Genomic DNA, 144,179 nt, shown 5'->3' with positions numbered 1-144,179 from the left:
GCCTTTGCTCTTATTCGGTTGTGCACGATATCAGTTTTTGTTTCAATGTGCTATACGGCTTGGTTGTAGGCGGGTTTATGAGGACATCTTGCGCGATTTCCATGGGCACTAGCTGCAGCGATGACACGAGAGTAAAATGGTACTCCGCCGTTATTCCCCGGGTTACGAATTGCGCTTCGGCTTGTGTGAACCGTATTTCGGGGTCGCTCCTCCAAAAGGTGGTAGCTTGATACCTATTGCCTCTAAGGCTGCTTTCACATAGAAGTATTCGGTATTCGGTATTCGGTATTCGCCATTCGCTATTCGCTATTCGAGCACCGAATACACCATCACCCGCACCGTCAACTCACCATCCCATGTAGTGAGGATTTCTTCCTCCTACATCGCAGCAAATCTTATTAACAATTTCTAAACTGCATCAGAATGTCGGTCTACATGCTTATATTTGCTAACGGGCAAATCCAGACCAAAAGTGTCATTATTTCATAAACGAGAGACGGTATACGCTGCAAGAAAATCGAACAAGCTCGATTCCCACTTTGCTATACTTTTCGCAGGTATTCGGTACTTTCGAATAGTGCCCTCTTATGTGAACCGGTGTGAGGAAATCCTATCGTTCGATTCAAGCTATTCGCGTGCCCTCGAAAAACGAGCCCGAATACCCGAATAGTATACTTCTATGTGAAAGCAGCCTAACGTGCACTAAGCGCTGCTAGTAGTCCTAGCTGAGCTACCTAAATTCTCATGCGCCATGCCACAATCGTACCACAAACACTCCAGTGGGGATTATAATGGCTAATATAGTGATTAACTTAGATTTAAGTAATTCTAAAGTTATCAGAAAATGTCAGAAATTCAATACGTTACCTACCTTGATAAGGTCACTGATACTTCTGGCAAGCCGTCCAGAAATCACGTCGGAGTCATCAATTTTGTGTTGAGGCCGTCGTATATGTGTATGTATTCATGCGCCGAAACGTGTCGACAAATAACATGTCAACCACAACTTCCTCGCACGGACTCCTCCCATTTTTGAAGGCTCTAAAAAGAACAATCCAAGAACAGTGGTTCAACTGTATTACCCTTTGAGCTCACTTTCATTGTCACCCAATCTGGTAATCAAATCGGGTAGTCCTTAGACAACGTGATGAACACTAACACACATTTGCCAATGAGTGTCTCTCCACTTATTTCTTCAAATCAACACATAGATGATGGGGGCAGATGTTGTTTCGGTGGCCAGGTAAGGGCGCACTGTCGGCCTACATTGTACTGGTAATGGGACGCAAACTTTAACATTGGATAAACTTTACTGCACCAATTACATTTACCTTATCCAAATCTATGGACTCTATTTTATAGGTCTACCTCAAGACCTATGGTCTTCGACTTAGCGGCAATTGAGAAGAAAGGTCAGATTATCCTGGAAAATATGAACGTTACACGAATTACATCTATGATGAGAAAAAGAAAAAAAAAGCCACGTGACCTGTACAAACGGCATGTGTCGGAATATTGCCAGACATAACGGAACAGTTAAACCTTGTTCAAATGAGTGACGAATGAGAACGCTGTGCGTAGTTGCGAATAAGCGTGTTCACACTTGATATTAACTCGATAACATGGAGCCCTACGGTGGGCTAAAGTCGGACGCTGTTAGAAATGGTCACTTACACGCTTCGCGTTCAGCATTATGATGTTCACTCACGACGAAGTGAAGTGCCGGCGAAGTCGTAGATGACGTTGAAGGAGAGGTTGATGCCTGGGCGCCGTTGGAGACATCGCGACCAATCATGGCCTGCAGGATACAGGCGCTGAGGCCGGCGGCGTAACAGCGCTGACCGATGTCAGGGCTGAGGTCAGCAGCGTATTAGCACTGGCCGACGTCAGGGCTGGAGTCAGCGGCGTAGCAGCACCGGGAGGCTGCTCATACTACACTGGCTGTCCAGAGCGACGTTACCATGTCGGACACAATAAGACTATGACTATGAAGTGTAAGAACGGTGTGCGGTGCCATTTGTGAAGTTCAGATTTACTGCAGTTTTCTGGGAATAGGCGTCTCTCAAACTCGTTCGTCTCACAAAATGTATTCCCAGTCCGAATTTGTAGTCGATTTCCGTGCAAGACCACACTGCAGCAACTCGGTGACAGCAGCTCCGAGCTGAGAAAACAGGCGTTTTCGCCGGTGAAAACACACGAGCGTCCGTGGAGATGTCAAATATTCGGCCGCCGTGGTAGTGTCTATGCTTAACGCTTTCGAAGGGCGAGAGAATGTCTCAAAGCAAGCGAGTTTACATTAGTCGCGTGTATTTGAATGTGCTTCAAGCATGCATAGATTACAAGTGATAAATATGCTATTTGAGATATTCACTGTTGTGTTAAAGAACATCTGTCCGCATCTTGCATGCTTAGAATTGTTGCAATATACCAAGAAAGGAGAAGGGAAGGCGCGAAAGCTACATGTTAATCAAACACTACGTCTGTAGTGTGATGCGGAAGTTGATGTATCTCTAATAATAATGATAGTAATAGATGAATAAATGAATAAATAACACATATAATGGCAGCGCTTAATACTGACGTTTCTGTGCCGCATCAATACGGGAAAATGTGGAAGACTGTCTAAGCACATTAACAAGTTCTCTGTACTGACACTGAACAAGAGACGCGGGGGTCTCGCGTTCACCTGAGTATCGCAACTTTGCCTCCCACGCATTCTTGCAAACTACTACCTGAGAACATCGAAAACTTGGTGGGGGCAGCTTTGAGGGCTTCTATGGGGCATGATATCCATATGCATATTCCATCGCACTAGTAAAAATACCCGCCAAGTACACTGTATTTAGAAAAATTGACTGTGCAGATATAGAAAAGAGACTTAAATGTAAGAACTGCCCCCATTCGTTCCCCAACCCCCTGGATCTACTATAAATAACCTTGAAAGTACACTCACTAATGTATTTTCTCAGAGTACTTCCAGTTATAAACTTTTTTTTTTTTTTTGATAGGGGTTCTAGGGTTTTTGTATAAAGTATATACATTGATATACAGTGATAACGCACTGGGTTTGGTGACGAATTGACCATGTGTTTTCAAGAAGAAGAAGAAGAATATGTATTGGTCCCTCCAATTTGAATCCCCCCACCCACGCCTGATCTGCCATGAACAAAGTAGAAACTACAATCACCAATCTACTTGATCAAAGAACTAACTTAGCTTTTGTCTTCTGGTTCTAGATAGAAGATTCATAAAGATTCCTAATTCTTTTTTTTTTTGGGGGGGGGGGGATGTGGTGAATGGTGCCCATTTGCACAGTACATATACTATCATCCTGATGAGATAATCCCTGCCAAATTTGGTACAAATCTGACGAAAATGAACGAAAATGTGAAGATTGGCCTCAATTTGGTCCCCCTCCGGCTCATCTCCCCATCTGCCACAAACAAACTGGAAACTAGAGTCACCAATCTAAATACCACATAGCACTAATTTAGCTGATAACTTGAGAGAAGACAATTTGTAAAGGTTCCTTAATTTGTGGGTTTTGTCTATCTCATCCCTCCCCCTCACATCTCGGGCATTGTGCTCCAGACCCCCCCCCCCCCATTTGTACAAATGTATTGTGTCCCCAAAGCGATAATATCTGTCATGTTTGGTGAAAATTTGACCATGTGTTCTCAAGAAGAAGATGAAAATGTACAATTCAGGCCCCAATTTGCCCCTTCCCGGTGTCCAAGGGGGTGGGGGGGGGGGGCGGTACCCCGGGATCCGCCATGAACAAACTTGAAACTACAGTCATCAATGTACTTACTCATAGAATCAACTTAGCTCTAACACTCCCGTTTCTAGAGAAGAAGGTCTTTTTTTTAGTTGGTGGTCCCCTGGGGCCCCCTAGGGAAGCATGGTGCCCATTTGAACAAGTCGAGATTCTATCTCCAGAGGGATGCTACCTGCCAAGTTTGGTGAAAATCCATCATGGGTGTTTTCAAGTAGAAGATGAAAATGCAATACTAAGGCCCCATTCTCTCCCCCCCCCCCCCTACCAGGGGGCACCCCTGGATCCGCCATGAAGAAAAGTTGATACTACTGTCATCAATACTAACTCTTATCAACTTAGCTCTACTTCTGCTTCTAGAGAAGAAGGTTATTAAAGATTGGGTAGGGGAAGGTTTGGGCCCCAGGGAGGTGCCCATTTGAACAAATTGAGATCCTATTTCCTTAGGGATGCTACCTGCCAAGTTTGGTAAAAATCCATCATGGAGTTTTCAAGAAGAAGATGAAAATGTAAAAAGTTTACACACGACGGACGACGCACGACGCACGACGGACAATGAGTGATCGCGATACTTGAGTCTTCGGCTCAGGTGAGCTAAAAGGGCTTGAATGAGCCCCATGTACCCATGTTTTCTGTTTGTTTGTTTGTTGTGTGCGTGTGTGTGTGTGTGTTTGCATTTTTCTTCTTTTTTTTCATTATCAGACAAATAGTACTAGGTAGTTCAGATTAGGTTTCATGGCACAAAACTCTCCTTGCTGCTGAACCGATATTGTAACGGGTACAAAATTAGTGAAAATCTTAGCTCATAACATCGTAAAAACGTGAAAGTAGAGAGAATTGCAACCCAGCGCAGGGCACACGGTTACGTTTCTGCAGCAATTAAGCATACGATAGTAGCATACTGCTGGGATATTAAGTACGTACACAGGAAAGATAAACGAGAAGACTTCGTCTGCGCGCGTTTAGTTGTTGGTATTTGCAAAGTGTCCCTTGGCCGTCATCGTGCTATCGAACATTTGACAGGTTCCATCCGAGTGGGGAGTACGCTTGAATCTCGTCATGGGGTTCGCACTGCTAAAAGCGAGTACAACGCTCTTGCTGGTGATCACATTCGTTGTCGGTCTTGCGTTCTCACAGGAAGACCAGTCCAGCAACCTTGACGAAGGAACCATTGATAGGACCAACCATGTCAGACAAAGCCAGTTTACAGAAAACATTAATGACGAGACAGAAGAGGCACAGGAACCCTTACAGGCATTGTACATGATAGATCCAGTGGCGGTAGGTTCCTTTGGCAGTATGTTTTAAACAGATCGGGGCTTGCGCATGTACTGATGGGAATCACCAAGTAAATATGGATAAATGCTGACGTTCTTTATCTTTATCATTATCTAATAGAAAGATTTGAAAATCCAGATTAAATCAATGTTAAGTGAGCAGGAAAATAAATGGGTTGAAATCATACAACCTCTTTATCGCCCCTTTGTATTGAAAATTAAACTATCGGCATCTGCACATTAAAGTATTTTCGTTACTTTTCACGAAGATGTCGGGTGGCTCTGATTTTAATTATGTTTCACAATTACATGACTTCCGTATTATTCTCTTCCTCCTGCAAGTATTACAGAGTGATGTCGTAGCCTCTGTTCAACTTTTACATATATAGTGCCAAGTTCATGTTCATAACGTCCCTGCTTTATACGACTGAATATCGGGGGGTGAGGTGTGTTCGCGCAATCGGCATTTATTGTTTATTGAGCTCAAAAATAGCAAAAACTGACAGCAGGCTAAAATCTGAACGCGTAAGGAATTAATCATGACAACTGTTGAATTGTTGAATTGTTAATGAATAAATAACCAAGAAATTATCATTAATTATTGGGCGTATGTGAGTGTATAGTGCATGTTTTAAAAAAAGATTTTCTAACTTCTTTGGAAGCAAAAAGAAATGTTTGTTGTCTGCACTTGACGAAATTTGCGGAACTCTTCTGTGTCATGAAAGGCTATAATGATACATAAATTAGTAATCAATTAAACATATGCACAAAACATATGGAGAGTGATTAGAAGTAAGGGTTACATTATTGTATGTTAGCAATAAATTGTGTGTGTATGAATCCGCACACGAACAGGATTGTTTTCCCAGAATGACTGGTGACTGAATGGGCCCCATCAGCTGCATTGTCTAGGTGAATTGACGTGTTTATTGTTGCTTTTGTCACGAGGGATGTTATCGCATGCGATACTTGTCATGAAATTGAAGAGCAGTTTCTTTAACCCTAAGCCCATGGCAAGGGGGCACTTTGTGTCCCATCGTATTTTCATATTGTATTTGAAAAAAAAAATGCCTTTATCAGACGAATGAAAGAAAAATTGAAAAATTGTACCACTTTGGATCATGTTCCCTTTTTTTTTTGTTGATGATGGAAATAAATAAACTATTGAATTGAATTGAAATTTGATACTCGTACACGCTTCACTAAATTTCAACCAAATTTGGTAACTTTTCCTCAAATCCTATTGCAAACATTTTGATACATTACAATTTAGGTATGCTTATTATCGCTAGTTGCCATGGCAACCATAAATGAACAACCATGTCTGTCCGAGTTTGTGTATTTTTCTGTCCCAACATCACTTAACAGTGTAACAGTGGATAAAATGTGTTTTCCTTGCTATAATTTGCTGAAGGATGAAGTCATTTTATGGTTGAGAATGGCCCTAAGATAGTCTTCTTATTATTTCTTTTGTTTTTCATGTGACAAAAAGACATTAAAACAATACATACAAAAGGAATGATTGAAAGCAGCAGTTTCCAAAGATGTCCCTTTAATTTTGTATAATTTTGAATCTTATACGCTCGTTTTATCTTTAGTGTCATTATTATGTCTATTGTTATCAATCTGCAAACTCAAGATTTCCAATATTATGGATAATAATGATATAAAAGTTATTGAGCAAATTCTGAAGACATACTAAAAAAGGTACAGTTAATTCCTTTTTATAATTCTTTAGATTGTGATGTCGAATAGCGCCCCACATTGTAACCTTGAGATATTTCAATCATAACAAACAGTCAAGTTTGAATTGCTCTTTGTTACAAATATGAAAGCCATAGATGTAATACTACAGACATTTATTAGGAAAAACACGATTTTTAGCATATTTTAGCATATGTGTATTTCTTTTTGAATCGTGGTGAATAGCGGTCCCAATGGGTGACTTTGAGAAAGTTGAATGGTACACTCTAAAAACGCAAATGTTGAATCAACATTTAAAAGGGCGGAGGAGTGACAGCATTTTTTGAAGCGTTGCATCCAACTTTTAAAATAACATTTTAAATGTTGAATCTAGCAGGAAAACCAACACTTTGAAAATGTTGTCACTCCTCGGCCCTTTTAAATGCTAATTCAACATTTGTGTTTTTAGAGTGTAAAGTCATGTAGAGTATGACTTACTCTATACATGTGCCAATTATGACGGTGATACATCTTCTAATAAAGGTAGAGGGAGCACATATACCCCTTGAGCCTGGGAAGGGTCAAAATAACTTGGGCTTTATCATATGACGATACATTCTGAAGTCAATCTGCTGATATACGGTATGATACAACTTAACAACGTTTTAATGTGATTCGCATATGTTTACTTAAAATGTAGTGAGGCAAAATAGGAGAAATAATTTGGTTAATGTTTGGATAGCTGAACATTGTCTTGATAAATTTTGTAATAAATACGTACAGTGTCTACTTCTTACGGTGGCAACAGCGTACAAATATTATGTAATTCATGTGATAAACTTCAACTGCTTTCATTGGGAGAATGTGCACACACTTATGCCACTGCATAGCAAAAGCTATTGGCCGTCTTCCTAACTAATACATCATAGTATTCAAGGTACATGCAGTCCTCAGCATTTAGCTATTCCCAATTTACAAAGCTGATAGTTAAGGCAGTATTTGACACCTCCTACCTACCTTTAACAATACCATATCACAACATAGCAGCCGATGCGATTGCAGCCGATTGCAGCCGATGCGTGTCTAACACATATTTATTTTTCAAACCATTTCGGGCAATTTTAAGATTTGACCAACACGCTATAATACAGCAAAAGTTTAATACGTCTCCTGCCGTCATGCAGTGATATCACGCATGAAATGGTATTAGCAATATTGCTTTAATTACTGAAAGAGCTCGTAGCCTAAACGTCTTCTCGTCTTAAAAGCTATTGCTGTGACAGCTGTTAGCGTAGGAGAACGAATGGGTCGATATGCGCAGATATTGAAAATGCAAGTTCTATGAGGGTATCGGTGTCTGATGCTTGCCAATCATTGACGGAAAGGAAGGACATTTAAGTAGGCAATTATTTTGATTATAGAATTACTAACACGATGCCTACAGCAGTCTGCATGTTTAATATGTGAAGGTAATGAAACAACAACTAGACTTTCACAACATCACCCTACCGCATTCATGAAATGTGATACATAAATACAATATGTTCCATTCATAATCATTTTCATATGCTGATCATATTCTGTAACGTGTAGGATCGAAAAAGGCTGTTCGTCGTAATACATTCTGCACGTTCAGCCTCAGTATTTAAGTTATCGACCTTTTGAACCACTGCATAGTCATGTCCAGCAGGCATCACCTTTAACCTGCCGAATAAACTAGAATAAAGCAATCATTTAAGGAACACGAAGATCATAAATGAAAAAAAAAATCATGGAAAAAGATCGAGACTTCTGCAATATTAACGACACGGGTTTGCATTTGTTGTCTTTACTGTTTGTAGTTCGCTTTCTATAGATCGGAAATGTTTGACGCGATAAAGTACTGCACCGCGCGCGACCCATAGGTAATTGTAATTTTTGAAATCATAGAGGGTTTGTTTCTGTTATACATGAATAATAAAACACATATGGATATTGAATATCTAGCTTACATCGAAATGTCATATCGAGGGAATTTCACTTTAAAAGTTCTTTCCCAAACAAGCTCAAATTGACCAGAATGACAACAGTTTCATTCAAATCGGAGATGAAATGAGAAGGCTATGGAATATTATATGTTATTTTTATTATGATAATCAATGGCATCACATAAATGCCACATAAATCTGTAACACTGAGTGTGTCTGGCAGGGATATAGGTTAGGGCGAACTCAGTACAGTTACAGTATTCAGTTAACTTGGCCCAATGTCTGGCAGCCCTGTCAAGCGTATACAGTGTTTAAGTATTTTTGTCTTATTGTAATGATTGAATGTTTTGAATCGTAATTGATTTTGTACTCTCTAAAAAAATAATCGAGTGAAAATATTCACTCTTAAAGGAGTGAATACAAAAAAGAATGAATTTAGAGTGAAATTGGAGTGAATTTTGAGTGAAAATGTTCATTTTCACTCGTTTTAGAGTGACCTCAGGGATCACTCCAAAATCTTCGAGTGATCCTTGAGGTCACTCCAAAATGAGTGAAAATGAACATTTTCACTCAAAATTCACTCCAACTTAACTCTAAATTCACTCTTTTTTGTATTCACTCCTTTAAGAGTGAATATTTTCACTCGATTTGTTTTAGAGAGTATTGTATGTTTTCTGTCAAATAGAGTAATAATAACAATGATAATAATAATAACAATAATGATAAAAATAATAGAAAATAATGACAAATTTTCGCATGCTTTCAACGAATATGAATAATGGTTGCCACGGTGACAGGACATAATATGTTCCTGCGACAATTACTCTGGTCTTATTTTCTCCTAGGACCAATAAAGGGTTAGGGTTATGGTTGTGATAGGGTTTTAGGTTTAGTTTGATGTGAGGATTAGGGTTAGGTTTAGGGCTATGTTTGTGGGAAGAATTTATGTTTTGCTCAGCGTGCAGATATATCATGGGAGCAATTGTCGCTGGAGCAAATGTCATGGAACCGGTTGCCACATCGCATGCACAACAGAAAATGTGATGATAACTTCACTTCACAACTCTCCCCTTTGTTTGTACCGAAAGAGATAGTTTTGGTGGTCGATGATATAGCAATTGCAACCCATTCCCCCATAGGGGTCATTGTGCTAGGTTATGACAAGATAAAATACATAAATTCAATGCAAATAATTCCACATATTCTTATAGTTTCTAGGTAAAAGAAAAATATAATGAATCTTCTTGGAAAAAATATATATATATGTATTTCATTTACAGGTCAATAGACCACTCTCTGCGGTGAACACGATAACTCCTCCCATTCGCGTTTGTATACATGCTCGTGGTACCACAGTTTCATGAAAATATTCGAAGCTTTCGTATCTTGCTTATAGTGTGCTACTGAAGTGCACTTTAATTCATGCTAACTCTTGCGTGCAACCTATCACATTAACAACGCAACCAAGTACCCACACACACGCACAAAACCTTCAGCAGACGCTCTACGTGGACTGCGTTGAGTATCGTGTTTAGCCAAGTGAAAGTGCCGAGTGGTTATGACCGTTTCAACATTCACACATGCAAACGCTGGACCACAAAACAATTTAACAAATGAATTAAGCATATCTGTACGTAATGTAAGCTGCAAGTTTATAATGGTGTTGTGACAGCGTATTAATCAGTACTGACCCTAACAGTGTATTGTGTCAGACCCTGTGTAATGCAGTGTTGCTGACGGACCATGACGGCACGGCATATGTAATGTAATATCAGATAATGGATCAGTTACTGGGAGCTTATTGTACGTATTCTGTCATAGACAGCTTAAAAAGTTCAAAATCATGCAGCAAAAATTTCAATAATTTACTTTGTTCAGTACTTCATGGTTATGTGAGTACAAAAGGTATAGGAATTAAAGTCTTCCTGTGTTTCCAAATAGATTCAGTCATTCATACACTTAAACGCAAAAAAAGAAGACCAGTGTTTTTTTTTTTCCATAGGCCTTAAAAAGCAACAACTCAAAATATTAACCTACATGCTCTTTGAAAATGTCTTCGAACTACAACCTTTGTGGAGTAGCAAGTGCAGAGAAAGTCTATAGAGAAGTTCATTTAAGATAGATAACGCTGCTCGATCATTTTCTAAATTTCGTTATTCGGGGCAAATGAAAACTTGTTTCACGCAGGATAATTTTACATCACTGAATTTTGTCCTTGGCAGCTCTCATCGAGAAAAGTTGATGCATGACTGACTCTGGTGATTGTGAAACAAGGATAATAAGTGATTAGAAAACGTCTGTTCGGTTGCAATCTTTCGCATATCACATTGCTTACTTTATTTCGAAAAACAAGCAAACACAAGGTTAAAAGCTACAAAGTGATATTCAAGACTTGACTGCGAAACGATTGAAAAATACATTGAAATTTTGTTCCAAAGTGACGACCTATCGTGCGGATTCGTGCCCATGAACACGATAGATATAAATGCGTCTCCGTGTGTGGATAGTTAGCGCCATTGGCGTCCACATGATTTCTTAGAAGGTTGTGTCTTGACACGAATCTAACATATCAATTTATAAAGAACTATTCATTTGTCTCAATTATTCGAAAAAATGATAAGATTGGCTTTACTAGGAGGGCACAATTTCAAACAATTTTGCAACACAGAGCTCAGATTTACAATTTTGCACATAATTATTTCTGGACGGGATTGACTCTTACGCTCTATCATTAGGTGAAGTTAGAAAACGAACGTAATTATGCCCAAAATAACAAGTTTTAACACAAAATAATTGCACTAAAGGCCAATTTCTGTACATTATGCAAGGGGAGGTGTTTAAACACTCCAAAAGACACTCCACCCCCTTACGTATATGGTCAGTAATTCCCACTATTAGCTTAATTCTTCTGATTTTTGTGTATTTCAGATTGGGCATGTCCAGACTGTAAAGGTGACTCCTTACAGAACAGTGGAATTGACGACAGTGGCCGAAAAACCGCCCCTCTTCGGTAAGTGAAGAGCAGCATATTGCCCAGTTTCAGTATCTGGTCTCTTCTCATAGTTACTACGTGTGTGTGCGTGCGTGTGTTTGTGTGTGTTAGTGTGTGTGTTTGCATTAAAACCTGCATGTTCTGAAACAAAAATAAAGAGAAAGGTGATGACTTCAGTACGTTATCACAGTGGTTTATAACGATAAGACATAAAGCGATTAAAGCCCCGAAGTAAGTTTTAATCTATCGAAAAATCTTCTCCATCCCATTGTCTTGGTATTATAATACGCCACGCTCCTATAATGTCCTGTTTAATAACGTCTCGGCATTTCTGCAGAAGTAAGAAACCTGATCTCGCGGGAAGAAAGTGACAGTCTCATCGCCTATGGGGAGTCAGTTGGACTTACGCGCAGCAAAGTAGTAACAGCAGAGTTCGACGAGAAATACGGTGTCTACACAAAAGACGGGAGCACAACGTCATACAACAAGACTGAATGGGGAGCTACTTTTGCCAAGTACGACGAAGATGCAAATGGACTACTTGATTACAAAGAGGTTCAGGCATGTCTGCCCGGGTTCACAACGGATGAAGGCGAGCTGTCTATGGCCGAAATACAGCGTCTCTTCTTGGATTTCGACTTGGACGCAGATTCAGACCTACATTTAGGACTGAATGAATTTTGGGCGATGCACAGCAGGGATGTAGAAGCCATGATGAAAGTGAGATATTTATGATTACAAAGGACTTCTTTGCTTATGATAATTTGCAGAAAACCATGGCTCAAAACGTGGTTGCAGTAATCACGTTTACCACCAATCTACTACACAACAGCGAACGAGAAACCATATGATAGGGCCTATAGTCCTTATGAAATAAAACTATTATTGATTTATAAATAATGTAAACTATAATAACTGCAGTGCTTATTATAACGACGGCCATCGTATAAGTTGTACATCCAGGACAAAGACAATGAAAAAAAAAATGGTCGAGACGATTGTTCTGTTTCCTTTTTTTGTGTGATTGATTGTTTCGTGTCACTTACCTCTCGACATGTATACGTGATCAATTTTCTTTTTGGTTTGACAGAAACTCGTAGAGTTATTCTCACAGTTGACTGCAGAGGTGCGAAATAGTGCTTGATTTTGCGAAGAAAATTGGGACATACTTCATGTAAGGTTGTAAAAAAGAAAGAGAGTTACACTTGCTTCCGTTGTCTTTTGTATTATCCATAGAACTGGTTTTCTCTACGAGCTGCTGGACAAATTGATATGTCGGTGGCGTCGAAAGGGCGTGGCCGCATCAGTGATCAGACATGGGTTGACTGGAGGAACTTGCCAGGTGGACTGTTGAATGACCTCGGGGATAGGTAAGACCTAAATCTAATTTATGATGTACGTGTTATTTAGCATGTGTCTGTTTCGTGTTCTGTGTAAGGTGTAACTGCTCAGTTTGCTGTAAAGAATTGTATCAAACAATGTTGATATGGATCTTTTTGTTTTACCAAAAGGTTATCTGGGCTTACGAAGCTGGATCCGAACATATTACAGACTAGTGAGCACATGCAGGTAAGGTTCATGTGTTTGTAAACATATGACGTTTCTTGCAAGTGACCGTTTTGTTGCAAGTACCCGTTTTGTTGCAAGTACAAACATTTGCAAGTACAAAGAAAAATTTCGTTAATAAAAGAGAGAATATTTTCCCACCATCAACACTTCCGGAGGTAATTTTATTCTTACAATATTTTCAATTACATAATTCTCCTCTTAAGTGTGTGTGTGTGTGTGTGTGTGTGTCGTTAAATTCCTCTGCATGTTTCCTAAAGAAAGGAAAATACACGTGTACAGAAATGGTGGGTTTAGACCGACTTATCATGATAAAGTGATATCAATGAAAGCAGAGAGGTTGCATGCAGGTGTGATAATACCGCACTTGGTGCCAACATGGAGCTACATGGTGCCAATCTTCATATCAATCATGTTTTGAAAGTCTTTGCATGATTCTGCGCTTTGGCTGAAGGTTGTGCACAACGATCTGATCCTTCTGTTTACATTCATCAGCCTGTTTTGTCTTTTGCTCAATAATGAAATACCTTCACTATGGAGTGATGCCAAACAATAGCTGCAATCATATTGATGATAATGACTACTCCACGGTAGTTACAGTATGCGAATAATTTATGAGTTGTGAGTGCATCAGGGCACGAATATCGCACGAGGCGCGAGATAAGCCACTGGTCTATTCAACAAGGCGCGTAGCGCCGCGTTGAATAGACCAGTGGCGAATCTCGCGCCGAGTGCGATATTACGTGCCCCAATGCACGAACAAAATCATAAATTATTCGTTTTATACAACACCTTGTCCACAATCACAGTACTAAATTAGTGACCGCCAACTCATGAAGGCCCAAAAATGTAACAATTAGGCCGAGAATTGTAAACCACCCTGTGTATACTGCTTTCAAACACTCGTCATGATTCCACCACACAGTCACAGGAATCACAAACTCTGCAGGGTCTATACCCATTCTACACTAACGTTAGATCGAGTTAGGCCTGACTGTTAGGCCGATCTGAGATGTCGGTAGATCTATAGTAGTAGGTCTAGACTTTGTCTATTTCCAAAAATGATTTTGTATAAAAACACAGAAAAATAATCAAATTACGGTTTCTCAACTTGAAATGAAGTCTTGATTTTGGGATCACTTTGGTCCACGTAGCAGATCAGAGTCAAAAGTAAAAACACAGCAGTAGGTGAGGCCGCAATACATGCAACTAGCTAGCCCGACCAGACGCTGTTAATACGCTACGCGAAGCGCTACGTATGTACAGCGGCGACTGGTTGATGGGCTGTGTATAGTTAGCAACTAGCTAGGTAAGGTAGCTGCGCGTACACGTTAACGTTGCAGTACTCCGTGCGCCGCGCCGCGCCTGGTCTGTGAGACTTACCGGCAGCGCAGCGCAGCCGGCCAGCACGTAGTTAATTTGCTGGCGCTTTGCTAGTGTGAGCCACAGAATTGGAACTCTACAGTGATCGAGCGGCCGTGCAATAGTAGCCCCCTGCGAAGCCGTGCTATAGTACCTTCGAGCCGTTCAATAGGCCCATGCCAGGGGCCTATTGCATGGCTGTCAATCTCAATGAGTTTGATAGGTATTTTCTATTGAATGTCATGTGACATGTTCTTGGCCAATCACAATTCGACATCATTCTGAGGTGTTGTATAATAACGGCTGTTACAGTATTTATTGGAATGTGGGCTTGGTAAAGTCTTAGATCAATCAATTCACTTCAATTGAACACTTTTCAAGGTGAGATTCACACAAATGATTGATGATAATCAAGTGACTAAAAAATAGGTATACTGGCTTAATCGGATAAAGTTAAAGGGACTCTATGTTGTTAAAAAAGGAGTGTGATATGGCGACAGCGATCTTTTCTCTGCAGGTTGCCCGTTACTTTCCGGGAGGTCATTATCATGCTCACTACGACACTGAAGAATTCGACATGGACAAGGAATGCATACACACTAAGACTATTTTTGAAGGAGTGCATCATACACATCCAAAAGGCAGATTGTGTAGGTCAGTGTACTGTAATAAGAGAATATCTTTGACATGCGCAATTTCCAAGAATTTTATAATTTTACTCCAACATCCCTTACAGGGATGGTACAGTATTGGTGAAGATGAGAATTGGACTTTTAACTTTTTGCGAGATAACAAGAAAACACTTATGAAATAGTACAGAGCATACCATTTTAAGAGGAATTCAAAGTTTATTTGATGAAAACCGGGTTTGGCATTACTGAAACAGCCAAAAACAAAGTAAAAAAAAAAAGCGATCGAAAAAAAATGTGGGTCCCACACTTATTAAAATCGCTCTGTTTTGGATATCTCAGCCATTTCAAAACCAATTTTCATCAAATAAACGTTGAATTCCTCATGGAATTACATGCTCTTTCATATTCCATAAGAGGTTTCTCATTATCTCACCAAAAAATGTTAGAAACCTAAAACTAGGTCTCAACCAATACTATACGATCCCTTTAACAGTGATTTTATGCTTTATTTCGTCATTTCAATTCCCTCATAAAAATTTGAATTGAATTATGGCAAAGAAACACGACCCAATCAATGTTGATATGATATGACATATTGATCTATCATGTTGTTTATTTAACCCTATCCATCTTCTGGGCTCTCGATGATTTCTCATTCTTCCTAGCAGCCAACAGACAGCTTGAAAATGTCAACATGATCAAGTGTTTGCTACCATGACAATACGTGAATGATAGACATATCTTTAGAACAATTTAACCAGAAGTATTAGCTCAGAAATTTGAGAAGCATGGAAATGATGTGCAGGGCCCCAAAATACATCGCATTATATCAGAGTCATGAGGTCTAAAGTACAACTTTGGTCTCCACAGGTATATTACCATCATGTACTACCTGAGTGATGTGGAGGAAGGGGGAGAGACGGCTTTTCCGCTTGCAAACAACGAAACGTTTAATCAACGGGTAATGGACTACAAAATCACCTAGCCTTGTCCCTCATAAAAATACTTCACATACATTATGCTGTTAGCTCCATCACGGAGGTTATGATTTTGTTGACTTTTTTGTTGTTGTCTATGACAAAGTCACGAAGAAGTTGTGAGGAAATAAGTGAAAATCCATTGATCGTCATTTTTTTTTCCGTTCTCCCTATGACTGCAAGTTTAAGCCTTTACAGCATTATGGCCTTGCTTCATGAAGAACCCACAATCTAACGAGTTTATAACAGTTCCAAATGCAAAACCCTTTTTCATAGAGTGATGGAGATGATAAGTGATTGCCTTGCTTTCGTCATGTACGTCAACAATCATATGGTAACTCAATACATGAATTCGAAAATAAAATATTACTAAAATGTGGACTAGATCGCATTGAAGGACTATACCCATTTCTGGTAAAGATGGTTGCCCATCTTCTGTCGTGTGTGGTAACTAATTGCGTGAATTCGAAAATATGGCCTCATTTTACATAGAAGGTTTGTGACGACATTTCTGTAATCTCAAATAATGTGGCAAATAAATAAATTAATTCAAAAAAGAAATGATCCCACTTGAATTGTGTATCATTTACATTGAAGGTCTATGATGACATTTCTGGCAAAATTTGCGACCTGACAAATCACTGTTACGAGGCCAACGCCGTAGTGAAACCGGAGAAAGGCAAGGCAGTCATGTGGTACAACCACAAACGTCATCCACAAACGGGTTAGTATGGCGTGGTCCTTATCTGCCTGTATGTTCACTTATGACACATGATTTTAAAGTAATAAGATTTCTTGGTGCAAAGCAAGCATCCTTGTTAATTCTGATACTTTTATTGCGGATAAGTTGTTGTACATTGCGACTCCCTTTGCTCTTGAAAATGATATGCACATTAGCTTACCATATCCGCCGTATACTTGAATACCATATATTTCCCTATGATTCATCACTTTTATATTCCCAGAGCATGTCAATATGATCAATATGAAATTAAAAACTGTTTGAAAATTGATGCATATATTGCACAATATATCAACGTTAAAGACTATGTTACATTGTTATTTTAGTCGAAAGGAGTTTTCACGTTGAATTGAATTCCATTGATGATACCGCTTTGGCGCGCTGTAGGAACTGCCATAACCTCCAAAGTACACACACACACACACACACAACCACACATACAAAAGAAGTGTCAGCCTATACCATTTGACGACCATGACCCCCTAATAGACCGTTGTTGGTAAGGTGCATCTCATTGTATGCAGGATTTTGCAATTACAATGTTGTTCTTTATCATTCATTTAGTATTAAAATCATACATTATACTTAATAATTTACTAAAGAGAAACTGAAACTTTCTTGTTTTGCCGCTCACATTATTCAGTCTGTTTCAATATAATCTTAATATGTAGATTATGTGAAATGTCTATAAGGAATAACTCTCAGTGAAGTGTTACCGACATTCGTTCCAGAATGTTGAGGAAGTACCGTCAGTTTTAAATGAGATAAACGAAATAAGCAGTTACTAAGTTGATTCAGTTTTGCATTTATTTTGTTAACGATTGCAATGGTGGTCGTATATCTTTTAGATACAGACATTCTGTCATGTCTAGTTCTCATCTTATGATGAGACAAAGTACAGCGTGTTCATGCAAACATGCATGCTTCCTTCAGAAACCCAATATCTCAAACAAAAATTCTCAGTCTTATTCTCTGTCTTACTGCATGCCCTGCAGAATGGCAGTATGCTTATTGTTTTCAGTGAGTACATTCTCTGAGCAAATATTATGGATGGACTTGCAAATGTCAAGGTATAAAAAAAATAGCAGTATAATACAAGGCTCACAGTGCTACGGAGAGATGTATGTACATACACAGGGAGCTAGTTCATGCAATAAGGTCACCGAGGCGAATGAAGAGTCATTATCAGAAAGGCGAACAAGCGTCGCGTATGGCTTTCCTGATGATTTATATGCTTATGATATTGACAGATATCTTATTGGTTTACCGTCTCTGCATTTCTCTCCACAGATATGTCACAAAATTAGTGAATGTCATCATTAGCCCTTCTTTTGATTTTTAAAAACTTCATATGGACATGTTTCTAATCTTTTATTTCACTCCAACTATCTACCTATTTTCCTTTCCTCCATCTATCGCTCACGATATGTTTGCATGTTAATGGTGATCAGGTTGGTTAGGTCCAGTGGACAAGTATTCCCTTCATGGTGGCTGTGACGTCAGAAAAGGAGTCAAGTGGATAGCAAACAACTGGATCACAGTCGATGATGTTTATGAAAGGTAATCAAATACAAAACAAAACACAAACGGTCCATATGGTGAGCGTGAGCTTATGCAAAGTTCAAAACGTGGCATTCATTTACCTCCAGTCTGAAACGGTAGGAAATATTTTCCAAGTTCTGTTTTTCCTTGTTTAGATCAAATCCCGTCCTGCATAAATAAAATTTGCAGAAGAAAGGCAAACAAACCCAAAGCAACTCAAAGCAGCTCTTTATTTCAGTTGTCTTTAGGAATTAACAAGTCTTTATCCTGATTAACATGGATCAAACAAAGAATCTTGTTTATCCTATTTTGACCCTGTAACTCCAACAGAAAGGTAAAGTTTTGCTTAATTTCACCTGTTCTGTTCGGGTTAAAAAAAGTGTTTAAAGACGCAATCTCTATCGTCGATGTACCTGATATCCAATTGCCATTAGCAAATAAATAACTTGCACTTGTATGCCCTTAAATTTTTATCTAAAACAGGTTGGAATATGCTCCCTGGCTAGTGGAATTGTAGAGGCAAAATGATTAATGCGAAGAATGAGGAAAATATGAGGAGCTCGAGCTTTTGGGACGATGACATTAAATGAACCCATTATGTGTTATCATGAATAACATCTGTACCAAGTCATGTTTGTTATGTTTATTCGAATTAGATCAAGTGTTTTCATCAAAGATGGGACTAGTAGAAGAGGCTTCGAATGATTAAAGGGCTGTGAGGCATATAGGCTAGCAAATGTAAAAAAAAAATACAGCAACAGGAAAATGATACTTTATCCCTTTTTACCATTGTCGATGTACAGACAACAAAAACTGCACGAATGGAGTTCTCCAAAACCAAATCGTGAAGAAGAAGAAGAAATCTCCACAACTGGTGAAGAAAACGACAGAGTTGTGAGCGGCTTGTCAGCGGTAGACGGGACGAACGAACGTGCGTCAGGCGCTGCGTCAGGCTCTGCGCCAGGCTCTGAAACAGAAACAGAAACAGTCGATTCGGGGAAATTGAGTGATCAGTTGAAAGACCATGCTGATCGTGAGCAAAGTAAAACAGAACTATAATACAGCGACATGTAAGAAGTAATGACTTGTTGGGGAAGAAATATTACGAATGTTCGGTTTTAAGTGCTATTGAGGGAAGTAAAATTTAATATGTCCGGAGTAGAAGTCGACGAACCAAATAACAGTTTAATCTCTCATGTCTTAAAAGCTGAACATGTCCACCAACAACAGTGATCAGCTGTTTAATTATACATGATTGATAGTCAAAGTACCCCACATCTTGAGATAATCTAACTTCAACCTGATATTTTGCAATAACAATAACGGTAGCATTTCCTCCTGCACAACACAAGGCATTTTGCGCGCTGTTTTTGCTCGCAGTACTTGATAATGATATTACATGACTTGTGTGAGGGTTTTTGCTCGGTGTTGTGGGTCTGTGTTGTTGTTGTTGTTGTTATGTGGTAAGGCACGTGGGTCCCCACAGGTCTCGCACTGGACTAGGGCACACAACACGTCACACAAGCTTCCGTTCGACATCATGCCTCTGTTAACAGCAAGCAGAGAGGTCACTTTATTAAAGTGTACCAACTGTATAACTGTGTTACATATAACTCAATGTCAACGATCCACACAAGCTGATCAAACATATGCATACAGTACCATAAAGGAGGCACAGTACTGAAATACGTCCCAACATTACTACCGAGTCTTCTCGTCTTTTATAACCTAGCCTCCCACGTTAAGAATCGAACTGCAATGTATATAACAATTATGTGATATGAGAAGTATGTGATATGTCAGACGTAACTATGGTACCTTACACAAGTGTACCCTGGCTTAATCCAATCAAAATTATATTTATGCACATTTAAAACAACGGGAATTCTTTAAAAGGAAAGAATGCCTCAACTCGGACACTTCTATCAAGCTTCTTCTTTACCGTGGCCTCCTCTAAATAACACAAATGTCACCATCGACACAACGTACACACACCTCTATAACCCATTCGTTATATGTATGATGGCCTCGGGTTTCTAGGTACCACTAGATCCTATCCAGTCAGCTAACCGCCGTATACACAATGTACAACAAGAATAAAATTGCAGACAGTCGAGTCGAACGTTGCACTCATGTCTTTAATGAATTCTCCTCCTTGCTGTGCATGCGCAAGCCCAAGTGCGTGTGCGCATGCATGTGAATGAACGAGCGGTAAAACTGTAAATGAAACAATGAAGATACACTGTATGAATATATAAAACATTAATTCTTGGATTACAGTATGTTGAGCATACATGTACATAATTCTCCATTAACACACAAAAAGGTTTGCTTCTTCTGAACAAACAGTAGTACACTGTCTTGTACTGCATATCATTATACATACATATTATGTATCCATGTATTCACTACACATCATAAAGTGGCAGCTTTGTGATGTCATTATCTATTCACTGTTACACTGTAGCAATGTTAATACACTTTGTACACTGTTGCAATGTCAACAAGAAAAATAATGTTTAGAGGCCGTAATATACGTGTAAAGACCCTGTACCAGACTTACAGACTTGTGCTCTTCCAAGCATAGAAGCTTTACCCTTGTGATCGACGCATTCGGATTGTGATCCTGTCCCAAGCTGTGAAATGATGCAATAAATTGCAAAGGTTTGTATGGAAAATCCAAATCAACACACACTACACATTTCATGCCTACATGTATCACTACGCTTGCCTTCAGGTTTCCATAAAGTAAATAATACTCTCCTTAAACCAGAGCTGCTTAAAATGCTATAATAACACTTCCTGTCACATAAAGATGTAGAAAATTAATGTTTCAGCCTGTATAGGACGACATTTAGTCTTATGGGACGAATACCCGGTACTTATGGGTGTAATACGTACAGCACGCATCTCAAAACACAAAAGACAAAGGACAGTCTTTTATTCATACTGATGTCTAAATGCATTATTTAGACTGGCACTGTTCACACAACATTTTTAATTATTACTAGTCTTCATCATTACTAGTATCAAATCCAACCTCATATCTACTTTTGAATCTTCACCTGGAAGTCTTACTCAACAAACTGAATTGCTCAACTGTACAAATCAAACTCTATCTTTAAAAAGTTGTGAATTAAGTCTGGACGTATAATTACCACCATATAAACCGAGTGCTGAATACTGGTTTACACGTCATATCAACTCACAGTTAAGTGATAAAACAAAGAGCCAATGCGAGTCTACGACGCTACAACTACTCTACACGCAACATACATAGTACAATACACAATGCGTAGCTGTCAGTCCTGCGCTATATCAATATGTACCGTACATAACCTACACTAGCGTTACTTACGCTAGACCGTTCATGGAATTCTAACCACACAAAAGGCGTTTAGATTCTCTTTTATCAACTGTGAACAAATGATAATACTAGCCTAGGTATGAAAAGCCGAAATTGCAAATCAATTCAGCGCGAACAGCACAATATGTAGCCTATAGTTAACCGAATGAACTCGCATCATTTCTCACACTGAGACCCTCATACTACGTAAGTGATGCTGTAGCACTATAACCATAACCTACACAGACATTACGAGTCATCAATTAATGCAATACAAGGGTTCTCCCTATTAATTAAAACCATGGCTGAATTACAGTACAACCCTTATGGACAACATTGTGATTATACCGTGCCTACACGTACTGCACATCTCTCTTGATCAACTTCGATCCTCATTATCTCTTCCACCATAAATGCATTAGGAATGTATATGATTGTGTCTATAGTGTGCCTACACTACACATCTCTCTGGTTAAACTTCAATCCTTCTCAACTCTATCAACATAAATGCATTACAAATGCTGCATAGGTAGATTGCTTTAATCAAAGACCATCAACTCAGCATCCTATCACACTAGGCGCCCCATACTACACAGCACCATGCAATACCAGAGTACACGGATCACGCTAAACGCCATATAGGCCTACTGTTACACAGCGCTACATTATATAGATGATGACTGGCGGGGGAGGGAACATACCGAATGTTCCACCCGAAGGGTTTGAAATGCTATTGAGGGAGGTTATAAGTCCCGAGACGAAGTCGAGGGACTTATAGCCTCCCGAAGTAGCATTTCAAACTCTGAGGGTGGAACGTTGGTACATGTTCCCGACAACAAGTCATCATCTGTTATATTATATGGGTTAGTCAAATACGTCAACGTCAACCACCAGCATAACCATTTGACAACGCACTCGATCGCTCGCGCAGAGCCAAATTCACTGTGCGCGCGCGGGTTCTTCTGTCATTCATGGATTGTTACGTGAAAATGTTTTCCCATGGGAGAACATTACAAAGAATGTTCTCCCATGGGCGAACATAACGAATGTTCCTCCATCACGTGACTGTGTTTAGCCAATCACTAACCGGTATTTGACTAACCCATTTAATATAATACACTGTTCAATACCGTAATTGGTCACGTACACAAACCTACGCAGGTCTGCAGTCCTTGCATTGTACTACTGCACTACGAATACATTGTGCGTACAAGACTACGGCAGCCGCAACTAACTACGCCCGTACACACAACCACGTCCGTACCTAGACCGACTTAACAAAGGTACGCACATACATAGAATACCGTGCATTCAGTGCCATTGAACAAAACCACGATCAAGCAGAGACAAATAAACCGGCTTAATTTCGGCCATGGTAAACTACTTCTGTCCACCTTCATTTTGTGTGTAATTGTCGAGGTTCTTCTTTCCATCGACTCACCTGTTAACAGCAAGCAGAGAGGTGCCGTATACGGCAACCACTCTGCTCTGAGCACGCCCTCTACCGTCAACTGTAGCCATTATATGTTGATTGTGTACCCCTTACACATGTATAATATGACACATGTATAATATGACATGCTGTTTCTTAAACTTACATTCCGTTGGCAATCCATCAATTGCCGAATTGTATCGACTGTGCTGTAATTTCATGGTTCTATCGTTTTGTCTAATTTGTGAAGTGTCTGCACGAAAATATTTAATTGGAGAACATAATGTCGACTTGCTGTCACTCGATTATGTTTATCGATTCGCCGACTGACTGATGTATATAAAAGCACATAGAATTATATAAATGTAAATTTTGTAAGTTATTATTCAAAACATCCAATAATGCAATAATACGTATTGTCACACAAGTGATGCCAATGTTCCTGTTCTCTTCCCCTACTCTTATTATCCCTCTATCATCGATTAAAAGGACTTCCGATAGCTATCATTAATAGTATTTGAAACGGAACATTGCTTTATGGTGCTCTTTTACCTATGGCCCTACACGAAAATGTTTCGCCGCGCTTGATGTCAAAATTATGATTACCTAATAATGTACATAAAGGACGGCGGAACGGTCCTTGCTGGGGTAATACGTTCTGGTTGTCTCTTCAAGTCCAGGTGGAAGCATCTAAATATTGTTACTTAGTTATGAATTACTCTCAAAGAAATGCCTTTGGTCTTTTATAGTTTTTGGTATTTATAAACAAGAAACTGAGGTTTTTAATGTCATGACCAAAGTGTTCCTTGTTCCGTTCATGCTACCTTCGCAACATGAAATATGGTATCTAATTTGGGTTTTCATTGACACAAACAGATTTAATTCCATGTTATTGTGAGGTAACACTTTCAAACATTTATAGTTCCTTATTGTGTCTAAGTTGGTTCTTCCATAAAATGTAATGAGAAGCCTGATGTTTTATTCAAGTACTTATTTATAATATTTTCAAGTGGGAACTAAAAATACATGGAATGTATCATTGAACCCTGGACTTCTAGTTTCGGCTTTTGATTTAGCAAGATATAACCAGTATCTTTCCCAGGAGTGTGTACCAAAGGTACGCAACTATTCAGTCATTTGTTTAATAGCAAACTGGTAGTGTCATCATTTCACAATATTTCCAGTAGAGTGGAGAACGTAAAGGCTAGAGAATGCATTTGTTCATCGCAAGTTTCAATGCATGACTCTCGGTTTATTGACCTGTAAACAACAGACTATCTATCGATGATAGATTTCGGAAACGTTATTACCTGCGTGAAAATGGCTGTTGATATTGCAGTTGGTCTCAGCTATTCATTTGATTCTCCATGTAAAAACTTACTGTTTCCAGTACAAGTATATAAAACAAAATAAGGTATTTCATGAGTAACTGTTACGAAAAGGGATGTGCTCTAAAAAGATATGTCAACATACTTAGTGACCACCTCATCACTTCATTTTCCTAGTTTATCCTTAGTCTTCGTTGGGACCCATGGGTTACACTATGAAACAGGCCTATTGTTTACATTGCAACATTTTGCAATATACCTTACCACTGCATTTTCGCTGATGACTCGCACCTGTATCTTCATGTGATCGATATTAACCAGGCGGTCAGGACAGCAATGCTCTTTGCATGTGTCGCAAGCATCAACCTCTGGAATTTTAGAAATAATCTCATGTTATAGCGGGTTCACCACATGACTTTATATGCGCATTCTCAAATCTATCTTACCTTTACACCTAATATGGTTATATCTAAATACACTCATTACCTTTGCTATTGCTTGGTTAAAGTTAAATATCGCGAATCATGATAAGGAACCACACACTTGAAGATACACGTCATTGCATGTTTCATGTGGTAGTTTGATCTGCATATAGGTTTCTATCTTCTAACAGGCACCCCTCGAACAGTGCAGACTAGAGAGTGATCGCTAACTTTACAAAACTGACTTTAATAAAATAAACTGTACTCTCATGATAAAGCACCAGTACAGAATTAATGCAGTCAATTATTGGACTGAAATGAAGTTTTCATTGGACAGGTCACTACACCACTTTGGGAAATCATTGAAAGCGCACAGGGGGGTCACCAGCTTTTTTTCAAGAGGGGTGCGTTTTGACACTAAATGTAACGAGATTTTTTTGACAGACGTTTGGAATTCAGGAAGCTCTCAATCCCCAGACTTTTAGTTTTTTTTTTAAAGGGAAACCAAGCGGGGAAAGGGCACCGGCGTAGCTAGGATTTCATCTTTTTTTTTTTTTTTTTTTTTTGGGGGGGGGGGGGGGGCTGTTAGTATGCGAGGGAGCGAAGCAAACGAGCGCGAGCGAACGGAGCGAGCAGGGGGGGGGGAGGAGGGTGTGGGAGGGGGTTGTCCCCCTCCCACGGTGAGAACTTTTTTGCATTTTGATGTTGTAAATGATGCAATTTGATGCATGTTTTTGCTTGTTTTATCGACTTGAAACAGTCCCACTTGTTTAAGGTAGCAGTATGTTTTGATGTCGATTATTATGGAACAATTTGCCTATAAAATAGTATCATCAAAATAAACTTCCTGTTTTAATATTTACACTGAATATCATGAACGCGACAAAGCAAGAGCGAGCGAAGTGAGCAAGGGGGAGGGTGTGGGAGGGGGTGTCCCCCTCCCACGGTGAGAATTTTTTGCATATTGATGTTAGAAATGGTGCAATTTGATGCATGTTTTTGCTTGTTTTATCGACTTGAAACAGTCCCACTTTTTTAAGGTAGCAGTATATTTCGATGTCAATTATTATTGAACAATTTCCCTATAAAATAGTATCATCAAAATAAACTTCCTGTTTTGATATTTACACTGCATGAATATCATGAATGCGACCAAACAAGAGCGAGCGGAGGGAGCGAGGGGGGGGGGGTGTGGGAGGGGCTTGTCCCCCTTCCACGGTGAGAATTTTTTTTTTTCATTTTGATGTTGTAAATGGTGCAATGTGATGCAGGGTTTTGCGTGTTTTATCGACTTGAAACAGTCCCACTTGTTTAAGGTAGCAGTACATTTTGATGTAAATTGTTATTGAACAATGTGCCTATATGACCATTTAAATAAACTTCTTGAACTAGTATTAATTCATACACTGATGTCATGAACGTGACCGAGCCCGAACAAACGGAGCGAGCGAGGGGGAGGGTTTGGGAGGGGGTCATCCCCCTATCACGGTGAGAACTGAAATTGCATTTTTATGTTGTAAATGGTGCAAATTGATGCATGTTTTTGCTTGTTTTATCGACTTGAAACAGTCCCACTTGTTTAAGGTAGCAGTATGTTTTGATGTCGATTATTGTTGAACAATTTGCCTATAGTTTCCAAAAATAAACTTCCTGATTTAATATTTACACTGAATATCATGAACGCGACGAAACAAGAGCGAGCGGAGTGAGCGAAAGGGAGGGTGGGGGAGGGGGTGTCCCCCTCCAACGATGAGAACTTTTTGCATGTTGTAAATGGTGCAATTTGATGCAGGTATTTGCATTTTTTTCATTGACTTGAAACAGTGCCAGTAAGGTAGCGGTACATTTTGATGTAAATCATTATTAAACAATTTGCCTATAAAACGGTGTAGTTAAATAAACTTCTTGTATTGATTCTTACACTGAATATTATGAACGCTGTCTGTTAAGCAATCAAACAGAAAAAAAAGCATGCACACGAGAGTGTACATAAGCGGCATTTCTTCCCAAATGAAGATGATTTCTTATTTTCAGACCTGAAATTCAGCGATCTGGTGCAAACTTTGGGTGCAGTACAACTGTACTTGAATTTTTTTGCAGCCCCCTCTCAAAACAATGATTTAAACAAACAGTTGGTTTTTTTTTTTCGGTGAAATGTTAATGGTTCTTATTTCGAGTGTGCATCATCTCTGTGTATATATGTACAAAGTATAGTGAGGTAGCGCTTAGGGGGAGGATGTGGGAGGTGGATACCCCCCTCCCGCTCGACGGAGCTTTTGAGTTTTTAGAATTGAAATCAAGCGATCTGAAGCACACTTTTTGTGAGAAATCCGGAAATTGTCATTCCCCATCGCATAGTGTACTTAGTCTATAGAAGGGACAAGGCAATGGGAGGGTGGTAAGATACCTCTCCCATATTCAATTATATTTTTCCGCCTTCCAAATCCCCGGTCAAAACCTTGGGGGGGGGGGGGGGGGGAGAAGGGCGACTGCCTCATCGCCCCCCCCCCCCTTGGCGATTGGGAAAGGGTTAATTGTTAATTGAAAGGGGATGATATCCCCTCCCCCACGACGGAATTTTTGCATTCTATTTTAATTAAGTAAAGTGACAGATTTGGTGCACACTTTCGATGAAACATTATGTAAATCTGTCAATCTATATGTGTATCAAGTCCATGAAAAGTAGACCGAACGAGGGAAGGTGTGGGAAGAGGTATCCCCCTCCCACACGAGAGAGACTTTGCTTTTTTAGAATTGAAATTCAGCAACCTGCCATCTGGTGCACACTTTGGGTGAAATAATTGGACAGATTTCTAGCAAAACCAAAAAAAAAAAAAAAAAACCAAGAAAATCTTTTCATCTCGGGAAATATAATTATTTGGAATGGGGCAGATGGTGTGCTTGCCCTCGAACATTCTATGGACTCGAGGCAACTTTTTTTTTTTCTGCCAAAAAGCAAGAAAATCTTCTCATCTCACTAATGAATATGCTTGCCCTTCCAATGTTTAATGGGGGTAAACTTTTTTTTTCTGACAAAAAAGCAAGAAACTCCTTCTCGTCTCCTCGTCTCCGGAATTATGGGGGGGGGGGGGGGTGGGCAAAATGATATACTTGCCTCTTATTATTTTTTTTTTTAATGAGGCTAAGGCTCGCACTTGGGCTCGCATTATCAACATGGATTGGTCAGAAGTAACGTGCTGTACGTAGACCCTACATACTTGTAAGTAGCATACGTACATGCAAACCTGTACGTGCTCCGTACCGTACGGATGTACAGTACGGTCGATAAATAGTAAACACTGTAGAATACTCGTACTTACTTGGCAGTAATGTGCTGTTAGTCTTTTGATATTTCTACATTGTGGACGTTGTGATTTAGTTTTTTTTTTTTTTTCTGAAGAGCGTTTTGTAATGCATGATTGATAACAGTCGTCATGATAATACAAAATAACAATCAAGATAATGATGATGGTGAAACAAGCACAACAGCCGAGCTAAACTGAGTACGTATTATTTACTCGTTGTTGTTGTTTTTTCCCGTCACCTTTCCCTAAGCTTTCCCAACCGCTTTATTTACACACGCACACTTCGACTTTGTATTTCCATAATGGACGAATTCATTGTTTCCATGTTCACATGCATACAGGTTAAAGCTTATACTACTTTGCATGCTTGTGCATTTTACTGAGCTTGGTAATAGGTCTAACAAAATCATGGCGGTAACTCTACACGAATGACACATTTTGGAATACAGGTAATATGGATTCCTAAAAGGTAATGTACCGTCGAAGTTCATCCGTGGGAGCATATGCATGAAGGTAATTACTATTACCATCAGGGTCCTCCATGCGTGCTTAATAGAGTCAGGCTAAGCGAAAGCTGCAATTATAATTGAAGGAGCAATTTTGGAACAAACACTGCCATTCCTATACGACGGGATCGTCAATTTGACTGTCCCTGCTGTCCGCAGTTCACGTGGTGGCGCCATAATTTTCCTCTCAGAAATACACTGTACCTCGTTGAGAGTTGTCAAGAAGAGAATACTCACTACATTTCGGTGTGCTTTACTTTGTTTGTTTGTTTGTTTGTTTGTTTTTGGTCTCTGTGGGATGTATGTTTTGACTTAAATAAATATAGATTTTGAACTGAGTTTGATCAAAACTATAGAGTTTAGTATACATGTTTTATCTTTCCAGTTGACGAGCACATCTAAAGCCCGCCGCACACTATACGACTCACAAACTTACGACTGACAGACTTTGGATTCAAAATATATCACAATATCCTCAGAATAAACACCGCTTGTTTACTTCAGATCCAAAGTCTATCAGTCGTAAGGTGCTGAGTCGTATAGTGTGCGGCGGGCTTAACGCCTCCCACAACATTTGAATAGGATTGTCTTATGTGATACATCCAATCATTTATTGACGTATCTCCAAAATGTACTTAAAATTACATAAGATGATTGTCCTTATCATATCATGTCTTGCCGCTGATCACAAGGAGATTTTGTAGAGGATTCCAATGACTATAATTCCGTGAACTACCACAGTAAATTGTAGCTACTTACAAAAGGAACAGTTCGGGTGAAGAGGAAATTGGGCGATATGTTTATCCAATATTCAAAGTCCGAATTGCAGTATATATGATATAAAAAGTCTAGGGACTAGCATCGTACCCAGAAGAAGGAATAATACTTTCTAGAATCATCTGTGCTCAATTATCATTATTTATTGTTGTCTTGTAAAGGCTTAGATAGAAAAGCGAGTTATGTATGGTGGTATGACTCAAATGAAAGAAATGATTAAGAGCACATAGACGAAACTGATGGTTTACTCTTTTTCTTCAGTTATTTTTAACACCAATAGATAAAAAAAGCACACACAATAACAACTTACTATAAGAAAACGGGCATTGTATAATTAGACCAGCACTGGGAAAAAAAAAAACGTTAACAGAAGTTCATTCGTGAAGGTTTTAAGAAACCAAAAAGATATAGCTTTATTAACAGTTGTATAGTTGTTTTGGGCTGTCATGCCTCAGAACAAAAGCGATTAAAATCGCTCTTGCGAGCCCAGACCGGCATGTAGCATTACACTTTCTTTATTTATGTTTTGTGTCATTTTTATGTGCGTGGCATCTGTTATGCATGTTGTTCTGTTGTGCTGTAATGTTTCTTTTTTGGTCAAATAGATAATGATTAATGAAAATAAAAAGTTGTATTTCTTGTTTGATTTTGCTTCGTACAGCCTCCTTGTAACGACTGTCTTCTCATATCAATGATATTACAAGTTACTATTGTGATAGCGCAGGTAACACATTAATGATTAATACTATATAAGGTGACCAGTATGAACAATTACTTTTCGGCATTGTCGTTCGGGAAAAAGTTGAAATCACACGGATAGCAACTGATCACAATTTGCTCTTTAGCTATTACAGTGTCTTAGAGATAATATCTACCTGGCAGGTTATTTGTAACTGGAGATATAATAATATCATCCCTAAAAAAAGAAGGAAAAAAACAAAACAAAAAACAAACAAACAAACAAACAATCTAACCGGGAGTTGTCATTGAAATGAATTACAGCCAAATCAACCTTCTCGTGAGAGGTAAATGTTCGGTTACCCAAAAATACACTATGGGCGAGTCTACATGAAGCCCGCAATTGGCAGGGTCATTATATTCAGTACTCACAAAATCGTTCTAATCACGTGTTCGCGACGAGAAATCTCTCGGGTTGTATCGTTACTGCATCACCCTAGTAATGGAGACATGTCCATTCATACTTAATTCTGGTTCAAAAAGCATTATTGTTTCCAATATATGTGCTTGCTTATGTTTCTTCACAATGTAAAGTGTACGATCTCATCCTTTGCATGTTTGATGATATTATTTAGACCGTTGAATATGGATGATAAAACAAGCTTTCTTACAAGGAGCACACACGCAAAGCACCTGTATGATTTTAAGTTTTACTCGTAAAAGAAACCTACCGGTTTGTATTGAACGAATGTGAAGTGCCCTAGTCGGTGACAACATGAGTAAAGGGAACTCGTGTCGTTTAGCGGGTGAGAACAGAAATCCTACGGACGGAGGATGACTCGTCCGCGATGATGCCGCCCACGCCGGTCGTATGCATTTTCTCCGTTCTCTTGATTATAAAAGGAAGGAAAGGAGCTCGCGGCTTTTCAGATTCATCTCATCGCCAAGTCTCTCGTGCCATCGCAGCTTTCGTGAGATTTGTGCAGTGTTTCCCCGGTCCACGCCCTTTTACAAGAAACACCTTTCACTACCTTTTTCATCAAGACTACAGAATCTACACTGGAATTTGACTCAAGCTTAATTCTTCCGTTCAGTTGTGAGATTGTGATTACCGGTACTTTGTCTCAAGAGTTTCATATCTTCACAAGACGAATATGGTAAGTCATGAGACTCCTTGAGTAGTGCATTGTGCAGACCATGAAGCAGGCCACGTGTGCTGCGCTGAAGTCTGAATAATCAAGAAGGTGTGGCAGTCGAATCAGGAATGCTAATTTCATGACAGAAGTGTCTTTGCACAATAATGTATTTTCGTCGTTGGTTGCTTGGTTTGTCATCTATTTTTTTCCATTTTATTGACACAATTGGATTTTTACAAAACGAAATATTCTCTTTGCATATAGGAGCAACAGAAAGCAACTATACGAAAATCTTTCGAGATGAGATGTACTATGCGATTTGTTTCATAGATGTTCTGATCTTGTCGAATCTTATAAAAAAAAAAGGGGGAACGACTTATGATAAGTCTAATGCATTTGCTCACCACTTGATTCTTTGGCGTTTACTACTGACCTTCAGCATGACTATTCATCTCCTATTCCTTCTTCTTAAGTACTCATGGAGCTTTCCAACCCTTGGGTAATCTTTGCATGAGGGAGCAATCACATGTTTTCGCATCTCCTTATAGTGTAGCGTTTTGTCAGACATTTTCACGATGAATCATCACATGACTGTTTTCCCAAATGAGCGAGAATCTGCTGACGTGGTTAGTGCACATTTGGGTCGTAGGTGCACTGCAGACATTGTAATAATGTTCGCTAGGCACATACTTGTCGTAGCTTGAGAGCACGCCCTCCGACCGTTCATTTTGTTTGTGTGTCGTCTGTGTGTGTGTGTGTGTGTGTGTAAGTATGGGTGTGTACCTTTCGCCAATCTGATTTTCTATTCGAATGTCTTGCAACCGTCCGATACAGAAGTTCATATTTGTATTTTTACATGCAGCTGTATTGTTTCTAGGGAGATGTGTATGACCCTTTATATTCATTAAAAATTAACAATTGATTACAATAAGATAAGTAAATAATATAGATTAAATATAAATGATAATTGCCACTTTTTCTGAGGTAAGAAAACAATTTACTTAATTGTAACATGACCCCTTTCCCCCTTTTTTTCTGTTACACAGCTTGAGTTTTTGAGATTCTCTTAAAACATTTGCTGCTACTGTTTAAATGACATGTTTCAGCAACATGAATAACATCATTTTGGTAAACCAGTGTTTACAGCTGAATTATTTCTTAAGACACGGACGTGTATATGACCCTTCATATTCCTAATAATTACAGTTGATAGGTAATTAATGACAATTTTAATATAGATGACATGACCCGTCTTTTCCTCCTTTTTTTCTGTTACACAGCTTGAGTTATTTCTTTAGATTTTTTTTTAAAAACATTTACTGCTATACTGTTTAGATGACATGTTACAACATCATTTTAGTAAAAAAAAACAAAAAAAAAAACCATCATTTTAGTAAACCAGTGGGATGATAATTTTATATAAACAACTACTTTTAACCAAAACACAGACACACATACATAAACACAAGTTAAGAAGAGGAAAATTTAAACGTTAAGAATAAACTTTATGCGCATTCCTACAATTTTCTGAATCATGGTTTATAGCACCAAGAGCAGTGTTCGGTCAAATGCGGATTTGTGGGTAAAATAATTACGCAACATGACAGAGGTGAGAACCCGATGGCAGTAATTTCATGAATTGTTAGGATCTGCCTAAGATGTCGTTATAATACATCACTCGGACTCTCTGTTCCGAAAATGACGCATGCGTGGTAGGCTGCAGCGAAGAGACTGGCAATGACTATCCATGACTCATCGTCATGATCACGATGGGTGTCTTCTTCTCTCCCCGTCACTGACAGTCTTCTCAAGTCAATCTCATTCATATCCCGCGGCGCCACAATGGCGTCTCGCACTTTGCCCGCTGTATAGATTGGAAATTTTTAGTTCATCCTTCAGAAAAAAAAAAATCCTCCTGAACCACGTCCATTACTTGTTCACCTCTTTGTCCCCTCTATCGTATTGTATTTGTATCTTCAATATCTTCCATCTATTTTTAATTGTTTATTCCATTTTGTCCTGTCATTTGGTGCATTGTTGCTGATTCTTCATTGTCTGTCAATTGCCTCCTTTTCATTTTTTTTTCAATGAGGTTCCAATTGTTTCCATTTATATCTCTGATTGACTGCTGAATTGAGATGACGGATTGTCGTATCTACTGTATTTCAGACAGACACCCCTCCAACCTATTCACTACATTGTCTAAAGATTGGCTGACAAATATCGTGAACACTTCTCTTCTGTTTAGCATAATCATTCTTTATGTTTTTCGCCTTGATCACTTCCTTATCTGGATATCAAGAGTTTACACGACATACCAGGGACAGTCTTCTTGTCGCGGATATTTTGGTGTGAAAATAATAACTTACACGGTGCCTTGACATAATGTACTCTGCACCAGAACAAAAGTCTCTTTGTTTGGAAAAAGGAAAGAGAGGGAATAGGGAGCAGTTGACATTTTTTTTAAATCATACACGATAGCCTTGGTATTTAATCTGGGTCCCTGTAGGTCTGTATGTGTAGGTCCGTAACAAGCAAGGAGACCTCTAATGAAACCAGACGGTAAATCAACGGGATAATAGCGTTGCACTCTGTACATGCACTTTGATTCTACGGCTATAGGACATTAGTGCCACTCAATCTCTCCATCCCGCTTTGTCCCATCGCTATACTTTTAATTCACTCAGTAGCGCAAAATAATGAAGCAAGGGGCTAGATTAGGGTTAACACAGATATTTTGTACATCACTCGCCCACAAGTACGTCTATAGCCATCATACCGCAGATGAATGCTGTCTTGTAACCTTGAATTGAATTGAAATCTCTCTCTCTCATATCACATTTAAAATAACGAAACTTTATATACGAAAGTCTATGGAGAATTCATGGTGCGAAGGATTCGTGCACCGCAGCAGATTCAACAAAGAGAAACAAAACTTGATATACAGTGTATATATGAGCATCAATCGTTAAGTAAGCAGATTTGCAACGTATAATGGATACAGTTTAAAAGGTACATGACATTAAGAAAACATAAGCGCTTGGAAACAAAAGTATCTATACTGTTCGACAGTACTAAAGATTTGTTATTTAGTCTTTTTTTTCAGGTGAAAGGAATCGACTGGAAAGCTGGCAGCGTCTATTGTTAAGGTGCCTCATAATCGGAGAAAAAAGACATGTACACACAGAAACACGACAAAACGTGCGATTACTGTTATACTGTTACCACTCAGGGTACCAGTCAGCCCATTGAACTTTTATTGTGTTTTATGCGTTACTCCTCACTGCTTCTCTTTCCCTCAACCTTGTGTTCCTGTCACGATCCGGTTTTCTGTACCTTTTTTTATGCCTCCGCCACGAAGTGTCGCCGGAGGCATTATGTTTTCGGGTTGTCCGTCCGTCCGTCCGTCCTTCCGTCTGTCCGTAATCAATTTTTGTGAACAGCGTAACTAAAAAACTGTTTGAGGTATCCTAATGAAACTTAATATGTATGTATGAGTGGGCGAAGTTGTGCCTATCAACTTTTGGGTGCTCATGCTCAAGGCCAAAGGTCAAAAGTTCAAGGTCAAATACTCAAAATTTCACTATTTCCCCCATATCTATGCAATGCCTTAAGGTATTTTTCTGAAACTTAGTGTATATATGTACTGCTAAATGAGGATTCTTCAGAGAGAGTTTTGGGTCATGAGGTTAATGGTCAAAGGTCAAGTGAAAATATTAAGATTTCACTTTTTTCTCCATATCTCGCAAATGGTTCAAGGTATCTTCATGGAACTTAGTACATATGCATATACTGACTGGCAGTGATTATGTAGGAAATTTGGGGTCATGGGTCGAAGGTCAAGGTCAACTCCTTAAAATGTCAATATTTCCCTCTTATTTATGCAATGCCTACAGGATTTTTCTTGAAACAGAATATATACATGTCTTACCTAATAGAGATTCTCTTGGAAGTTTCTTGCCAAAAGGTCAAAGGTCAAGTGAAAGTGCTAAATTTCACTTCTTCCACCATATCTCGAAAGTGACTCAAGGTATCATCATGAAACTTAGTGATTATCTATGCATGTTCTACCTGACAGTGATTCTCTTGGGAATTTTAGGGTCATAGGGTCAAAGGTCAACGGACAAAGGCCAGGTCAAAATGCTAAAATTTTACTATCTGATACTGAAATTACACTATTTCTCCATACTTTGAAAATTACTTAATGCATAAACTTATTAGTAAAAGTCAAAAGTTAAGTAAAAATCCCCAAATCCCCAAATACCTGCACTCTTAAACAATGTAGCCATTCATCCAATTATACCTAGTTCAAGGAAAGTGAACATTCAACACATTTGTGACAAGCCTGTCATTTTGATATTTTGTCAATTATGCGAAACTATCATCACGCATTGCCAAGACATTGTATTATTAGGAGAACCATGCATTATGGCAGAGGCATACCAGTCGCCATATAGCGACAATTCTAGTTTGTCTTGATCTGACCAACAAACTGGCACTTCCTTTTCCGTATGCTGTTATGAACATGATTAAGGGGTCTTCCAACACCTGTCTTTTCCCAGTGTGGAGTACGTCTTCATTTGATATTCCGTCGGTCCAAAGTATTCTGGGCATTCTTCTCAAGAACCACATTTCTGCTGCTTGAATTATATTGTCAAAGGATTTTCCTTTGCAAGCGCAATTCGTCTCTTAAGTTCTGCATCCCTCATTCTGTCTAAAGTGATCAAACCTTCCAGGTAGCAGCATTTGTCAACTTGTTACATTTCCTTCCACTGCGTATACAGTCTTCTTCTTGGAAACTACCATACATTCTGTCTTCTAATGATAGGCCCAGTTTTTCACTTTTGATGACTATGCTTGCAACGCATCCCTTCTTCCTGCTACTGGGATAGATTCATTGACATATCTTAGATTTTTACGTTATAGCCCCCGAACTGTCATCCCTTTCATATCAGATATTTCATTCATTAATTCATTCATTTCATTTCGCGTATATCATCTCGCTATTCAGCGAGAAAACATCTAGTGATATTGCAAAGCCATGTCGAACTCCCCTTGATCTCTGTCCATATGCTGGTCTCACTATTTATTCTGAGTGCAGCATTCTGATACCAGTACAGGTTCCTTATTAGCCGCAGATCCTGCACATCGATGTCTGACCTACTGAACATAGCCACAGAAAATGACAGTCATTAGTTAACAGCACTTCAATCTGTACAGAGACAAATAAAAGAAAAACTCCATTATATAGAGCCTATGATAATTTTGAAAGTGGTCCTTTATAATGGGTGGAAGTTAAATTCGAATGTTGACATCTCTCTTTAAACTCAACAGAGATATGACAGCTTGACAGCATAATGATTCCTTTCCCCTCTTTTTAACTTCACTTCAATAGTTGAAATTATAAATCAATGCGAGAATCTCTATTAAGAATGTTCATTGAGTATAACTTGCGAAGTAGTAGCAAAGTTTTTCCATATCAATATAGTATACTGACAACCATAACCTGAGAAACGTTCATGTCAACAGTACTCAAATGATCTGATAAACAGTATGCAACGCCTCGTGGGTGCATGTAGTCTCATGACGATGCACGTCGCCGCGAGTCGTCACAGTGTATGCTTGAAATGTAGCAGAAAATAATACCACCCCTCCCACCCCATTATGTGTCGCCGTAACATAACTAATCACACATGACACCACTGGCCGTTATTGAAATGCCTACAATGTCGATAGATAAGGTCACTTTTTATGGTGCCATGCATCATGTCCACACTCGCAGTATCTCTTGCATACACTATAAGGTAGCAAAACAGGTTCTTGTCTATGGACCTTCTAGTTCTAGATATAAAAAAAAAGAAGAGGAAGATACAAGAGACATAGACACGACTTAAACAGATGTATCGATTCGAGACATTACGTTATGGTACAGGAGTGAGGTTACCTATTCGCGATTCATTCTCATTATTGTCCCTCTCCGTCTAGATCTACGTTTGGACACTAAATAGAATGCACTGTGTGTTAATGTGAATTAGTGCTTAGCAAAGCATCTAATACTTTCCTGTACTGAAAATAATTTCTGAGCTAAGACGATAAAGATGGGTTCTCTTTTTTTTTTCTTTGCAACAGTTCGCTTCTTCTAACTCTTCCATCTAATCGTTCACCGTTTTTGCCTGTTTTATCATCTCTTCCCTTTCGAGGATACATATTTCATCCATAATCACTCTACGGACTTTCTCTGGCCTTTCACCGATAATGCAAATTCCTCACAGATTTCATATCAGTAAAACGCTAAGGCGTACAGCTAAGGTGTAAAACCTCTTCACCTTGTAATTAGAGTGGGTGGCAACATTACCTCAGTTACCAAAATTTGCCGTCAATTTGATTAGGAGAGGCTCATATCATCCTTCGCCTGATGGAAGAGAAGAACAAACTCTGCTTGAACACAGGAGTAAGAGCACTCAGAAGCTGAGCCATACAAAATTGAGAGCAGAAATGCTGCAGCGCATTGCTCGTAGAGGAGAATGGAAAACGTACACGTTTGAAGTCTTGATAGCGTCTCGATTTCGTATTCTTACCACACACACACACACACACACACACACATATTCACATTACATACTTCCACACCCCATCCCTTCCGCCAGCCAATCCTTCTATTAGAAATGGACGTGAGTCATCCTTAATGTCGGTGGGTGTCAGTCAGTACGGTTTCTTGGGAACGCTATGAGAAGAAAAACCGCACATCTTAACTTGCAGATCTCTCTCGACAAAGTGATCTTGCATACGTTGGATATGAATATTTGATCTTGCATCACATGCAGGATTATTTCTGAGTGCAACGCATATAATGTTGCAGTAAAGAAAAAGGAAAAACAAATGTAGAAGTAAAATTAGCAAATATTTTCATGTGCAAAGGCTCAATCAGGAAATTTTGCGCTATGGCATTTAAATTACAAAGTAGTATTTATTATACTAAGAGAAAATTGGTATTCATGTACATGGTTTATTCATGTATGTCTTTACATGTTTTTGCGATTATGTACTGAGATGATAAAGTAAGTTGAAACAAAAAGGAAAGTAACGTAAATGGGGGAAAATTTTGAATATGTATATCTCTTTTAAATCAAAATGTTGATATTTTAACATCTTCCTCTGATTTCAGTGTTCATTTTCTTCATTCCTCTGAATGTTCCTCTCCTCACTTGACTTGTATTTGCACGTGTCTATCTATTCCACATATCAGTGTGTTTGTCCCGACATGTCTTTACTTTCTCTCTCCCGCTTTCCATAATGTTTACATGATGACCGTTTTTCCCCAGTTTTTTAGTATGTTGCTGGAATAGAAATAAGGTAAATTTGGAATATGAACAAGTTAAAAAGCAAACGTTATCAGGTTTTCGTGATGATAGATCACACACCCCCATGTATGCATTACACAAAGACACAAACATCTTCTTATTCAATTTCAGCGTGAGTGCATCTCAGTCCACGTTGGTCAGGCCGGAGTTCAAATCGGCAATGCGTGCTGGGAACTCTACTGCCTGGAGCACGGCATTGGGCCCGACGGCATGATGCAGGAGGGACCAAAGAAGGCTGAGGGAAGCAATGATGACGCCTCCTTCAGCACATTCTTCAGCGAGACGTCTGCGGGCAAACATGTTCCTCGTGCCGTCTTCGTCGACCTCGAACCCACTGTGGTCGGTGAGTCATGTATTATTAACCATTGCTGCTTGATAGGGATTTATAAAAACAGGGATTATCTTCCCGAAATCATTTTCTATGGTTACTGTAGACCCCTCAATCAATCAATCAATCAATCAATCAATCAATCAATCAATCAATCAATCAATCAATCACTCACTCACTCACTCAATCAATCAATCAATCAATCAATCAATCAATCAATCAGTGGTTGATACATTTTTTTTTCTTCAAGAAATCAAATAATCCCTCAATCAGTCAACATTGTCGAAAGTTGTCAGTTATGCTAATAACGTATGACACAGTTACATACAGATTACATAATTTGTCCTATCTTTTTTTGGGACTGTAGTGTCCGTGGTCGGTTCAGGAGACAATGCATCTGAAAGTTTTTCTGGTATTTTTCCGACTTTTCGTTCTGAGCGGCCCCTGGATCGGTCGGGCTCTGTCAGCAAAATGCATCCATGCATTCAGCGTCTGCCAATTAGTTCACCCGTGAGAACTACGCCCCTCACATCAAATACTTTTCACAGTGGCTTTTCATGACCACTGCACAGAGCAGAGCCATTTTTTTTAAAATCCTACACTGTAAAAACATCGGTGTTAAATTTAACACCATGGGTGTTAAATCTAACACCGATCAAATTTCAATAGAGGACCACACCCTCAGGTGTAGAAAAAGGTGTTAAAAAGTGTTCACCTGGCACTTCGTGGTGTTAATTTGACACTGTGGCTGGTGATATTTTTTGACACTGCGCTGGAGTTAATTCAATAATGACACCGCATGGTGTTGATTTGATATTGGTGGTGTTAATTTCAATGGTATAACACCCGTCCAGCTTCGATAGGAGACCACAACAACTGGTGTTACTGTGGTGTAAATGTGTTTACACATTTTTTCAAAAATCAAGTACTTTATCGGAAAATTCTTTATCGTCTTGTTGAAGTTCAAAATTAACAAGAAGTGCAGTAACTAAGAAACTATTCAAAAAACAATCTTATATTTTGAAATGACACCCGGAGGTGTTAATCTAACACCATGAATGAGCACCGGAAATTTAACACCAGCTCGGTGTTTCATATTTAACACCGGACTTTTTGCAGTGTAGCTTGCCAATTTCAGGTGTTCTTTCAGTTTTCTTTGGCAATATACACTGTATTTGGTAGATAGTAATTAATGTTTTCTTACTCGCAGTTATACAAGCCAGTATTCAATACATTGATCATTAATTATCCTTTTCCGCTCTTATATATTATGTTTCGAGGGAATAATGACACTGGTAACATTGTGATGATGATATTAATGCAAGTAGTGATAAGCCTTGGCTTACATAATTGTTGTTGATTTTCTCATTGTTGTCCAGATGAAGTCCGCAGAGGACGGTACAACAGTCTTTTTCACCCCGAGCAATTGATCACAGGCAAGGAAGATGCTGCTAATAACTACGCCCGCGGTCATTACACTGTTGGCAGGGAGATAATCGACATGGTTCTGGACAGGATCAGGAAACTTGTGAGTGAGATATTTCAACATCATTGTCAGAGCTACACTTTCCGTTTCTTCCAAGTTAAAAAAAAAGAAGAAGAAATAACAGTGGGATTGTGATTCATTCAGCAGTGTTACTGCTGTTGTTGTTTTACTCACGAAGAGGAGAGCTGAGCAGGTTACATTATAAATTCTCTTTTCTCGCTCCTATAATGTCTGATATAGATTAATATGATACTATCCTTGGGTTCAGTGAAAAGGAGCACGTCATATTTTTATGCTTTGGTGTGATTTTATAGAACATTTTGCATGTCTAATTGAATCACACCCTCAAGATATCATGTAGGCCTGAAGAAGAGGAAACTTGAGATTTGAATCTTTCGCTCCAGCTCTTGAATTGTCTCTAAAAACCAATCTACTTGTTTGTGTTTGAGGCTGTCTGGGAAATCATGTGGTATATAGTCAGGGCACATGTATCTTTTGGTAAATAGATACATAAATACATTTCATACGCGATGACTGTGATTGTGCATAAATATTCCCTAATGAGAATTTCACACCAACTTTATTTTACCTTCTGACAAATTGGAATGTTTTTGATCACCAACAAAATTAAAACAATATGTAACATATTACTGCTTTATGACATTGATTTTACACTTGGCTAGAGGAAAGCATTATATTGGCAAGCGACATCATTTCAGTACTCGTGTAGCACACATCAACAATCATGACTAATGTCAACCTCGTCGGTCAAAATGAAATTTAGATGCACGAATTAACGCATGAATAAGCATGTCATACACTGAAACAGCAAAATGTGAAAAGGCAAATGAATATGACGTGACTTTTCTCCTTGCAGGCTGACCAATGCACGGGACTGCAAGGTTTCCTCATCTTCCACAGTTTTGGTGGTGGTACCGGGTCAGGCTTCGCCTCCTTGCTCATGGAGCGACTGTCTGTGGACTACGGCAAGAAGTCCAAGTTGGAGTTTGCCATCTATCCTGCGCCTCAGGTGTCCACAGCGGTCGTGGAACCTTACAACTCTGTCCTCACAACCCACAACACCTTGGAGCATTCCGATTGTGCTTTCATGGTGGATAACGAAGCAATCTACGATATCTGCAGACGAAACCTCGACATCGAGCGCCCAACGTACACAAATCTGAATCGTCTCATTGGCCAGATTGTATCTTCTATTACTGCTTCACTGCGATTTGATGGGGCCCTTAACGTTGATCTCACAGAATTCCAGACCAACTTGGTACCGTACCCTCGCATCCACTTCCCTCTGGCAACCTATGCCCCTGTCATCTCCGCAGAGAAGGCCTACCATGAGCAGCTGACTGTTGCCGAGATCACCAATGCCTGCTTCGAGCCTAACAACCAGATGGTGAAATGTGACCCACGCCATGGAAAATACATGGCCTGTTGTCTCCTGTATCGAGGCGATGTAGCGCCGAAGGATGTCAATAGCGCCATTGCAAACATCAAAACAAAGCGCAACATCCAGTTCGTCGACTGGTGCCCAACTGGTTTCAAGGTCGGCATCAACTATCAGCCACCAACCGTCGTGCCCGGCGGCGATCTGGCCAAGGTCCAGCGCGCCGTGTGTATGCTGAGCAACACCACGGCCATCGCCGAGGCTTGGGCTCGTCTCGACCACAAGTTCGACCTGATGTACGCCAAGCGCGCTTTCGTCCACTGGTACGTGAGTGAAGGCATGGAAGAGGGCGAGTTCGCTGAGGCTAGAGAAGACCTAGCCGCGCTTGAAAAGGATTACGAAGAGGTTGGCGTAGATTCCGCGGCTGGTGACGGGGAAGAAGATGCAGATGAATTATAATTGATATCCACGCAAACTCCCTCGAGGCCATTCCGTTCAAATGACAGAGTCATATTTGGATGATATCTAATTCTAAATTTGCATGTATGTGTGCTGTGTTTATAGCAAAAGCTGTTCGTGTAAATGTGCCATTCACAAACTTGTACGGGCGAAAATAAATGACCGTTACAACGTAAGCCACCTGCCTGCGGAGCAGACTTCGGTTTGTAACGAAATAAGAAGTTATAAATAGATACTATTGTTGTCTCTACATCTGTTCATTATACTTCCTAAAAACAAATTACATCGAGCGCCCTCTTTGTTTCATGTGAAAAACTGTGTTTTAGTTTGGACGATGTCGGATAGGTTTACACAATTTTGACAGTATTATTCTGTCGCTCATGTTTTGGTCTAGTGGAGGAAATGTTTGCACGTCTTCCACGTCCGACAATTCTGCAATTTCGTTCGCTTGTCTTCCTTTTTAAAGGAACATTTAGTGTGTCCTTACGCATTCAGCAGTTAAAGATGAGAGGGCATTGCTGAAAGAAACTGAGGTTGCCTTATATATTTGTTTTTAGCTAAATTACTGTTAAGTAAGAGTAGACATCTCGTTTTCAGTTGATCAATAACTTGAAATAGTATTAATGAAATGTTATACGCGATTATTCTTCTGATTTATATAAATATGCAATATTGTTCGTTTATATTTTTCAAACATATTTGCAATGTTTGATGGTACCCTTTGCGGTTGTGACTGCGAAGAATTAGAACTTGTTTACAGGAATTAGAACCTATTCGATCCTATGCACATCACACAGTGTCGTCCGTCTCACGAAATAAAACTAATCGAATGTACTGCCGACGAATTCATAGGTACAAAAATATGGAACTTGTGCCATGGCAGTCGATACACCTGGTATATGATATGACATGATATATTATGCAGAAGCTAGAGCTCGAAGTTTGCTGGCCCTCGTCTCTGAGGCAAAATGGCGGTGTTTTCTCAAGCACTTCGATGGACTGCGTTAAATCCTCTGATTACCAGCACTAAAAGTATGTGCATACGCACCTGTAGTAACATCTCGAGCGTAGACAAACCAAAGTAACATACCATGTTGCACTAGAGATAGCATAAGGAATGCATCCTGAAAATACAATTCCGTAGAAGCAGCAGAAGCAGTAGTAGTACCTGTAGTGGTAGTAATATAACTGTTATTAGGAGTAGTTAGATTGCTTAAACAATTTCAGAAGCATAACTCAGTTTCATTACTATGATTATCATTACATTGTACAGGAATCATTGGCAAAAGAAAAGGTGCTTTCGTTGCAGTTATATATATTGCTGTTCAAGCAGCACTGGTAGTGATTGTACAATTAGAATGCTGATCATGCAAAGAATTACAGACTGAAGCATATGATTTGCCGTTGACTACTATCGGAAGATCAAATGTCATTAGATGGTTACAGAGTTATTCGGTGCATCCTAAAGTGACAGTGACAGTATCAAAGTAAGTTGTAGCGCTCGTAGGTTTTCTAGCATCCGTAGGCATAGTATTTCTTTCATTTTTTTTTTTTTTTTTTACGCAAAGGAAACAAGGAGTAACCAACAATGCATCAGTCCAGTGTCTAGACGTAAGCATGGTCTTCACATTACAAATTTTACTTGTTAAAGCCTACGGAAGGCTATGAGATAAGACACATGCATATAACTTTAGCATGTTGACTCACTTACGATCAAGTGACATTTACAGAGTAAAGACGGACAAAACGGGCGCTGATGCTGAAGTCATGATTGAAATTGTAATATCGAATAATAGAGACGCTTTCTTTCTCAAGTAATGGACTTCTATCTCTTAAAATACATGTCAGCACTCTTATCGCTGCAGAAATATTAATCATTCAATACAGTACTTGAGATTTAATTTATGGAAACATTTAACATGTAATGTAGTCATGTAAGAGTAGTTGACGTACACCAATTATCTCTAAAAATACAAACAAATGATTCCTACTTCCAGTAAACGTTGTTGTGGGTAAAAATACTTGTGAACGATAAGTGTATGAACGCAGGTAACTACACTTTACTTACTGCTGATGCTGATTTAAAAGTTTGCAAACTTACGCTTCCACAACGTAAATTGCATTTAAAATTTGTGAGTTGTGTTATGTGACAGTTTATTGTATATAAGTTTTGTAAGTACCTTAGGTATCACTATACCGACTACATGGCCTATGAATTCAATTTGCCGTTTTTGAATATGTTGAATTAAATTCAAACAAGTTAAAGTGACACACTTGTCGTATATCTACAGCAATAACTCTCAGTTTTACCATGGATAATGGATTAAAGTAAACCATAATGTTATCATGTCAACAAAGGGTGTATAACAAGATGTATGGAAATAACCTATCAACGTTGAAATTTGCTTGACCTGGAGAAACAAGAACAGGACAATAATGCTGATCACACATTTAATCATGAATGAGGGGTGAGAGATGCGGCGTGAAAGATGGACGAAAAAGATATAAGTAGCTGAGTACACTGAGGAAGAAGAAACTAAATCAAGAAAGAGAGCCATGACAGTAACAAAGGAAAACAAGAGATATTAATGCATGTTAATTTGATATGTGAATGAAGAAAACGAGAAGGATGAGCGATGCAGCTGTTTTTATACAGTATGTTATATCATAATTTATCATGTAGATGTTCAATACAAATTAAATTAAATTAAATACAATGCATTTAGTTCTATTAATCAATATATAATGATACACTGTACATGATAAAAATATACATTTATCAATTCATACTATCGTAAGTATATTGTTAAACAAAATAAATGTACGAATAATCATGTAACCGGAAAACAATGTACATTTTGCAGTGGTTAAGAGTGATCCACTGAAAAGCAGAGCTTGTAAAACGTTATGCATTGGGGGAAAAAAAGGGGGAAAACACACACAAATATAACAATGACAGATATATGCAAAATCAATCTAAATATGTACCGTTAAAGCATTTGATTATTGATATATGACACCAAAATTATAAAGCATGTACTAAACAGAACTTGTTCCAAAGTACAAGAAAACATAAAACTTGAAACGACATAGCAATGTTGCGATACTGAGCCAATCGTTCAGCCGTGTGTACCGGATGTTGACAAAGCAGCAATACATACAAGACATACAGGTCGTCACAAAAAAAAAAACAAAGAAAAAAAAAATGCTTGCATTCAGAAAAGACGGAATTATAACACACAGACAGACAGACAGACACACACACATATATATATATATATATATATATATATATAATAAAAAGAGCAAAATCAAAACCAGAAAGGCATTAAAATGCAACGAAAGATGAGGGGAAAGGAAAGGAGCAGAGAAGAAAGGAAGACAGGTCTGCGAACACGTCATACATCCCGTCGGCAGGACAGGTACATGTATATATCAAAGTTATTACCATCTTTTCATAAGCGATTCTTTGTCTAATATATGAAGAATTCTAGTCTTTTTAAAGTTTATATTCAAAGGTAATTTTAACTTAATATATATATATATATATATATATATATGATATATATAATCATATGATATATGTATGTATATATATATATATAATGTATATAATTATATGATATATGTATGTATATACATAATTATTGCAACACACAGTAGACTCATGCATCACACAGGAGGAAATTTATGACATTAAAATAATTGTTATTTCTAATGAATTCGAAGTACATGATTTAAGATCTTATTATAAAGTACACCTTATTAAAGTGAAAACATTGCTTGCAATATATTGAAAGAGTCTACAAAGAAACTTACCTGGCTGACGCGATTTGCCGGGATGATGAGTCGTTTTGGAGTATTTTGAGAAAAATAAAAGTCTTGGGGAAAACCGACTTTTATTCCAGAAGGATCCAGACTAACTCGGTCTGAGGGAAAACTCTACCCTATTTCAGACAATTTACTTGCAGTTCGTGATCGCCACATTCTACTGTATAATACCAAACGAGGCCTAACTGAACAGACAGGAAAGTGCGTGCTAATCCTGTACAAAACAAATGGACAGCGCGCGGTCCTCAAGCCTGTACGCACATCACCGGTTTTGATTTGATATTAAATGAATTTTTAAAAAACAGCAATGCGTCCCTAGTGAATGTAATAACCAAATTATTTAATTTAGTTTTAGATAGCGGAATAATTCCAACGGATTGGACGATTGGTATGATACGCCCTATCTACAAAAATAAAGGTTCTGTTAATGACCCTGATAATTATCGTGGCATATCTTTATTAAGTTGCATTGGCAAATTATTTACTTCAATAATTAATGATAGATTGACAGATTTTCTCGATGATAATCATGCCATTGGGGAAGAACAAGCAGGATTCAGAGAGACTTATTCAACTGTTGATCATATATTTGTGTTGCATTCAATTATTGACTTGTATTTATCACAGAGAAAAAGATTATATTGCGCGTTTATAGATTATAAGAAAGCTTTTGACTCTGTCGATAGAACATTGCTATGGAACAAAGTTGCTAGATGTAACATACAGGGAAAAGTTTTTGATGTAATCCGAAATATGTATAAAAATCTAAAGTCATGTGTTGTCAACAATTCAGAGCGTTCTGACTTTTTTAATTGTAATATTGGAGTGAGGCAAGGTGAAAATCTATCTCCTTTGCTATTTGCATTGTATATAAATGATTTTCAAGATTATGTAAGTTCCGCATATAATGGTGTTGATTTTTTGCCTAATGATTTGTTGACCGTATTACATGATAAAGGAATAGATGTATTTCTAAGACTCTTCTCATTGATGTATGCTGATGATACTTTAATCCTAGCTACTAGTGAGAACGAATTGCAATCTGCACTCAATTCTGTAAGTGATTACTGCAAATTATGGTTACTACAAGTTAATGTCAGTAAAACAAAAGTAATGATTTTCTCAAGAGGAAAAGTTAGAAAATTCAAGCCCTTTATGTTTAATGAGAATGTTTTAGAGGTTGTAGATGAGTATACTTACCTTGGAGTGGTGTTTAATTATAAAAATGATTTTAAAAAGGCCCAAACTAAACAAGTTGATAAAGCGAAACGAGCAATGTATAGTGTAATGGTTAAGTCTCGAAAGATGCGGCTTCCAATAGATATCCAATTAGAATTGTTTGACCGGCTTGTTGTACCCATTCTTATTTATGGTAGTGAAGTTTGGGGATATGAGAATTTAGCACTCATAGAGAGTCTACATTATCAATACTGCAAACATTTACTGAGACTAACAAAAAATACTTGAATAGCATGACTCTGGGAGAACTAGGAAGGCTTGAAATAGCCTGTACTGTTAAAGAAAGAATGCTTAATTTTTGGTTAAAGATTATTACAGGAAAAGAAAGAAAATATTCATCTATTGTATGTAATATCATATCACTTTTGCATAATTATAAGATATATTCATCACCATGGTTGTTGAAAGTTTATGATACACTAAATGAGTTAGGAATGTCTTTTGTTAGGAATAACTTTGAAAACGTAAGTTCTTCGTGGTTTAGGTGTTCGATAAAACTTAGATTAAGAGACGAATTTGTACAGAATTGGCAGTCTAAGATAAGTAACAGTTCATGTTGTACGAATTACAGAATCTATAAAACGAATTTATGTTTAGATCCATATTTGTTAAAAATCCCTTACATTTTCAGACAACTTCTTTCCAAATTTCGCTGCGCCAACCACAGATTGCCAATTGTAACGGGTAGGTATGCTGGTATTGAACATTGTGATCGATTGTGTAATTCATGTAATTCTAATAGACTAGGGGATGAATTTCACTATTTATTTGAGTGTCATACATTGAATACTGCCAGGAATAAATTCATTAAATCCTATTATAGAATAAGACCAAACACTTTAAAGATGTCTCAGTTATTTAATTCCCAAAATCGTAGTGAGTTGATAAATTTAGCTAAATTTTGTAAGGAAATAATGAAGCTCCATAAGAAATAATAATTATTAATATCATTATTTGTATTTTTTTTTCATGTAAATATAGCTTTTTACAATGTTTAGTTTTATATTATTGAAATTGCGTTATTGTTGCCCTGCTTTTTTTTTAACTGTTTTGTTTGTCTTCCTTCTCTCTTTCCTTCTCTCTCTCTCTCTCTCTCTCACTCTCTTTCTCTCTTCTGGGTCCTGCACCATTCTGTATATTTTGTATATTTTGTAAATATGCAATTTTCTGTATATATATGTAATTTACAATGTATTAATGTATTAATTAACTGATTTTATCTGTTACGGTGTTTATTTTTAATTTTCTTCAATACCCTGACGTTGGGTGACATGAGAAAATAAAAAAAAAACCATTGTCATTGTCATTGTCATTGTCATTGTTGCTGAGACGCGCTGTCTTTGAAGTTTTTGTTGTTGTTTATCAAGCGTCTTTGATTGTTTTTAGATAGGCGCACACTAATTTTGCATGCGCGCCGAAAAGGTTTTTTGATGCGCGCGTTGTAACAAGTCGGACCATTACTGTGAGTAGCCAGAACGCGAAGCGCTAGTTTATACAGGCCGCTCCCATAGTACAACACTGTACAATCCAGAGGGACAACCAATACAACTCAGCCCGCCGTTAAAGCGAGGCCGAGTTATCCCCGAGTCCGAGTTTAGCCTGACCCCGTTCGGGTAAGTTCTGAGACTGAACCTTTTTGGTTAATATTTCGCATTTTCGTCATTACCCATCGAATATCTTGTTATTACAGCGTTATTCCGCACATTTCCTAGATATACGTTCACATTTGGGAGCGAAATTTGACAACTTTGCAGGCGTACCAGAACTATGTTTTGGCTTTAAAAAGTCTGAAGTCATTCGCCATGTGAGATTCCCCAAGTCCTTGTATCTTGCTGGTTACCCGCGCCTTCTGATGATGGCACGCATCCTCCTTGGGAGCGTTGCCTTAGATACCATGCAGTCTTTCCTGGATGATGCTGCCCCAGGCCCTGATAATTAACGGAACAAAACTCCCCGGTGGTATGTCGGTCCTTGGTGAGAGCTTTCTTGATGTTAGCTCACAGATTCTCTAACTGGTTAGCATCTGGTGATTGCACAGACCACTGCACCCTGTTCACGCTATTTTCGTCAAATACTGGTCCATCTGGGCAGCCCTGTACCCTGACGTTGCGTTGCCATCCTGGGAAATGAACAGGTGTTGGCTGTTAGCAACCGATGGAATCAAGTGATAGTCCAGAATCACCCGGTATAACTTACTTGCTGTTGTCAATGTTCCCGTCCATGACAAGAATGCCAAGTCCATAGACGCCGACACACTCCAGACTATGTGCAGATTCGAATTGGGTCATAACACGAGCTTGATGGAGGGGGTATCGACTTTCCCGAAGCGTGAAGGTGTATCTACCTCTGCCAGGCCTTGGTCGCTTGTCACAATTAGCTGTTTCCCAACGGCATTAAAGGGATGGTACAGTTTCGATTGAGATGGGGCTTCAGGTTTCTAACGTGTTTTTTTTTTTTGATAATTATTTTTTAGATAAGATTCTAGGAGGAATTCAAAGCTTATTTTGATGACAATTAGTTTTGAAATGGTTGAGATTTTCAAAGTAAAGCGATTCTAATAAAAGGTGGGACCCACCTTTTATTAGGATCGCTTTGTTTTACTTTGGTTTTGTATATCTCAGCCATTTCAAAACAGATTTTCATCAAATAAACTTTGAGTTCCTCTTAAAATTGTGTGGTCTCTAACATTTCATGAAATGGTTTCTAAGTATCTTGCGAAAAGTTAAAAACTGAATCCTCACCTCAACCGATACATGTATTATAGGGGTCATCCCACGAGACCGACACCCACGAGTCATACGGTCCACGAGACCGACATGAAAAATAGGTCCATGAGTCATACAGCCCATGAGTTCGACACTAGGCACAAAAAGCTCACGAGACCGACACTTGAGCAAAGAAAGCCCACGAGACCGACACTAGACAATTAAGGCTCACGAGACCGACAGTACGCAAAAGAGGCTCACGAGACCGACACTAGGCAAAGAAAGCCCACGAGACCGACACTAGGCAAAGAAGGCTCACGAGACCGACACTAGGCAAAGAAGGCTCACGAGACCGACACTAGGCAAAGAAAGCCCACGAGACCGACACAAGGCAAAGAAGGGTCACGAGATCGACAATAGGCAAAGAAGGCTCACGAGACCGACAGGATGAACAGCGCCATCTACATGTCAATTACGAATATATACCTGTACAGGGTGTTCCATTAAGGGGAAAATTACATACTGGCGGGTGCAATTTCGTTACGCTGTCGAGCGAAAGATTGTAACTTACTAATAACAGCACCATATACATATCAACGACAATAAGTATGTATTTGTACACGTGTGGCTTTTAGGGGGCAGTTCTGTCACGCTATGAGGAGCGACATTGTTACCATTTTTTTTTTTTAAATAGAATTGTCCTCTTCATGGGACCATCCCCCCCCCCCAAAAAAAAAAAAATGTATGAAAAATGGTACAGGACAAGAACGATGAATGGTTTGATTTTAGATGCCATCGTGCTATATCTAATAGGCTTTCCTTATTTCTAATTAGACGGAGGACAGAATGTAAGTTTTTTTTTCGCCCTTTTCTTTCTCGCTTCACAAGTAGGCCTTATTAGATATCCTATCTGCCTACTTATACCCGCCTGCTTAGGGTTTAATTAATATGATATATGAAATTCAACGGATGAAAACTTTTTTTATCGCAGAGATTCACCTCGACTTCAGTGGCTTGTGTTTGTAAAATAATAATTCTTTTCAAAACGGTATATTTTTCATGAAATAGAAAAGTTGCTTATAGATGCATCTTCTTTTTCCGAATTTTTAACGCTGCCTTAATTGACGATTACATTATTTTACTGTGAATTTATACCATTCCAACACCTTTGCAGATGACTACCCCCCCCCCCATATCATGTAAAGCAGCTGTGCACTAAAACACTGACCATTTTGTGAATAATTTTCTTGTAGTGAACTTCATTTCATACCTGGGTATACATTGTATTTCTAGTTGGTTGATCTGAATGTCCACATCCTTTTTTTATTCTTTTTTTTTCTAAGAAGGTGTATACCGGTATGAGCTTTTCAGATAGGGAAAAGAGGGTGTTGTAGAATTTTCGAAAGTATTGTTGAAACATCTCATGCACTTCCACTGAATTTTGTTTATTTTTTCACAAACACTCACATACGCAAACACAATTAAAGATCTTGACCGTTCAGGTGGTGAGGGAGGGCAATTGACGAGGTAATACCCTAGCAACTCTCCTTTTCCATCTCTTATACCTTCTTTACGCCATTATCTGGACACCCTATACAATTAATTGGTCTATAGGTGGCGCTGTTCATCCTGTCGGTCTCGTGGGCCTTCTTTGCCTAGTGTCGGTCTCGTGGGCCTCTTTTGCCTAGTGTCGGTCTCGTGAGCCTTTTAAGCGCAGTGTCGGTCTCATGGGCTTTCTTTGCTTAGTGTCGGTCTCGTGAGCCTTTTGTGCGTAGTGTCTAACTCATGGGCTGTATAACTCGTGGGCGTATTTTACTTGATGTCGAACTCATGGGCTTTACTTACTCAGTGTCGAACTCGTGGGCTGCATAACTAGTGGGCTGTATGACTTGTGAGCTGTATGACTCGTGGGCTGTATGACTTGTGAGCTGTATGACTTGTGGGCTGTATGACTCGTGGGTGTCGGTCTCGTGACGTGCACCCGTATTATACTAGGTGTTACAAAGAACATTTCCCACTTTTGATCCTTAATAGTATATCAGATAATACTATCATTAACATGAGTGATAGCTGAATAGTGTACAATTTCGTTGGAGGTAATTTGAATATGAGAGCATGAATCATTTCCGTTAAATCATTGATTAATTTTCAAGTTAAGTTCCGGATTTGGGTCAAATTTGAAGCCTCTGTACAAAATTGAACTTTACACAAGAACTAATGATGTGTATGTGAGTGTGTGCTTACAATGACCCTGAACAGTAAACATGAATACCAAGAATACCACCTTTTCAGAGCTCTGCTGACTAGGCTTCTGGACTCTTGCTCCAAGGCACATGAATGCTTTATTACCAATAAGCCAGTTCGGGGTTAGCTCATGGGCACATCGGTACAAATGACCTTTCTTCTTTCTCAAGTTGATTAGGCACTCCACGAGTTTTCAAACGAGAGAAGGTATTTTAGCTTACCCCACGGAACAATTTATGGAATTCATCAGTCATGTTCAAACAAAGAATGAACTTGCGTAGACCAGGTGACCAGAATGATCCATCAATTAGCACTTTGGAAAGCATCCATTTCATTGTTTTGCATTGAATGCATCAACAATCTTTTTCTATTGATATTGTCAAATACCACCTTTGCTGTCAGGTGGATGTGCTGGCAAGCACCACTCATAATGATCACTTGAATAATCATTACATCACAGATGCTTATCTCGGTGAATAAAAAACCAACATGCTCTGCGGGTACAGATGACCTTTTTCTGCTCATGCTTAAAGTGGAACCCCGAACTGGCTTATTCATGATGGTTTGCCCTGGGTAGTGCTAGTCTGAATTCATGATAAAAGGGTAAAATGCATGCACATGAAACAAATAAGCACATGTTTTCATGTGCTTGCATACACTATATTTCAGGATGAAAAATAAAAAGACTATCTGTGATCGTGGAATTTCTTATGAATATGTAATAGAGCATTCCAATCCTGGCCATTGTTTAGGACCATTGTCAGGGTGTTGTCCATACACTCCCATACACACCAATTGACCCCTGTGCAAAATCAAAATTTTGTACAGAGGGTTGAAAATAGAGCAAAATCTGAAACCTAACTTAAATTAAATCTTGAATTAAATGAAACTGATTTAGGCTATCATTTTTAAATTACCTCCAACAAAATTGTACAATATTCAGCTATTGCTCATATCAATGTCGGTGTTATCTGACATATAGTTTTTGAACTATTAAGAATTAAGTGGGAAATGTTTTTTGTAACACCTAGTACCATCCATTTAACACAGTCCGTACATCGTTTCATGTTACACCCAAAAGCGCTCAGCGCTCTGAGCCACCAACACCTCTTCCTCACCGGCTGACGATTTGTCGGTGTCGCTTGTTAGATAACTCGACTGTCTTAACCACGGTGTGCATATGACGGACTCAGTAGAATGGAATGAAAAAAAAATAACAATGAACAAGTTGCTCTTCACTGGAATGTCGGTTACTATTTAGTTACAGTGTACTAATCCCTCCCCTCCCCACACACACACAAATAAACACCAATAAGTTGCAATATTTACATCACGGGAGTACATGTATTATGTAACTATGTTATTTTTGTGAACCAATTCATAAACGAACAGAATTACAACGAATAAAAAAAAAATAACAAGGAATAGCGAATTATTCAAATGAATGTCACAAGTTTTATGATTTATTGCCAGTATGAAAGTTTCGATTGAAAATCTTATTCTATCTATGATTGTTAATCATTCTATAACCATCATAAAAGCACGAATATGTTGTGACCACAGCTGCTATGGGTGATGAAACACCTGTATCTAAACAGTGATTGTAATTTCAAGTGTGACTCATAGCAAAATGAAACTGCTTTAGCATCCGGAAATCCAAACGACAAAAATGCTTTCGCTTGGTTCTATTTCTTTTCTTTTTTTATTTTCATGCTGGGAAGTCGGCTAGTTGAGGTGTTTGCTGACACAGAATTTACGTGTATCATTATGCTATACATTCAAAAATTATCCCACGCGCAATCTTAAAATTAATTGAGAGCACTGAAACTGGCAAACATGAACGCATCTATCACACTTTCACAAGAAAATTATTGTAGCAAGTGAATAAGCGAAGCTTAAAAAAATGACAAGCAGATTTATGGCGGAAATTAGATAAATGTATTGTCTTGATCCATCAAAAGGAGTAAAAGTTACAGCTGAACATGAAATACTGAAGTTGAACACAACTCGAATTATTGAAGTTTGCAGATATAAATTGCTCCATTTCTAATGCCTTTATTTTCTATAGTTTTGTTGTTTTTCTTTCAAAATAAGCAATTACTATAATTACTAATGTATGCAGAAGACGTCAAGAGGAGAAAAAGAAAAAAATCGGTCTACGCATGGGAAGAAAAATTCCGTTCATGATTTACAGGAATAATTGAGAGATAGTCGGTTTAAATTCTTCATGGAGTAATATCAGGAAATTATGCACCATATCTAATTAGGATATCCAAAATTCTATGACGTTCTTTAGGAAGGGGACGGTGAGAATAATCTAACCAGTCATTGTAACACGAGGAACACGGAAGTGTTGACACGTTTTGCACACAATACAAGACATCAGCAGCATATCAGTTGCAGATCTCGTAAATGATCATAATACAATGTAATTATTCGAGGGATATTTGCTCAATTTATTTTCTGCCCGATATCTTGCACAAAAAATTAAAGAGAAATAAGGCTTCACTTTGAAGAGTTGAGCTTTTACTTTTATACTCTTTTTTAATGGTCTAAATATTTATAAATAAACCGCACTCTTTTTATATCCATTTATGTTTTATCCATCAAATTGGATACAAATTCTAAAGTCTCTTCACCAAACACCCCAAAAGCGTAATTCATATTTGAGCAATGTTGACCGATCACTAATACATCGAACTGCGTGGTTTCCAGATTATGATAAGCGATGTTGTACGTCTCTATTCGCCGAAACTCCCAAATGTGAGAAACCTCTCATTGCCAGGAAAAAACTAAACCACATTTCACTTGAATAGGTCTCTCTCAAATCTCCCTTAAGTACTATTTAGCCATCGACCCCTTGATGCTCCCAAGGAAATAAGCTTCTATGTCCTCTCTCTCTCTCTCTCTCTCGTTACCTTTCCTAAAACTGATTTTCTCAGTTCAGTCGAGTATTCTTCAATCAATGTTCGCTTTCAGCTAAACTTTTTTCGCCCTCTACGGTGAAAACATTTTAGATAGGCCTACATTGACAAGTATTGAGACAAAATCATGAAAATGATCATTTCAATATTCATGTGACAAGGTGTTTACTCCGTCTGATCTACAAGAATTGAAGTGAATACCACCACATTACATTATTTAGTCGCGATTGCTCCTATCGATAAACTGCATTACGACTATTTTTATCTTTACAATTCATCATAGTTTTCACATACAATTACTGTAAATAGTCGTTTTTATTATCTTCTTTATTAATTTTAAGATAGTCGTCAACATAAAATCATTCCTCAAATTGCTATTTTTATTTTCATTTCTCCTCTTACAAATACAGGGACAAACTCTTCAACCTATAATATTTTCAACTAAAAGCTCAAGGGATAGATATGTCAATATTGATTGTAGAAAGGAATGAGCATAAAAAACTGATTATTTCGAATTTTCGCAATGCATCTATTGACTATAGTTCATAAGAGAAAACGTAAATGCAGCATTGGTTTCATTAAATCGATTCATATTTCAGCGATTGAAAACACCCACACATGCCTTTCAAAAATGACACATCCATTACAAACAATTTCAACCATGAAAAATTAGGCATTACATGTTATACAGTTTCCGTGGCTAAAGCCAAATATCAATCAATGGACAGCCATAAATGTGATGCGTAATAAGATTATGTACATTTCACATTCTCTCTCTCCCTCTCTCTCTCTCTCTCCATGCCTCTCATCATCTCTTATTGATGATAAAATATTTTCACTAATATAATTCTAATGCAAAGAAAACTTCACTCAAGAGACCTGACAACGTATTTGGTCCGTGAAAACATGCGTGGAATCTCTCACAATAATTAAACATTAAGAATGAATTCTCCTCGGAAATGACACGCACAGAGCGATCAAAAATCTCATACATTGGCACGTTTGCTCGGACAAGGTTTAACGAATTTAGTAATACGTTTGCAGCAGTACATAATTCATCTTACAGTACAATCAACAATTTTTTTTTCCTCAAAATTTGTCGCATGCTTATACATAATGTTCCACAAATCAAGATACTTTTCTCATTACGTGAACGAGCTCTTTCTCTATTGCTTCCGTTGATTTACAATTCGGGTAAATGATATATGCTCATACTGTCGTTCACGGGCGAAGTCCCCGGAGAACAGGTAGACCAAATGTTGAATGTGCGACATGTACAACAAACAGCTTCTATATATTGACCATGGCAATCTGTCAGAGGCCGATCGTGTCGATTCATGTTTTCGGTTCTCATGGGTACTACAGTACTTTGTTTTACTCTGTTTTAAAAAAGAGTCAATACATTTTGTTCTGTTATTATTATTATTATCATAAATATTATTATTATTAATATTATTATCATTATATTATTATTATTATTATTATTATTATTATTATTATTATTATTATTATTATTATTATCAGAGTTGAATGAATTAATATCAATGATTAATGACGTATAGTATACGTTCACACATGAATGAGTGAAACTTTTTTATGAAACATAGATAAAACAATGCAACCTGAAAAATCCTAGAGACAATTTCTAAAATCTTTTATTCAATCTAAGAAAAAGACAATATTAACCATAAATTAGTGCAGAAGTGAGGTCAGTGTAAAAGCTTGTAAATATTCCGGAGACCTCATTGGTGCTGTCTGTCTTTAGAAAACAGCAATAGGATACCTATTTCACAGCAGCAATACATTAATAACGATGTTATCGCAAGTTCAATTATCACACAATAAAATTGGAACGGCATGAATTTCTATAGGAATGTAGCAGCAGTTGACAAACATGTCGATCCTTTTTCATAGGACGTGCGTATAATTGAGTCAAATTCATTTAAAGGCAGATTTAGAAACCACATAAAGCATCACGAAGTACAAACACATATACACAGAAATGTCAACTGAACGCCATGTGCCTACACAAGGTGACAAAACAAAATCAAGAACAACAAACAACTTTAGTATTTGAATTCTCTTTTAGCTGAAATCATGCATAATAAGCGCCAAATGAGGTACGCTGCGAAGGTGGACTTATTTATCCATTGTGGGTGAGCTGCATCGATTCAAACCGAGCTTAGGTATCCACGTTGTCAGCATCGCACCATTCAGGACATTCGAACACCACTGTCATTACAAGCAGCGATTGTAAGTGGATAATCATGAAATTCTAGACAAGACCCTACACTTCGCCCGATACGTCAGTTACGTGTTTAGAGTCTTGCTGTTGCATCCTAAATGCATAGACTATTCATGCTATGCAGCATCCCAGTGTACTGTAAAATTTGGCTGAAATCTGAATCGGTGACTAGACACAGGTCAAGAGCATGTTCACCCCAATTCAAACCTTCCCTAGGTGTCACATCTGGGGTGTTTCAAAGCTATTCTTAAAGTTACGAACGACTGAAGAACAACTGGTGATCAGTTCTTGTGCTGAATTATTGAAATTCTGAGAAGTATAGCACATCAGAAGTGATCACTAAGTGATTCGTAAGTCATTTGTAACTTTAAGAACAGCTTTATGAAACACCCCAGGTCCCACTAGAGATTTTTGAAATATTTTGCAATTGATTGAAATATTTTGCAAAATAACTGAGACAGGATATTATGTTTCTGCCCAATAATATCACGATGACTATGTCTTTATTTGATTCCTAGTTTGCATTTTTTCCTTCACTGACTGGCATCTGGCTCGTACTGGCAATGTCTAGAATAGAATCCTGTGACTCATGTTTGTCATTTCCTCACTGAAGACAACATGATTTGCACCAGATTTGAGTTTTTTATGTCACTGAAGTAGAGTAGAATTTTCCTGGATTCAGCAGGTAAGCAGTTCTCAATGACGTTTGTATCTTGCTGGTTTCATTCGAATCAACCGCTAATCCAGCAACATTTCGATCTTGATATCCAAGATGTATAGAAAGATACCGAATCTAGAAATCAAATACAAATATCGCTACCGCTGAACGAACGTTTTCAACAGGAATTTGCTTCCTACCTTATTGAAAGGTAAGCTCCTCCTCACTGATATTGCTGAAATTTTGTAAAACACTTTGCGTTAGTTTAAGACTGCCCTTTATTGTTTACTACACAATCGATTTTTCATTAGTACCATCATCCAGAAACAAAATACATTTTCATCAGTGTGAAAAAAAAAAATGATTTTGAGTTGGCCCTGACCGGCGGGTGTGTGATAATGAGAAACTGGTAACTTATTTCATTTCATTTTGAATTGCTATATTTCTCTTTCAGTCACAGTTTCAGCTCAATGTTTAACACTTTTCAACTGATTACACAATGAAATTGATGACCAGTTTATATCTGAATTCTTTATGATTATCCCATAGGCGAAGACTACAAAATATTGCTTTCAAAGATTATACAGTCTACTGCTTATCAAGACAACTAATGAGATAATAAGTACGACAGTATTATGAGGTGTCAGTCTTGTAGCGAGGCCAGTGCAAAGTATATCCGGGTCGTACTCTAGAATGGTGACCCGGCCTTCGAGAGCTGGTGCTACCGGTGATAGTCGCTGGATGTACTCGGCGAGCACGGCAGAATCCAAGTTGCCTACATCGGTTTTGAAACGAGAAATAAGACAATTACTGTATGTAGATGATTTGTAGAGTACAAAAGCACAATGTCAGATGTCACGGGACATCGAAGTCACACTTATCATTAATTTTATCAGTAACTATGCATCCACTGACTGGATAGCGTGGATTGTGTATAAGAAGATGAACATAATATGCCAAACGATTACAATGTCATTAGCATTCGATTTATTTTCTTATCAACATACTAATACCGATACTTATCACTTGATATCAGTGAATAATCAGACACAATGTTAATCATTACGTGCATGACAATCTTAGGACTGGTGAATGAGTCAAACTTGACATCCAGAATAAATGACTTCTCGCTGCGTTCCTATTGTGGCTTCACGCAGCACTCTCATGGAATAGTTACAAGAAATAGTATGTTATGCTGCATTAACCCCATGTTCCCGGCCGATACGGCAGTCCTGTTTGCCCAAATGCACTACGCGGTGAGATTTTGGTCATTTTTTTCCATCCGTGCTCAGTTTTATTAGGTCTTGTACATCTCATGGCTGTCAAGGGATTCGTGACCAGCCTTGAGGGAAAAGAGCTATCTAACACTAGAGCTACGATTGACTTACGATTATGCCGGTTAAAAACAGTTACACGACCTTCTCCGACATTGACGGTCGTAACTGATGGTCAGTGAACGTTGCAAGGACTGATCGATCGTAAACTAACATCAAATACGACCATAACTGAAACCGTAAAGTACGGTCAGAAACGGTCCAAGACATTCTAGTGTGGTCACGTGATGGTTTCATAACGGTTGTTGTAAGGACATTACAGTCAGTATAACACGGCTATCTTTGATCTGTAGGTCAGATAAGAAATGTAAAACATCTTCTTTCTTGCGACTCATTTGACAACCCCTTGCCATACATCGACGTAAACAAGCACCGAACTAATAAGTGTTTGAGTAGTAGCTATGAGCCATGGCTATTACAAAAACACTGATTTATTCGGTGCTTATTTACGTCGATGTTGGGCAACTTGACAATCAGTGTAATAAAAATAACTCGACGCAAGAATCTACTCAATTTGATTGTTCTTTCTTTACAATTGTCAGTTACTACGGTCTTTACTACGTTTCTTACAACCGGTATTAAAAGGTTAACAACGGCCTTATTGCGGTATTTTAAGGTCCACAACGGTTTTAATACGGCAGCGTTACGATCCACAACGGTCAAGACGGCCAGCTGACCAACTCTATATTGTAGGCCTACTGACCGTCATTGAACCGACCATTACCGTAGCTCTAATTCAAGTTCAAGTTCAAGTCGAATTATTTTATTTCCAACAAAATAATTAGGAATACAATGAAATGTTCGTATAAAGATAATGTCACGGAATTGTTGTTATAAGCACCTAAATGCTTAGACTCGAATCAAGTTATACGCCACACCAGCCCGGCATTTACACTCGTTCCCAGACGCCCCGCAAACCGCGCTCGCCGAGTCACACCGTAGTGGAAAGTAACGCGTCGAAGCGTGCCGTGTCTGTATACCGTGACACGACGGGACTTGATCTGACTTAGCGTGGCAAAACGGCCTACCATACACTCTAGCTAGCTGTGAGAACCTTGACGAAACGTGCAACAGCCGTGAAACCGTGACACAACGCGCCCTTAAAGCGTTGTCTCATATCTATCCCGTTTTGTTGTCGGTGGCCTAAAACGCGATATCCTTGGCCGCCGGGAACATGGTGTAAACATTGCATAACCGACCGGAGCAGTATAATGTGTGAAATCGCTAGAAGTATCGATGACCAGTTCTGGAAGTACAAATGTACCATGTTTGCATTTCACCAGATATTCCTGACAATTATTGTTCTTCATAGATGATGAATGATGATGTCTGATTAGTTTTTTTCCTTTTATCCAGAGCCAAGTGCATAATTATACATGCATACTGTTTCATATCTACATCAATACACACATCCCAGATCTCACCAGTCACGTGATTGAATTTATGGTCCCTGATCATGGTAAATCCATCGCCCCCAGCCGCCAGAAAGCTGTTGGTCACGATCTTGTATGTTCTGTCCTGATACAGCGGCCCGTATTGGGGTACCGTGCAATTCGTACAAATGACTTGCACACCGTACACACGTTTACCTGGCTCACGCGCCAGAGTGTACACAACTCTAACGCCTGCAAATAAATACAACCATAAGAAGAACATAAGGATACAACACATTAGACAATAAGAGATGATTGTGGCATCGTTGAGAAAGAAGCCTATCTCAAATAGCAAAATGATTATTGCAGCTTTTGTTGCAGCTGAGGCTGCCACCATCATTCTTTATATTGTTCCATGACTGATTGAAGATGGACATAATGATCGCCTTCATAAATACGATTTTGCACTGTTCATTAACTTGTTCAGAAGCAACATAACTTGGCAGCCTTTGCGAAAGTAATTATTCCAGCGAAGTTGACATGGTTGATCATTACCAGCAGAGTTCTTATGGATTTTTTTTTCTATTAATCGCACTAATATAACAACAGAGCATGAATAACCAAACAACGAGCCAAAAGGGAAGCGGAAATGGCCAAAATAATACAAGAACGATTATTTCAACGAAAACAAAGACATTGAGATTGACATCCTTGATATAAACGCTAGTGGACAATGCATTCATAAATTATGTGAACCAGTTCTCAACACTTGCATTTTTTTTTTTTTGCACAACTCTAAGCGCAACTATAAGGGATTTCGCGCTTAAAAGGAACTTGTCTGTTAAAGTTTACAGAGCACGTTGTGTGCCAATGCCAACCCTAGATCCCGTCTCATTCTTCACCAAGAAGGAGACTCTGGGGACGAGGAGAGCGCCTGCGTTTTCCCAGCACAAAAGCCAGGGTCAACAGAACTAGAGCATGGATCGAGCTTCGACATGGACCAGAGCCGATGGCTATGAGAAACACTGTCTTGAACGTCTCGTACCCATGCAAGGAGGTCGATGCCTTCGGTGCTGTAACACGGAAGGTGATATGAAAAGGGTCCACCTGAGGATGAGTAAACAACCCACAAATATTAGGAAATACCTACAAGAGGGACGATCATCGCATCATTCACCAGTGAGAGGATAAGCGCAAAGTGGAAATTACACGACACCAGACTAAGAGGTCAAGGGTCTAACGGCAGAGTACTATTGCAGAGTGTTGTAGGGGCCTGAAATGTGCTGACAGAAAGACCTCCCACCCTCGCTTAGGTGAACTGGAAAAGATGGATGGAATGGAAGAAGTTCAAGGAGGTCTTGCCTTGGAGAGAAAGTTTTCAAGATGACCACATCTGCCACAGGGATCTGATCTGCTGGGACTTGGGGATAATCTTGAATAAGGGTGGTCTACCTGGAGAAAATAGGACTTGAGTAAATGAAGCTGCACTAGATGCAAGAAGCTGTAACAAACTATCATCCGGTCTGCAAGGCTGGTAAGAAGGCCCAGAAATTGGTGCCATTGCGAGCCTGTTTGTCGGTCATGAAGGCAGATACCCACTTGCTGCAGGGTCACGACTCGATGCTCTGAAGGCCTGGCAAGGAGACATTAAACTGATGTTAGCGAGAGAATATGAGCCAAGGACCTTGGGAGTACACATTGTGCTACATTGTGCTACTCAGTATCTACCAGTAGACTTGATTGATGTACTCTGAGCAAGTGACAGGAAGTCGAAAAGGTCTCCTAGACACAACGAATCATCAAGGGGGCAAGGGGTAATCTGTATTGACGAAAATTCCACTGACTGTGTGAAGTGAAGAGCATCTCGCAGTAGTGAGCACAGCAGCACCTTGTATCTTACTAGTACACTACTCACTACAGCCAATCCTTGAGCCAATCCCATTATCGAATGCCATATCTGCAGAGGAAATCGAGGAGGACAACAATCACCAGTGTGAAAACCCAAAGGGAGTTTAAAGGTGAAGGGAAGGACCTTATGGGTAGACTCACTCTTGACATAAAAACATGGTTAGATGATGAGACAATGGGTGAGAGGATACAAGTACGTAGGCATCACGGAGGTTGAGAGAAAGTACAAGTTGCCAGCTGACAGCAGAAGCAGACGGCCAAAGCAGTCTCTACCCAAAATCTGCTGGGGAGGAAAGGCCGATAGATACATTTGAAATATTTATGTGACACAAAGCTGCCTGTCCTTCTCAGAACACCAAACATTGGGAATAAATAAGGAGGTGGGTAGTTGATCACCTGAATTAAAACCTCCTTAGAAGGAAAGGAAGACCACAGACAACCCAAGTTTCCGGCTGACAGCAGAAGCAGACGGACAAAGAAGTGTCTACCCAAAAACTGCTGCTTATGGGAAGGAAATAGGAAGTATGTCTGCTGCCAGGCGGCTTTTATAAGGCAGTTGTAGGTGGGGTCTGGGGTGACGCAGGACACGTCAGTGAGGCCTACTTTGCTTTTTCCTTTATATTTCGAGAGTGATGGCAGCACTAAAGGATAATGCTATATAAAGACACAGGTAAGAGTTTATTATGGGGCAGATTTACGTTTCTTCTATCACAGTAATCATCAGAGCGTAGTAAAGAGAAATTAGTAGGAGAATGAATGTCAACACTGAGAGCCAGTGATCGGGCGAACCTCTGTCTGGGCAAGACTATCAGAGAGAGTGCAAGATGAGCAATTTGGGATTGGTGGGTAAAGACACTGAAAGAGTGACAGGGACAGTCGTTTGAGGAGCTGAAAAAGCCAACAAGATGCTGTTTTGGCAGACCTAGGAGATTATGTTTAGGTATCATGTAAAAATGCACGCCTTCTCTTTGCTCAAGCAGTTCTCGACGGAATCACGCTTAGCTATTAGAATTGTCAAAATTAGACAACTATTTATGATGTTTCACAGAATTTGACGATCGTCAGAACTGACGATTAAATCTTTCCATTGATAGGACACTCGTGCGATGTATTTGCGTGCTACCGTATCAAAACACTGCACTTTTAGGGATAACCAATTGCAATAGCCACCTATTACATGTCAAAAATATATAATGCTTTATCGCCTTCAATCGAGTTGTATATGAGGTTATTCATGGCTTATGTCCTCATAAAAAAAAATAGAAATGTCGCTATGGCGACTGGTATGCCTCCGCCATAATGCATAGTTCTCCTAAAAGGTTTATAGTACAATGTCTTGACAATGTGATGACGGTTTCACATAAATGGTAAAATATTAAAATGACAGATTTATCACAAATGTGCTGAATGTTCACTTTCCTTGAACTACATAGGCTGAATTGGATGAATGGCTAAAATTGATTAAAAGTGCAGGTATTTGGGAATTTGAGGATTTTTACTTGACTTTTGACCCTTTTACAATTTTATGCAATGAGTAATATTCAAGGTATGGAGAAAAAAAATGTAATTTCAGTATTAAATGTTAAATGAGCATTTAAACCTGACCTCTGACCCTTGACCTTTTACCTTCTGCCCCTAAAGTTCCCAAGAGAATCACTATCAGGTAGAACATTAAAGTATGTACAAAGTGTCATGATGATACCTTGAGTCAGTTTCGAGATATGGAGGAAGAAGTGAAATTTAGCACTTTCATTTTACCTTTGACCTTTTGACCTTGACCTTTTGGCAAGAAACTTCCAAGAGAATCTCTATTGGGTAATACATGTATATATCAAGTTTCAAGAAAAATCCTGCAGGAAATGCATAAATATGAGGGAAGTAGTGACATTTTGAGGAGTGAACCTCGACATTTGACCCGTGACCCCAAATTCCCTAGACAATCACTGCCAGTCAGTACATGCATATATACTAAGTTCCATGAAGACACCTTGAATCATCTGCAAGATTATGGAGAAAAACATGAAATTTCAACATTTTGACTTGACCTTTGACCTTTAACCTCATGACCCAAAACTCTATCTGGAGAATCTTTATTTGGTAGTACATGTATACACCAAGTTTAAAGAAAATACCTTCAGGCATTGCATGGGTATGGGGAAATAGTGAAATTTTGAGCATTAGACCTTGACCTTTTGACCTTTGACCTTGAGCATGTGCACCTAAAAGTTGATAGGCACTAATACATTGCAGGCCAAGTTTCATTAGGATACCTAAAACTGTTTTTTAGTTACGCTGTCCACAAAATTGATTACGGACGGACGGACGGACAACCCGAAAACATAATGCCTTCGGTACCACTTCGTGGCGGAGGCATACAAAAACAATTAAGAGACCCGGGGGGGGGGGGCTCGCGCTAACCCGAGTATCGCAAGTTCACCTTCCATGCATTCTTGCAGACTCTTACCTGAGAACATTTGACACTTGGGGCAGGGGGGGGGGGCACCTTTGAGGGGTGGGGGCATGGTGTCCATTTACATATTCCATCACATTGGTAAAATACCTGCCAAGTACACTATACTTCATAGAATGTTGGACTATGCGGTTTGAAAAAAAAAAGGCTGAAAGCTCTATTACTTCTGAGTCTTGTGAAGAATATTATCAAATATTCTGTAATTTAGAAGGTTTGGGCCCCCTGGGGCCCCCAAGGAAATCATGGTGCCCATTCAAACACTTTGAGATCCTATACCCCTTGGAATGCTACTTAACAAGTTTGGTGAAAATCCACTGTGTTGTTTTCAGCAAGAAGATGACAATGTACAATTTAGGTCTGCATCTGGATGCCCCCCCCCCCACTCCAAGGGGGGGGGGGGGGCGAGGCAGGCCTGGATCTTCAATGAACAAACTACAGTCATCAATGTACAAACTCATTGTAACTTTGTTTGATCACTTCTTGTTCTAGAGAAGAAGGATTGTAAATATTCCTTAATGTGGGGGGGGGGGGGGGGGGGAATTGGGCTGCATAGGGGCCCCAAGGGGAGCATGGTGCCCTGTTGAACAAATTGAGATCTTGACCCCCTGGCATGCTACCTGCCAAGCTTGGTGAATATTCATCAAGAGGTTTTCAAGAAGAATATGAACATGTACAATTTAATTCCCCACTTGTACCCATCCCACCCCACTCCCCTGGGTCCCAAGGGTGGGGGGACCCCTGATTCTAGCTTAATCACTTTTGTTTCTAGAGAAAACCTTTAAAGATTCCTTATGGGGGGGGGCCTCCTTGGGGGCCCCCAGGTGGGGCATGGTGCCCATTTGATGGAACTGAGATTCTATTCTCCTAGGGATGCTGCTTGCCAAGTTTGGTGAAAATATATCATGGGGTTTTCAAGAAGAAGATGAAAATGTACAATCTAGGCCCCATTAGGACCCTCCCCACCCCCTCCCCTATAGAATTATAACACGACGGTGTATGCTTTGTGTAGGCGGAGAGCAGCTTAAACTGAAGACTATGATGATATACTTTCAGAACATCTTGTAATCTATTGATGGAATGATAAGGAAACTTATTATAATTAGGGTTATGGAATATGATACGGCATTCATTGGACACTGTTATTTCAATTTAAAGGTGAAGAGACTGTGTGGTCTGCCAGTGTTGTAAAGATGTGGGTTACACGCAGTCAGAGCTCTTGATAGTAGAACTATGGTATCATTTGGTATGAAATGTAAATAATCAAGACTGGGCTAGCAGTGTGTAACGTTATAGTGCTTGGGGTTTTTTTTAAAATTCATTAACCGAATTTGTAAGTGTGAAAACATTAATATCTAGATGGACAATCAGTAGGGATGATACCTGCAAAGTTTGGTGAAATCCGTTATGGGGTTTACAAATTGAAAGATTCAATGTACGCTGTTTACGCACAGCGCACGACGCACGACGGGCGATAAATGATCACAGTATAGCTCACTTGAGCCCTTGGCCCAGGTCAGTTAAAAAGAAAACAAACAAACAAAAAGCCTCAGCTACTTAACACATTCTCTTCACACCTTCTCGTGCTAAGGAAGGCGCCTCGGCGTTTTTCAGCAAGTCGTAGATATCATCTACAGTGATCGCAATCATTGAGTAGCCTTATTTCAGTCTCTGCTAACTTTGTAACACAAAGTATTTTTACACTTCTGGTATTTTGGGACGCGCTTATTAACGATCTCTGATAAAACGCCACAATGACAAACCTGAAAATTGCAGGAACCTGCCGTCGAGTACTGCTGGGTCGTAGAGTGTCATGGCGTTTTCTAGGGCCTCCAGCAGATACCGACCTTCTATCTCCATGACGTCAACCGTGTTGCCAAATGGAAGAACGTTCCCGATGTCTCCAATCGTGATGTCCCCTTTATTTAAGAATGTAAAAATGATTCACGAATGCATGGGATTTAACCCGTATGAAAAATGAATCTTGGCTCAAGTCAAAGTAATGTTCCCCAAATGAATAAATCAGATGCCTTTTGATTTACAAACCAATTCATTTCTCTTGGTAGCTTATTTACTTTGGCTTTTAATACCGGTGTCGCATAGGTGACGTTATGTGTTTTCTCTTGCCTTATCGAGTTACAAGAAAAACAATCGCTCATTATTTCAACAAAGTAGGCGCCCCCAGTGCCCTTACAAAACAGTCTTCATCCGGTCTCTCTTGTCCAAACGCTTCTCAAATCTATATATCATCATGTGCCTTAAATATCTTACTTCGCACGCCGGCATTTTTGGTTCATTTCTCACCTTCGACCTCAGCTCGTTGCTCTCTTTCTATCACTCTTTCTTGGCCTGTGTTTCTTTTTTTCTTGTTTTTTTTTTTGTTTTTGCATTCTTATTCACGTGGGCCCGCTTGTGTATAGTATCCATTACGTGAATTAAATTTTTTTTACAGGTACCAACAGACTCCCCTTTAAAATGCCAAATTAATTGGTTTCCTCTGACTGTTTCATAAAAACTTACGTACTAAATGACTGTTTGAACAGTTACCAAATTATAGGTGACTTCCCTTAAGGCGAAAGCGAATCATGTACAAATCTTGTCAATCACCTCTAAATGTCTTCAGAATTGTGCTCCATCTTACCTTCAGAAACTGTCAGGTCAAGACCCAACCCGGCTAATTGACCCGACGACTCTCACTCGGACAGGAGACAGATCCTTCTCGGCAGCTGCCCCACGCCTGTGGAATCAGCTCCCTCAAAGTATCAGGGAATCACCTTCTCTATCAGTGTTCCAAAACCGTTCGAGACTTTCCTTTTCAATATCTGATTGATTAATTATGCATATTTTGTATTTCTTTTCCTCATCTGTTGTATTTTTCCCTTCCCCTTATTGTACGTTTGATATTATAATTCTGTGAAGCGTTGTGATGCATGTTTACTCGTCGTACACTCTAAAAAGACCCGAGTCAGAATTGACCCGGAACTGGGTCCGTTGGGGTCATACACCGTTCCGGGTCAGAAATGACAAGGAATGTGGTCAGATATGACTCATTCAGAGTCATGAATCGGGTTAGGATGACCCCATTCGGGGTCTTCATGACCAAATTCCAAGTCATTTCTGACCCGGAACGGTGTATGACCCCAACGGACCCAGTTCCGGGTCAGTTCTGACTCGGGTCTTTTTAGAGTGTAGGAGCGCTATGTAAGTACCTATATTGTATTGTATTGTACTGTACTGTATTGTATTGTATTGTATTGTATTGTATTGTATTGTATTGTATTGTATTTGTATTCCTCATGTGCTGACCTTTGTTGATGGAAGCTCTGATCGATCCGCCGTTCATGAGGGCGATTCCGACATCATTCCATCGTAGTTCGTCCGGATTCTTGTTGTTTTGACTGACCATCCCGTCAGCGATGAGATTACCCAGGTTACACTCACGAGCGCGGCACATTGATCGGTCGCCTTCCAGGAATGCATGAGATATTCCGACAAACTGATTGGAAGAGTTACGCACGAGCTCCGCCCATTCTTCAACCTCAGCAAGAACCGTGGGATCTATAAGAAGGAACAAATCTTTTAATGTAGGATGCTATAACGACGTGTAGTCAAATATATTATGATACACGAATCGATGAATCAAAATGTAGTGAAAAAGTGTCATTTCAACTACCAGACGTCTATGATGGTTAACATATCCCCAACGGCAACAATATTTATTTTGAGGGAGAGCGAAGAATGATAGGATATTTGGGTACAATACCGAGATAAATGGTTCTCCTTTAGTCCTTGTTAAGAAACGCGTAGATTCATAGGGTATCTTAAATCGCGTAAAGATATCAAGCACCCACAAAGGAGATCGTGCTGGTTTGCCAAGGAACCAGAGTTCAGACTTCATTTGGGTTTTCTCCCAGTTCTGTTTACAAGACTGACTAAGTCACCCTTCGTCTGATGGAACGGGTTACTGGAGTAAAGTACACACTCATACAAAGCATTTGCTTACAATGTCCAAGCACAGTGGGGCTAAGCTTTCACATTTACTGAACAACGCAAGGCAGTGCACAAGAAAGTCTTCGAACCGATGCCATTTGCTTTACTTCGCCTATATGACATCATGCACTTTGACTATGCTGGAGCAACTCGATGCCTGGTTAGCTTACAGAAATCTGGGTCACTTTAGACTTGTCGTCGGGCAGAAGTCCTTGGGGTTGCTCTTGTTTTCATATGTGAAACAAGATCTGCTGCTGCACTGTACATGCAAAAGATGTAGGACTACAATATTGTCATACTGTGAAAGTGTGAGAGAATTTGATCATTTCTTGGTTCACGGACTCCGTTCGGTGCGACACGAGAATGAATTTTGTCACCCTAGCACCTTTCCTATGTTTAATTGCACACCATGTACAGAGTGTCTGTAATAAGTATAGTTGTTGTTGTTAGAGCTAACTTCAAACCAATTATACATGTTGTGACTTTTATGAATTAAATCGAGCAACAGAATGGTAAGGATTTCATCAAAATCGGACCTTAGCAAAATACTTCATGGAATTTTGTCGTATATCTTCAAGAAAAGAATGATGATTACAATAAAAGTAACCACATTTATGCAGATTAGAGGACGTAATTATGTTATTACTCCCAAGTATCTCATTGAACTGTACATTAATCTAATTATTCAAAACTAAATAATTTCAATAGGTTTTATCTTTATTATGAAATCACTGTAGTCTTGCAAAATCATAATACCAATGACTGCTAAGGCAAAAGACATGAAACATAAACACTTTGTTAAATCCTTCCGATTCAAATCACTATTTTGTTCTGTACATGCGATCATTTTTACATTTCCATAACATTTCTCCGTGTTTCCTTATACGTTTCAGCGCAAGCCGCTGTGCCTTATTCTGCATCAATATAGTCGGATTGGTGTCTGGATTTTTTGGAATGAACAAATATGTAGTCTTTGTTTTTAGGTAACTAACGACGACTATGCCGTGAAACTTGTTCAAAGACGGCGGAAGCCATACATCAATCACTTTTACTAATAAATGTCACAAACATAAACACTTTCTAAAGTCCTTCCGATAGGGAGTTAGTGAATTATTGTTGGTCATCGTCAACCGGTTTCACGTTTCATTAAATCTCCGTTCTTGCAATAGTAAACAATATAGTTAGAAGGATAATAACAACTCTCGGAGAAAAGGCTTTTATTTCTGCAGCCCCATCCCCCTCTCTGGAATGCTTTTCCACAGAAGATCCGATCAGCAGAATCCATAGAAATATTTAAAACCATCAGGAGTCACATATGTTCGCATCTTGTGTTGGTTGAGCATTTGTTGGATTGTTCAAACATATTTCTGTATCTCCCTTGTTCTTTCCACTTTCATTAGTACGAGTGTATGCAATTATCTTTATTATGTCCCTCTGCGCTTCAGAATAGGCCACTAGATCAATGACTCATTACCAGTGCTGTATTTAGTAGTACTATATATCATTATTAAAGCAAAGTCAAGGCTTGCAGCTAATCGTAATAATGTATAACAGTAACTAAAAAGCTGTTACGTGGATAAAAGTTGCACAATTAAAGTTGTTTACTCACATCAGGTATAATATAGAACAGTGCCTAGCGGTGAGGAGTGCCGTGCAAATATGATCTAGTTATGACGAACTTACGTATTAGCTGTATGCATATATACACAATGAAGGCAGATTAAACTGGGTTTTTTAAGCATTTGATTTGAGTGAACTTGCACTTAGACTCGGACTTTCATTCTATTTTGGAAGTTCAAATATTTTTGTTTAAACGGCAGATCGCACGTAAGCGAAATCCACCCTGCCAACGTCAAAGGGTTAGAGTTTCAGAAAGATTTTCGGTATAATATTACATTCTATTCTCTTTATTGTTTGAGATTATCAATCTCTACGGTAACTGATATCAATTCAAAACGTTGTGGATACCCCCTTAAAAAAAGTGGAAAAATGATTTCGTTATATACGCACCACTGCCTTTTGGGATAAATAATAATTTAAACATGTTCTTTGGTGTTTTTTAAATCAAAGTGGGAAATTCGTTACTTTGATATTTTCAGCTCTCATCGATTCCTCCTGTTGGAAATAGTCAAAGATGGTGATGATGGATAAAGCAATTTGACGAACAATAGCTGGCAAACATTGTGCACTCTTATTCAGTTAGAGCTGGTAGCATTCGCTTTGCTTGCGATCAGAGTCACAAGGCGATCTAGTCATCTTATTATATTCAAAATACCTCCTTCAGTTAAAGTGGTAATAGTGCAAATGCTACGTTGAAACTCATGTTTGAAGTGGGCGTTTTATCAAATATACCAATGAGATCAAACAGCGGAAAAGAGCACACTGTTATGCGGAGTCATGCGGGCGTGAGAAAGCTCGACATCGTGCTTATTGAGGATCAAGGCATCGCCAGACCTCAACACAGTTTTCTTGGTTAAAGAATCTCCTGTTTGTTCTTCCACGGCCTTTGGTCCTACGGTCCTACTTCTTCTTTTTTTTTTTCTTTTTTTTTTTTGAGTGGCATGTCGACAAAAGGATGAGCCCTGTCTACCATGGATCAGCCAGTCAGCTTGCAGTACACCGAGACACGTCAGTCGTTACAGGTGCATGTTATGATAATGCAAACTCACATCAGTCAAAAATAAGAACTACTTTACAGCCATCTTTAATAAAGTTCAAGAAGTTATCAAAGTGCTTTTAGAAGACTCAAAGAGGCCTTATGACAACCGTGGTACTTCTTACTGTCCCCTTTTGCGAAGAATTAGAGTCATATGCCACCATTATGATCCAGTTTTTGTGGCATCGTGTTCACAAGAACACAATATCTTTTGGTATCTCAAAAAAGATACTGACAACTAATTTTCTTTCGAGAGAATGTGAAATAATGGCACATTGGTGTAAAGGAAGAAATTCATGAAGAACATGTCAGTTTTGTGAACTGCATCAGTGCTCTCTACACTGTACATGATGCTTTTTAACATAACATTCTTACTCGGTCCCGGACTAAACAGAAAATTTCCCTCACATTTTGATCTTTTCTCATATCCTATAAGGCGATTAATATTTCAGTTAGATATTTCAACGGTTGATTTCTATGTGCGATGCATAAAGCACACCGAAATAACGTTATTGGCGTCACAAAAAAAGTATAACGATAACTGATGACAATAGTAACAACAATAATGATAGTGAAGAAAATGGTTGCAACATCAATTTAACAATCATTATTACTATCATTATTATCATTATCATCATAACCATTATGACTTCAGCATATCATCAGCATTATCAAAATTATCTAAACGTAGAGCTATGATAATTTTCATTGTAAGCAGCGGTACTACTACTGCGTGTACAGTCATATTCTTCTGTTTCTGATCTGAATTCTCCTCAATATTCTTTTAGTTTTTTTCGTGAGTGCTCATGATGGTTTTTCTCGTCGACATATAGGACAGTTTGCAAACTGACCTCTTGAACGAGTATCAACTTAACTTGAATCGTATGTTTGGCATGGGCCTTCCCTTTTAAACCATTTCCCCAGTATAACGTTTTTCATAACAATGTACCCCGCGGTGACATTTCGCTCTATTATGCCTCGATGTGCACTAATGGAAAACCTGAGCTACATACCCTGCTCTGTAGTGGCATCCAACAATATTGGGTTTCCCCCATAATCAGTGATCTCGCCCCGGTCGTCGAAAGTGACGTCGAGTCGGCCCAGGTACTTTCCAAACGTGTAGTCCTGAACGACCAGAACTCTAGCACCACTTGCTTGTGTTATCACCAGAGGGTATGATCCGTACGGTGTTTCAGATGATGGCGGTGTCCCTGGAAAAGAAAATGACAGTGCGTGTGCGTGTGTGTGTGTGTGTGTGTGTGTACGTATATGTGTATGTGTGTGGGAGAAAGAGAGGTAGAAAGAGAAAGAGAGGGAGAGAGAGAGCAGAAACAGCCCACAAAATTCAGACGGGTAGACATATTTATCAAAATTTAATGGAGTCTATCAAAACTGCCCTATTCTGATAACATTACACAACTATGAATTGCATCGCACGGTACGTAAAACGCTTATTAATCATTACAACTACGAAGAAAAAAAAAGCGCGACAAAGAAAGAAAGAATAGGAGCGAGAAAAATCATTACACCATGGTTTTACCTATATGCAAAAGGGTATATGAGCAAAAGTTGTGACAGGGCCTAAACTTGGCTGCGGGTAAATAGGATTTGCGTGCGCAACTCCGAGCAACTACGGGTGAGATACGTGCTAGGTACTGTAATGTGCGGGCAATCTGCGAGGGACCTCCTGGTAGCAATAATTGTTCCCCGCAAGTCACACGTATGCCAGGCTTGCACGGAGAGGTGTGACAAGGACTTTAAACAGATTCCCGGAGGCAGCCGACGTCCACGTTTCTTAAAGCGTTGAGTGAATTAAACCGAACAGAAAATTGGGAACATGCGACTCATGTTTGCTTTAAACCAGAGCAGCTGATCTCATTGAGCGACTTTCAGCGTGTGCACCATGAGGTCAAATGGGTCAAATGAATGAAATCTGGCATTTGATATCGCAATAACAGATGGAAACGATCATTACAACTCATGTGGAGGGCGATGTCTTGCCTAGGGATATTATTTATGAAAGGGGGAACTGCAGAGGTATCATGCCTTCTATTGTTGTGATCAAAAAATGAAGAAAAGAAATAGTATTGGTTTTGACAGTAGCAGCCATAGGTAACTAGTTGAGAGGCTGTGGAAGGAGGGCAGCGGGAGAAGAATGGTTAGGAATTTGTATTGATGACCATAAAAGAATAAGAAGCAGGGATACAATCCACAGATCCCCATCCCCACTACCCTACTCCAGTACACTTTTCACAACGGGAATGAAATCCTACCTGTGTAAAGAAATGTGTCTGTGTGACCACCAACTACCACGTCCAAGCCGACCACATTCCTGGCGATTTCCTCATCAATATTGATTCCCGAATGGCCCACGGCGATGATTTTGTTGATTCCCTGTGCAATGAAGGCATCCACCTCTGCTTGAATGCTATCCACTTCTGGCGTAAATACACAATTTCCTGATGGTAAGAAAGGGAAAGACGACTAAAAAATTGTTGCGTTTTATGAATCGCTTGATAAGAAATGACAACATAGTCCAAATATTACAGCTCATATAAAACCCTTTCTATTGGCAGGACGAGTAAGGGTTTCCCCTGTTAATAAAAAAGCAAGATCTTGGTAACATACTTGACACACACTCGGTATCACATGATACTCCCCCAGACAATAATTTCTCAGTGACCAGGGAATCATCGATCTTAACAGCTGATCATAAATATCTTCTAATGAACGATACCACAATAGTGTCGATTCCATTGAGTAATTGAAGGGTTCTTTTAGTGTAACAGATATTTTGCTCACTGTATTTCGCACGAGTCAGTGTTATCAGGAAGAGGGTGCTTTTTTTAAAATCAAAATGATAAAGCTTACAGTACACTACAGTATATACATGTATATCTGATACTCATATCATGTGTGCGATCTTTCAATTGGTCTCACCATTTAAAGGCAAGCACTATCATGTTAAACCGGAAGGCAGTTAATCGCCATTATTCACATTGACATGAGTGCACTACGACAGCTGTCCTACGCATTTATGCAAATGATTGGTCTTATATCCGCTAATATCGGACTATAACCGTCTGTGGAATATTGTATGCCATGTTACGGTATTTATGCATAATTCCTATCCCATCCATCTTCTCTCCCTTCTCACATGCTGGGTATTCAGTGCCAAACGTATCTCAGATCAAGATCATTTCTGCATGTCCTGTTTTCATTAAATTCCAAATAACAATGTTGAGTATGTACTTCTATCAATACTTGTAGTTAACTTAATCATAGATTGCTGTACTTTTCTCGTTTTTTTTTTCGGATTGAAATCAATTTCAACCGTCATTTACATCTCCAATAAGGTTGGATCATTTTATGCAATCTTGTAACGTCTTTACAAAATAACGTCTGTAACGTCTTTTCCAAAGATAATCTGTGTGCTGCTATACAGACAAACAAAGAAGGTAAGTATGAGCATAAACAAGCATCAAAAGAATAAGACAGTAGAGTTAGATATTTGAATGTTTGTTGTTGTTTTTTTTGACAGCGTTAAAACATTATTAAGCATCCTAGGACGGAACAGAATTGTGTTATACAAAAAGTATTAATTTATCACTTAAAAAAAATATGTTAAACATTAAAAAAAAAAGTTTAATCTAAAGCCACAGCCAATTAAGAAAAGTCACTTGCTCATTATACACATGCATGGACTCGTAATGGTACAAAGTTATTATTCCTCGTCGAAAGAATCCATTGGCACTAGAGTAAAACAACAACGTAACAACAACGTGCATAGTTGAGTAGCAAGTGGAAGACTTCAGCAAGAAACGCTTCAAATTTGGCTATAACCATTTAATAACCCTTCCAACTGCTGTCACTTTTCCAGGAATGTAGAAAAGAATTCTTCAGGCGCATTTACATTTTTGATCTCGGCGTTTGATGCCGATATCTTTACTGAGCAATCTGAAGAATCATTTTGAACTGTCGCATAATTTTGGGTATTTTATTGCTTATTTTCGTACAGAATAGAATTAAACTTCCCCGAATAACAGAACATACGAAACTAGAAATGTCGCTGTGGCAACTGGTAATCATGCCTCTACCATACCATACCATGCCTCTACCATAAATATCTAATCATTCTCCGAATAGGTCTACAGTATATATTTTCAATGTGAGACGACAAGATGATTAACCATCATTATTTGGTAATTATACATCAATTTTCATGACATTTGAGCCACTTTGAAAATATGGAAAGCAGGTAAAATTTTAAAATTTTCACTTGACTTTCGACTCATGAACCAAACCTTTCCCTATATTATGACTGTGTAGTATTCAGTTTAAGTGGGAGAAAATAGTGGGATTTTACCATTTAAGCTGACCTGTTACCCTTGACTTTTGACCTCTGATTTACCAAAAACTTTCAAAGAGAATCAATATCAGGCAATACATGCATAAATAGTAAGTTCCATGAGGATATCCCAAGCTATTTCCGAGATATGGTAAAAAATGAAATTTTCAGACTTTTAACTTGACCTCAGACTTTATGATTCAAAACTTTCCCTGAAGAATCTTAGTCTGGTAATACATATATACACTACAGCCCTGTTTCAACAGACTTTAAGGCAACGTCGGGACAACGTCCGGAGAACAAAATTCCTCGTCTCGGGCAATAAAACCCCAGGAAAGAGAGAGGGGTACCGTTTTTATAGACACACACCGAAAGGTTTTGAGCAGCTCAAAACTCGGCTTCGCGTAAAAGTCTACGCAGTATTGCGCTGCTTTACGTAATTTTTGCGTAGTTTGCATAGTTCTTACGCGAACAATACGCGAAATATGCGTGGAATATCAGTGATCGTTCGCGAAAATGTTGCCGCTATCGCGTTAATGCACGAATCATGCGCGATTCATACGCAGTTCATTAGTTATAACGCGCAGATTATGCGTGGTTTTCCGTGGACCTTAGTCGTCGCGCACAACCACGAATTCGCCCTATTCGGGGCCTTTGTGTGCCTATGCGCTGAAAGTGCGTGGTTTGTTAGGGTGTGATTTCACGGAGCACGGAGCACCTTAACAACCTGCGCGAAGGAGGTGTGGTTGCAATCCATGCACATAATCGGCGAGCGGTGTGTCATTCTGTTTGGCCTCCTGCGCATGCGTGTAGAGTGTATCAAAGGAATGTAACCGCGAGAGCGTTAACAAAGGAGTTGTCGGGGTAATGTCGGGGTAATGCCGGGGTAGTGTTGGGGTAATGTCGGGGAAATGTCAGAATAATTACCCTAGCTGGCTAGGGTAGAATTTGGCAAAACATTTTGCGGGAACCGTTTTAACAGGCAGGGTAAATAAAGATTGCTAACTAAAAGGCTCTGTTAAAGCGAGACATAAGTTTCATACAAATACATTCAGGCATAGCAGTCGAGATTATAACTAAGGGGAAAAAGTGGAATTTCAGCATTTGAACTTGATCTTTTACATTAAAACTTATATGACCTGAAACTTTCTCTAAAGAATCCTATATAGTCTGGTAATACAAGTGTACACTAAGTTTCGTAGAAATACATTCAGGCATTGAAGAGATAATGAGGGGAAATAGTAAAATTATGGCATTTGATCTTGACCTTTGACCTTGACTGTTTGGGCCAAAAAATTGATAGTCACGACATCGTCTACTCAAATATACATACACCAAAATTCAGTTGGGTACCTCAAACGGTTCTGAAGTTACGTCGTTAACAAAATCGATTAGGGACGGACGGACGGACGGACGGACAACCCGAAAACAAAATGGTCTCCGTCGCCACTTCATGGCGGAGGCATTGATAAAACCCAATCCCGTCCAGAAAATGAAGAATACAATTGTTTAGGATGCTAATAAAATTATGTACTTCGAGAAATTAATCTCCTTTGATATCATATTTATGTGAGTTCTATAAGTAGCTTTCCTTATATAATCCAAGAAATTTTATAGAACTCGCCTGCAATGAATAAACAGCTCTCATGCTTAAATGTCCTGATGTAACTTTAGAAAATTGCTCAACAGCATAAGTGTGTTTCGGCCACTGTGATGTGTCTGCTTGAAACCACATCAGCACAAATGGTAATTTTCCATCTATATCTCAGAAATCTCTGGGATTGCAATATATAAGTTGGAGTCGTAACCGAAGACAAACAAAAGAAAAGCTAAAACGTTAGACGTATACTCTTCAATTCATTGATTCCGAGAATGAAGAAGAGTAGTCCTATGCTTTAAGTGAACTGTGGAGAATTCTACGAGATAGATCTTCTCAAAGGAGTTGGAAAATTCTAGGAATATACCTGTGGTATGTGCCGAGTTATCAAAAGGATATACTTTATCTATGAGGGAAGCCAATGCTTCGTAAAATGTGTTTTTCTACCTTTAACCAAACCGCGAATCACATACACACACACACACTCACACACACACACACACACACACACACACAGACGTAGTGATAAAAACGCACAGTACAGGTATAAACTACACATTCACCAATCTTTGACATTCATTCCAATAATATTAGCTGAGGATAATTCTTAACGTTTTCTTTATTACGTTTTTGTAAGTCACAACTTTTCCAATTTTCAAGTTGTCGGGAACTGTACACAACTTTCAATGTTAACGAGCTTTGTTTGCCCAGGCAAGAATACAGCAGCTCAGATACGGTAGCACATTATGTTGAACATCATCAGTAGTGTACATTTACAAAATGTTCTCAATCTCAGCAATACACCAATATACTTTTAGAAAGCTTTTTGCAGATGATATACCATTGAGTTTGTTCCAACTTGACTCTTTATCAAAAGTTACACCAAGGAACTTAAAGTACTTTACACGCAGAATAGATTTCCCTTAAAAAAACCTATTTTGAGTTAATGTGTTTGTTGGTAAAGAGAACGCAGCTTGTTCATCAATATCTAAGACACATTTATTGCACTGCATGTAATCAACTGGCTTGTAATGCAGTTGTTAGAATATCTCTGTTACAGGCAAGTTTGCCCTTTAGGTTATCATTCGATTTTTTTAATGTTTGTAAAACAAATTGTATAAATAATAATATAAACATGATAAGATTTATGCACTTAAGGATTTCCAGATCCATAGACCTCGCATGTTTGTTTATTTGCGTTTTTTTTTTTTTTTTTTAAGTTGCAGCGTCTGGACTTGCGAAAAGGAAGAGTTCGATTGTCTGATCGGAGAAGATTTGTCTTTAGATTTCTCAAAATAAAAATATTTGAATCATTATTATCATGCGAAGCAGACCAGTCAAAAGCCGACAGTCTCTTCTTGAGTGAAAATGAATGTGATTTCCATTTTGTAACTTTCAATCAGAACAGGACAGTAGTAAATACAAACGAACAACGGCATATCAGTGAAATTTGCATTTTATATACGGACCGTCCATTGGTTCTTTTCAGATGCTCTGTCATTATTCATAGACAGAAATATCCATTGGCATAATCATAGATGAGTATGATATGCCCTCCCCTCCTCCCCCAACACACACACGTACACACATATCCTGGCAGCGAATGATGGCGTATGCTTACCTGTAGATGAAATTTCATGGGTCCTGTAGAATGTGTATCCAATTACCCCGATATCCTGTCCAGATCTTTGAAGGATGACACTTTTCAGGAAAAGTCCGTCGATAGTGTCTTCTTGCGAGGCATCTGTGTTGCAGCTGAGTACGGGGAAGTTGACGGCACGAAGAAAGGGCTCAAGACCAGCGGGTGAATTATCAAACTCGTGATTTCCAATTGCCTGTGTGTATCAATGCAACAAGAGTAGTAAGTGTTGTAGTGTCTTCCTGCTTATTATCTGCTGCTATGGAGAGGCATGAAAAGACACCAACACCGTCGTGATACAGATGTATTGTGTTCAGTTACTGTAAGTGGTTTGTACTGTCCTAATCGTGATCACACTAGGCTATAGTGTGTAGTGCAGGATGGTATACTGACAGTCCAGACGCAAGTCCAGTTTAAAATTTGAAGGTTTTGGTTTTATATAGGTCAAGGGTATTATTTGTGTTTAGATGAAGGCCTACATTTGTTTTGTTGTTGTTGTTGCTAATTGTTGCTGAAGCAAAATGGTAAGCATTTTGTTTTGTTTTGTTGTTAATATGCCACCATTCACAGCTAACTTTAGCCAAGACGTCTTTGTGATGGTTATCTGACAAGTTATACGGAGAAGGAAAAACCAAGAAACATGTAATAAACTAAAAGAAAATACAGTATCGATTTTAAGGTCTCCTGTTCATCATCCATTTAGTATCGTAGTTGTGTTAGTCATAACAATACGACAATGTAAAAGAAATTTACAATTGGTGGTATAAATTAGGAGAATTGAACAGTGATTCAATCTTCAGTCTGCAATAAGCCTGTAGTGTGATAATACCGTTCATTTCCAAGCAACACAATGGTGACTATATCGAATTAAGTATCACTATGTTCACATGTTCTTCTTTTGAGGCCATGTTTGTTTGTTGTTGTTTTTTCTTTTACTGATATTTTGATTTATAAGCAGATTTTTGCTGATATTTTGTTTTATAAACACATTCAAAATCATATGAACTTGCAGTTGGCTTGCCGGAGAAAACAAAAATCTAACGCCCATAATTCGCAGTCAGCGGCATTCAAATAATTATGCCCAGATGAGCATTGACACACCGCAGACCCCACGTTGGCCTCACTCACTAAAACCGCCATCTTTGGTTTAAAGCGTACCCTCGTTAGCTTGCCAGTAAGGCGTGAGACACGTTAAGGCAAGGTCACATGAGCTGACGCCATAATTTGGCATGTCGGAATTGATCTGCATCTGCTTGAAAAAAACAACAACAACAACACTCTATACCCCTAAAACAAAACCAAAACAAAACACGACACACGGGGGGGGGGGGGGGGTTGACTTTTACGCACTGATGATAACCAGTAGAGTCGTTGCTATTCGCTGGAAAGCTTTGATTTGAAATGCTCCTGCCAGTAAATGATAGATAGTGTGTATTTTTTTTTTAATGTAACAATGTAATATTTGCATCTTTCCGGTGAACATGGGTTCGGCACCTCACGTAAAATTCATCAGCCTTTGGTTTCATAGAGTAGGCCTACATGTATCACTGAGAAAGAAATGATATATGAATTGTTTTGCGGCCTTATTCATGTTGCTGCTGTGGTGAGATTTTTTGTTTTTGATTTTGATTTTTGTCAATTTTACATATTCTAATTCCCACTGTCATGAATTTTAGATGCATTCCCCCTGTCACTGTCCTGAATATTTTCTTTCCCACTTGTAATTTTTGTTGAACGTCGTCTTAACGGCGGCTTGATTTATGTTGCTGCTGTGGTGAGATTTTTTGCTTTTGAGTTTGATTTTTTGGGTGCTGTTCGTTATTCCGAAGGTTCGATATTCCGAAGGTTTGTTATTCCGAAGGTTCGTTTATCCGAAACACGCAAATTCCCTATACCTAGAGGTTCGTTAATCCGAAAATGAAAAAGGGTTCGTTAATCCGAACATTTGTGGCGTCATTCCGAAGGTTCGTTATTCCGAAGATTTGTTCATCCGAAAATGAAATTTGGAAAAACGAACCTTCGGAATAAGGAATCTTCGGACTGAAGAGCCTTCGGAATAACGAACCTTCGGAATAACGAGCTGTAACCGATTTTTTTGGGGGGTCAATTTTACGTAATTCCAATTCCCACTCTCATGAATTTCAAATGTATTTTCCCCCTGTCACCGCCCTGAATGTTTTCTTTCCCACACTTAAGTTTTGTTGAACGTCGTTAAGGTCGGAGGTCATGGAGAAATCAAAATTAGATATGAAGGTCGTGAAAATTATGCAGATATTTTTTAAAGAGCTTTAAACAACTGCTTTTGTTAAATCTAATTGAAGCATGTTCACCACAGAGAAAAAGGGCAAAACATAAGACATAAAACATTAAATAAGAACTTCAACTCTTCAATTCGAATTACAATTTCATGAATTGTCCATAATTCCAAGGAAAATTATAGTCAAAAGTAAACTAGACTTAGAAATTTGTCAAGACTGACAGATTAAGATCCGTTCAATCATTGATTGGGGACGATTGGACATGCAAATTAGTCGCGTCAGTATTCGAACCTGGCATTTTGCCGACGACAATCTTAAGGTTCTGCCCAATACACGATACGGATTGCAAAAAATATCCATAAATCGAAGCCATACTTTTAATTTCGAACCAATTATTAGATGCGATTGAGACATTCAATCAAATAATGGAAACCAAATGTTCTGTAGTACTTACAAACAAATGTATTCCCCTTAATTTCATTTGGACTTCTAGATATTTGATTACTGCACTCATCCGCCTAGTTCAAGTTCAAGTTCAAGTTGATTTATTTCATTTCCAACAAACAAAATAATTGGAAGTACAATGAAACATTCATATACACAGATGTCAGAAAATCAGTACCACAATGCGATGAGCAGAAATAACATTGTAAAAAAGATACAGGTAAATACAGGTAAATTATCAACAGAGATACAAAAAAAAATAACTGTTATGTCACTGTGGTAAATGCATACACCATATTGCTGGAAATGGAGGGGACTGCTAAAAAGCAGAGCTTGTAGAATGCAGTCCCCTCATACAAAAAAAAACAAACATATAGTAGCAAAAACAACAATTTCCCTAAGCGGTAGTAAAAAAAAAAAAAAAAAAGACAGAGTAATACACACATACATGCACACATACCAACGCACATTGACAAACACAAGGCGGATCTCTTGTAAGGAAAGATTGATGAGAGGATAGTGAGGAAGGTAGTAAGTCCGAGGTGGACAAGGGGGGGGGGGGGAGGGGGAGAGGAGAGGGAAACGATGGGTCATAACCAGGGCACTGGAGGCACAGAAGCTCGGACTCACTGATAAACAAAGAGCAGTGAGATTACCGAGCAACAACAGTTTTGAAAATCAAAAGTAAAAAAAAAGAATGAATCATTATGCTGCATGCGAAGTTTTTAAATAATTCTTTAACTTTAAAGAAAATGTATTAAGACTTAAAGCTTCTTTTTATATTATTATCAAGAGAATTCCAGAATTTTGGTCCAGAAAAGGAGAATAAAGATTTTGCAAAAACCGTCCTAGTCAAAGGCAAATGATATTCATGGGATTGACGGGTTGGATATGCATGAACAGTTTCATTCTTTAAAAACATAGAATCAAACACAAGGGGGAGAGAATGGTTGGTGAGTTTATACATGAATTGTCCTAACTGCAAACGATAAAGGTCATAAATTTTCGAAATATTATTTTCGTGAAATAAATTATTAGTATGACTTCTCCACGATTCATGACAAATGATACGAAGAGCTTTTTTTCTGTAATAATAATATTCTTTCTGTGTAAGTAGAAAAAGTGTTTCCCCATGCGAGTATCCCATAGTTAAAGTTATCATAAGGTAGTATCAAAGTAGAATATAACATAAAAAGTACATTTTGGGGAAGATAGAATTTAACTTTGTTTATAATACCTATATTCCTTGAAATAATACGACATACAGAATCAATATGCAATCCCCAGATTAGTTTATTGTCCAGAATCAAACTTAAAAATTTGATGGAAGAGACTTCTTCTATGACCGTGTCTTCCAGAAAAACATTTCTCGGTAAATTTTCCAGCGAATTACTGAACAGCATACATTTATTTTTTGTAAATTTATTGACAGTTTATTCGCTCTTATCAAATGAAGTAACTTCGTTAATTCATTGTTTAAAGTATCAATTACTCGATCAGAATCAGAATCAGATAAAAACACATTAGTATCATCCGCAAATAATAAGAAAGAGAGGATGTTTGAAGAATTTGACATATCATTGACATAGAGAATAAATAAAAGGGGACCTAGTAAATTTCCTTGAGGAACACCACAGTTAACATTTTGCATGGTCGATGCGTGACCATTGATAAATACAAATTGTTTTCGATTAGAAAGATAACTCTTGAACCACTCCAAGGCCTTTCCCCTGATACCATAATGTGATAATTTGTGAAGCAGTATGTTGTGGTCTATGGTATCAAAGGCCTTGGAGAGGTCCAGGAAGACTCCAATAGTATGATGAAATGTATCTATCGCTTTTGAAATCCTGTCAAGGAAGGTAAGGATTGCATGAGATGTGCAATGCTTTTGCCGAAATCCGAATTGATGATCAGAAATAATTTTATGGTGTCTAAGAACTTCAAAAGCCTGGTGTAAACAACCCTTTCTAATATTTTCGAAACGGAGGTTAGCAGGGATATTGGTCTATAATTGGAGACATCTTCCCTTTCCCCCTTTTTATGGACAGGAATTACTTTCGAGACTTTCATAGCCTCAGGGACAACACCGTTACTTATAGACAAATTAAATACATGTACAAGTGGATCAACGACATAATCAATAATACTTTTTAAAAGGACATTATCAATGCCGTCATAACCAGAGCTTTTTTAAACTGTTTTAAATTCTGAACTATATCTAATAATTCATTTCTGTGCAAAGGCATAAAAAACAAAGAGCTAGGATTGGGGATTTCTAAATAATCTTGAAAATTCAGATGAGTATATGGAATATTTTGGGCAAGATTACTTCCTATTTGTGAAAAATACTGATTAAAAATATCAACTATTGAGGAAACATCATCAACAAATAAATCACCGTATTTGATTGATGTAATACGGGGCTTGTCCTTATTTTTATTGATAGCCATATTAATAACTTTCCAAGTATTTTGAATATCATGTTTAAACAAACTTATCTGATTAGTAAACTATTTCCGTTTCTCGTAACGTAATATTTGTGTGAGGACGTTTTTATATGAAGTGTATCTATCATGAGATTGCTGGGTACGTTTGATTTTATCAGCATAATACAAATTATTCTTTCGATTGATTGATCGCAGTAAAGACCTAGATATCCATGGAAGTTTAGGGGATCTTTTATAATTTCTAGATTTCTTTTTAACAACAGGAACATGCTTATCCATAAGCGAAATTAAAGTACTCATAAACAAATCATAAGCCTCATTTATATTTTCGGTATTATATACAGAAGACCAATCCACATTACCGAGGTCATTTTGCAACCTCTCTATATTTCCAGGTGTCACTTTCCGGAAAGTTGACATCAGGGGTCCGTTTCATGAAACTTTTTGTCAGTGATTTACACTGACAACTGTTAAAAGCTACTGAAATCCTTGCGTCTGATTGGCTGATAGCAAATTTGTCGGTGAAAACCTCCGACGAACTCGTTGATGAAACGCCCCCCTGGTCATTCATGGTAATTTTTTTCTGAAGTGGTATGTGAGTGAAAATAGGGTAATGGTCTGATAAATCTGAAAGAACAATACTAGAGACCGGTAAGGGGTTAATATTACAAAATATATTATCAATAAGAGTTGTCGAGTGATTGGTTACTCGAGTTGGTTTGGCTATAAGGGGTAAAAAAGATGTGGACATCATAATATCAAGAAAAGATTGAGCAGTATTCATTGTTTGAAACTTAGATAAATCTATATTGAAATCTCCTATAATATAACAGTCTTTATTATGAAATACTGGATTATGGAATAAAATTTGCAAATAATCCAAAAAATCTTGGGTGTTAGAATTAGGAGGTCTATACATCGTAAATACAAGTATGTTTTTGGCATGGGCGACCTTGATTTCAACACATAATGACTCAACGATTCCGTTCATGCACATTAAATCTTACGTAATCAAGGTTTTGTTTGACGTATAAACCAACACCTCCGCCCATTCTATCGCGTCTACTATTTTCTATAAAATCATAGCCTGGAATAGAATATGCGAAAGCAGAATCCTGAGTAATCCATATTTCACTAAGACCGATTACAGAAAAAGACATATCATGAGTATTGTTCAGAAAACAACAAAAGTTATCAAAATTCTTATTCAAACTCCTTATGTTCAAATGCAATAATTAAAAACAATCAGTAAGTCCGGTTAAAGATTTGAACTGATTCATGGTATAACACTTGGAACTTAAATATTGTTCATGATTATCCTCATCAAATTCTACGTCTGCTTCAAAAAAATCGAAATCATAAACAGCAGAATACTCATCATTTTTAGGGGCATTAACTGTGTGTGGGTCTTGATGAAACATGTCAAAAAATTCGTCGTTATTTAGTGAACTGAAAGCAAAATTTTCAATTCGCATCATCTAAAATATAAAGGATGAATAGCAAGACCGAACTCGAGTTTCAGCGAGAACCATGCAGAGTGCGTTCGAATGCACAAGGCGATGACCCAAAGAACAGAAGAAAAGGGATAACGGAAGAATGCGAGCATCGCTGCGGAAAGAATGAAGTAGGAATAGTAGAAGGGGGAGAGGGAAGTAGGAGAAGACAAGGTGCAAGGGTTACAAGAGAGCAGAGTACCGACAATAAACAAGGACAGCACAAAGACAAGAAAAAATACAGCCTATTATACATAATTCTATAGTTCTTATTCATGAGTAGTGAACAACATGCAAGAAAGAGAGCCCTTCCCACCCCATCAAAGTTTGCCGAACCCAAACTATAACTTCAATAAAAATCAAATTATTCGTCGACTCAGAGTCAGAACTAGAAATCTCCTAACAAAGGAGAAGGGACGAATTAAACCAATCCTTGAAAAAAAAAAAGAAATCAAACATCCATTACATTATGATATACTAAACTCTGAAAATACATCATCTTAACATTTCTTTTCAAACAAATTATCCATATCATTTATCATTATACCTACATTTCATCACAGAATCAGATTGACGCTATACACTCCACCAGGTGGAGAGCCTAAAATGAGAACCGAAGCTAAGTGACACCTCATGACCCATCCATTTTCACTTACATAAAAAAACACTGTATATGCATATGCCATTACTTATTTTACTTAAACCAACAACGTCACGCCACCAAGCTGAGGGAAGACACATGAGTTAGAAATTGCAGAAGAGGAAAAAGAAAAGGAGAAGAAAAAAAAAAAAACCCACAAAAAACCAGCAGCCCAGAAAGTGACGCCATTGACCATGGACATGACATGATATGAAACAAGGCCTGCAGTTTGGTTACCCTATTTTCAAAAGAAAAAGGAAAAATAAAACCAAATTCGTGGCGTGTCATGGCATCTTATATAAAAGAATTAGAGTCAATGCAATTCAAATTCAATCTGTTGAGAGAAGAGAGGGAAAATAAGTTACACCCGGTATAAAGACATGACACCATTCCAATTGAACACGGGATTACATAACGCAACACTGCTTCATTCATTCTCCAAGATTTGTATTACAATTATACGTGCCAGAGTTGTGCACTAAATTTACAGTTCGATGAACTGATAGCCGATGTCACAACCAAAAAAAAAAAAAAAAAATCTTATCTCATGTCACAAGTAATCTTCACGCAGACCATGGTCATAACACGGTGCGAAAGAACCATTCAGATTGTAGTTGTCAGCTATTTCTTCATGAAAAGAAGAGAGGTAGAACGAGAGAAATAAATAAATAAAAGAAAGTACGAACATAGCACGCTACATTGTGAGTATCGTCTTGAAAAAAAAAGGCAACGAAATGAACAAACATAGAGGTATTTGGGTTATTAAGCATGACACATTGCTGGGCAAGAGAAGAAAATAAAGGTCCTAGTGCTATTGACCCATAGATAAAAGAACTGCAGATCATCTGTCAAAATGATATACAACGTGCTTTCAAGTAGAATTGGCACATTCTAACAGTACGAACATAGCACGCTACATTGTGAGTATCGTCTTGGAAAAAAGGCAACGAAATGAACAAACATGGAGGTATTTGGGTTATTATGCATGACACATTGCTGGGCAAGAGAAGAAAATAAAGGTGCTAGTGCTATTGACCCATAAGATAAAAGAACTGCAGATCATCTGTCAAATGTACGACGTGCTTTCAAGTAGAATTGGCACATTCTAACAGTACGAACATAGCACGCTACATTGTGAGTATCGTCTTGGAAAAAGGCAACGAAATGAACAAACATGGAGATATTTGGGTTATTATGCATGACACATTGCTGGGCAAGAGAAGAAAATAAAGGTGCTAGTGCTATTGACCCATAAGATAAAAGAACTGCAGATCATCTGTCCAATATACGACGTGCTTTTAAGTAGAATTGGCACATTCTAACAACAAATAATGCATATGCAAATCAGATACGTTGTGCTGGGAGTTAAGATAACACCTAGCAACAGATAAAGCAAAACAGGATCAGTCAGAGCGATACCCCGCTCCATCATGACTCGTGATTACATAACGTGTTAACTGAGTCGAACCTATAGAGTTGTCTACATCCTCACCCCAAATGAGGATGCATGTGACCACCTTATTGTTTGTACAAGTTAGACTGGTTGCAAAGAAAGACTATCAATAGTCAGCCTCATAATTGTGATAAGTCATTACTGCGACCATTCGCAATAATAGGCATAATGACATTTGGAATAGGGAACATTTATATTTGTAATTTTTATAATTTCTTGAGTTTTTGCGAATACCCTGTATTATGAACACAATATATACAATATATGCGCATGCACACGCACAAATATAGTATAGGCGAACACGTGATTTACAAACGTATTTATCCTGATCCTTCTCTCTCTCTCTCTCTCTGCACTTTCGCCTCTAAGCTGAAATGCTGTGGGAGCACGTTTTGTTGATTAGAGACAAGGCGTGAAGGTAACGAGCATGCAGTGGAATGGGCAACATACAATAAAGGCGTGACAAGATTATGACGTACATATTTGAGAGATAAGAAATTTCGAAACGTCACTTCAGAAAATGAACTACATTGAACTACATAAAGCGATTGTATTCAAAGAGATTTTCAGTCCCGTGGAACATGGCTTCGTAGAAGACAACGACTGACCCCAATATGAATGCATATATGAACGCTTTCAATGAATCATCACAAGGTTTATTGTATAGGGGATGAGATATCATTTTTGTGTCCATGTATATCCGTCACTAAAGGCATCACTATCAAAATGCTCTTGAGTAAAATACCTTTATGCTATTAACTGAGAGTCTTCAATGATATGGTGCTTGAGGTTGTCAACGCCTTTGCCAAATAGTTTGAACACAACACACACGACATCACTACCTCACGAACACAATGATCCCAATATCAGCGCATGTATGGGGAGGTATGTTCATTTAGTCAAAGACTGATAGTCGACCATTTATCCGTGTAGGGTGGCAATACCTATCTATGTTAACATGCACAGATAATAATGGACACGTTTCTGAAAATTGTGAAGTAACATTAAAGGTGAGCAAAGCAACTGCGTGAATGTATAATAAAAAGTAGTATCGTCTTGTATATGCTATACGCGTCCTGTATTTCAGAAAATATTGCAGATTCAAATTCCTGCCAACTGCAAATAACCGTCTCTTCCATAGTTGGCGATAGTGTGCCCGAGGGCAATATTGATATTAGCCTTATTCGAACGATCGATAGAAATAGATTGAATTGTGGGATTTCACTTTCTTAACAGACCCATTCACATGCACACACCCGACGGTGGAAAGAACACCTGCCATATACGCACTTATACTCCAAACTGATAAAACGGCATGCTTGACTTATTCAGAGTTCAGAGATTGACAGATTGTATTTTTTTTTTATTTGCCAGATTTTGTCATTTTACTTCTACTTCAGCCACCAGGTGCACCTAAATGATGACTACGTGAGAAGCCGTGAGCTCCTATTTTTGAAAAAGTGTTGTACTTGTTTTATGAATGATCAAGCAGATTCTACCCGGGAAGGAGAGACAAACTGAGGAAGCTCTAGTTAAAATTTTAGCAAGCATTGAGCGGTATATCCACTCATCCACCCATGTTCGCCATCGGATTGTAACACATTCAATAAGGCATTATATTAAATGGGTTAGTCAAATACCGGTTAGCATGGTTAGTGATTGTCTAAACACAGTCACGTGATGGAGGCACATTGGTTACTCGACATGGATTTGTAAGCGCTCTTCTATACTTCTCATGATTAAATTCTACATGATAAATTTACGTAAAATAAATTATTTTCAGCAGATTCTGTGGAAGAGGAAATTCTTGCTCACAGGGATTAATCTTTCTCGGGTCATTAAATGATTCAAGACTGATAGCGAACATTACGGTCTTTTTTCAGATCTTCTTGATGGCCATTGGACGAGGACAAATAAATCAGAAGAAGTACACCGGCCTGCTGCACAAGTGTTTGGATTGTTGGTCTAAAATGAAGTTCTTGCAGACATCGGGCGTTCATCATCGAACTCCGTAACGCATGACCGCGATCAGTCTTCGTAAAGGCGCTTCTAATCTCGGAGGCAGAAAGTCCATTAAGCTCTTAAATCATTTCCAGAGTGTGGTAATGAAAGCTAGCAGTGGCTTAGTAGGGAGGCGCATCTTGCCTTCTTTGGCAAGAACTGACGTATAGACTACATTCCAGGCATACGTATTTTTTTTTTGTGTGTGTGATACACGCATTATAATTCGTCAATCGCAAATCGCAATCATCCATTTTGACACCCAAAGCAATTTAGGGCAGCTTCAGCAGATATTTATTTGATATCAATGCAAATGTTGAAACACAACAAGACACTGCACTTTGCACATTAGGGCAATTGATAATTGATAATAGTAGGATTTTTCTAAAGTATCAAAAATGTTTTGTTCTAACAACGCAGAGGACGGTACACACATTAGGATAATTAATTAATACAGAACATGTTTTTATAAAGTATCAAATTACACGACTTGCCTTAACAAGACAGAGGAATGAGCACACATTCCTGTGTTCGCCGATTTCTTACTGTCAACAATTTCATATCTTGGGAAGACAAACGCTATTTAGCAACATGAACTCTTCAAAATCTGTAAACATTGGTGTTCGTTATATCAGGCTGTACTAGTATATTGGAAGTCAGGATCTCCTGACGATTATAGCTCAGTAGCCTTACCCAATATACGGCAGTGCTCCAATCAAAATAAATGATAAATAGCAGTAATAATAATAGGCTACTAGTATCTCTACATCGCATTTTGCACCAGTACTAATAAACTGTGTTAAACAGATTAACTTGACAAGCGACGAAGAATTCTTATAACACTCCACATGCATCTGACAAGGTGCGGCCAATGTCAACCACAAGCTATATACCTGATGCATGCACAGTCACATTCTCCGTTCCCGGTACTGAGACTATTTCTTTCACTCTTCCTATTAACTGCCGACGACTCCCAATAAAACGAATGCTGTTATCCCCGTCCCTCGTCCTCATTACCGCTCAGTTCTGGTTGCCATTACAGACCACGACTGGTCATAAGAACTGAGCTAGTTGAAAGGTGAAAAGGCCAGTAGGCTGCTTCATTTCGCCAAATACGCCAGGGAGGCTCCGACAGATTAGGTTCATCGGGACGCAAACCAACAGTTCATTGAAGAAACAGGTCTCTATCATCGACTTTGTAGCGGAGCTATGGCAGTACCTCGTGACGCCGTGGGTTTTCCCTCATTTCGGTTGCAAGAGGAACTATACTGAATGCTGTCAAACCAACAGGTAAAACATCACAAAGACTCTCTCTCTCTCTCTCTCTCACACACACACACACATGCAGATGAATCTTTATGATCATAATGATCTGAACATGCATGGGATACAAATTATGGAAGAGCCCTGTTGATGGAAGCTAACACAGTATACAATGACTTCAAATTATTACTTAAAGGTCCCGTTTACCTTTGGGGGCAGTGATTTTAAAAATGTTCAAGATATCACTTTTGATGCATATGTGTAGGTCATATAAAACTTTTGCAATAACGACTAAAATATAAGGAGATATCACTATTTTTCTCATTAAACCAAAACTGTGGACGGTTTAGTCTGGAAACATTTTTATCATATAACTATTGTTCACATTTTGTATATTTAATAATAATTTACATTGATTATCCTGATTAAGATTTTTACAACGGTTGTTTTAATGCCTAACTCACATTTGAGAACTATTTTGAAGCACCAAAGCTGGGTTTTCGTTTCATCTGCAAATGGTAAATAATGTCTTTAAGAACGAGTTGAAATTATGCGTTTGTGCGCATGACTGATTTCATTATCATGTGCAAAACACTGCAAAGAAACGTGTCCAAAATAGGTTTCAAATTGGCAGATTCCAGACTGATAGCGAATGGTTGCAGTGGCACCTAATTTTCCATGTGAACTAAATTGTGTCTCATTTTCATAGTTATCAGACATTTCGATAAAATGAATGATGAACCGGCCGATGTTAAAACATGCTCATTTTTGTATTCCTGAATTATACTCAACTTCAGAATTAATCATGAGTTATAGGCGAGTGAGATTGAGCTTATAATGTGTAGCAGTAATATGCAGGCCTGCAATCAGCTGTAATGCTGCTTTACCGCAAAGAAAAAAGGAGTACAAATAGAAATGTCAAACAATAATGGAAAACTTATAGCAACCATCGTAAGATAACAGACTCCTCCAGTTATCACTTAGCGTACCTGACAGCTGCTGTTCGAATGGTACAGCCACACAGTCCATGGCTAGCGAACAATAAGCGGACGAACTACAAACTGAACTGCGGGTGGAGTGCATCTATCGATGATGTATTTTTCCACCAGTTTCAGTTAGTCTTAGCTTTCATTTGGCTAGATTAAGAGCTGTCAAGATTTAAAAAAAAATCATAAACCAGCAAAGTCTCCAAATGTTGGCGGAACGTTGTTCTACACTGTAACTGAAGCCATTTTTCTATTCTCTTGCACTCTTGAGGAACATCTTGCATAATCACTACGTCGTGTCTGTCATCTCATCCATTCATCCTTGAAACAATAATGTCATCTTATTCATAATTTTGATCTAAGGTAGCAAGCCCACCTTTGATATTTCTCTTTCTTCTTTCAAATACAATGGAGGGGACAGTTTGATTCCCCAAAATACGAGAAATGCATGTTTTATGGCTTTAATAATAAAAAAAAACCCGCATCTGATAAACTACTTACTAGAGATTTGTACCCAACGGCTATTATTATCTCAGCTTTGAATGTGATCATCACATTTTTATGCAAGATTCATTTGTAATGTATACAATTTCTTTTAGCCCATTGTGAAACAAATTAAAAATGAATACAAAAGTTATTTTACTATAATAATTAAGTTTCAAATATCCCACAAAATATGTTATCTATCTTCGACTGTAACATTCTAGGTTTTAATATCTATCATTCATAAAACTCCCAAGATATTTTACAAGCTCACTTGACCACCGTAATTATCTACACAATCATGGAAGTTAGCATTCAAAGCTATGATAGCTTGAATTTTTACATAAATTGAGTAAACGTCGGACATAGATACAATACTGATTTTTTTTTTCATTGTTGCTAAATTCACTCATTTCATTCACTCATCATCCCTTCAATGAAAAGAGAAGAGGGTTTTTATTATTTGACAGCCATGGTCATGACTTTAATGGCTGCACCTCTGCCATTTATTTAATTTTTTTTTTTGCTTGATATTCTCAATAGATATGAATCTGAATCATTTGATTTTCCATGACATGACTGAAGTGTTTTATAATTTATCTTATTGACCTTTAAATATTCATTCATGCATACAAAAGTACACAAACACACGCACAATTTGTTACAGTACATAAGAATACATAAGTGTATAATTATATAATAATGTGATTTTGTGTGTGTGTAAATTATCAACTGTGTGTGTGTTTGTCTCTCTGTCTATGTGTGTAGACAATTTATAAATGCCCCAATTTGTAATCGCAGCAGCAATCGAACGGTGCAGCTTCAAAGAAAGAATCATAATTATACGATGTGGGCTACTCGAGAAAACGATATTACACAGTAGTCTTTTGAAAACAGCTACCGGGCTCACTTTCCCTTCACTTCAAGCATTTTGCCCGGATCCCTCTTGACATTGATAAATATCACGGCAAAGAGGGAAGCCATTGAAGGTCACGAAATCACACAGAGTTCACTAAAAGCTGCTGGTATTAACACTATTGCTGTATTGTTATACAAAGTCGTCATTCAAAGAATTTCGACCCAAAACCGATGGCTAATTTTGCACTGAATTAGAGGATCGTCCATTGACACGAGATGGAATCTCAATATCGTTGTTACCTCATCCTCCAGTTCTCTTTCTCCCCTCCCGTATTTGCTTTTACATTCCTGGTGTTACAAAAAGACAGTTCGATATTCCGAAGATTCATTATTTGGAAATGAAAAAAAAAGAAGATATTCCAAAAAATCGTTAATTCAATACTGATATATATATATATTTTTTTTTTTTGTCCGAAAACAAAATGAGGTTCGTAATTTTAAAGGTTAGTTAGGACTCACCTACTTTTTAATTCTCAGGTTAATATGAACCTTCGGAATAACGAATCGCCGGAATAACACCAAAAATGTTTGGATGAGCGAATCCTATTTCATTTTCGGATTAACGGATATCGATGTATGGGGAATTATGCGAATCGTTTGGTTACATATTGGTTTCTCACTAATGCGACAATTTCCCGTTCACTTTGAAACTGAAATGAATCTTAAACAGCCGCCGTAACGACATGGAACAAAATATCCATTCCACGCCGCACGCTTCCTGAAAACTAACACTTCACCACCGCAGATACTACGCCACCGCAAGATGCACCGCACATTGTTTCTGTGTGTTAAATACTCACTAGAGAATCATCTCTCAACCACGATGACGTTACGCGGGGATTTTTTTACAGGATAGTTTGCATAGAATTTGCCTCTCATCAGTGAGTAATTATCTAAACTTGTACACTCCATCGTGTTATGAAATAGCAAGATATAAAAGTACACATCATGCAGGTCTAGTTGAGCGTTTTACACAGTCATGTTTCCATCCTGCATGGATTTTCTTTAATGTATTATGTGAGTGACTCTTACGTGCCCCACTTGAAACGGGGGTTTTGACACAAACTACATCAGAGTCAGCTGAATTACATGGAATCTCTGCAATTTCATCTAAAGGGTGCATTTTACATGAACTTACAACTTGGGGTGTGGTTTCAGATATCTAACTCTTACCATCTTGGAGGCACAATGCTGTTTACTGAGGTGCTTTTGAACCGGGGATAAATACATTTACGCCATAAATGACGTCAAAGCATATTATGATAAGTTTAATTTGACTCCTGTCAATGTTACGGCTGCTTCTGATAATCATCGTGATTAACATCATTATTACTGTAGCCACCATCATCAAAAGCATTGATGGAATCAGCATGATGGAAGGAAGATACCAGTTATATTCAGAACTACTGCTATTCTCATCAATGCTTTTCTAACGCTTCTGTTTCATCTTCTTTTGATGCTTCGACTGCTGTTCTACTGGACTGCATAAATTCGTTAAGATGATACCTTAATGCAAAAATCAAAATGTGCACTGATGAATTCTGAATCGTTATGCCAAGATTTGCTCGTGCCAGCTACACTGGAGGTAATACTAGCCAAATATATTTTGCTTATGGGGGTTGCTTAACCCCAGGTGCGTTACTTCAGCCCTTACTTTATAATCCATGTAACATCTTTGTTATCGGTTGGTATAAGTGGCACAGATTCTACACGTAAAACGATTTCTTTTTTAATAGCCACGAGTCGACTGCAGAACCATGAAAACCATGCATGCCTACAAACACGTATGCTAATGATTCACAAGTCGTAGATCCTTAATCTTTCGGATATTTATCGTTCTCTTTCACACGGATGCCGGCACACACACAAGCATACCCACGCACACACACACACACACACACGCACGCACACACACACACACACACACTACTTATACACATGACGAAACAGCCAAATGAAACGTCAGAACTTGCGTTTTCTAAATATCTGTTTCGGTCATATTTCAATCATATCAAAACAACCACTTAAACTGGACGGTGTAATAATCCATCGAGCGTGCTTCTCACATAATAACATGAACTTAAACGATACTTCTAATTCTTTCACAATTTATACATAAGAAGAGAATAATGAAATAATCAAATATGAATAATGAAATGAAAATGAAATGAATGAAATGAAAGAAATGATAACTGGTCAAACATAAACTCCCTTCATATTTCGAACATGAAGGAGGATGATCAAGTATAGATGCCTAATCAAAATGTATGGCACATTCCCTTCGGCCAAGAGACAGTGAATTGTCGCACCATGTTGTAACTTATATTGTGGAATTATGGCTTTTTCCACATGAGAGTACTAGTGGTTGGCAGAAAATCTGAAGACGTCTCCCTTGCCAGCCCTCTTTGATGTTCCATACATTCGATCCTTTACCGTTTTTTTAACCGGTTCATGTGATGACACTTAATCGCATCTCATTGTTTCATCCTCCCATCCTCTGACCCAAAGGCATGTATGGATAACAATAGTCTCCGAGGCAAGATGCTGCGACCATTTTCACCTGACCTTTACAGTCCACATTGTTCGTCGCCTTGGATTGATGTTTGCCAGAAGAATGTTTGCTGCTTGAGATATCTTTGAGGCATATTTTCTATTTGTATTAATTCCTCTGGTCATCATAAAGAAATATCAGACATATAGCTCTGCATGATATTACGTTTGACGCTGCATTTCAATACTGTTTTACGGTGAGAGAGATAATGTCCTTCATTTGATTTTAATTGCCCATTTAATCTCGTGCGTCTTGACACGAGGAAAATCTAATCAAGCCCTTTCCCGTCCAGATACCACAGTAGTATATTTCCCAGGAGTCAAGTGAGTAGCACAAATGATAAGCAGCGGGAAATATATTATAAGGTAGGGGCCCGGTATCCAATTCCCAGGCTCTTATGCACTTAATAGAGCAGAAGAGAAGTGAACAAATACAAGACGGCGAGTCTGTCGGCAGGTTGTGAAAAGCCTGTGATAGAGGACTAAAAGTCCCTTGGATTATGTGTGCGTTCTTGGCTTGACATGATGTAGGACTAGACCATTAGAGACGATGATGTATCTCCCGCATTGCGATTCTTGTTATATGCCATGATTGACGAAGTAGGGTATAGTCTGAGGGCTATCTGCTGTCGTCAATTCATGTGACTCAACCTTTCGAAAATATTGAGAAAAAAAGACCACTGTTATGACCTCGATAGCAGTACGGCCATAACACATATTCAACCTGAAACATACAGAGTTGCAACAAAGAGGCAGAAATTGATTCGCAGAATGCCACCAATTTACAGAAATGTTGCCCCACCTAACTCGGCTATTAAAAGCAGACATATGATAAGTAACGACAAGAAAAGTGTCTAAAGTGAACCAATGCAATCTGCCTTTGAGTCGCAGTCATTCGTTGACGGTGTACCAACAGAAAGATCAAGTTACAGCATGAAAGACGTTAAGGCGATTCAATGGGATTCGGTGCCGTTCTCCTAAGAAATTACACCAGCTCCATTTCACCTGACCCCATTACCTCGCGAGTATATTACCATCAACCAGTGAACCTCCTGACACAAATCACTAAATAATAACAAGAACAAGAACAACAACAACGATTTTCTTTACTCAGTATGGATTTCTCAAAGGCAGTTTAAATGCCCTGTTGGTTATATCTTCAGTGGCAGGAGTGTAGTATCGCCAATATTTATGCATTTTAATAGACGTTTAGAACAGGATTGTATTTTGGTGCACCATAACCGTCATTCCTTTCAATTCCATGAGCTTGTTATTTAGATTCCCATTACAACAATAGGTAATTGATGTATCGCTGTATAACAAATACTGGAGTGCAGATACTCATAGCATACGCGATCCGAATGAATCTTAAGATAATGCACAGGTTTTCTCCAGGCCATTCATCATGCCTTCCTATGAACCTACCATGGATTATGCGCAGTCTCAGCTGACAGATTCGTTGCTGTGTTCTAGAATAGAAGGGAAGCAGTGGTCGATCGTCAGTCAGTCATATCACGTGCAATAAATTTGAAATCTGGATTAAGAGTGAAGGGAGCAATATCCTCGAATGCACCGTATAACTGACACAGTTTGCTGCTTATCTTGGCAATCGTGACTCCGCCATTGTCCTATATACTAGGTGTTACAAAAATCATTTCCCAGCACTTTTGATCCGTAATTGTTCAAAAATTATAGGGCCCTATATCAGATAACACTAACATTGATATGAGCAATAGCTGAATAGTGTACAATTTTGTTGAAGGTAATTTAAAAATGAAAACATGATTCAATTTCATTAAATTCAACATTAATTTTCAGTTAGGTTTCAGATTTTGCTCTATTTTCAACACTCTGTACAAAACTCTAACTTTGCACAGGGGTTACTGGTTTGTATAGGAGTGTGTAGTTGACACCTAGACAATGGTCCTGGACAATGGCCAGGATTGGAATGCTCTATTACATATTCACGAGGAATTCCACTATCACAGCTAGTTTTAATTCATTCTGAAATGTGGTGTATGCAAGCACATCAACATAGAAACATTGGCATGCATTTCCCCCTTTGTCATAAATTCAGACTAGCAGTGCCCAGGGCAATCCACATGAATTATTGATAAAGCATTCATGTGCCTTGAAGCAGCGCTCTGAACAGGTGGTATCCATGTCCATTGTTCAAGGTCATTGTAAGCCACACTCACATACACATCGTTGCTTACTGTGTAAAGTTCAAGTTTTGTACAGAGGGTTAAAATTTGATCAAAATCTTGAACCTAACACTGAAATATATCATGGTTTTCATGAAAATAATATGTTTTCATATTCAAATCACCTCCAACAAAAATGCACACTATTCAGCTATTACTCATATCGAAGACAGTTTTATCTGATATATATTGAGGATCAAAAGTGGGAAATGTTTTTTGTAACACTTAGTACATGACCCTGAGTGACGAGATGTTGTTCTGGGATGATTATTTTACTGTCATACATTTGTAAATAATGTTGCAATGCCTGAGCTAATTGTAACCAAAAGAACTGGGAAATCGTTGTCAAACAACATACTAGTAATGGCCAGAATAGTGCTGAAAGAAAATATATGCAAACTTCAACTGCTGACAGTCCTGTGGATTTAGAGAAAGCAGCAATATTAGTAGAACCCATCAGTGAAAAGTTTAAGGAAAATAGCAAAATCGATTTAAAAGTTATTAATCTTAAAGCTTCAGTGCCGTTATTGCTGGATAAGAAGACTACTACAGTCAATAACGTCATCCACAAAATCTCACTTTTAATGAAAAGTGCACATTCTATTGACATGTAACTGGCATGTGTTCAGAGTAATAGTATTCCCCTGCTTTCTGAAAAAGGTAAGTCAAGAGCTCTTTCATTATGCTAGAAAAGTGAAAATATGTTGAAATCATCTTTATACTTGTATTCTTGTCCATAATGACGTCATAAAGTGTAGTCTCTTTATTCAACGATGACGGCACCGAAACATTACAAATTTATAACTTTTTAATCGATTGCCCGATTTTGTTCAAACATTTACTGATGTGTTCTACTAACACGGCCGCTTTCACTCAATCCACGATAATATTTGGGCTTTGGCTTCCTTCAAGCAATATTCATTTGCACTTTCGAAATTCTTTGTTTTGTATTTGCATTTTTATTTTTATTTTCATTTCTGATGTGATCAGGGCCCAAAGGAAGAAGGGTGATCAGATCACTGAAATGGTTATACACCCTGTATAGATAAGGCTGAAATAATAATTATAATGATAATAAGAATGCTATAACAATAAAAATAGTAAAAATAATACTTACACGATTACATAAGCAGAAAGTCATGACGATGTGCGTTTGTCATATACCACACGAGGCACAATCTTTTTATTATTAATATAGGGCCTACTTTATCTGTGGAACTTTTTTAGATAAGAAATAATCTGTATGCGATTCATTTCCTTTAAACCGAAATGTCCACTGTAAAATGTATTTGATTACTGGGGGAGTAAAAGTATATCATTTCTCTTAGTGTAAAGTTGGATAAATCTTCCGAGCATTATGCCCGTTAGAATGTTCCATTTGCATATCAAATTAACCGCTGAAATGACGTTATTGTGACGTCGGTTTATAGTATACTAATATTTCATTTGCCCGCGGCACAGGAATGCCATTTCTCTCACGAAACATTCTTCCACATGAGTCTACCTGAGAGGTATACCCCAGCTATCGTGGTTTCGCACATCAATGCTTTATCAAACTTGAAAAAGATTTGTCGTTTGGTGATTCACGTACAAGGCCATGAAGGAGCCTAACGCAAGTGATCCCACACTCGTGTGACCGACAAGATTACTCTTAACGAGCCATTTGACGCCGTGCTAGAAAATGGTGATTCCGAAGGACCTTCTCAATTGCACTTTGTCTGTCATGCATCGGATTTGGTGGTAATCGCAGAGCAGCTTTCATTTTAATCGACACCTCTGTCGGGTTATTTCCTTTTAAAGCGATGATAGCAACACGTCTTAACCCTGAGAATGCATCTTCTTCTCTCTCTTTTTTTTGGTGATACCCCTCCAAACACTTTAAGTGTTGCATCAGTCTTGGCTCATGTATTACGAGATTAAAAAGATGGTTGGTATGTGCAAATCATCATACAGTGCATAATGGAATGTGATGGCCAATCTGTCCGTGTTTACACTCCTTTTCAGAAAACATTTACACTAAAACTCCTTGGTTGAAGCTTGTTAATAACATTATTCAGTTTGATAAAACGGGAATAATTGATTGGGGTCGAGTCGATGCGTTCGTTATTTTTTCTCTATGATTATTAAAGAATCTCCATAATCATCGTATCTTTAAAAAAAAAAAGAGAGGTTTTTTTTTTTCTGTATATTGATAAACACAATGTAGGCCTACATGACCTGGAAAAGAATCTTTTCCAAGTCATGTACATGGTCTATGTCACCTTTTCTCTCTCTTTTTTTTTTTTAAATAGATTAACTGTACTATTTAGATGGGTACTGACAATGCTGTAAACTAAGCTTGGTTGCCATCCTCTCAACTTTGGGCAATAATCTTTGATTAGCCTTATTATCATATTTAGATTATTTGTACATTTTTGTTTGTTTGCACATTTCCATCTGTGAAGATGGCTGGATAGCCCATATTCAGCTCTGTTAAGCTGGTCTTCCATGAGGTCCAGTTGGATGTGAGGTGAGACCACTTCACCTGGTTAAACACCATGCTCTTTGCGATGAATGAATGAAGCGGGATCTTTTAGGTGCATGAGTTGTGACTCTCTCATACACGGGACCTCCATTTTATGTCCTATCCGAGGGACAGAGTGTTTTTGCCTCTTGCTAGAGGGGACGGTATGCTTACACACAACATTGCTCAGTCCAGACTCGGGTTCGAACCCGGGCCCATAGGATCGTGAGGCAGACGCGCTACCGACTGAGCCAACTCACCGCTCAATTAGCGGAATGTATATGTTGTTAAACTTAATCCAAGAAGCTTGCTATTGCTAACTGTAATATACAGGAAGCCTGAAAACACGCAAAATACAGCATGTTATAAGGGTTTTCTATGACGAGAAATCCATTTGTAACACCAGTTTCCAATTTCAAGTGATGCAAGCGTTTTTAAGATTGTAATACATAATGACGTAATTAGCATATGTACAGTAGTGAAGTAGATAGCACCATACACCATAATAATTTATATGACCTCGAAAAGTTGTTAGGTGCAAGTTTTTTTTGTTTTTTTTTTGTTGCTTCATTTCTTTTAGATGGGTGGTACTGAAGTAATCTAAGCTCTTTTCCCACCTTGCCAACCCAGGGCAATCATTTTTATTAGCCTAATTAACATATTGAACCAATTAGCACAATATGTCTAAATATGTTGTTAATTTCAATGCAGGAAGCCTAAAAACAAAAAAGTATGGCTTTTCTATTACGGTTTTCTATGAATAGGAATCCATCTTAACATTGGGTTTAACATATTTTCAAATGGTACAAGTGTCTTAAATATCATAATTGCCATAATGAACTAATTTGCTTATTTCCGATAGTCCATTTATGGTACCACATGGATATCATGTATGTGACCTTGAGAAGTGTTGTTCGATACAATATATTTTTCAATCATACAACAACGAAAAACTTTAGTGTGCTTTAAGGGGAAAATCTCGCCTCCCCATCCAAGACATCTCCTCCCAATTAATTAAAACTGGTATCACAAATGGATTCCTTCCTGTTCAAATAAAACCCCTAAAAATGTGTTCTCCTAGTTTTCCCAACATAGTCTATACATATCAAGCTAATTAGATGTTTACGTTAATTATGTTACTAATTTGTGACTGACTAAGGTTGTCAAGGTGGCAACCAAGCCTAATCTATCCTTCAAAACAAATCTCTTAAACCTCGAAAAGTCATGATCTGAGTTTTCAGGCTTCCTGGATTAAGATTAACAATATGAATATTATAACCAAATATGATAATTAGGCTAATCAAAGGGAATTGCCCAAGGTTGAGAGGATGGCAACCAAGCTTATAGTTTTCATGTTATCCCATCCTCGTCGCCATTTCTATGTTTGTGGGGGCCGTTATAGTCGGGTACCTAAGGGGGGGGGGGGGGGTCACCGTGCACCCCCCCCCCCAGGACTCCTCGAAACTTACATTTTCAGGATCCTCATGACATACCAAAACATAATCAAGATGCTAACAGGAACGAAATGTGGCTGTTCTAGGTGAAATTTAATGTATTCTATTGTTTTTCATAATTTCTTATGTATTTCTTTGTTTTTCAACTTTTTCAACTTTTGTTTTTTCTTTGTTTTTCTATTGGAAATTGTCACTGATCACTTTTCTACCAAAATTAGCACAAAACTAATCAATGAAAGTGATTAATTGTAAAAATAATCAGGTTTTCATGACTTTCATGACAGAGCACCTGTTTTCCATAGGAAATGTACACAAAAGCACAAAATTGTGCCCGTTTTGGGACGACATTCCGTTACAAAAATGGGCGTGACTTCGCAAAAGTATGCGGGGAAGTTGCAAATTTGGTCTCAAAAGTTGCGTGAGACTTGAACAAAACAAAGTCAAGTAAGTTTTGAGGAGTCCTGGGGGGTGCATGGTGACCCCCCCTTAGGTACCCTACTATGTAGGCCCTACATGTAAGCACATAATTATTACATACATACATAAGGACGGGATCCGCCACCCCCCCCCCCTCAAAGTTTCGCGCTATAAATCTGTCGCGAGGCTTCTTGACTTTGTTTGGTCAAGTCTCGCACAACTTTTGAGACCAAATTTGCAACATCCGCGTATACTTTTGCGAAGTCACGCCCATTATTGTAACGGTATGTCTCCCCAAAACGGGCACAATTTTTTGATTTTGTGTACATTTCCTATGGAAAACAGGTGCTCTGTCATGAAGGTCATGAAAACCTGATTATTTTTACAATTAATCACTTTCATTGATTAGTTTTGTGCTAATTATGGTAGAAAAGTGGTCAGTGACAATTTCCAATAGAAAAACAAAGAAAAAACAAAAGTTGAAAAAGTTGAAAAACAAAGAAATACATAAGAAATTATGAAAAACAATAGAATACATTAAATTTCACCTAGAACAGCCACTTTTCATTCCTGTTAACATCTTGATTATGTTTTGGTATGTCATGAGGATCCTGAAAATGTAAGTTTCGAGGAGTCCGGGGGGGGGGGGGGGAGGGGTGCACGGTGACCCCCCCTTAGGTACCCAAGTATTAGACGCTTAGACTCAGTCGGAGAATAGTGGAGGCATGACTGCCTCTTGTTGGAGTCAGGATGCAAGTGTCCTTCTTTTAATATTCGATGTTCTCCATTTATACTCCAACGCATTCACACTGTACATCATGTGTTTACAAAACACTTTTTGAATGTTGTTCCCGGCTACATCATATAGACACAATACTAAACTTGCACAGACATAATACAACATTGTTTTCCAACTTTTCCAGGTCATATACAGTACATATTGTATATGGTACAATCTACTGGACTATTGTACACTGTACATACATGATTATGCTAATTACCTCACTATGATAACTATGATAATAAAAACACTTCCATCGTTTGAAAGTAAAACTCGGTGTTGTAAATGGATTCCTGATCATAGAAAACTTTTGAAAAGTCGTACTACCTGTGTGTTCGGGCTTTCTGCGGTGAAATTAACAATAGGCATATCGCGCTAATTAGCTGGATATGCTAATGAGACTAATAAAAATGAATGCTTAAAGGTTGACAAGGTAGCAACCAAGCTTAACTTACTTCAATATCTCTCAAAATGTGAATCAACAATAACAACAAAAACCTTGTACTGTTTTCAGGTCAAACATGGTATATGCGGTACACCATCTTCTTCACTATTGTAGGCTACTTTTATGCAAATTAGCTCATTATGGTAATTACGACATTCAAGACACTTGATCATTTGAAATCAGACGCTAGCAAGAGGCAAAACACTCTGTCCCTCGGATAGAATATAAAATGGAGATCCCGTGAGTGAGAGAGTCACAACTCATGCATGTGAAAGATCCCGCTTCATTCATTCATCGCAAAGAACAGGGTGTTTAACCCGGTGAAGTGGTCCCGCCTCACATCCAACTGGACCTAATTCAATGTTTTATTTAATTTTTCGACAAAAAAGATATGAACATCACTTTTTTGATAACAGAAATTAAGGTGCGTAAAGTATAACATGAAAGAATGTATATACAATGATTGTACCACCTTATAATTATACACTATCATATAACTCAAGTGATTAGAAGTAATTATACAGTATGCAAAATTCGAAAAATGGAGGGACCCACTAAGAAGACAAAGCTTGTAGATTGTGGGCCCCTCAGAGGAAAAACATCAGTTGAGAAAAAAAGTAATAGTCTGGAAGCCTACTAGAAAGATAGATCAACAAAAGCAGACAGATATACAAACAAATAAACATGAAATGAGACTGGAGTAGGAGTAACAATACAATGGAGAGTTGACTATGAGACGAGACAAAATGAGGCAAAGCTAACATAATAGAAAAGAACAGAACAGACAAAAACGTTCTACAGAGACAGCGATCTCGTAAGAAGTGTGTCGAGAAAGTGTGAAAAAGTGACGCGAGAAAGAACAGGGCAATAGACATTTGATCGGAGAAATATCGTAGCATTATATGTGTAGCTTCTCCAACGTAAATAAGCTACAGGGAGGTTGATTCGAACGCACTCCTTCAATAACAAACAATCACAACAACAAGTGCGGTCCCAATCCGTTTAATCGTCGTTGAACGTAAACGTTGATCATCGTATGAAACATGGAATATACACGTGCTTGTTGGAAGTCATACATAGAATGAAACGCGGAGTGCAAACGTTGCGTAAAATGTCATATGGCGTGGAGCGTAATGGAGTGTAAACACGGAATGTAGTAGAGTGGAGTGTATTGGAGTGGTTCGCAATTGTTTGGCCTCTTGGTTTCCACAAATTCTTGGTGTAAAAGTTCCAAAACATGAAAGATGATGATGGCCGTTGGACTTTCCTTTGTCTTAGTGATGTGGCTATGGTGAGGAGTTGGCATCTCCTACCAGCCTTGGGCTAATTTGCATGTTTGCCTAAAGTGTTATCCAATGAGCAAACTGTTGCTATGTGGACTTGGTTTTGCTAGGATCGGGCTTGACCAACTGTATGCCTATTTCACTTTGAGGGGACTGTTACCAGGGGAGAAAAATGGGTCTTCTTTGCATAAATTTGCATAAACTCATAGTTTTAGTCTTGTCATTACAGACCCATCTCATTCATGCCGCAACAATATGAATATAGTATACAAGAGCTAAAGTATACTTGGCAATCAATATGAGAAAACGTAGGTTCTTAGAAAAAAAGTTATAACAGCTGGTTAATTCTATTCAGTAGAATAAGGTTGCAATAAAGAAACTTTCAATTTCCTCTTGAATGAGTATATTGAGGGGGCATTTTTAATATCAAGATGCATGGAATTCCAATAGCTCGGGCCAGTATATACAAATGTGTTCTTTGCTAAAATCGTACGGAAAAGAGGTAAATTATATTCGTTAGAGCGTCGAGTTGGATATTCATGAAATGACTGATTTTTTAGGAACATGGAATGGAAAACATCAGGAAGAAGGTTATTGTTGTACATATACATAAATTGACCTAAATTGAATAAAAACAAATCTCTAAATTTTAACAGCTTATTAGAGGCAAACAGTGCATCTGTATGAGAACGTATGGGAGAATAACCGTAACTGACACGAAGAGCTTTCTTTTGCAAAAGGAACACTCTATCCAACAGATTTTGGTGCGTGTTGCCCCAGACTAAAAGTCCATAATTAAGGTAAGGCAATATCAATGAGGAGTATAACATAAGTGATGATTTTTTAGGTAAACACAATTTTAGTCTATTAATAACGCCTATATTACGTGAAACTATATTGCAAATATAATCGATATGCAATTTCCAAGAATGTTTCTCATCTAAACTAACCCCAAGGAATTTAAAATGTGAAATTCTTTCCAAAGGAGTGTCATCCAAAACTATATCAGTACTTATAGTGCCAACAGTATTACTAAAAAGCATATATTTCGTTTTCTGAACATTCAAGGAGAGCTTATTAGCTCTGACCCAATTTGTTACTTTCTTCAACTCGCTATTAACTTTTCGTACAAGAACATCAATATCGCTATGAACTAGAAATACATTAGTATCGTCAGCAAAATGAATAAAAGAAAGAGCTTCAGATACTCGACAAAAATCATTGATATAAATAATGAATAACAATGGCCCTAACAGACTTCCCTGAGGAACCCCACATTTAACTTCTCTGATCACCGAGTTATCATTTTTGATTGTAACAAACTGTCTTCTATTGGATAAATAACTCTTGAACCACTCCAAGGCCTTCCCACGTATTCCATAATGTGATAACTTGTAAAGCAATATATCATGATTAATTGTATCGAAGGCCTTGGAGAAGTCCAAGAAAATGCTAATCAAATGAGAGTGGTCATCAATTGCACGAGCCACTCGTTCAACAAAACTTAAGAGAGCATGACTGGTACTGTGCTTCTCACGAAAACCAAACTGAGAATTTGAAAATATTTTATATTGTTTCAGAAAATTAGTCATTCTCTTATTAATAAGTTTTTCCAGAACTTTAGACAAAGAAGATAATAATGAAATTGGACGATAATTACTGGTATCAAGTTTATCGCCCTTTTTGAATATTGGAATTACTTTTGCCAATTTCATTTTTTCAGGGAATACGCCCTGGGATATTGACAAATTAAATATATGAGCAAGAGGATCAGCGATCGACGATATAACACCTTCTAAAATAACATTATCAATCTCATCATAACCAGAACTTCGTTTATTCTTTAAAGAAAATGCCATGTCAATTATTTCATATCTATTAGTAGGAGTAAAAAATATAGAGTTGGGATTAAACTGACCTAAGAATTCAGTGAAATGGTTCTGAGTAGCAGGAATATTTTGAGCAATTGTTTCACCAATTTCTGAAAAGAAGGAATTAAAAGCATTTGCAATGTGAACAGAATCATGAATTATTTCATCATTCATCTTAATGTTATCAATATCTGAATTTTTACTTGCAACATTCATGGCCTGTTTTAAAACCGTCCAAGTACTTTTTATATCAAACTTATATTTCAATAATAACTTTGAATAATATCTTTTCTTTTCAGATCTTAGAATCATTGTTAAAGTATTTTTATAAGATGTATATTTATTCTTAGATAATTCATTCCTTTCCATTTTGTATTTATAGTATAATCGATTTTTTCTGTTAATAGAACGGAGAATTGATTTTGAGATCCACGGTAATCTGGGTGTCTTTTTATAATCTGATTTATTCTTTTGTTTTGGAATTATTTCATCCAAATGGTAATTAAAAATTTCCGTAAAATTGTTAAAAGACAAATTGATATCATCACTTTCTAAAACTCTCGACCAGTCAGTATTATCCAGGGCCGCGTCCAAACTAGCAAGCTTTTCAGGCGACACTCTGCGACTAAATAAGGGAAATACAGAAGGTTTGACAATATTAGCTATTGTCTTAAGAGGAAAATGAGTCATAATTGGAAAATGATCAGTCATATCTGACAGAATTATAAAAGAATCTGGGAGGGGTAAAACGTTACAAAAGAAGTTGTCAATAAGGGTAGCAGAGTGATCTGTAACACGTGTGGGTTTTGAAATAAGCGGAAGAAAGGAAGAAGACAAACATGTTTGAAGAAACTCGCTTGAGATATCATCATTGTCCAATTTCAACAGATCAATATCAAAGTCACCAAGTAAAAAACAGTCCTTATTTTGAAAAACCGGGGATTGTGTCAAATCTGAAAGATAAATACAAAATTCTTTGAAGCTTGAATTTGGTGGTCTGTACAATATGCCGACCACGATATTTCTATTTCCTGGAATACAAATTTCAAGAAAAAGAGATTCAACAAAACTATCCATTCTAGAAATATCATCAAGAACAGTACATTCAAAAGTACGTGATACATACAACGCTACACCTCCACCACTCCTATTATCTGGCCTGTTATTGAAAAACATGTTATACCCATCTATTGCAAAAGAATTTCCAGAATTAGAAGTTAACCAGGTTTCACATAATCCCATAACTGAAAATGGTTGATTTGTATCAGATTCCAGCAGAAATTTAAAGTCCTAAAAATGTTTGTTTATGCTCCTTATGTTCAGATGCAACAAAGAAAACGTATCTTTAGGAAAATTATTATACATGTCTTTACAATGGTTCACAGTGATATAATTACATAAAACATTCTGAGTTAAGTCAGAACTGAAATCATGAGGCAATTCATTTGTGGATGAATTCAAATTATCAACAACAAGACTATCATATGAGGTAATTCGTGCACTATCTGTCCCATTCAATGTATCAGTTTCTGACATATGTCTAAATAGTTCAAAGAAGTCATCATTTGAAACGGAATGAAACGGCGCATTCATGTTCTCAGCCACTGGAAATATGGGGTGTATGTGTATCAATGAGAATCAGCTTTGCGTATAAAACTAGAATAGCATGAATCAATACACAAGATAACAAGACCAGCCAACGGAATGTGGCAGAATACGATAATAATTGACGAACATGAATGGCGTCAGAATCAGAACTAGCAGAGTAACGCTGCGGAGTAGAACGGAAAACGGAAAAGAGAAGGGAGACAAGAAAACACAGTAACGTTGAAGAAGACAAACATGGAACGAACGAGCGGACAAAGATACATCGAAGGACTCAGTGGGCTTCCGAAATAATAACAACAACAAATGTAGAAAATCCAAACTATGTCGGACTTAACAGGGTACATGCTGATAAACAAGTTTGGCTCACGACATCCCTCATGTGTTATAAATTTGTGTGGAATTTCACAGAAATTACCATATGACGTATGATCTTTGAATTACATAGACGTAATCATATGCTAGTAACGAGCGTATTTCGAACGAGAAAAAAAAAAACGCAACAATATCAGCAACCAACAAAGAGACGAGGGGACGACAAATACTCAGGGATTGGCTCACCACCAAAATAACAAATCAATGATAAGAATCCCGTAAGGGAAACCAGAGCAATGTTTAAAAACAAATGGTGAATACATTAATTTACATCCGAGACAGCTCAACATTCTGAAAATAATTGGTCGCAAAGAGAGCTGTTGGAATCCGTAATGACATTAAACTACACCGAATAAAATCGGTAGCATGAACGGAGCCAAGTGCCCTGACCAAAATCACAGGCAACAGCTGATCTTAAAATTACACTTATAAAAAACATAGAGCTTCACACTGTTGCTGTTACATAACGCTCTGAATCTTAGTGTTCAGCTGCGAAGAATGCAAAAGCACTAAAGTACCGTACACGTTAACACATACATCTGTACATGCATATATATGCTTGTATTGACAACACTGGCATACGTACTGATATACTAGTAGTACATGCCGACACGCTAAAATTTATACAGGTTTACATATTGAATCATAATAGTCATATTATGGAATAGGCCTACTTTGACAAACCACCAGCATAGATTCATGCATACTCATATTCGTCCAAATAATTCAAAATAAAATTAAATATTCAACATTCATAAACATCATAAACAACTTGGATCATTTGTCAATGAATTGCTAACACTATACGAAGTTAACTTGATCAAAAGAGAATATAAAATTTTCTGTCATTTTTTACTATGTTTATATTTGTTATCGTCATCAAAAGAAAATTAGAAAAGGCAAAATTATAAATTTGGCGAATCATTATAATTTAAAGCAATCCATTACACTCAAGTGCCTAAGTATTGTATACTGTACTTGATCGTATACAATAATTGTATATTAATTAATGAGATACCATGTCAACGTACCGAGAGAACAAAACGGGAAAAGCGACAATATTCTCAAAAAAAAAAAAAAGAAAGAAGAAAGTTGAGGGGCTGGTTCACCGGTCTCTGGTCAAAGTTATTTTGTGAGATTAGATCCGTGGCAGGTAAGGCCCTGAACAGCGATTATTTTTAAAGTGTTTGAAAGAAGAAAAAAGGTGATCAAAGCTACAGCATAAGGTGGCATCATTAGAGAGTGCTCTAAAAAAGTAATATGCCTAGGGGCTAGGCCAATTGAAAGTAGGATATAAATGACACAAAAATACTACTACTACAATTCGTGGAAGACCAGCTTAGTGTACCTGAATATGGGCTATCCAGCCATCTTCTCAGATGGAAAATGAACAAACAAACAAACTGGTGTTATGAATGGAATCCTCGTTATAGAAAACCCTTAAAGGGGATGGCTAGCAACTGATTAGTGGGAATCAGTGGGAATGCTGGGGATGATTGTTCCAATCCTTGTGGCATTATATATCTATTGTTGTGTAAAAATTATTTGCTTCAGAATGGTCTGATATTCAAGTAATGTGCAGTTTAATGTTCCCAGGTTAGCATGCCCGTACAGTGACGGGGCGATCATCTGCACATTACTTGAATATGAGACCATTCTGAAGCAAATAATTTTCACACAACAATTGATATGATTGTATGCCTACTCTTAATGAATCCCACAAGGATTGGAACAATCATCCCCCAGCATTCCCACTGATTCCCACTGATCAGTTACCAGTCACCCCCTTTGATAAGTTGTATTTCCAATGTTTTCGGGTTTCCCGTAGAAAAATTAGCACTATATTACACATTTTCCATATGCTAATTACGTAACTATGCTAATTAGGCTAATGAAAAACAGTTGCCCAAGGTTGCCAAAATGGCAACCAAGCTAATTTTACCTCAATACCCTTCTAGAACACGAATCATCATCATCATCATCATCATCATCGTCAACAACAACAACAAAAACTTGTACTTAAAAACTTTTCCAGGTCTGAAAATTTTCTACTGGACTATGAACAACATGTCCCTATACTTACATCATGCAACTCCTGTAGCGATTATCCCTCTGAAATCCATACAAAATTGTATGTAAATATTGGATGGTGTGTCCGACTCAATTAAACTGACGTATACGTCATCTCAACCCTACCAGCAAATACTGTATATGGCGCAGTATCTGCTACCATCAATATGAATTCCGATTGATGTTCACCTTGATTTGTCTTTGACCTTATCATTACTGCTTACAAACAAAGAAACTGTGGACATGAATTTAGGATGGAGAGAAACTAGAATTATGAGTAGTGACTGCTGGAAATACTGTTTTTGTTTTCCTCCGATTCTACGTTGTGACTTGTGAAGATTGACTTTTGACGATCCGTGTTGCGTTATCATGGGCTCAGTAAAAGCTGATCTATCACTCCATAGCAATTGCCATATGGCAAGTTGCATAAGAACGTCTTTGCCATATGGCAAGTTGCATAAGAAAGTCATTAGAACCCCCCAAAACTACACAAAATGGCTTCTCCTGATACGGAATTGTAAATCATGTATGTAACCAAAAGAGGAAGAAAATCAATTTTATTATACGCGATTGGTGAATATATGCTTTCTTTAACATCGTTTAAGAAAGCAGTTATATCCTTACAAGATTAACTTCAAAGCAACAGCTGACAACTTTAATAACCGCATTGAACATTACCGGAAAAAGTGTACTTTCTCCAACCTGTACAGGAACGATCTCAGTAAATGATACGACCTGCGTACGAGTAACAGTATAAAACCGTTGAAACATCTAGACAAATGTTTTGCATTGAATCTGAACTATTGCTGTGCAGATTCCAGACGCAGATTCACATTTACTGAGTACTTTGCTATTCATCTAAAAGTTTATTAACAAATATAAATGACGGAAAAGAACGACGGAAAATACACCGTCTTCATAGATAGAAACATTCAGAGAAAGTTCTACATGATGGACTGTGTTGTTATTGGAAGCCAAGCTAGAGTGACATTTATTCCAATTTAACTCTTTGATGTATCACGGCCCATGCATAATGTTAACTACTCAAACTCACAACCTACTCACACTACAAGACCACTTCCTAAACTGAAGTTACATTGGTTGGCACCTGTTTGTTTTCACTCAAGGTCGAGTACATCAATGTCATCTTTCAAGAACTTGAACAACGGAAATGTTTGAAACCGAATAACGTCATGACCGTTTATGTCTGTGAAATTTACGGGTCGTGCCGACGATATTACTCATCCACTGTTAGCTTGTAATTTTCAACATGTTAAGTTGCAACTGATGGAGTGCATCCACTACGCACCATTGTAATTACAGGCAAAAAGTTATGCCTACATACTCTTGATGACTAATTTGCATAGAAGGTTCCATGACATTTACTCCTACGACAATTGTTCCCATGAAATATCTGCACGCTAGGCCAAACCTAAATTCTATCCACAAGCGTGACCTAAACCTAATCCTAATCCTCACATCAAATATCAAACTCAACATAAATCCCTATCACACCCCTAACCCTAAGTCCTTGGAGAAAATAAGCAATTGTCGCAGGAGCAAATATCGTGTCACCACATAGAATATGTTTGGAGTCTGTGCACCTTGCAGCATAGTGTTTGAGACTCACACCATTATCATCTCACTACCAGTTCTTTGCAGAAATTCCACATCGTGATATTCGATATCAACATGAAAAAAATACCCTTTTTGAAAGCTGAGCTGTTTGCAGATGTCATGAGGCAACTAACGAGTAACTTTACAAAGACCGTGGAACGATCGATTCCGATTGGGGTAGGGGTGATGGGAGCTGAACGTGTGAAGTGGTGGTGTATACAAAGCAGGGAGGTACCTCCTTGGTATTTCCACCTCCGTGGTACCACCGAGTGCGCCTTATGTCTCCTGGTGGACAATGGACAATTCCCCGTCGATGCGCCGGGTAGAAGCCCACCAGGAAGCTCCTGGCTATTAGTAGCTTTTTATAAATCGACAAAGACAAAGACTTCCAGACATGTTATGACTTTCACTCTTTATATTTGCTTTAAGAGCTGATATCAGATTACAATAACCGGGGTATTAATATTCTGTAAAGCGAATTGAGATACTTAACAAGTGTGAAATGCGCTATATAAAACCAGCTATCATTATATTAGTAGGCCCTGACTACAAATCACTTCATTACTGAAAATGTCGTATTGTAATTATTTCAAATTGAGATTGCATTGAAGATGGTATGCTCATGTAAAAATCGTAACCTTTTGCAAAATGTTCTGACACTGTAGGAGCAAATAGACTATATCAGGGATACAACCACTTGGTGTCATCAGGGGCCGCGAAAAGTGATTGGAGATGTGTGGTGCGCGTGTGTGATTGGACTGAGCAAGAGAGCGAGCATTTGTCATTTTTAATGCCGTTTGGAAGAGCTGGAGGTACTAACAACACCTTGCATTAATGACAATAATATTACCACTGTCATTAAAGCAAGGTTTTAGTACCTTCTACCTCGTCCAAGTGATCGTTGGACGAGTCCTGAACCGACACGTCGGAATAGATTCAGATTCAGATTCAGATCGTTTATTGTCATGCACTACGGCATAAAAATCTTTGCAACAGTCTCCATTAAAAATTTCACATGTAAAGGAAAATAGATATGTATACATAACTGAAGGACAAGTAACATAACACTAAACAAAGTACAGCAAGTACACGTATTGTAATAATCAAAATATTGCACTTAATCCCTGCACATTTACATGACTTATCTTATTACACGCAAAAAGCATGCATGGCTCGTGACCCTACCCATCCAACACTCAAAAACAATACACGCAAACCCACACGCACCCATTCACACACACACACACACACACACACACACAAGCACACACAAACGCACACACACACACACACACACACCCGCACCTACCCACGCCTCATACACGCCCACATCAACAATGTACAGCTGAAGCAAAGGGCTACTATAGTAGCTCCGCGGCTGTACATAACCCTACACATATCCACACCCACAGCGTCAGTGTGCGGCTGCGCACCCAAAACACTGACACATATCCACCCACTGCAAAAGCATACCACATACACATACCCAAACAGACGACATAGACACGCACTTACACACCCTATCAAAGTTCCTGTTTCCATGTACTGAAACATGTGCGCACATGTCTGCATCAATTGGAAGAAAATGCACAGTACACGTGCATGTGCAGGGATGTTATTCAAACAATACATGTCTATACATTGATAAATGAAATAAAGAAAATACACGTACAGTTTACATAACATGTAAGGTATGTTAAAATCCATAACTATTGCCAAAATTGGGATATAAAGTACATTATAAACATACAAATCAATACTTTTACATCACCAAAAAATTGACAGATTATTATACCCCTATATTCGAATATGTAAATATCATCCACTGAAAAACTAAATACATCGTACATGTATGTGTGTGTTTTTGTTTTGTGCCCGTGTGTGTGTGCATGTGTGTGCGTGTGTGTGTGTATGTGAGTGTTTGTATAAAACATGCACGGGGTAGAAATACATATAACACATATACTTTCCTATAAGTGTACTAATATACAATCAAATATCCTGAGAAATCCAATCCTGTCATGTTACAACACACAAACCAAACTTAAACATCACCAGAAAATGCCAGATTATTACACCCCTGTATCCAGAAAACAAAAATTGTCCACTTAGGAAACTACATAGTGTACATTGTACACCGTTGTATTGTCAGGCATTTCAATAAAAACAGGGTATCTATGTATACTACATGTATATATCCTATATCCTCAAAAAGATGATGGTACAAAACTTGGGATACATGGATAAATAGTGATATTTACATGTATGTATATATTCATGTGTCCACAGTGGTACAGTAGAGTTCAGCACACTCATCTAAATCTAAACACAGCTCCTCTACCATCAATACATAATATACGGTATGCAATACACACAATGTAGCTTCTAGCAGTGTGATACAAATAGAGAGTAACAAAACGTGTGATAATTGTATTCTCATATACCGCCTTAAATTATTCAAACCAAATATTTTGTGTGTCAATAAGTATGGGTGCATCTATAATATGTGTGTGCGTGTGTGTGTGCATGTGTGTGTATGAAAATCTGTTATGGGTTTGTATACAACTGTACGTGTTGTGTGTATTGTATATGCTCACGTGTGTATGTCGTGTCTACATAACATGTAAAAATACTATCACTATACAATGTTACAGAAATCGAATACATAATCCAGTCGTGCTTTAAATCGTCAAAATTAAACACATGATCGAATTCATGGGCTGCATGACTCATGAACCTTTCTCAAACGTCGACTCGTGGGTGTCGGTCTCGTGGGATTACCCCAATATTTTACTCTCTTGGTTTCCCTATAGTATCGATGACCGTGTAAAATTACACACAATGTGTGCTTTTTGAGTATTTCCTTTAGACGGCATTGCACACACACATAGTCAACTCTGACACTGCCGTCATGATCGCTGGTGACAGAAAAGCGAAGTCATGACCTCCACGAAAGAAACATGTCACCCGAGACCGGCGAGTAAGCCATCCGAAATGGAGAAGTCGATAGCTAGGATCCCTGTGTGCATTTTATGTACTCCTAAAACCATTACAACACATTCACGGATCTTGTTGCTGCTGATAAAGTCTGACTTTTGTACAATTTGGTTTTCCAATTTGGTCGTTTTATAGTCATATCCCCAAAAGATAACAACTGCAATGATTACAATAGCTGTGGTGATGATGTTAACGATAATAGCAATAATGAGAACAATAACGATATAGTCAAAATTACATTGTGCGTGATATGAAAACCTCTATGCGCTTTAAGAAGTGTAGCTTTTCATGATGTTAAGCTCTCAATCACAATACTTTAGGCCTACCCGAGAACAAGTAATTGTCATAATATTGTTACTCCGTCCAGCAAATCTAATTTTGAAAACATAATCTGGGAAATTTTCCACAGTTCTTGTAGATGCAACGTCAAGTTACAACTATTATAATCATTCTAGAAAGCAAGATAGAACGAGAATCTATAGTAATGGTATATTCTTCTATAAATTCAGGTAACGAGAAAGAGCCCCTAAAAGTCGGAAATTAATGGAATATTGAGGTTATATAGAATTTTTGATTGAACGCGGTGTTTTTCGTTTAACAAATTCAGCAGTAACGAAAGTGTAGATACATAATGAACGAGGACGTGTGACATGGTGGGCAGCAGGAATTTGAATTTGATGGACACGATTGAACTAATTACCTGGCAGATAATGCAAAAGAGCATCCCCATGATCAGTATGCTGATGGCACATTGCAAGACGATAATGAACGACTCTTTTACCCATCATCCTTTCGACAAATTCAGTTATTCCTAACCAGTCGATTGTATAAGGAGCAAAGGGGCAACAACGTTTATCATACGTATGATATTGTGATATGTGACTCCAAGATCCATTGCACTGTCAACTGAATAAACTGAGCATAAAGTTTTAGATGGGCGAAAACGATAGCACATTTGAATGTGTCTTTTGTTAATCATTTTCAAGAAATTACAGAATAAGATTACCAAAGCTTGACGTGGACGAGATACTTTTGGACAGCAGACAGAGCAAATCATTTATCATCTTAGTTAAAATCACAATATATTTGGGGTTTATTTGCATACTATACTCCTGAAATATCGTGTACATCATGACTAAGATTAAATTCTAGTAAAGACGTTAACAAAAACACACACACACACAACAACAACAACAGGCGGACAGAAATGTGTCCCTCGTGGCACAACATCGGTTCAGAATTTAACTGTTGATTTACTGGATCAAACACATAATAATCAAAGAATAACACCTGCTGGCAAAGAAAGTATGAATTCACAAACGGGGTTTCCGCCTCCATGTGAAAAATATAAATCTGAGACAATTAGACGCTATTAACGTGTTAAGTGGTAAGAATATAATAGTCTAACATGCAGCTTCTCACCTGTGTCAAGGAATGTTAAGTCATTAAGACCCCGTTTACAGTGCGGGGCCGGGCTCGGCCGCGGCTCGGCCGCGGCCGAGCCCGGCCTCAATTGCGCGGCCGAGCCTCGCAATTTTGTCCGTTTACACTGCTGGGCTCGGCCGCGCTTTTGATTCAAACCTTTCAATATTTTGTCGTAGTGGCGCTCTGCTTGTAAACAAACGCAATTTGGTATTGTCTGGTTTTCAGACCCTTTGCCAACTGAATTCTGTGGTGACGAAGTCGCCGTTCGGGCAAAGGCCTTTGCCGAAGGAAAAAAATCCTTTGCAGGACAAAACCACCTTAAACTATACTAGTTTTCGACGTTTAGGGGATTAATATCCTGAATATCGAAATAGCACAGGCAGAGGGTTTGGAAGCCAGACTAAAATTGGCCGCGCATTTGGCCCAGTTTGCGTTTACACCAAGAAGAGGCCGTTCTCGGCCGCGGCTCGGCCGCGGCCGAGACCACCTCCAGAGCGAGGCCAAATGCGAGGCCAATTTTGGCCTCGCATTTGGCCTTTTGCGCGTTTACACTGAAGCGGGGCTGGGCTCGGCCGCGGCTCGGCCGCGGCCGAGCCTCGCACTGTAAACGGGGTCTAGATCTCAGTAGAAAGCCGTAACGCGTTTGAGGTGATATGCCTAATATAATTACAATTTACTATGTGCCTGTATATTATGCAAATGGAAAAAAGACACATTGTATCGGCTGGTAATTCCTCTTTCGTTATTATTATATTCGCCTTTTTATCAATTTCATGTTTCAGTCTATTCAGATATTAAACATCTCAATTCAAAGAAGATAAAAGTTATGCACTGATAATTCTTTGCAACATCTGGTGAGATCTAGTGATACATTTCTCGTGAAAAAAAAAAGGAAGAAGAATAAAACTGGGTTAGGAGGACAAGAAGTCGCCCTAGAATAATCAACTTCAAGCTACCAGACTCTAAGATAATGAAGGAAATGAGGGGATACACGAACAAAACAGACCTCGACTCACTCGCGTGTGTTGAGGTAAATTCATCAGAGTAGTTATCAACACCGTTGTCACTAAATACATGTTCGCTGCACCTTATCCAATATACATGACTTTAAAATTGCAAAGCAAGGAGGTGTCCATTGTTCCCGGCAAAAACTGTAGAAGACCCAAACATATTGCCTACAACGTCGGAGAGGTCAATCGAGTCAGAAGTTCCTCTTTTTGTTGGAAAGAATGTTATAAGCTACAAGCTTTCGGTAACATGACATACTGACATCTCAAGCCGTACCAGACAAGCCTCCCAGACAGGACCTCCATTGCCTCACTTACTGTAATTGGCCCTCCCGGGGAAAAGGGGGAGAAAGGTCAAAGCCATGGGGCTCGACATGACGCTCCTCGTGTAAACGTAATCGGTCAAGGGTTTTGAAGTTAACGCGTGGTCGAGATCTTTAAAACACTTGAATTTGAGCTTGAAAGCGAAGAGAGATTTACTATCATCCTTGGTCTATCTGTCAGGTTTACCCGAAGTTTGGCTGTATGATTCGAAAAATATGGCCATATATTCTACATATTGCCCGATACTGTTTTTTTTTTTTTTAATAAATCTCGTCTCGACCTTCACGACCTTTTTTTCAACTATTAAAGCATGCTCATTACCAGCATTACTGCACCAATGCTGCATACAAGTGAGTGACACTGAGCGCTACAACAGTTCACTTGAATCGTGCAAACGTTTGCTGACTTGTTGATCCTGATGATAAACATTTATAAGTAGAAAAGAAATCGCTACAGTAAACATAGCATAATCTCGAGTCAAAGAGTGAAATAATTGCTTTATTCCTTCATCTTCTTGTTATTTTAACATTGAAAATGGGGTACTTTCACTCTTATTGGCCTTGGGTACAAGCATTTACAATGTAATTTGAACTTGTCGTACAATGTAACAATACATTAAGGAAGCTGGATTTTATATCTCTCTCCTCATAGGCCAGAAGAACAAGGTTTGCTTTTACATGTGGAAGCTTACATCTTACCCCTGGTATGTCCATCTTAATTTGTGAGATGTGATAAACGAGTGGCATCATCACTGTTCTCTTCCGATTTCCATCTGGTATAGATAGCGAAGAGGTAATGGGAGGAGAGAGGAGTTTGTGTGTTGAAGCTATCATCTGAACTCTCGATTCTCCATTGACAGAACCAACCTCTACTTCACCAACCTAAATCCAGCAGCACTGTAACCAATGTATATATACTTTATAAAGCGCAATATGCTTTAAAAAGCACATTCTCTATAAATGTACTGCATATATAGCATTCTACATCAGCTCAATATTTTCCGTTTTGGGGGCAAAATGCCGCTGTGAATGAATGCAAATCATGTACATTTTCCACAAACTATGCTGGCAGCAGCGTGAATTGAAAGTCGAATCCCACACTGTTTTGTACATGAACAAAATAAAGCGGACAGGTGGTTTATGTAGTAAGCAATAAGGGACACCACCAAAGTCAACGCTTTTTGACGGCACTTTTTGTCCCACGCTATTTCACCATCATGTACATGTATAATAACAGATGAAATGACTGCGAATATATTATGTCATGTCGGTATAGCGTGTTCCCCTTTCTATGTCTTATGTCCTTCTTTCAGTCATCCATTCAATTATTCTCCTCTTTTCCTGATGTGCTTGCGTCTTTTTCTTGTTTTTTCTTCTTCTTCCTTTTCTTTGCCGGTGTTATGTTCTCTTTATTTTATTCTAAGAGCTGTATAAAAATACTCCTGATATTTTCTTTTTTGTTCTTGTTGGTTGGAGCCAAGAACCCAGAATTATACTAGGAGAGTGATAAAACCGGGAGATGTATTTCAGTACCTTATAATAAGGTCAATTACTGGTGAAGATTGGAGCTGATCTGTCCACTGATTTATCGCTGATATCTCAGTACGCGATCAAGGGTTTAGCAGTTCAATCTCGATTGGGGATCCGGCCTGTCATTGCGAGAGAAGCTTTCAGCCTGATATATGCGGTCCCATTGACGGAGTAATGTTTAGAAATTCCGATCGTGGGCAAAGTGTGGACTGGATGAAAACACGCACGGGCAAAGTGTGCACGGGCAAAGTGTGCATCACACACACACACACACACACGCACAACAAAGTGTTGTACTTGTAAGGGCTTGTAATGAAATATATTACTTTCCCCTTCTTTATGTCGCATGACATTATACATTGTATTGCATATCACTATATCCATGGCTGCAATGTAATATACTACAAGTATATGCACAGTTTATCTATCCATTGTTGCCAGTGTTTCCATCGCGAGCCTGTGGGGCCTGCGGGTCATGAGGGCAGATACCCACTTGCTGTAGGGTGACGATTCGATGTTCCAGAGGCCTGGCAAGGAGGCAAGAGAAAATGAGCCAAGGGTCTTGTGAATAAGCAGTGTACTACACACACTACAAGGAGACTTGACCAATGAACTCTGAGCAAGTGACAGGAAGCCAAAAGGGTTCGCTAGACACACAAACAAAAATCCTAACGGGGCCAAGGAGTAATTAATCTCCAAATTGACTAAAATTCCCTTGATTGCGTGAAGTGAAGAGCCTCTCGCGGCTCTTCACTTCACACCAACACATTGGACCTTGTACTACACTATCCATGACAGCTAATCGTTGAGCTTTGCCATATCTGCACAGGAAAAGGAGGAGGATGGTTAACACCCGTGTGAACACCCAAAGGTAGTCTTGCAGCTGGTAAGGAGAGAACTTAATTTGGTAGACTCGCTCTTGATATAAAAACCTGGTGAGAGAATGTGACAACGGGTGAAAGCGTTACTTGACAGGACTTGAGACTGTACAGCGAGAGAGCTAGAGAGAGAGAGAGAGAGGGGGGGGGGGTTGGACATGACGCGAGTGGCTAGATATTGACGCTACGCCAGCAGCCTTCTGATGCATGGATATCTCCCTGTCCACTACCTCAAGGAACTGATCCACCAACAAAATATGGCCCAAGAAGCGGCATGGCAGGCGCAGCAAAGCTGACCGTGCTCTGCTCTAGACAGAAGGTGGAGAGCCATATCCTAAAGGCCCGGCTGAAGGTGGCTAGACCCGCGTGCAGTCTCCCTGTGAGACACGATTCGCTTGCCTGCATGGATCAAGAATTGGAAAGGGCAGACGGAAATACCCCTAACCCAGAGCATTCTCCGATGCCTTAGAAACAATGCGCAGGCTTTAAACAGCTGACCTGAACAAGCCACTTCATTTCAACATTTCATTTGTTCCGATAAACATGTTGGACTTTAAATTTACAGAGGGAAGCAATAATTGTCATATAGTTATTCATATAACCTTCTGAAAAGTGTTTGCCGGTACATCACTCTAATAGACCAGTTCGGAGTTCCATTTTGAGCATGAGCAGAAAAAAAGGTCATTCGGACCAACAAGCATGTTGGTTTTTAAATTCAGTGGGATAAGTATCTGTGATGTAATGATTATTCATGTAATTCTTATAAATGCTGCTTGCCAGCACATCTACCTGACAGCAAAAGTGGTATTTGGCAAATCAATAGAAAGAGGTTGTTAATACATTCAGTGCAAGGTAATGAAATTGATGCGGAATTGACGGATCATTCTGGTCATCTGGTCTATGCAAGTTCATTGTTTGTTTAAGTAGGATTGATGAATACCATAAATCGTTACGTAAAGCTAATGCATTATGTCACTCTGAAAGCGAGTGAAGTGCCCCTAACCGACTGAGATAAAAAGAAGGGTCATTCGGACCAATTTGCCCATGAGCTAACTCCGAACTGGCTTATAGAAGGCATGTTATTTTGCCAAATCAAAACAAGGTCTGTTAATGCATGGCAATGCAAAACAACCAAAGGATGTTTGCCAAAGAATTAATAATGGAGCATTCTGGTCACCTGGACAATGCAATAGTTGTCATCTCTACCGAGGCATTTTCCTGAAGTACGCGAGGAAAGCCACCAGTGGACGCCTCCCCCGGTGCGGTGGTGCGTCGGCAGCGGCGTCATAGGCACTACTCACATGACTCCAGTAAAGGCGCATTAACAACTCTGTCTCCTGTCCCACATCAAAGAGATTATAGGACCAAGAGCTCTGCAGAACACGAGACATGGAGAGACCGTCGCAGAAAGAAAAAGAGAGGAAGCATGACTACTGTCAGGCGGCATTTTACAGAGCAGTAGTAGGTGGGGTCTCGGTTGATTTAGGGCACGTCATGGGCCTTCTGAGCTTTCCACTTCTTTATTTTGCGAGACTGCTAAGGCACAGGTAAGAGTTTATCATGCGGCAGATTGGGAATTTGGAAAAAAAAATCCCCGTCATCGTGGTATCTTGACGCTCCTCACTCTCCTTAGCACACTAGTACAATACATACAACAAGGCCTACTACAATCTACTATTCCGACTGTATCCATTGTATAGGGATACTCTTCGAGACATCAAGGGGTAATACATCTCATTTTGTTTCTAAAGCTTCCTTTATGTTAGTCATCTTGTTCATGCCAATGAACAGTGTCTGGCAATAGCTCCGCATGTGTTGTGGACTCCTGCTTCCTCTCGATAGTCTTCATTTCCCCCTCCCTCCTTTCTTCTTTTCCTTACATCCTTCCTTCTCCCTCTAACCTGTCCTTTTCCTTTGTCTCATTGTTTGTCGATCCTGACCACGTTCTTGTTTACTGTGAGCGTCTTGAACCTGTGTCGGTGTGTGTGTGCGTTTCCGTACTTTAGTTCTATTGTAAAGTTCAATGTATTGAGTGGCCCACATTTCTACAAGTTTGTCTTTTACGTGGGTCCCTTTTTCCATTAACGCAATTATTTTGAACAATAGTTCCATATCATATGCATTTTTGTTGTTGTTGTAATATCTGAGATATATCTGAGATTAGATGTTGTTTAATAAACTTTTCAATCAATTGTACTTTTTGCCCTCCTTACAACCCCATATGTCGCTTCCCTCTTCAATTCTCCTCTTTCTAGACTCTTCTACCAAACAACGATCCGGTGTTTGGTGACACATGGTGTCACCGCAAATCTTTCTCCCTCGTTTACTTCACCATGCAAACCTTCAAACAACACATATTGTACATTTTGTTTTCATTGACTGTGTTATTGGAAATAAAATTTCATTTGAATTAAAGATTGAATTGAATCTCGAGTCTGGCACAGAATTTCAACCGACACATAATCCCTCCTATGTACCCCGGTCTCTCTTTCAGAGTGTCATTACATCACCAGTGATGTCATACAATGTAAAATAGTTGTGTAGATCCAGGTTAAATGTGACCAGCATCGCGTGATCAGAAACAGTTCCCTGGCTGATAGGTGTGGCAGTCCATCTTCTATACTTCTGTGAGCAAACATCACACAAACTAAAAACAAACAGACGTGTTACCAGTGCATCAAAGAAGCTGTAAGGCTTTTCATAACTCTGTTTGTCACGTCGTGACTGAGACTCTTTTTTCTTTTTCTGCTTCCTTTGCCCTTGAAATATCTATGATTGGCTGTAGTCACATTGAAAAGAAATCCAAGAAGCGATTGAAGGCGTTTGCGGAATTTGAACTTCTAAAGTCTCTGTTACAATTTCATGGATCCAATCGCCAATCATCCCGGATCGTCGCTCCGGGATCATCAGTGTAATCTCCGGCATTATCTTATGTACTACCGGAGGCATCCGACATGACAAATGGTTCAGCATACTCCAAGGGAAAAATAAGCTTGCTTAATTTTTCGTCGCGGAGTTCATGGATGAAAACAATCTAGACTCTTCCTTGAAGGCACCGTGTAGCTGCCAAATACAGCCGGGATACTCCGTGTAGATACCAGGAGGTCCGTATTCACTCCGGTTTCATCAGAGTTTGAAATTCGGTCCGCCTGCAAATGAACCCAATGAACGTAACGAGTCACCTAGGATAACACTTTGGTTATTTGAGCCCAAACTCGGAAAAACTGTCGACAGGCAACATTCAAATCTGCCATGGCCGATCATCGAGGCATAAAAAGACACCAGCCCTGTATCATTCTCAGGAGCAGGAAGAAGATGTTGGGGGCAGGTATGCATCCAATGAACTGTTGTACAATGAGATGGATGAAGGAATACTGCATTACTTGCAGGCTGACATGAAGATGAGACTGTATGAGAAGGCTTTCCGCTAATTGTCGCAACGCAATGACTGAAGCCCAATAGGACTTTCGGATATTCTTTTCCACACTTCCGGGAGAGACCGTTACTTGACAGACTTTAAGTGATAAAAACTGAGGATCAGATTAGATTGAGATACCCTAAAGGTAAACTGTAGAGACTAGTCGCTATTTCTTGTTGCCAAGTAACACAGGTTTATAGCGAGCTTTAATCATGACGCAAGGGCCTTCCTGAAATGCATTCGTCTTCTTTGAAATCCGATATCTTTGAAATTATTCGCATCTTCTCTCTTTAGTTCAGCCTTCAATTTGTCAAGCTATCCTTAAAGTGGTCGTTACTTTGTGAAGGCAAAGTTTGACTCACTCTGGTTCCTTGCAGTTTCTTTCTTCCTTTTTTTATGCCCTCCTGTTGGTGCAAATCATGAGCGTCTGCAACATGAAGTCTAACTAAACTTCATGGATGGTGTTTCGATGCATGAGTACATGTATTATGTTGTAGATTTTCATGAATGCTTGCCAAACTTGTCTGTGGAGACGAGTTGTCACCCAAGAAGACAATGATCAAATGATCACCTACAAGCGCAGTTTCACCTGTGTGGAATTTATGCATGCTTTCTTCCCTTTTTTCTGCTTCTTTGGGCCCCCACTCATACATTCTCATGGTGAAACTTCCATGCCATCATCCTGTTCAGTTTGAAAAGGAGAAACGAAAAAATAGAATGCTAAGGCGATCTCCCTCCCCCTTGTACTACTTCAGGCTTTCATCTGTCATGTGTACCATTTTGGGAAACCATACACCTGGTACACCTGGTGACCTTGCATCACTAAACCAACAAAAAGTTACTAAGCAGATTCTGGAAGAGCAGACTTTAATCTTTAAAATTATGTACATCTCAAATCAAATGGAGTCTTATAACCTATCTAAAACAGCGTTTCAAACTATAGAGTTACAGCGACGACGTCCGGGGTAATATTTTTCCCCTGCCTGTTATCAAAACGGTCCACGTAAACTGTAACTCAGACGTTGTCGCGATAGCTCTTGCAAAATTCTACCCTTGTCAGCTACGATGACTATACCCTGACATCACCTTGACATTACCGCGACATTACCCAGACAACCCTTCTGTTAGATACACTCAACACACATGCACAATATTGTATACAATAATTGATACGCCTCGTGCATGCATTGTATCCACTGATCTCTGTGAAGTTGAAATCAGTGACTGTAGCCACGTTTTATTTTATGACTGTGCAAAATACTGTGACAACATCGCGACAACGTTCGGAGAACAAAATTCCTCGCCTCGGGCAAGAATTGTGTCTACTCATGCGACTCCTCCGCCAACCGGTCAGCTCCTCCTATTGGTCTGAGTTGTCACAGCTTAAGGTTTGATATAGCAAGGCTCAGAGGGCTGATATAGATTTGGTTGAGATGGCGCTTCAGGTTTCCAACTTTTTTCTGTGTGTATGTGTGTGTGTGAGATAATGAGAAACCCTTTGTGAAATATCAAAGAGCATACAATTCTCAGGGGAGTTTAAATTATATCTTTTAAAAAAATTGTTTTGAAATGGCTGAGATACTAGTATACAAAAACAAAGAGAGCCTAATAAAAGGTGCATGGTACCCACCACCTCCTATTAGTGCCACTCTGTTTTGCTTTGTCGTTGGATATCTCTGACATTTTAAAAAAGTTAGGCCTATTCGAGTTGAAAGTGATGGGAGTGAAAAGGATTTTTAAGAGATGACAAGGGGCCTCTAAGACATATCTTCAATTCAATTAAATTTAATTCAATTCAATAATTTGTTCATTTCCATCATGAAAAAAAAAAACATGATTCATGAATTGAATGAATTGAAATTAGATATCTAATCATACTCCCTTACAAACAAGTGTTCTAGAAATACTGGCTAAACACAAATCCCAATCATTTTATTATACCAAACTTAATAACAATGTCGAAATGGAAAATAAGATTATAATCTGAATTGAAAATCGAATTGAAAAGGAATTGCTCTTTCAGAAAAAATGAAAAACTCTAGATTGCCTAGGTTGACCTGTTTCACCTATTTTGATTCGTCACGTAAACACATGACGTGTGACTTTTGTGATGCACGGTCACCTATAAAAGATTGTTGTCTTTGTGGATGATTGAACAATAATGTGGCAGTTCTGATAAACAGATACCAACACAACGTGTGGGACTATTTGCAGTACGTTACCCTGACACGGGGATTGATCAAAGTTCAATGTGAGCAATCTTAATTAAGGGTATTAAAATTTGTTTTCGTAAATAAACGCAGGCCCCATTCCTTTGGTTCCCGATTTCAGATATGTAACAAGACGTCATTGAAGGTTTATTTGAATGGGTATACGATCACTTTCATGTCAAGATAGAAGAGACAGGTGTGTTCACATGATTGGTAAATTGACAAAATTCATCGAGTACATGCATGTGGAACTCTGCGGCCAATACGTATGTCGCATGCTGATTACATTTCCATAAACGTGGTGCTAATTCTACAGTAGCATCAGTCTGCCATTCACTCACTTGCTGTTTTTCAAATGTCACATCGAATAGAGAGCAATTTCTGCTAAAACACCTTGCTCCAGAATTACAACTTCAGAGCATCGACCGTAGCTGTATTATCACGCATACACTGGTTGTACAAAAATATTACATAACTGAAGAGTTCAGTGTGGTGCATTCAGGGGCCTGGCCAATAATCCCTCTTTGTTACATTCATTGCATTGAGGGATGTATCGTTGCAGAGAGTCAACCCAGTAAAAGAGAGCACATTATGTTATCCTTCCGTAGGAGCACTATTTGAGATGAAAACGGTTGCGCTATGTGTTAAGGAGTCTTCTATCTGTCATAAAGCAAAAACGAAGTCATTGGTTGGTTTTACCTTTTAAGAGGAAATTAGGCATTGTGGAGAAACAATGTATAAGTTCCATCAGGAGATAGTTCGCAAGAGATATGTTTCTCATTTTCTCTGACAGACGACCTGCACGCGCCTTGTTTTTAAAGGGAGACGGCTCCCGAAGTCCTAATACAGTTTCGAAACACTATCAGGATGTTGCAGAGTTTTCCCATTTCAAATTGAAAATTAATACGCATTCCATATCATTCATTATGTCAACAAGTATTTTGCAAAACCAAAGTACACACTCTTGTCAATTATTTCTTAGAGTCCAGGGTCCTGTTTCAGTGAGCGCTTTTCAATCACAGGGAGTTGCACTAGTATTAAAATTTAATGATACAGCAGCCACTTGAGTGATAAGGCTGCGTTCACATAGAAGTGCTTGTATACTATTCGGGTATTCGGGCTCGTTTTTCGAGGGCACGCGAATAGCTTGAATCGAACGATAGGATTTCCTCACACCGGTTCACATAGGAGGGCACTCTTCGAAAGTACCGAATAGCTGCGAAAAGTATAGCAAAGTGGGAATCGAACTTGTTCGATTTTCTTGCAGCGTATACCGTCTCTCGTTTATGAAATAATGACACTTTTGGTCTGAATTTGCCCTTTAGCAAAAATAAGCATGTAGACTGACATTCTGATACAGTTTAGAAATTGTTAATAAGATTTGCTGGGATGTAGGAGGAAGAAATCCTCACTGCATGGGATGGTGAGTTGACGGTGCGGGTGATGGTGTATTCGGTGCCCGAATACCGAATAGCGAATAGCGAATAGCGAATACTTCTATGTGAACACAGCCTTACAGTCATTAGTTCTTTGCCTACGGTTGTATATACTGTACCTTCTTCGCATTACACACCGTTCTTGATAAAGGGCGTCATAAGACGGAACTCGATTGGGTCTAGTAACAAAGAAATGGAGGGACATTAATGAGCTTGCGTCTTGCGTAATACTACAAAAGGCTCTCACTAAGGCTCTCACTGAGGCTATTGTATACCCATATGCACTCGTATTATACACTTCAAGGCATTCATGTTTTGTTTTGTTTCTTTTTTCTATTATTCCGAATTCAGAGCAAGGTGTAACTTTTCAAAGTGACGTGCATATCTGGCAAAGGAGTCAATGGATAGCACTGGGTGTAGAACCTCAATATTCATCACATTGCCGGAAGGGTACGATATAAGTCTCAACAACTAAAGACAATGTTCAAAGAAAGTAATGACTTGGTTTAAAAACGATAATGGCGCAATGAGACGGACAATGACGCTTTAACTTTCACTTCGATCCCTAAATAACGATTTATTGAACTGGGGTGCTGACATCATTGTGCCAGGTTCTGCTAATTCCATGAAGAATTTGCACTATATCTGACATACAGCTTGAATTCTCTGTATACTGCAATACTAGTACATTAGTCGCTAGCAGAACAATGTTATGAATCCTTGAGTACTCGAGATTCCATCCTGAAGTCCATCCTCAGCGCTGCGGAAGTACATTATAGGAGAGAGGAAGATAGGTAGATAGACGGGTGGATAGATAGTTATCAGACAGATAGATAGGTAAAAGAGAGGAGTTCACCAATATTACCTCACTGAAGGGCATGTTTGTTTTGCAGATTTCAAATATTTTGCATCCAACAGGGAAGTGAGAACCTGTTTTCCCACCTCACTGCATCTAATGTACAAATCAATCATGAGTCACTTTAGGTTCCGATCAATGACATCAAAATTGTTTGATATTCATGAGGTCGGTACTGCACACAACATGACAGGCAACCAGGGATGTGAGATAACTAGGGGCACAATCAAGTCAGTGATATGGACTGCAACACTTGCAGTGGGAGAAAAGCTGCGGATTACGGAGTACTCTCTGTACTGCGGCATCAATCTGTGATTATGTGAACATGGTGAAGTTGCAATTATGTCCCCCCCCCCCCAAAAAAAAAAAAAAAGGAAGAATACAACGTACGGGACCCTCCGCCACGATAACTTTAAGAATAGTATATCAATCCAAATACAATGTTAGGGTATGAAACTATAACTTATTACTCACATCTTACAGAAAGCTAAATCCAATTTGCTTCGGAGGTCAAAGAGAAATGAGGATATTTGTAGAGCATGTCAGGAATCCCTTCCCTCCAAGTTCTGTCCATTGTTTAATATGCAGTTCCAAGAGCATCCAACTGCCTAACGTGGAAGAAACAAACCCATGACATGCTTTACAACGATCCGTATTTCTCTGTGACCACTCAACCAAATTGAATGGGGTTTTCTGCAATATATGGATAAGCTGTTATAATTTTAGACCCTGAAATAACATTCAGACAGTTTAATCATATTGAAAGCTATTAAATGCGGAAATCCGGTTGTAATTTTTGGGGGACATACTGTACCGACACACAATAGGCAGCCGAGAAACAATTACTGTGATTGGGTCAAAATGACAGTGTGGATCACCATGGTCAAATGATCGGGTAAAGCGGGAAATGATTGTTATGACAGCTACAGGCAATCAGCGCGCAAATGAAAGAAAAGAACGTGGCTGGGTCGACTCCACGAGCAAACTCTGAACTCATTCTTCTCACAGAAAAATCAATAAATAACAGCTACAGGCTTCAATTTGTGGCAACGTAAATACCAAGGTTTTCTTTTTAATCCTACACACCCTGACCATATATGCATGAAACAAACACAAGTGCCTATTGATTATAGTTATGACATTCCGTTCCACTGTGCCTCTCTTAATTCCACTGAAACAAGAACCTGATTTGGACCCAATACGACGTCAAAAAGCTGTATCTACAACCAACATATGGTCGGACACCAAGCGATCATTGGAAAAGAAGTTGCGATGTTGGATGCTAAAACAACCTTCTATAGAATGATATACTTACATCTTGCAGGGCACCGTGACTACGCAAGAGCCATATGTTGCCGTTGTTGTCCTATCTATCTCCGCTGTATTTACACTCTAAACGACCTCTGCCATATTATATTCACGCTGTTTCCCCGTCCTTAGAGCTGAAATGTGTCTGATGCGCCTATGAATATTTGGATGTCAATCCCAACCAAATACGGGTTGCTTAGTCTAGTACGGATAGACTCGTACCAGATCTTTGCCACATTCGGTTTTCCCGAATTATAATTTCTTTGACTGATCTTCCTAAAGCTTACTCTGGACATCTTTGGTTTATCACTTATATAATACTTGTATTTATTATTTATACTTCACACTTTATACGTTATGCACAGAAACAAACCTTGTACATGGTGTAAGTCTGTAGTATTATTATCAACCCAGTTTGCGGCAGGTGCCTAATTCTGGCAGGGGCGCTTTGATTCATCAATAAAACAGCTAATGAACATCACGCGTACTTAGTCCAACTTTAAAACACAAGCAGGAGTTACTCGCAAATTGTGTCATTGGAATTTACACCTGATTGGGTCTTTTCATTCATAATGAATGAAATGGTCCCTGCCGCAAATGGGCACCCTGTACAAAGCCTTCCGCAAACAGGGTATTTTACTCTACATAATCGTGTTGTAAATATCACACATAGAACCATCGGCGGTTTGTCTTATTCTTCAATGTTGCCACTGCTCTGCCAGAGGGCCCTGCCATTATTATTACCCGAGCGTTGTCAGGTGCCTATTGGTGTAACTAGAACGCCATCGTCACACTTGGCAATCTACTTAGGCAAGTGAAAACATTGAAAAATTCACATTAAGAACAACAAAGGGTTAGACATATTCACAATTATTCCTACCTGTAAGGAGCAAAAGGAGAACACATCCAACTTGAGTAACTCAATCCCGTGAAGTGAGGAGCATGCACAAGCCCAAACTCGACATTGTTCTGATCGGCACATGGTGGGTAGAGCAACTCATACTCTACATGACCCAACATTTGAAATTTCTCAAGGTCATCCACTGAGGGCGCTATTTACCAAAATATACAGAAATACATAGGAAATACGCTAAAATCATGTTTTTTCTTTTTATTTCTTTATCCCCAGTATATATGTTTTTATTTCATATCAATCATTTTCATATTTACCAAAAAGGAAAAGCATGTCAACCTTCACTATTTGTTATGATTGAAATTTCTCAAGGTCAACACGTGGAGGCGCTTCTCGTTACAATATAAAGAAATATATGAAACCTATGATGTATTGCTTGGAATGGGTACATATATTGGTATCACATTTCATATTTCCAAAATATTGAAATTTTGCGTTTGCAGATTGATAATATGATAAAAAAAAATGATATCACAGGCAAAGCTTGTGTGAAGATAACACAAAATAAAAGTGTAGTCTTTGAAAAATGCTGTATTTTCGATTATTTGTATGATATCTATTGTTTGATGCCTATGTCATATAAAGAATAAAGGAAATAATAAGAAGACCATTTCAGGGTAATTCACAACCATAATTACTTCACATTTTGGTCCTTCAGCAAATTACAGCCAAGAAAACCCCCATTTTATCCATTATTATATCTTTAAGTGAAATTGGAATAGAAAATCATTCAAAATCTGACTGACATGGTTGTCAGTTTACGGTAGCCATGGCAACCAGCAATATCGGACATAGCTAAGTTATATATCAAAATGTTCGCAATAAGATTTTAGGAAAAGTCACCAAATTTGGTTGAAATCGAGTAAAGGGTGTAGGAGTGGCAAACGAAAATATGGTAGGGGCACAATGTGCCCCCCCCCCCCCTTGGGCTTTATAGGGTTAAAGCGACATTTGTCACTGCGCTACTCTCACAGTTCATTTTAATTCTTTGAGCATTCAATTTCATTTCACGTCATTCCTTTTAGAGAGAAATTCATTCAATTTAACGACTCAAAGTTGGCATTCAATTTCGAGCCAGCTTGATAGACGTTCAATTTGGTCCCAAGTACCAACTTCAATTTCATTTAAAGGAACACAACTTCGCACATTGAACGTTCAAATTCAATCAGGATACACAACTTTCTACGGGTCCTTTCTGATATCGGATGATACAATCTCAGTTTCATTTCAAAGTTTCGTTTAATCAGTATTGAATATATTTCTTTCCTATCGACCTTCCTTCCACTTGCAATTCATCTCTAACAGTATGGATGTAACATATAGGGAATAGCCATATCCCAGAATACGTCCAAACCCTTATATTTTAATTCTATTTACTTCCCCTATTATATATCATCATAAGTTGCCACAATCGGCTGAACTGTAGATAGATCTACTTCACCAAAGGGTTAATAGTATATCGCCAGCTTTGCTGGTTGTCACGGTCATGTTTCACCCACTAATTCTGTCCGTATTCGATAATGATGTTCATACATACTCTTTACTCCAGCAGCGGCTAAAGTCGTGTATTGATAAAGTGTTAAATGTATGTGCTTGAGAGTGGGGTTATACGAGCTATTAGCTATATGAGGCAAAAGTCCCATTTCAAGATATAAAAATAATTATTAAGTTTGCATATTCAAACAGATGAGTAACTACAAAGAATATAAGCAACAACTAAAAACACTGTCCATATGTTGTAATTGTTTGCCTTATTTTGAATTTGAATTCCTTAACTTTCTCCACGGTGGTGCTAATGCGATTTGAATGCGTTGCACGTGCTTTGTACACGTTTATGTGAGAAACTCATGAAATCGTATGCTGATGAAATTAAATTGAATGAACTAATTAGGTGATCCGAGTATCCTCTCGGATCACCTATTGTATCTGTACGGATTCTTTCTTCTTCTTCTTCTTCTTCTTCTTCTTCTTCTTTATTTCTTTCTCCTCAAATGTTGTGCAGCGGTTAACTCAAAAAGTCATTCACCTATCACTTCTAAACTGATACCATATATGTATCACGTCATAAGGACGACAGATCTAATGTATCACTGTGATCAGTCAACCATGACGTCACTATGACGTCATTATCTGAAAACACGTTCACATTCGTATCTCATTAATGGAATGGATTTTCTCAATGAAATTTACATATCATATAGTTCAAGTCAAGCTCTATTGATATATTTCATAAAATTTAGTCACGTTCATAGTAAACGAGCGCGTACGCGCGCGTTGAAATTTTAACATGCTCCAATCGAGCTCAAAATTGTTTTGCACACGTTTCAGGTCATTTGGAGTATTTCAGAAAAAATCGACGGACGCGTACGCGCGCGCGCATATACGCACGCACAGCTCATGTGCAATAGAAATTTCCCGTCTTTTCACACGTATCGGATGTCTGAAATGTCAAAGAATGTTTCTACCAAGTTTCAAGTCAATCCGACTCAATATGACGTCATACGGGCCCGTCAAAGTTGAAATTCCGCGCGCGCGTCAATGGCGATATACAGTGCAACAATGCCAAAAAACCGCCAAATTTAAATCCGATTTTACTCGTCAGGATGGACGGTGACCCCCCATTTTCTTTACATATTTTGAAAGCTGATGAGTTGTACATATCATTTCATGGGTTGGCGATACTGAAAAAATGATTAAAAGATATCAAATTTCTTTAAAAAGTAAAAAAAGTAAATTTTCAAAATGACGTCATCAAAATTCAAGTTCACTCGAGTGTATCTCACTTATCCTTTGCCGAGTTTCACCTTACTTTCAGTATGTTGTAGATTATTTAATGTTCTTTCATATTTATAATTACAAGGTTTTGATTGGATGACGTCATCACCTCGTAAAAATGGATTGAAAGTATCCTTGTAAAATTTGACCAGTTTACGTGTTATCTCTATGGGAGAGCAGTTTTTCTGGAAGTGAAAATTGACATGACTATCTTTTTCGAGCACTAGCTCACTTATGCTTCGGTGATTTTTTCCCAGATTTTAATATGTTGTAGCTGAGACTTTGGGCTATCGTAAGTGTGCCCTTCGTTTTTTCATACGATGTCGGGATCACGTCAAAAAAGTTACTTGAATTTAAAGTTTATCTTCGATGTATTGAAATATTTCTTTCTTTTTGCAACGTTATGTGCAATAACTCAAGAAAAACATACCCTATCACCACCATATTTTGCACATGTTTAGTTCATGTCACGAACACTATTTCATAAAATAACAACGACTTGATCAGACGCCATCTTGGGTATGTAAATTAGGGTCAAAGGTCATAGATGTTTCATCCTGTATCTTGGTGAATACATGTCCTATCTTTCCCATATTTTGCACACGTAAAGACCATGTTACAGGGATCATTTCATAAAATTACCACTTTTTGCTCAGATGCCATCTTGTCTGTGCAAAGTGGGGTCAAAGGTCATATTTTCTATTTTCGCTATGACGTGTTATCTCTATGGGAGGGAATTTTTTAGATGTGAAAATTGACATGACTCTCTTTATCGAGCACTATCTTACTTATGCTTCGGTGAATTTCTCTCAGATTTTAGTATGTTGTAGCTGAGACTTTGCACTATCACGACTCGAATCATTGATTAAAAAAGAAATCGGATCACCTTAATTTGTCAGTGATGACAAATTACAATCTCTAGTTACCTTTTTGAATGTCGATCTCGATGATCATTCCAATTCAGTCGAACTTGAATGACCGGATCGTTAAATCGAACGCAAATCTGATGTAATTGGGCAGGATAACCTAGAGTAAAACTTTAGCACTTTAACCTGGCCTTTGACTGTTGATCTTTCACCCTATGACCATAAAATTCAAGAGAATCACTGTCAGGCAGAACATGCATATAAATATGTACTAAGTTTCATGATGATATTCCTATTTTGAGCCACTTCCGAAATATGGAGGAGGATGTGAAATTTAGCATTTTCACTTGACCTTTGACCTTTTGGCAAGAAAAAAACAAAACTTTCCCACATTCTCTATTGGTTATACAGTATACATTTAGTTTCCAAGAAAAAGCCTGCAGGCATTACATACTTATGAGGGAAATAGTAAAATTTCTAAAGGAGTTGACCTTTACCTTTGAGCCTTGACCTTTAACCCCATGATCCCAAATTCACTAGATAACTGCCAGTCAGTACATGCATATGTACTAAGTTCCATGAAGATACCTTGAACCATTTCCAAGGTATGGAGAAAAAATGATAATTTAGCATTTTCACTTGACCTTTGACAGTTGATCTCATGTGTACGTGTATACACTAAGTTTGAAGAAAATACCTTCAGACAATGCACAGATATGGGGGAAATAGTGAAATTGTGATAATTTGATCTTTGACCTTTGACCTTGAGCATGTGCACCCAAAAGTTGCTAGGCACAACATCGCTCACTCATACATGTACATGCGAAGTTTCATTAGGCTATCTCAAACAGTTTTTAGTTACGCTGTCCAAATTTGATTACGGACAAAAGGACAGGCGGACGGAAGGAATGACGGACTGACGGACGGACAACCCGAAAACAATGCCTCCGGCGACACTTCGTGGCCGAGACATATAAAGGAAGAAGGACACAGTGTATCATTAATTGGGGCAATTTACATTTTCATAATAGCGTATGCAGTAGATATTTAGATTCCTTCTGAGTTGGAAAAACAAACTTTACGACAGGAAATGTGACGAGCAAAATTCTAATGTGTTACACGTAGCCTGGTGCAGGGACAGAATCATGAATGTGTTTGATCGGAATTTATTGACTTCACATCAAGGCTCAGTTTACACATCACAGCAGGTTCTTTTATCAAAACACATTGAACGTGTCGGGAATATTATCTCTGTCATGAAATATCATGGCATATAGACAAATAAGTTTCATTTAAATTAGATTGATACACGTGTATAACCATGCAACCTGGCCCATACTGTGCCTCCCGTGCATTACTTAAGTCTCTTCGGGGTTTGGGGTTCTATGAGTCGACCTTTGCGCGCGCCACTGTGCAAGACACCGTTATTACTTCTTCGCACTGAATGACGAGTATGCAATTAGTATGCAATCTCTTTAGTGTCCACACTCAGTTACGAGTATTCATCGCTACTGTTACTTCATCAATTTTGACCTCGAACATTCCATTCTAGCCTCCCTTTCTTTCCCTCTTCCCTCTCTCTTTCTCTGTTCTCTATTAAACCCCTCATTACTCACTCTTTTGAGTAGGACCCGATGTTCCTTCGACATTGCTAACAGCCAATGACCAATGAACACTTTTTGTTCGCGAATATAAACTTATCGATGTATAGATCGACAAACAGCATGGGAATGTAGACAACGGTCCTTCGATTTTCAGATGTGAAGAGTAAATAGTAACAGCCCTTTTTATAGACTCAACGTTGTAACTGCTTGTAGACAACATTACAATACGAGAAAGAAAGGAACACCATTACTTCATCACAATCATACCCACTACTCATTATTTGTTTGACGTATTTGACAAAATCAAATACAATGGATACAGAGACGATTATAACACACTGTATTCTGTATCGCCAGTTTATGGCGCCATTGTTTCCAAATGCTTACAATGATATCACTGTCACTTCAACCAAGCCCAAATCTCCGAAACGTCTAAAATGTTATTATTTCAGGAGTAATGCAGAATATTTTCATTTACCAGACTGTTTACGCTTAAATCAAATACATCTATGAAACATTTGACGTTTCCCTGATGGCCATCCCGTTTTCCTTGGAAGATGAGAAGGCCGTTGGAGGCTTTGTTAGAATGCATGACTTAGTATGGATGCAGATAGGGAGATTATTGGCATGATCACGATCGATTGAAAAAAAAAGAATTTGACACGGTTTACCATTAGATACTTCTGGATAAATTACGACTGCATGGGCGAGATGACCATGCTTGTGAATGGATTGGAAGCTACTTAAAGGGAAAGTCCAGGCGATTTTCATAATTCCACATCATGATGTAAATAACTCGCCACCTCCATGTTTAGATTTGAGAAATTAATTGTGGTTCTCGAGCAGAGAAACCAATACATTGAAACCCAAACAAATTATACTGAACAAAGTCGCAATTTCACCATAAAATAAGAATGCATGAGTGGAGCTCACCATAACAATACATGGGTAGGAGGCTCACATGTTGCAGAAGTGTACATGCAATCCATTACAATACCGTTTGCTTAACAACGTCACCTGTGTAGAATTTATGCATGTTTTCTTCTTTTGCTCTGCTTCTTCGAGTCCCCAACTCGTGCATTCTTATGGTGAGGCTGCTATGTCATCATCCTTATTCATTGTGATTGTTATAAAGTTTGAAAACAGTCTTATTCCTTATCCCAATCACTAAGAATTCTGAAACTCTGCACAGAGTATTTTTGGGTGCTTTGGATGCTTTCACAGGTGTTAATTGACGGTTCAGTCTGGTCATCTGGTCGCTACGCAGTTTCATTCTTTGTTTGAACAGGATTGATGAATCCCATAAATTGTTACGTAAATAAGCATTTGCTCTGAAACGAATGAAGTGCCCCTAACCGACTGAGAAAAAGTACCAATGTGCCACGAGCTGTAACTCTGAACTGGCTTATAGGACCGCTGCTGTTCATGCTATAGGACCTAATACCTCCCAAAATATCTTAAAAAGTGCCGTGTGTCATTATGCACGCGATATTTGCATATTATTATGACTCCGATAAAACATTAGAGGATATTGAGAGTAAAGTAAATGCTGATTTGATAAATATCTCAGCAGTTTTCGTGTAATCGCTTGCCATTAAACACAGAGAAATGAGAAGTTATGTTAATTGGATCCTAAAAAGAACAAAAGGTAAAATTATTGATTTTTTTATATTAATGATGTGAGAATAAAACATGTCTCATGAGTGTAAATACCTTGTTGTGCATATTGACAGTTATGTAAGCTGGGATTAACATGTTGAATACATCATGGTAAATGTACGCTGAAAACTATGTATTCGTAAGAATAAGACATTCTATTTCTCAAAAATAGGCATTGCTCTTTTACAAGAAAATTGCACAAAGTAAACTGGACTATTGCGATGTCGTTTGGAATAATACTAAGAAATAAAAACGGTCAACCAGAAAGTTCCAGGAAAATCCGGGGGGGGGGGGGGATCGTCCGCCATTTCCCCCTCCCCCGATATTTCCATGGAAATGTCTGTTTGAGAAGTCACACTTTCTTCTAAACGTTTGTGTTATTTCATTTCATTTCATCAATATTCTTATTTTCTCATTTTTACAATTTTATTGCTATGATAATGAGAACACCACAAAGCGCGAAATTAACAACTCGCGAAAATATCGATACCGATCAACTGTCCATTCGCAAAATATCTCAAAGCAAAAATATCAGCGTGATCGATCATTAGTATACTACGGCGTAAATAATTACCTAAAAGCAATGATTTCAACTGGGAAATCAACTAGTTTGTTTGTTGATTTTGAAATTTACACATGATCAAATCAACCGCTGGCTTAGGGCAACTTTCAAGAACAGCAGTTTTGGCCTTACTGGATATAACGTCATTTTAACAGAAAATTTCCTTGCTTCATTTTTTGTGGCGAATTTCTCCTTGAGAGAATTTGTTCCACGTTGTGCGCGAATGTACCAGGAATAGAGGGTATCGTATTTTCCTAACAAATAAATAGACAAAGTCCTTCAGGGGGATTCCTTTCCATTCCCCTCACATAAATTTAGGAGTACCTGCATACATTAATCCCACGGATGTCAAATCTATTGCCAGTCATTTGTCATCAGGCTACCACTAACTTTTCGACTGAAAAGGCCAATGACAGATCGCTTTCATTATTTTGTTATCTATACTGAAAAGTCTTTTTTTTTTCTCTCTCTCTCAACTAAAGCGGTTATTTAGCCTAAGATGGCTCGTTCCACTAACAGGACAAGGGATTCGCTCAAAAGTTTGTCCCAATCCTATTGTAACATCATAACAATCCCCATGTAGACTTTTCATATTAATCAAAAACTCATGTCGTCAGCGCAAGTTACCTTCTGCTTCACAGATAGTATCACAGAACGACGAACTTGGAATACTTAGCAACATGTTAACCCTTTGACTTATTAGAAGATAAGGTCTGTACTCAAAATTCCGAATAAAATGGAAAGTCAAAATAAAGGAGTGCTCCCTAGACACAACCTGAAATGAAGATCACAAACTAGACGTGAGAAAATGGTGCAAGGGATTGGCTCCTTAAAAAAAAAAAAGATAGCGAAACATTGACGACACCAATCAATGTTCACTTTCATGCTTTCACCTCCCCCATCGATAGACCCTGCAGGATAGCATCTCATTCCGGATCTCATTATCGTCATATTATGTCTCTCAGTGTCCAATCTCTACGACGTATACTCAGTGTATGCAACTTGTACGCAACACTTCACACAATAGAAAAATCAGAAGTGATAGCGTGAAGAGTTCGAGAGTTCGAGAGAGAGAGAGAGGATGGAGGAAGAGAAAACAAGTTGTATGTATCAATAAATGTACGAAATCACTGGAAACATCGTACAGTGAAGTGAAGGTGAATATAATAAGAACGGCCTCATGTAAATACACACTTTGTCACGATAGATATGAGCTTTGTCGAGGATAGTGTTCAGAGCAGAATAATCAGGTTCTGTGGTAGGTTCCCATAACGTATACAAGATATGTTTTCAACGTGATTGCACAACGAACGTGAATGCGTTATAAGATCGGTTTAAAGAGTAATTTTATTAGTGCATTTCCGCTCCATGAAACACACAGAATCTTAAAATATCGACATGTTTTCAGGCAGCAGTGATATTTCAATAAAAAATTTGTTACCACTAAAATATCTAGGAAAATTATGTGAAGCAGTTTCATCATGATTTATTAACCTACGATTTCCTAACTTGCCTTCAAATCGAAGGAGAATAATTAAGTTTGCACACCAAATACCGGTTGTGTTGCAAATGAAGCCTTCGATTGCAATGATGACCATTTCCTACGCAGACGCACACACACATAGACACCCACAATGTACCTCTTGCTCGTCCATACCTCATACACATCACGCTACACAAAACTATATGCGTAAAACCATTCATAAAGCTCAAAGTGAGCGGGATCATTCAACCAACGACCAATGTGTGACATGGGATGCTGCACCTGATCTACCTGCTATGATGTTCATTTATAATGATGTTGTTACATAGCTTACCATGGCATCGTATCCAACGATGTTCATAAAATGCGAGGTAGCTTCACCTTTGTAGATGAAAAACCACATCGTTCCTTGGAACTGATCACCGCCATCGAGCAGCACCACATTGTCTACTTGGCGTCTTATTTCATTGATCTTCGTGACTCTCCTAGCGACCCCTCCGAAGCACTCCTGGTCAGCCGCTTCCTCTGGGCTACATTCCGAGCCGTACCGGTTGAACTGCTCGAACCTAGCGTGGACGTCGTTTGTGTGTAGGACTGTGAGCTCGAACTCGGCTTGGCATAGCGATGTCCATATCACCAACGGAGAGACCAAACGAAATAAGGTTGACAATCTATTAATCTCCATAGCCACAGCTTATGTGAAGAATCGCCTCTCTGAACCAAGAAAGCAATTTAGTTGCAAACTTTTTAAATATCCTCCGCGAATCTTTTTACGTATGACGAGACACGGCACGTCTACCATTCGTCTCGCAGTCAAAGAGCAATCAGCAAAATTAACATTCAGAACTTAAACAGCAGTGGATGTCCATCATCTGAGACCATCTTCCTCTATGCTTGCAGCTGACCAAAGTTCGGCGTATAGCTCCATGTAATGATCAACATCAAATATTTGTCATCAGTCCCTTGTCAAACCTAACGTAGCACAATACACACACAAAAAAAGAGTATACCGCTTTGTCAAGACATGTTGCTCAGCCACGTAAACCATCACTGGAGCAACTTCTGTTATTTTCACCTTCAAAGCAAATCTCTTCAATTCATTTGTTCATACACGCTGTGGAAGAAGCTTCCACTCCTGATGTCAAGGCAATGCACTGCACCGGAATCAAAACTGTTCCGAATTGCTCGACCTCATTCCGCTGCAGGTCTTTAGTGGCTGTTTACCGCTCCACTGTGTACGGGCTTAGTGTCTGGTATTCACAATGTAATCCCTTTATCCTTCTTCAGGGTCGACTATCATTGTCTTCCAAATACAATCGCCTATCACCCCCGTTATCTGCACATCCCCTTCAGTGTCACCGTTAGCATTACCTTCGATCTGGCGGACGACAGTGGGTGCGTTGGTGCTTATTGTGTGTGACCCGCCAAACTACACCGCCAGACCGACACTGAACGAAAAAACTCATTTCATAACGCCGCCCTCAAGTGGCAATGTCCATGGCAGTCTTTCCTTTCAATAACATGAGCAGGTTCCTGTTTAATAGATCTACTGATGTCATCTATATTACAACTCATAACCATGTATATCAAGAGCTGTGATGCTCCATACCACACAAAATAGTGCTTATTTACGTCAATGTAGAGCAATTTGTCAATCAACTGCAATAAAAACAATTATGGTCACATGGTTTCCAAGCGGAGAGAGCAATGCTACCCTGTGTGGAAATAGGGGATTACATCAGATCTTACACCAGATCAGATTAGAAAACCAGCCAAACCTGATGATTTTCATTCATTTTGCTCCTCCTCACACATGGTCACAGTAGTAGGTTTCTATTGAATACGCCTACGAGTCTATCGAATTTTAGATAACAACCTGAATTTAATTGTCTTGAACCATTGTCAAATCGCTCATGTATAACCTCAATTACGTAATCTTCATTGATTCGTCTTCCTGCGCTGCAATTTAGTGATTTCGAGGGTTACCATTCTTTATCACAGAATGCAGACGTGAAACCACTATTCATCAGTAATTGTCATGATACTTACTATTCAACGCGTATTTCCCTTCCAGTTATAAAAATTACGAATAGCTTGGTAGGAATCCACTGATACAAAAATTCTAAATTGCACACTCACTTCTTTACCCCAGCCACCTCCCTGCCCCATCTAGGAAAGAGCTGAAATCTATCTAAAGCTCGCTTTAACTTGTCGAATACTCGACAGTGAGACAGACATATGGCGGTAGACATTGCAATTAACTCCTGTCATCGCGTTCATACTAAAACTCGTTTGTTTATCATCAGCAACTTTGCAAAATGGGATCTTGAATTGCACACAATATCTTAAGTTGATCATCTAAAGATAGATAGGTGGACCGGACACAGTAGACACGTATAGCTCGTCATGCACCTTTCTGTCAAAGATATCACAAAAGCGTTATAATACTGTAATGCTTTCCTGCTTTGATCTCATCACCACCGCCGACAGCCAATCTGGATAAAAACAAGACGGTGCTTTCAGAAATCTAAATACTATACGTACATGCGCAGTTGTAGTATATAATATTATGAGAAATCATCGTTCAAGCAAATTCAAAGGAAATATTTGTGCAGGTTTGTTATGATCTATCCCCCCAAATTTTTTCGCACATTTGTTTTATTGTAAATAGACAGCAAATTTTGACGTGTATGTCTTACCATTAAGCAACGTCACATATGCGCGTTCACACGTGTCCACTTCAGTAATTGCCAATTTTGTGACCAAAACAATGCCATGTTTTGGGGTTATCTGCTCCTCATCATTGGTTTGTATTCCAATTTAGTTGAGTCTGAAAAGGCACCTCAGCCAAATAAGACCGAAATGAGGGAAACGACTCGCGAAGGCGACATTGATAGTCTGCAGTCCAGTGCAGAGAATGCCAGTATGTGCAGATCGCGTTCCGATAGACGAGAGCACAATGATTACTAGTGCATGCAACAACACGCGCACACGACAAAATATGCGCATTAGGAATGTCAGTACATTATCGAGCACTGGATTTCTTTTGCATTTTAACACTGTCTTTTTCTCTGGTCACCATGGTTTGCGGGCACCTCACCCAGGGGTAGAAGAGGTCATTTGGTATCTTTTACACTTACAGAACTAAGATTCTTACTAGTGAATGCAGCCTGTGAAGGTATTAGGCTCTATTTTACAAGAGGTTGTTTACAGAGAAACTACTAACGTGACCTGCCGTAATTGTAACATGACTGTGGAGGCAACAGTGAACATTCGATCACTTTCCTCAAAAAAGTGAAGGTGGACACCAACAAATCACGTAAATAAAAAGAGCTGTAGCTTTGGACTAATAATGAAGGGTTTTCTGAGATCCCGTCATCACTGCCGCCACCTGATTATGTGTATCTTACCGAGCACATTGTGCAGATGCTTGGACAATGACGATTGCGTAATCATGCACCATCACTGACAAAAGAACCGTTTCCCGGTTCGCTCTTGGATGAGATGCCTTAAGACTCAACTGCTCTTGAATAAACACCCCGGCAACGACGATGGGGAGCAGCAAACCTCAAAGCATGGACCTACTACACATGGACTACTGAACGGAGATCTTTTTTTTTTTGTTCCCCTCATCATCGCCGCCACCTGATTATTTACATGATCTCAATGAGTACATTCAGATGTTTGGACAATGACAATTGCGTAATCACGCATCGTCACTGACAAAAG

At 38.6% G+C, this 144,179-nt stretch overlaps 3 protein-coding genes across 4 annotated transcripts; 2 read left to right on the top strand and 1 right to left on the bottom strand.

Annotated features, from left to right (window-relative positions):
- The first annotated feature begins 4,834 nt into the window (after positions 1–4,834).
- Positions 4,835–19,574, top strand: LOC140242249 (transmembrane prolyl 4-hydroxylase-like). Its single transcript, XM_072321994.1, has 10 exons — positions 4,835–5,056; positions 11,631–11,712; positions 12,032–12,414; positions 12,931–13,064; positions 13,206–13,263; positions 15,140–15,276; positions 16,125–16,215; positions 16,829–16,955; positions 18,425–18,533; positions 19,319–19,574. The coding sequence occupies exons 1-10, from the start codon at positions 4,835–4,837 to the stop codon at positions 19,572–19,574; spliced, it is 1,599 nt and encodes a 532-aa protein (XP_072178095.1).
- An 11,818-nt stretch (positions 19,575–31,392) lies between these two features.
- On the top strand, positions 31,393–42,478 carry LOC140242637 (tubulin alpha-1A chain-like). Its single transcript, XM_072322392.1, has 4 exons — positions 31,393–31,466; positions 38,918–39,149; positions 40,514–40,662; positions 41,498–42,478. Exons 1-4 carry the CDS (start codon positions 31,464–31,466, stop codon positions 42,476–42,478), a joined length of 1,365 nt encoding a protein of 454 aa, XP_072178493.1. The 5' UTR covers positions 31,393–31,463.
- Positions 42,479–58,067: 15,589 nt separating this feature from the next.
- On the bottom strand, positions 58,068–141,663 carry LOC140243164 (snake venom 5'-nucleotidase-like). 2 transcript variants are annotated; one of them, XM_072322893.1, is made up of 8 exons: positions 140,785–141,663; positions 79,619–79,832; positions 74,326–74,511; positions 73,066–73,263; positions 68,713–68,964; positions 67,170–67,325; positions 61,083–61,283; positions 58,068–59,099 (listed from the first exon to the last, which is right to left on the bottom strand). In XM_072322893.1, exons 1-8 carry the CDS (start codon positions 141,133–141,135, stop codon positions 58,897–58,899), a joined length of 1,761 nt encoding a protein of 586 aa, XP_072178994.1. In that variant the 5' UTR covers positions 141,136–141,663; the 3' UTR covers positions 58,068–58,896. The 2 variants fall into 2 exon arrangements, with proteins under 2 accessions (XP_072178994.1, XP_072178995.1); XM_072322894.1 differs by lacking the exon at positions 61,083–61,283.
- Between the last annotated feature and the right edge of the window lie 2,516 nt (positions 141,664–144,179).

This window comes from Diadema setosum, chromosome 19 (assembly GCF_964275005.1).
Source record: "Diadema setosum chromosome 19, eeDiaSeto1, whole genome shotgun sequence".
Classification (NCBI taxonomy): Eukaryota; Metazoa; Echinodermata; class Echinoidea; order Diadematoida; family Diadematidae; genus Diadema; species Diadema setosum.
The sequence above is the reverse complement of the archived record's forward strand: the minus strand, read 5'-3'. Positions and strand labels throughout refer to the sequence as shown.

Coding starts and splice junctions, on each gene's coding strand:
- LOC140242249 (XM_072321994.1), top strand. CDS start 4,835: ATGGGGTTCGCACTGCTAAAAGCGAGTACAACGCTCTTGCTGGTGATC. Junction 5,057..11,630: donor ACATGATAGATCCAGTGGCG/GTAGGTTCCTTT, acceptor TGTGTATTTCAG/ATTGGGCATGTCCAGACTGT. Junction 11,713..12,031: donor CGAAAAACCGCCCCTCTTCG/GTAAGTGAAGAG, acceptor GCATTTCTGCAG/AAGTAAGAAACCTGATCTCG.
- LOC140242637 (XM_072322392.1), top strand. Junction 39,150..40,513: donor CCTCGAACCCACTGTGGTCG/GTGAGTCATGTA, acceptor ATTGTTGTCCAG/ATGAAGTCCGCAGAGGACGG. Junction 40,663..41,497: donor TGGACAGGATCAGGAAACTT/GTGAGTGAGATA, acceptor TTCTCCTTGCAG/GCTGACCAATGCACGGGACT.
- LOC140243164 (XM_072322893.1), bottom strand. CDS start 141,135: ATGGAGATTAATAGATTGTCAACCTTATTTCGTTTGGTCTCTCCGTTG. Junction 73,264..74,325: donor AGACACATTTCTTTACACAG/GTAGGATTTCAT, acceptor TTTCTTTTCCAG/GGACACCGCCATCATCTGAA. Junction 59,100..61,082: donor TAAATTCAATCACGTGACTG/GTGAGATCTGGG, acceptor AAACCGATGTAG/GCAACTTGGATTCTGCCGTG.